Source organism: Drosophila albomicans, chromosome X (genome assembly GCF_009650485.2).
Source record: "Drosophila albomicans strain 15112-1751.03 chromosome X, ASM965048v2, whole genome shotgun sequence".
Lineage (NCBI taxonomy): Eukaryota > Metazoa > Arthropoda > Insecta > Diptera > Drosophilidae > Drosophila > Drosophila albomicans.
The window spans coordinates 3,735,670-3,855,593 of record NC_047627.2 but is presented as its reverse complement, the minus strand read 5'-3'; the positions used below and the strand labels follow the sequence as shown (position 1 = coordinate 3,855,593).

The following is a 119,924-nucleotide window of genomic DNA, read 5'->3' as shown; positions in this document are numbered from 1 at the left end:
GCAACCGAATCGCAACCGAATCGCAACCGAATCGCAAGCGAATCGCAGGCGAATCGCAAGCGAATCGCAGGCGAATCGCAAGCGAATCGCAGGCGAATCGCAAGCGAATCGCAGGCGAATCGCAACCGAATCGCAACCGAATCACAGGCGAATCACAGGCGAATCGCAAGCGAATCGCAACCGAATCACAGGCGAATCGCAAGCGAATCGCAACCGAATCACAGGCGAATCGCAAGCGAATCGCAACCGAATCGCAAGCGAATCGCAGGCGAATCGCATGTGAATCGCAACCGAATCGCAACCGAATCGCAGGCGAATCGCATGCGAATCGCAACCGAATCGCAACCGAATCGCAACCGAATCGCAACCGAATCGCAAGCGAATCGCAACCGAATCGCAACCGAATCGCATGCGAATCGCAACCGAATCGCAGGCGAATCGCAACCGAATCGCAAGCGAATCGCAACCGAATCGCAGGCGGATCGCAAGCGTATCGCAGGCGAATCGCAGGCGTATCGCAAGCGAATCGCAGGCGGATCGCAAGCGAATCGCAGGCGGATCGCAAGCGTATCGCAAGCGAATCGCAGGCGGATCGCAAGCGAATCGCATGCGAATCGCAACCGAATCGCAACCGAATCACAGGCGAATCACAGGCGAATCGCAAGCGAATCGCAACCGAATCACAGGCGAATCGCAAGCGAATCGCAACCGAATCACAGGCGAATCGCAAGCGAATCGCAACCGAATCGCAAGCGAATCGCAGGCGAATCGCATGTGAATCGCAACCGAATCGCAACCGAATCGCAGGCGAATCGCATGCGAATCGCAACCGAATCGCAACCGAATCGCAACCGAATCGCAACCGAATCGCAAGCGAATCGCAACCGAATCGCAACCGAATCGCATGCGAATCGCAACCGAATCGCAGGCGAATCGCAGGCGAATCGCAACCGAATCGCATGCGAATCGCAACCGAATCGCAGGCGAATCGCAACCGAATCGCAAGCGAATCGCAACCGAATCGCAAGCGGATCGCAAGCGATCGCAGGCGGATCGCAAGCGAATCGCAAGCGGATCGCAGGCGGATCGCAAGCGAATCGCAAGCGGATCGCAGGCGGATCGCAAGCGAATCGCAGGCGGATCGCAACCGAATCGCATCCGAATCGCAAGCGAATCGCAGGCGAATCGCAAGCGAATCGCAGGCGAATCGCAGGCGAATCGCATGCGAATCGCAACCGAATCGCAACCGAATCACAGGCGAATCGCAGGCGAATCGCAACCGAATCGCATGCGAATCGCAACCGAATCGCATGCGAATCGCAACCGAATCGCATTTGAATCGCAACCGAATCGCAGGCGGATCGCAAGCGAATCGCAGGCGGATCGCAAGCGAATCGCAAGCGAATCGCAGGCGGATCGCAAGCGAATCGCAGGCGGATCGCAGGCGAATCGCAGTCGGATCGCAAGCGATTGCAGGCGGATCGCAGGCGAATCGCAGACGAATCGCGATTCACCTGCGAAAATGTTTGAAAACACAACTTATGTTATATTTTTAAAATATTTGAATATAATAATTGAAGTATTTATTAAATAACTAAGGTTTTTGCATATGAACTTTGTTATGTTATATTTTTAAAATATTTGAATATAATAATTGAAGTATTATTAAATAACTAATAATCGCGAGCGAATCCAAGTGCGTATATGATATTCTTTTGACCAAGAAAAATGTCCCTTATTTTAAGTTGCTTTGAAAACACAACTTATGTTATGTTTTTAACATATTTTGAATATTTCAAACATTTTTTAAATAATAAATAAAAAAACGAATAAATCGCGAGCGAATAATCGCGCGCGAATAAATCGCGGGGCGAGAAAATGTTTGAAAACACAACTTATGTATATATTTTTAAAATATTTGAATTTTGAAATTTGGCAAAAATTTGAGACTTTGAAAATTGGGCAAACGATGAATTTGTATGGGCCATAGGCTGAAATCAAATAAGTATGAAAATTTTTGGAATTCGGCAAAATTTTGAAATTCTAAAGGGTGGGCAAACGAAAACAGCGAATGGGCAGTCTGAAAAAGTAAAAAAAATTTGAAAAATTTTGAAATTTGGCAAAAATTTGAGACTTTGAAAATTGGGCAAACGATGAATTTGTATGGGCCATAGGCTGAAATCAAAAAAAGTATGAAAATTTTTGGAATTCGGCAAAATTTTGAAATTCTAAAGGGTGGGCAAACGAAAATAGCGAATGGGCAGTTCTGAAAAAAGTCAACAAAATTTTGAAAATTTTTGAAATTTGGCAAAAATTTGAGACTTTGAAAATTGGGCAAACGATGAATTTGTATGGGCCATAGGCTGAAATCAAAAAAGTATGAAAGTTTTTGGAATACGGCAAAATTTTGAAATTCTAAAGGGTGGGCAAACGAAAATAGCGAATGGGCAGTCTGAAAAAGTCAAAAAAAATTTGAAAAATTTTGAAATTTGGCAAAAATTTGAGACTTTGAAAATTGGGCAAACGATGAATTTGTATGGGCCATACGCTGAAATCAAAAAAGTATGAAAATTTTTGGAATTCGGCAAAAATTTTGAAATTCTAAAAGGTGGCAAACGAAATAGCGAATGGGCAGTCTGAAAAAGTAAAAAAAATTGAAAAATTTTGAAAATTTGGCAAAAATTTGAGACTTTGAAAATTGGGCAAACGATGAATTTGTATGGGCAATCAAAAAAGTTGAAAACCTTCAAATTTTTCAAAATTTTGAAATTCTGAGATATGGGCAGACTTGAAAACACTTGAGGCTACCGTTGTAGAGCTTTAGTTTTCATAATTTCGAAATTTTCAAAATTTTTCAAAATTCAAAATTTCGAAAACGAAAATTTTTTTCGAAAAACTAAAAGATGGGCAAACATGGGCAAACGATTTTAAAGCGATTTCCGCAAAAAATTATGAAAAAAAAAATTTTTGAATTTTCGAAAAAAAAAATTTTTTCATAATTTCAAAACTAAGGGTGGGCAAAAAAAAAATTTTCTTGGGCAAACATGGGCAAACGATTTAAAGCAATGGGCACCAATTTTTTTTTTGAATATCTCAAATCACTGGACCCAGCTTCTCTGAGCTGTGAAATTTGTGCCATAAATTTGCACATTACACGAAAAGTTAACACGAATTACTGTTGTAAGTGCGCAAAAATTACAATTGTGCAGCAGCCCACAGGGTCGCATACACGCAGCAGAAAAACCCGTAGACAGACAGAGATAGACAAAGAGAGAGAGAGAGAGAAAGAGAGAAATAAAAGGGAACGCCTTCTGTGTATTGAATGACCATAAATTTGGTGAATTTAAGCGTAAAGCCGGTGACAAATATGTGAAAGTTGCATGAAAATTACTTGGGTTTAATGTCTTAAAAAATGCAGAGTGGCAACATTTACAGGTTAAGAGTTCACCAAGGCTAAATGGAAATTTCCATCTCAATAAAACATTAATTTCTATACAGAAAAAGTAGAATTGTGATTGCAAATTGATATATTATTTGAAGCAATATATAAATTCAAATTTAAAGAAATTTAAGTTCTCAGAACATTTTTAGAGTTATGTTAACTAATGAGTGGAGATTGCATTGACTGATTTTACTTGTGCAAAATTAAAAAATATTATAGATTGCATTAAAAATAATATGCATATAAATATATTACAATTACTAAAGGATATTTTGACCATGATAAAATATACACAAAAGAACAGCTTAAACCACAAAAACAAAAAAAAATATTGAAAGAATAATAAAAAAATAATGAAATAAACATAATAAAAAAATAAATAGTATATATTCCATCTCTTCCAATCTCTTTTATTCTCAAAAACTTTTTAAACCAAATTTACTTTGTCAATAAAAATGCTCTCAAATATTCTGAAAATTACCTGAGTTTCTTTCAGATACACTAAAAATAAAGCAGCTAAGAACAAAAAAATATCTAAAAATTTTAAAAATAATAGCTTGGTTTATTTATATTTTAACGACATAATTTTCTATAGGAAAGGATTCACTTAGTACTATATAGATAAATGTATATAAATGTTGCATACATATATACATACATATATATGTATATGTACATATATACATATATGTATGAAGCTTGATTGCTACGTCAACAGCAATCGACTCCTTTTACTAAAAATGCAATTTTATTTGTGCTTCAATTGCATGTCTTTCTCCAATATAGTTTGTATATTGGACAATAATTGGATTGGATGCGAAATGCAAGCAGAAAAGTTATTAAAGCATATGCTGGCGCCATCTGTCGTCTGTGTATGTTTTGGTATTGTGTTCTCTCTCTTTAATTCATTTCGAATCTTGAATTTTGTTTCCTTTTTAGTTTTGTTGCCTACACACAAATAAACAGGCTTCGCAATGTGCGTATGTGTGAGTGTGAGTGTGAGTGTGAGTGTGTACACACTAGTGGCTACCCGACTAATGGGTTTGTGTTGAAATTAACATGCATAATAATGTTAGCCAGCAATGTGAATGGGAATGGGAATGAGAATGCGGAAGGAAGAGGGCGAGAAAGAGTAGGAGAAGGAAAACGAGAAAGAGAAAGAGGAGTGTGTGATGAAGTGTGGCGAGTGAATCTCTTTTTGAACATTGCAGTGCAATGCATTTGTCATTTTGTGGTCACTTTGTGGCATCCAAAATGCATTTAGCTCGATTGCAAATCGCTTTTGGTGCCACTCTGCTATCTGACACCCTCTATCTCCCTCTCCCTCTCTCTCCCTCCCGCTTTGACTGCGGCATTTTGTGGACAGTCAAATTGATTGCGAATAGTTAGACCAACACTCGCACAATGAAATCCCCCCTAAAAATGGTTGCGCATTATGTATGCACTATGCATCGCACTGTCCTAATCAATTATCCTCAATGCAAAGCTGTTGCTGCTCTTAAAGCAATTATTCATATTATTTTTTGAAAAAAGGCACTTTAAAAATACAAAAAAGTAAAAGAAATATTTCATATTTCTGCGCTAGAAAGAAAGAAAGATCGGTATTCTTTTTATTATTGTTAGTATATTATTTTCCATTTACTTTAAAGGAAAATAAAATTGACTACTTTTTTGGCAACGAATTTTTCACACTTATCAAGGAATCAACCAACATGTTACACTTCTACCCAACAGTTGAGTAACCGTTAACCAAAAGCGCAAAAAGATGTCATAAAGTGGACAAAACATCAAGGTGTAAAACCAACAACAAAAACCTCAAAAAAAATTTCAATGTACACACACTGACAAACAGCTATTATCTTATAAGATAGACACGATCAGAAAACTTTTGCTGCGCCAAAGGTCTATTGCACTCTCGCTTGCACTTCCACACAAAAAATATGTCCTTTGCTAATTTGGAGCTATTGTCCACATTTGGGATATTTGCATTGGTACCTCGCAGCCTTGGGCATTTTAATGTCCCAGGAATATCAGTGTGCGGTAGACGAGCGCGCAGTGCACATATGTATAAGGCGGGATACATATTTATATTTTAATTCGCGACAATAGCTCAATAATAATCGATTAATCGCCAGTTAATGTGTTTTGTGTATTGTGTTTAGACTGCATTTTACCAAATCTTTTTTATTACTTGTGCAAAAGAGAATTAAAATGCAATTTTATTTTACTTTTTTTGTGAAAGCGCCAAAAGTGACGCGTCGTTCATTTTCGTCTCGCTCTCACACTCTTCTGCTGTTGCTGTTTAATTGTGTTGGTGTTAACGAGTCGTGCATTCTAATTCCGTCTTTCGCTTGCATAGAAGGGAATCGAAAATATTAGAGTCAGTCTTATAAATATACATTTGCTTTTGTTTTTGTAACAGTGTGAAATGTTACCAAGTATAAGACTGAGTCTTATACATTTACATATATATATGTGTGTGTTTTTCTTTTGTTTTTTTTTTTGTGTTTATTAGAGTAAAAGTTGTTGTATGCAATTGAATTATTAAAAATTCAACGAAAGCATTTAAGGATGTCATGTTCATGTAACTGAGGTGAGTAATTGCAAATACATTCAAATTGTGTATATTTGTGTATGTACGCAAATACTAAATTGTTTATACTTTAGTTCGGCAATAGACGAACATATGTTCGGCATCGTAAGATTACACTCGGCTTTTTGTGTTTGCTTTCCATTTTTTTCGTAGGCTCTTTGAGCAATTTAAGCATGCGCTTGAAATTGAGTTTCGTCTACTCACTTGTTTCTCTTAAGTACTTTTTAAGAGAAACTGAAACTTTTGTACTACTTAAAATTAACTTTATGAATATTGTTTCATTTCAGTGATGTAGATGTTTATAGGGTATTATTTTAGTCGACAATTTTGTCATTTCGTGCGTTTGCTTATATTTCAAATTAATTTTGATTAATTTTGTTGGCAAATTTAAAAGCGTAGCGTAAAACTTCAGCTGCAGCACAGCAGCTGTATGTTGTGTGTTGTGTGTTGCAAGTACACACTGCCACGTGAATAGTTTTAGTGGCATGAGTGGGTAACTAAAACAAACTTTTCAATCACCGCCAGAGCCGGCGAGTCAACGTCATTGCCGAGGCATTAAATGAGAAATGTAGCAAAGTAAACAGGGGGCGACTGGCTGCTGGCTGGATGTTGTTGCATGCAACGCGCAGCATGCCACATGCTGCCACACTACATACAGCAATGGCAGTCAATCAGCGAGCAGTCAGCGCAAAAAACTACAACAACAACAACAACAAAATACAAAAATAAATAAAATGCTACAACGTTTAAAAGCAGACGAAGCGTGCAGCAAAAGTCGCAATCGCAGTTCAGAGTCACAGATGGAGATGTAGTTGCAACTTGGAGTCGCAGCTGCATGTGTGTGTGTGTGTGTGGCAGACATGTTGGCAACACTTGCCACGACGTCCGTTTTATATTCCTGTTCTGTTCTGTTCTGTTTTTTTGTTCGTTGCCTGCAACACACGGTTGACGAGCAAAGAAGCAGTTGAAAACTGTGTGACAAATACAAATCACTTTAGATTTATTTGATGAAATTGTTTGATGATGTAGAAAAGGATTAACGCCAATGATATTTGTGTAAGGGCATACAAAAAACACTACGCTATATCGAATGTTTGTACAACCTGACAACCCTGGCCAACTGCAAAATTGATTTTAAATTAAGACGAAGACGAAGCATGACAGTAATCAATGATGAATTACCAAGCAACTTGCAGCTTGCAACTTGCAACTTGGCAGGGCCAACGAGATTGCCAACTGACTTGAGTTTGACTTTATGAAAAGGTCGCACCAAAGTTAAACGCCACACAAAATACTGCAACTTTAAACAGCGACTAGTTAGGTGCTGGTCAATTTTTACTATATACTATATATATACTAAATATATTATATACTGCTGGTCTTAGGTCGGTTAGACGAAAACTTACTTACGTTCAAATTTGTTTAATATTTATTATTTTAATGAAAATTAAAATGAAGTTCATATGCAAACACGTTTAGTATTTAATGATAAATTAAATATAATATTTAAATGATTATTCACATTTAACAAAATTTTGTTTTTCAAACATTTTCTTAATATTTATTGCTTTAAGGTGAATTGAAATGAAGTTCATATGCAAAAACATTTGGAATATTATGATAACTTAAATATAATATTCAAATGATTATTCCAAAAATTTTCCTAAAGCTATTCAAAATATGGTACTAACAATTTTTGTTGGCTCTTAGCAATTTTAATTTTCTATAAGAAAAGTAATTTTTTTTATTTACATTTTTAGTTGGTGTTAATATTTGATTCAATACAATCAAAAAATAATAATTTCAGTAATAAGTATTGTCTCCGTTGTTAGTAATAATTTCATATTCCCGATCCTTCAAAGAATGATACAATAAATCTATATAGTTCAGGGAAAACACAATCCAAGCACATTTCAAGATTCAGTTAATGTTTCTTTATCTTATTGTATTGCTTTCCCCTTTCGCCAGTCCCAAACAAGTTCAATTACATGTCCTGAGATTAACGTTCTGACTTGAAATAAACAACTTTATTACTCAAGCGTTATGAATAAGAGCATTGTCTTGTGGATAAATTTAAATAAATAATAAATAAAACAAATATTTGAATTACTTGGTGCAAAGAGAAAAATTATTTTGGAAATTCGAAATTTAATAATGTTTTAAAGCTATTATCTAAATAAAAATTCCAATTCTCATATCAGTAAAAATTATGCAACTTTTTAGAGAGTTTTTAATTGGCTCTTATGTAAGGAAATCACATGCATTAATGAGGTTTTCTTCAAAACTAACTAAGTTAATACATACTCTTTTTTTTTTTTTTTTTTGATATTGTGAAAGCTGCAAAAGTAAAGCGTCATTTATTTTTGTCTCGCTCTCACACACGCCTGCTGCGGCTAGTTTTATTGTTTTGATGTTCTAATTCCGTATTTGTTTCAAGTGTTCTAATTCTGTCTTTGTTTTGAACATTACATTAGAATCAGTCTTATAAATTTGCGTTTGCTTTTGTTTTGTTTTGTTTTTTTTTTTTTTGTGATAAGTGTGACAATGCACAGTTGGTCCGTCATAGGGCAAAAATCAAAAAATGCGATGGTGTTTCTAAACTTCTCTTTGGCATTCCGGATTTTACTGGAAATCTAACCGTATTTTCTAAAAAAAAAAAAAAACGCCTTTTAAAGAGATCACACGTTAGCTGGAGTGATCCGAATTGAATTATTTAACTTGAAATTTGAAATTGAAGCTATTTACCTTAAATCGAGATATTAATAGTTAACTTTTCAGTCAAAGTTTTTTCGTAAAAATAATATGATCGAATATCATATTCTTAGTGTATTTTCTGAAAGTCTATTTTATGTTTGGTTAAACTTTTAGTTGTGTTCCAAAAAAATCCAGAACTACAGAACTTTTAACATGTGAAATGTTTTAAAATTAGCTGCAGAAACTTTCAGATGTGTGTTTACTAGTAAAAAGATCAAAGCAGTTAAAAGTGAGCCTTTGCCTATTGTGCTGTTGCCTTGTCTTCGTCTTTCGTGGTTTATGTTTTTGCAAAACTATTAATTTGTAAATTCCTATTTCAAATTTTGTTTATTTTTTCCCTTTTGAACCATATTTGATTTTGGTAGGTACTTGGCAAAAGTGTGTGTTTCCACGTCTCTTTATATTTCTATATATGGGGTGCGAAGGTAATAGAGAAAACGCAGAAAAATTTGTTTTGATAATATGTATGTATAAATATGAAAATATCTTCCATTCCTTCTTAATATATTACTTTTAAAAATTTGTTTTGATAATATAGATGTATAAATATGAAAATATCTTCCACTCTTTCTTAATATATCACTTTTAAAAATTTGTTTTGTTAATATAGATGTATAAATATGAAAATATCTTCCATTCTTTTTTAATATATTACTTTTAAAAATTTGTTTTGATAATATAGATGTATAAATATGAAAATATCTTCCATTCCTTCTTAATATATTACTGTTTTGTATATAAATCAAAAATCTTAATAAATTACATTAAACAAATATGATTTTTTAATTTTGTGTCGATTGTTCCTATGGGAGCTATAGGATATAGCCGTTCGATATGTCCAATTTTTGTTGTTATATATATATATATGACCAATTTCTATATATTTGTTATAAATTTCAGCACACTATGGCCATTATTAGTATTTTTGGACGCTCTTTCATACAAGCGGATCCACTGTGCAATGTGAAAATATTACCAAGTATTACTAAGTATTATTATTAAGTAGTATATTACCAAGTATTTTTATTAAGTAGTATATTACTTAGTCTTATTCTCGATTTTTTTCTTGTTTTTTGGTGTTTTCCAATGTGTTTCTCAAACGCTGCCTTAAGGCTGTTGTACACGGAGTGAATATATCAATTATCGGAATCGATAGTGTTGTGTCATTAGCGATTGTTTGTGGCAAGTATGTTTGACATTTCTCTTTTTCCTTGTTCTACTGTCAAATATTTAAGAGTCATTGAGAGCATTATCGTCAAGTGTTAAGCATCTTTTTTCATTTTCTCCCAATTTTCATTTTCATTTGTGCAAAAATGTCGAAACGTTCTTGCGTAAGTTTCTTAACTTGAATTGTGCTTTACCATACTCTCAAATCCCAACATCGTATAGGATCCAAACTCCAATTATGGCGCCAGTAAGGATATCTGGGCATCGATGCGTCCCTTTCGCGTGCCCTATGAGGAGCCAAAGGGCAGCGATGCCCGAATGATGGCTGCCTACAAGAAGGCTCATGCTCCGGGCGCTCCTCAAGCCAGCTCCCAATTGGCGATGGTTCAGGGTGGCAATATTTGCAGAAAGTGTTTGCTCCACATCGAAGTGTGCCGCATCTATGGCGAGAACCTGAAGAAGAGCGAGCAAGCTGCCGCCGTTTTGAAGTTGAAGAATGTGAAGGTTGAAAAAGGAGAAAAAGTACTTGAGGCAGGCGTAAAGGGAGAAGCAGAGGGGAAAGCAGAGGGAAAAGCAAAGGGAGAAGCAGAGGGAGGAGCAGAGGGAGGCACTGAGTCAAAAGAAAATGTACTATAAATATATCAAATGTTGCTTTGATTTATTAATTGACTGATGTGCCTTAGAAATAATAAATAAAATGCAATTATAATTCTAATACATAATATAAATTGATATTATTTCTACTTCACTTAGAAAGAAAGATAATAAAAATGTAATAAAATTAAATGAAAATTAAGTAATTCAATTACACATTTAAATTAAATTAATCTGCTGCCATTTTGAAGTTGAAGAATGTAAAGTTTAAAAATAGAGAAAAATCAGTACTTGAGGGACAAAAGGATGCAGAGGAAGGCGTTAAGGCAGAAGCAGAGGGGGAGCAAAGGGAGAAGCAGAGGGAGGAGCAGAAGAAAGAGCAGAGGGAGGCACTGAGTCAAAAGAAAATGAACATGACATTTTAAATGTGCTGTAAATATATCAAATGTCACTTTCAATAATTAATTGACTGATGTGCCTTAGAAATAATAAATAAAATGCAATTATAATGCTAATAAATAATATGCATTGATTATATTAATTCTAAAATTAAATGAAACTAATGAAATAAAATGAAAAGAAAATTATTTAATTCAATTACACATTTTGCAATTAAGTAATGATTAATTTAAATTAATTAAATGTGTTTTTAATTATAATAATAAATATATGCATATAAATATAATATAATAATTTACAAATTGAACACAAAAATAAACAAAACAAGCTAAAAGGATAATGTGTATTTTAAGGTATTTAAAAAAAATCCAATAATATTGATGATACAAATATAGATTGTATAATATTTGTTGAAATATTCCTAGGCATGTTATATTTGTTAGACTGTATTTAATATGTAAGGAATTAATGAATTTAACTCCTACGGTCACACTATTTTTGTTCCTCTCCGACGTTCTCTCTTCTCTTTCTTGTTTCTCAAAGTGTGCACTAAGCTCATGCTGTGCTGTTCCAAATAAATAAAATAAACACATAAATTAAAAAAATTAATATTCTATTCTGCGTCATTCTGCGTATTTATAACATTCACTTGAACGTGTTTTCCAATAAGAATTGATTAATTGCAATTAATTAAATGTTTTTTAATTATAATAATATAAATGCAGTGGGCAGCAAAAGTGAGTACATTTTTGCATATAGCGCATTTGAATGCGAATAAAACAGAAAGTATGGCAGTAAAGCAAGCACAATAATTTATTCACTTAATCTACAAAATAGCATAAAACAATAAACAGTTCGAATAGCAAAAAAAAAATAATGTAAAAAACAAATTCACTTCAATTTTCTTATCAACCAAAAAAAACTGTATTATTTCAAATTTACAATAACATTAATATGTATCCTTATTTTTTATGACATTTTCAACTCGTTTTGGCATAATTTCAAGCAAAGTTTTTTTAATTTGATTGGGTATGAGGTTCCATTCATTTGTCTCTTCACAATTGACCATCAATTTTCAACTGGATTGATTTAAAAAACAATTGTATACATTATAGACTTTTTAAATCGAAATAAATTCGATTTGTCCGATATTATTAATCTCTTCAAATTAAAAATTTTTAAAAGATTCTCTTGAATTAATTTGCCAATTTAAAATATTAATTGAAAAAATAATAATAATGCTATACATTTTAGACTTTTTAAGTTCAAATTTTGTTAAACTAAATTCAAATTGTTCGATATTATTAATCACTTTAATTTAAGAAGAAATCTCTTGAATTTAATTTCCAACATAAAATATAAATAATAATAATTTGATACATTTTAGACTAGAATTTCGATAAAAATAAAGCCCGGGAAAAGTTTGTCATTTTCATAATAATATTTTCACGTGTCAGCTGCTTGAAGTGGACTCAAGTGAAGAGTGGAGAGTGGAGAGGGAGTGGAGTGGAGTGAGAGTGTCGCCTGCTTAACCCTATCTAAATTGGGTCACATCTTCAGCTGCAGCTTCAGTCTCAGCTTGTAACTTGAGGAAGACACGCCTCCTCCGCCTCAGCTAGCCTCTTGATGTGTTGACCCGGCTCAAGTTGCTTTTGGCAGACGTCTCTTCAGTGCGCCTTGTTTTATGCAACGACTTTTGAATTATGTGAGAAATCGCTGCCTGAACGATAAGCAGCGAAAAAAAAGCTGAACGGGGTGAACAGGTGCGGGAAGGGAGGAAGGGGGAGTGGAGGTGGTTGGTGGTGGTTTCCCCCTTTTCAGATATAATCGGCGAGGCATAAATCTCAAGACCTGCCCGGCGGCTGCAATTTACGGCACGGCCGTAAATTTTTATAAATGTCCTTGTAAATAAACTCGCAAATATGCTGATTTAGCATATTTGTGATATATGAATGCGCATGGCCTTGTGGGCGTGGCACCACGTCTGTGGTTTATGCGTATCTCTCTATGTATGTGCGTGTGTGTGTGTGTGTGTGTGGCAGTTTTATTGTGTGCTTGCTGTCCTTGTTCTGTTTCACATATTTTATTTTATTTCCCTTTGATTTTATTCTATTTTTTTTTGTCGTTCCGCTTTTCAGCCTCTAGCCCTCAAGGGACACGCGAATCCAAAAGAAAAAAATGCACAAAAAACACAGCAACAACAACAACAGCAATGCGTGATAAATATAAAAAAATAACGAAAATTTTATGTTGCATTAACTTTTGTTGATGCCATTGTTGTTGTTGTGTTGCTCGCATAAACAAAAGCACATGTGTAATAAAATTTATGCACATAAACAGCTGAACAAAAAAAAAACAGAACAGAACAGAAAACAACAACAAGAACAGACAAACAACAACCACAAGAACAACAATCAGCCAACGAGACAATGAAAAGCACATTAAATATTTCATAAAGCAGCCGTAAAGTTGGCAATTCGTTTTTGTTTCTTTTTTTCTTTTTTTTTTTTTTGCTCATACATATGTTTCCATTTTTTAGTCGCGTTTTGTTTTGTCGCTAAAAAATAATAATATCGTTATGTGACCTCAACGGAGGAGCATACAAAATGCTTATAAATACGAGTAGTTTTAGACTCTCTAAATCATACGAGCTGCAAAAGGTATATGCGACTGCTTAAATACCCTTGACAATATGTTTATATATTTTTAGATACTCTCATGAATATAATAAATATAATAATATGTAATAGAATATAAATACAAAAATTAACAAAATACTTATAAATACGATAAATATAATAAAATATAAAATTATAAATACTTTTTGCAAGAAGTTTAAATATTTGTATATATGTATATTTCAATGTTACTGTTGGATTTGTAAATAGAATACTAATTAAATCAAATGAAATATTATTATAACAAAAATAACTTGGAAGGTTTTTGGAAAATCAATTTAATAAAATATAATATTAAAAATGTTATTTTTTTGTTAATTTTCTTACGCTTAAAAAAAAACAAAAATTGTACATTCCAATTAAATTTTTATAACATTCAGGAATATCTAAATTATATTCGAGTATGTGTGAGATGCTCGCTAAAAAAATATATTTATATAATATAAAAAATATACCGAAAAACACTAATATATACCGAAGCCAATACTTGTCATAATATACCAAACTGTCAACTAAAGCAAATATACCAAATGTCAAAATAACGCATAATATTTAGCTGCTGACAATTTATTATGTTTAGTACTCTATGGTACATTTAGAATGTCGTACTATATCAATATACCAAATATAGCCTGCGGTATATTTTAGTATTTTGTGACATTTTAAAGTTGGTATATTTTACGACTCTATGGTATATTTTGAATGTAGTAACATATTAATATACCAAATGTAGCATTTAGTATATTTTCAACGTATTTTTGGTATATTTTACGACTCTATGGTATATTTTGAATGTACTACAATATCAATATACCACATGTAACATTTAGTATATTTTCAAAGTATTTTTGCGGTATATTGTTTTGGTATATTTTAAGAATAATACCACAAGGTTTTGCTTTTATTCAAAATGGGTAGCTGGTATCTCACAGTCGAGCGCACTCGACTGTAGCTTTCTTACTTGTTACTTAGAAGTCATACTTGCTTTTTATTTCGACACAGTAACACATAATGTTAAAGCACTATAAATATAGTATAATAAAATAGATTTATAACTTACCTTCTTTGAATAGAGATAAATCTTAAAAAATTTGCTTGAATTAACATATAATATTATGCCTTCAAATGTCAAGTGTTGTTTCTGGTTCAATTAACTGAAAATTCAATCATAGCAACAGGCAACTGTGATTGCTTGCGTTCGGTTTATGACAAACTTTTAATATTCAGCTGAAACGTGCATCAAATGCTGCTGCTGTGTTTTTTTTTTTAAATATATTATTTGTTGGCGCTTGCATTTGATTCGTTTATTGATTGCATCAATTTGCAGCCATTAGAAAACTCGGCAACAAAATGTTTTCAGCAAAGCATTGAGAATATTTTTCTTTATTTATTTTGTGTGTGTGTGTTTGGCTATGTTTATTTTTGTGATTTAATATTCCATTATCAGGCAGGAATTGCATTATGAGCACAAACAACATACAACAACAACTTGTGCTTTTCATAAAGCTCAGCCAACTGGTTGTTCACATGAAGTCTATGGCTGTGTGTGAGTGAGAGTGTGTGTGTGAATGTGTATGTGTGTGTGTATCGGTGTGCATAGCTGTGTGCACTTGACATTTTCAATTTGCTGGCCATCAAGCGGCAACTATAGATTGCAACATTAATGTGCAGAAAAGTATGCAGAGCCCTTTTTTGATACGTTTCATGATTTTTTTCTTTGCTCAACGACAGACTTTGCTTATTCTAAAGACTCTTCTTAGTTACACAATGTTAGTGTATATTACAGCATAACGATTTTTAGTTTAGATTGCACATAATACTGATTAATACTATATTCTGTATTTTCATTTTTCTTTATAAATAGAGCAAATATAGAAATTTTTCAATTTTTAAAAACTACAAGGAAACCTTTCGTATTAATGCATAATTATTGAAAGTAAAAGTACACGCAAACGAATTCATCCACAGCAACTACATATAGAAGAAACGTAATTTATTGCTTATATATAATTTGTGTATAAATGTAAATAATAAACAAATAATTCTTATCATTGTGTATAATGCTTGATTTATTAAAAGTTAAGCAGCTTTGTCGGTAACCAAATAGAGGTGGTGAACTATCGATAATGGGTTCCACCGATAATCAACGATAGTCAATGTTGAGCAATCGATAGTATCGATAGTGTCATCGATTGTCGCAGATAATATCACTAGACATACAACTTTTGACGTAACATATTACCGCTTGTCTCGTCTTCTTTGTTGCATTCAAACCATCTCGCAAGATTTTTGTCGTCTGACTTTTCGAAATAATTCCAAAAATAAGAAATTTTACTTCTCCTATCTGGAACATAATTCTTTTGAAAGTATGTTTTGCTGCAATTCCACTCAAGTTTGCCTATACTTGATGCCTAGGTGTTGCGAACATTCTACGTTTGTCTTAAATTCGACACATAAATCAAAATGCTTATGTAAAGCGATCCATTCTAATTGTTTTTTAGTGGTTAAGCCACTATCGAATCTGTCTACTACTATCGATTGCGGTTTGATAGTGCCATCGATTGTTCTCCCTCTTTAAAGTCGAATACAAAATTAATGCCAAAAATAATATGAAAATACTACAAATTCTAAAATATACTGAAACAAAGTACCAAAATACTATAAAATCTAAAATATAAATTTCGAAAAAAAAATATTTTCTTAATACTTTATGTAGAGAAGAATAATTTTCTGGAATATTCAAAACTTTAATTCACTTATATAAGGAAAAAAGATATATTGCTAGTAAAAAGTAAATTTGTTCAATAGTCCACATAACAAAGAGTGTACAAAGTGACTTAGCCTTCCGCTGATTTTGTCAGCTGCAAAACAGCAAAACTAAAGAAAGAAGATTGAAGATGTAGAAATGTAAACAATAAACAAATAATTAAAATCATTGTGTAAAAAGTTTATTTTATAATAAATTTAAACAGCTTTGTTGGCGACCTACAAATAATACTAAATTAATACCAAAAATACTATAAAAATGCTACAAAATATACTACAAAAAATACCGAGAATACTACAAATTATAAAATATACTGAACAAACATTATTTTCTCAACGTTAAATATAAAGACAAAACATTTATCTCGAAACATTCACAACTTTAATTCCACTTAATAAGAAACAAAAAACTATATTACAAATGAAAAGTAAATTTGTTCAATATTCACTATAACAAAGGGTGTACGAAGTGCAATAAATGTATGCAAATATGCGTCTTTTTGCTTCACTTTGCTAATTTTGTCAGCTGCAAAACAGCAAAACTAAAAGAAGATAGAAGATGTAGAAATGTAAATAATAAACAAATAATTAAATTCATATTATGTAATGTTGAATTTACAATAGGTTTAAACAGCTTTGTAAGTGACCTACAAATAATACTAAATTAATACCAAAAATACTATAAAAATGCTACAAATTGAAATATATACTACAACAAAATACCAAATGTACTACAACTTGTAAAATATAATTTTCTGGAAATATTCAAGACTTTTATAAATAACAAAGGGTGTACAAAGTGCATTAAATGTATGCAAATATGCATCGTCATGCCTCACTTTGCTTTCCGTTGATTTTGTCAGCTGCAGAACAGGGAAAATTAAAGAGTCAAGATTGAAGGCGGTTTTGACGTGAGGTCAGCGATGAAGTGTTCGTGTTAATGTTCAAGCTTAAATTACAGTTTCAAGGCTGTTTGCATAGTTGGCTTAAAGTGTGCGACATGCACAATTGGGCAGCTTGCAGCAACAAAAGTCGAAAAATGGCCGCAGGGCAACAGCAGCCAGCGAATAAACCAATACGAATAAATAAACAAACAAATAAACAGTTGCTGGCATTGTTGGCCATTGTTATTGTTGTCTTTATTGTTGCTGTTGCTGTTGCTGTTGCATATTCATGTGGGCTAAAAAGTATGCAGCATTTGTGTGCCGCAAGCATCGCGCACCAAACACACACATTCTATTATATATATATTTGTATATGCATGAATAAACGAAAAATGGCATTTGTTGCGGATTTAACTGGGCGTATGCGTAATTTTTGTTCTTTTTGTAGTCCTCCATCTTTGGCTGTTGCTGTTGTGCACAGAAAAACTTTTACAGCCACAACATGTGGCAAACTTAGACGCCTGCTTGCCGCACCTGCTGTTTGCTGCTGTGGCACAAAACTTGAGCCATTTGTTGTTGCTGCCTACGCAACTAGAACTGCATTTGAATGTTGCAGCAATTGCAGTATTAGCTACACTTGTTGTTGTTGTTGTTGTTGTTTTTGTTGCAGTTGCAGTTGCCAGTCACGCTTATTGCCGACTAAAGCGCAAAACGTGCGAGCTTCCCCAAAAAGCAGACAACACAAATTCCCATTAGCGCTTTGCCATTTGACTGCCGCCCATCGCTCTTAAACACACCCACACACACACACCCACACACACACACACTTGCAACTGCAGCAGAACAAACAACGGGCTTTGCAACTATGCCCCAAACTCCGACATCAACTTCAACTCGAACAGCGCGCGCTGTCTGCTTTGTGGGATAAAGTTAAGGCGAACATATGGCCGACTTCGACTTTGACTATTCATATTTCCGCAACTATCTAGCTATATGCATATATGCGTATGTGTGTGTGTGTGTGTGTGTTTCCGTGACTGTGGACGTGTTTGCATAACAAAACTAACATTTAACAATAACATTTCCTACGCAACGATGTCGACGCCAAAAGCTGAAAGGATAAACATTTTGCTCTCATCGCTAGTTATACTCTTTCCACTCCCCCGAAACAACAAAACGAGTCGCTGCACTAAACTCACCATGTTGTCCAGCCAACCACAAAAAAAGAGAAAACACAAAGCTCATTGAAAATTCTAGAATCTTTAAAGCTTTCATTAGATGTATTTTTTTCGATTGCACAATTGCATATTAATTAATTATCGCTTTGACAAAGCTCACTAAAAGTTCTTTCGCAGATCTAAATAAACATAAAAGCTCAGCTAAAGCTAAAATAATTTATAATTTTAACTGCATAGCTGATCTCAATTACAATTTGCTTTGCAATTAAATTAAAATTGAAAACTTTCTTTGCTGTTTTCGAGATAAAACAAAAATGATCAAATGTTAGAAAACATATTTGAAATAATGTCAAAGTTGTATATAAAATATATTCATAAAATTAAATCAAGTTCAAAATTCCATAAAATTTCTTAAATAAAAATTCTTTAAAAAATAAAACAAATATTTTTTTAATTACAAAATGAAAAAGATTTGTCTTTGAATTAAAATTATTTTTATATTTGCCTTCATACATAAATTAACATACATATAAAAATTTACAATTTTCAATATTTTTCTTGAACGTTATTAAATTTCGATTGTTCAGAATGAATGTTATGTTTTTTTTTTAATATTTACAATTTATATTTGTAGAGTATTTCCACGTCGTTGTGCGTCAATTACATGTGGGCCTTGCCTGTTTTTTTACGCTTTGTGTGCGCTTTGATTATCATATTTCTTTCCACGCTTTTGCATTCTGTTTGGTACACAAATACTTTGCAACCGTGACTGGCTCCCATCTCTCTCTCTCTCTCTTTCTCTCCTTCTTTCTCGCTCTCTGTTTGTCTGTCTCGGCGCTGTTCACTTTTCATTCCTTAGTTTGGAGTGATGCAGCTCTGCCGTCAGTCAGATATTTTCTTTGGACTTTTGCGCTACTTGAAATGCATTTTCTATTTCATATTTCAATGCCTGTGGCCTGTGGCAGCCTGTGAATAAAGTTTAGCGCAACATTTTGATGCGTTTTGATATCCGTCTGTGCCCAAGCTGCAACAGTTGCACTCTCTCTCTCTCTCTCTCTTTCGCTCTCTCGTTCTGCCTCTGGGGGCGTATGCGTAATATGAATTTTATTGGCTTAGAATACTATTGCAAATCGTTATTTAGCATGCCGCATTGGCTGCAGGGCAACAGCGTTGCACTGTGGCAATGCTGTGATGTGGTGTTGCTGTGGTGCTGGCTGTTGGGTGGGTGGGTCAAGGGTGGAGTCAAAAGCCGAGGATTGGCAGCTCTTTTGAATATCAAAAGCTGAAAGCGTATTTGCGAGAGACGAGACGCCTTCAAATTACCAGCAAATCAGTGAGTCTTAGCTTTGCCTTGTTGCCACACACAGCTGCCCCCGCAAGGCACTTCCACTTGCCACTTGCCACTTGCCACTTACCACTTGCGACTTGGGGCAACCAACGAGATGGATATAAAGAAAACACAAGCAGACACTCGGGATTACATGATTATTGCATAATCTAACTGTTATTGCAATTTATGAAGCTAATTTTAGCGAGAAGTAAGAAAGTAACGAATTTCTTTCATTTACTTAGTATTTTAAAATACTAACTTTAACTGCATACCTTCACAAAATTACATAATTATAAGCATTATCTTACTTTTATTACATTTATGAAGCTAATTTTAGTGAGAAGTAAGAAAAAACATATCTATTTCATTTTTTAGTATTTTTTAATACTAACTTTAACAACAAACTTTTACAAAATGACGTGATTATTGCCTAATTCAATTGTTATTGCAATTTATAAACTTAATTTTTAGCGAGAAGTAAGAAAATAACAAATGGTTTTCATTTGTTTAGTATTTTTTAATACTAACTTTAATTGAAAGCATTCACAAAATTGCATTATAATTGCATTATCTAACTGTTATTACAATATATTAAGCTAATTTTAGCGAGAAGTAAGAAAGTAACGAATTTCTTTCATTTACTTAGTATTTTAAAATACTAACTTTAACTGCATACCTTCACAAAATTACATAATTATAAGCATTATCTAACTTTAACTGCAAACCTTCACAATATTACATGATTATAGCATTATCCAACTGTTATTACAATTTATGAAGATAATTTTAGCGAGAAGTAAGAAAGGACAAATTTGTTTGAATAGTTCGAATTTTTTAATACTAACTTTTATTACAATTTATAAAGTTAATTTTAGAGAGTAGTAACAAAAATTTAAATTTGTATAATTGTTTATTATTTTTTAATACTAACTTTGGTCACAAAAAAGAAAAACAATTTTAAACTTAATTAACTGCATATTTAAATAATACTTAAAAATCCAGAAAAAGACTCTTTCTTATCAATAAACAAATATATAAAGAGACAGCTTTAATTTGCCCCTTTAAAGAGTAGTACATAAAATCTCTATACCTAATATTAAATGTGATTTGACATGCAAAAGTTTCATTCTGTAAACCGTGAGAGGAATAAAAATACCAACATTAAATCTCACTCTATTCTTGCCATTGAATAATTACTGACCATATAATTTGCTTATGATTTAAATAATTCATTAGTTGGCCCATAGATAAGCAAAGATTTTGTTGGAGAATTTATCAGTTCCTTTTTTGTTTTTTGATGTTTAACCCAACAGTTTACTGGCAATCCGTTTCCGTCCCTCAATAGCAACTTAACTTGTAAATGTTTCATTAAAATTGCCAAATATTTTATGTGCAACTCAGGCAAGCAGGAAAATGAGGAAAAGTCACCAAACTGCAGAAGTGAGGGAGGAACCAGGTAAGGGAGCTGAGAGGCTACTCAAAAGTCAGCAGCTGGCAAATTATGGCCAAGAGGCAAAGCAAGGGAAACGCGGGTCAGCAGCATCATAAAAAGCATATTGTTTTGGGACCCAAAAACTGAAGGCGATTCTTCGTTCGCTTGTCCCAAAAAATTCTGGTGTCGCCTCTGCTGCCGTTGCTCCCACCCCGCTTTTGCCTCTACTGCTTGTCAATAATGTCAACAATGTTGTTTGTTGGTCCATAAATTACAATCTATCTTTCCCTCTCTCTCTCTCGCTTTCTCGCTCTCTTGGCCAGGAGGTCGAACGTTTTATGAGTGCAGCTGGTGTCGCCGTTGGAGCACAAGTAACAACATCAATTCAGAAATCAGCTGCAACAAATCATCGACATTGGTATACCCTCACTTTTGGCCATCAACTCAATGGATTTCCATTTAAATCTATCAGCTTCGATCAAATGAACTGACAAAAGAATAAAATTGTTGTTGTTGTTATGAATACTATATTTCAGAATTTTTAATTTCTACTTCTTAATTTCTAGCTACAGTAAAAAAAAAATAAGTTACACAAAATAAAACAGCAATTAATTTAGAATTATTAATTATTAATTATGCAGAATTAAATAACAATTTAAAAATGATATACAACCATCTTAATTTTACATATTGTGTATTTTATTTATTTATAGTTAGTTATAAGTTTTTTTTTTTAATATTATCATTTAGGTATATATAAATTATTCTATTTAAAGTAATGTTATATAATTTTTTTTTTTTTTTGAAGATCAAAATAAATTTATAGCAATTTTATGTGTATTTTAAACATTTTGAATATTTGCTTGTAAGTATATTAATATTTTATTTGGATTTTTTCCATAGCTATCTAATTTTGTAAAGTTGGTTTTTATGCGCTCTAATTAACTAATATAATATATTTTAAGTGTTGATATCTGATGTATACTAATTTTTTTGTTCTGCAATTTTACATTCAAAATCTAAAATGTAAATATCAAATACATTTTTTTTTTTTTGCAAATTTTATATATTTATTAAATTAGGTATTTTTTTTTGAAATCACAATTGAGAAATAAAAAAAAAAATAAAATAAAATAAATCATAATATAATAATAATAATATAAATTAAGTAAAAAGTTATTTTTTCATCAAATTATAAAATATCAATAAATTTTCAATAATATTTTACATTTTTTTAATCAATATTAACCTATTGCACTTATTTTATTTTATATTCTTATGATTAAAAAATATAGAATTTAAATATCAAATATAAATACTACTTTTTTTAATTATATTTTTTCGATATATGTAAAGCTATTTTATGGTGTTTTTTTTTTAAGTTCATTTTTAACCTATAGCAATTTTATATCCTTTTATTTCAAAAATATAGAATTTAAATATAAAATATAAATACGTATTGTTAATTTTATATTTTGAATATATAGCTATTTTGTGGTGTTCTTTTAGGTTCATAATTAACCTATTTAATTGTCATGCCTTACTAAAGCTATCCAATTGTGGAAAGTGTATTGTTGCAAACGACAGACAAATAGTGGACAATTGCCGCACATTTTATGGCAACTGTTTACATACATACATCCATGTATTATTATTATATCTTTGTCTGCGGGTGTTCTTCTTCTTGTTGTTATCTATAAAAATATTTGTTAATTTTCTATACACTTTTGTTGTTATTTCGAGCTTACAACGAATTTCGCATAATGAAATCAAAATATATTTCAATTATTGATTTGTTTTACATTTTGCAGCAAATTTCCTTGTCCAGAAAGTTTGGCCAACTCTGGGGCGGAATTTTATGATGCGCGTCTGGCATTAAATGTTTATGATGCGTCTAATTAGAAGAAGTCGGTCGCAACGCAACTTTTGCGATGTCAACTCGTAAAAAAAGACTCAAGCAAATGGTCGCACGGCATATTGAATTAAATATTCAATCATAAGAACAAAAGGCAAAAACTTGCTACGCAGCTGCAAGTTCTTCTCCTCCTCCATCCACGCCCCCGCCCCCGGTAAATATGCCAGCTAGCATCTCTCATCCATCCATCCACTTGCTTCAAGTGACATTTTATGACTGTTCCGTTCGTTCGTTCGCTGGTTGGTTCATTCGTTTGTGTCGCGACATCGTCAGCTGAACTTGATAGACAATTTTGAGTACGTCATAAACATTTACCGTTCGACGTGAGCCTCATGCATCCTCCTCCTCCTCCTCCTCCTTTGTATGTCCTTGACATGCCACACAGCCTGTGTATGTAGGCGAAAACTCAGCTTGCCACGCGGCATATAAGTTCTGCCTAAATTAACTAGCACGCACATCGATGAGAGCGATGCCAACCTTCCTACCTATATCATTATACACTTTATACTATACCGAGTGAATATTTCGGATAAATAAGTTTTTTTCTTTCCAAGAAATTGATTTAAAGTGGAACTCGGAAGTGTTTCCTTTCGGCAGTTAAGTTGATGCGCCTTTGCAACTTGCTGTATAAAATGAGAAATTTGCTCATCCACCGTTTGTAATGCTTAAAAGTTAAGGAATGAAAATCTAAGAAAACAATCCATAAGCAATACGCAGAATGTAAAACATATTTGGTATTGAAATTTAGCTAAAAATAGGCTATCAAAAATCTTCAATGTAGTTGAAATATCATAACTTAAAGTTAAGTTTACTTCAGCGTTTTGTAGTTGTTTGAATATATTATTTAATTGTACATTGTTTTGCACTCAACAACCTATACCAAGAAAATATTCTATACAAATATGCCATATATTGTCATATTTTTGATTTAAAATGTTGTACTTTTCTAGAAAGAAATGCACAATAAAAAAGGAAAAACTAATCCTAATCCTAAACAAATTTGCTCTACAATAAAATTTACCAAAATCAATTTATTTTTATTATTCAATTATTTAAAGATGATTTTTAATTGAGTTGTTAATTATTTTTGGCACATGCGATAATAACTACAGTATTTATGATTCCTGAAAATTTGGTTGCGATCAGATAAAAATTAAAAAAGTTATTTAAGAAATACTTTTGAATGGCAAAAAAATCCTACTTCAATCGGGTCTTCGATACTTTGGCTGTATATCTGGTATATTTTGTATTTTATGGAATGGAGTGCTATATCAAAATACATTTACAGCCTTTGGTATACTTTAGTATTATATTTTAGCTGCTTTGGCAGATATATATATGGTATTGCTGGTATATTTCCTGGTATATTTTGTACTATATGGTTACAAATATATATGGCTACTTTGAATGTAGCACTATATCAATATACCAAACATTACATTTGGTATTTTTGTGTTATATTAATTTGTTATATTTTTATTTATCTTGTTTTTAATTGATTTGTTTATTAACAATGGCTTAGAAATTATACCAAATTCACATATTTTTGACTTGGAATTTTGTAATTACTTAATAATAAAAGGCAATTATAAGATGCACAAATTACTCAGTTAACGAAATGAAATAAATACCAATGACATGCCAAAGATTCCAGATTCCAGTTAGCTTTTAACTTTCATACTTTAAAAGCTCGAACAATTTGTTGAGCTGCGGCTACAGTTTAAGGCGTTCCATTAGTTCATCCTCTTGAGAGGTTTCGGGCTCTAATGAAAGACTGCACAGCTTCAATTGTTGAAATTGATTGCACTTTGGGCAGTAAGCAATAGGCAAATGCAATTTGATGGTGCGAACCGCACTCGTAGGTTACTGAAACGGAAATCTGGCTGCTCCTCAAACCGAGAGAGACAGAGAGAGAGAGAGAGAGAGAGAGAGAATGTCGGGAAGGAGCCATATGCATGGCTTGTAATTATTATTTTATGGCATACAATTAGGCGCAGGGCGGAAATGCTCTCTGCAAGCTTAGGCCACGTAGCTTACGATATTTACGTGCGCATCTGTGTGTGCGTGTGGTGTGTGTGTGTGTGTGTGTATACGTGAGTCTTGCTTTTCGATAGGAGTTGTCTCTCGTCATTTCTCCTTCCCTCTCTCTGTCTCTGTCTCTGTCTCTGACTAACTCCAACTGCCATTCACGAAGTAGCTTTGCGAGCTTTGCTCCTGCTGTTGCAGTTGTTATTAGTTATGTCAGAGGCAATTAGCCAAAATAATTTGTAATCTTATTAGTCACACACACACACACTTAAAGAGACATAGAGAGAGAGAGAGAGAGAGCGAGTGTGTGGGGAGAAGTTGAGTGTAAATGTCTATCAAATGTTAGTGGCAGCCACTCGAACAATTTGCACTTTCCTCCGCACCTTTTGCCCTCCAGTCTGTGTATGTGTTTGTTTGTGTGCGATAATTACATGCATGAAAATTATTGTGTAATTTTGGGCTTTTGTGTGCGTTTGCCAACACACAACATGCAAAAGAAACTATTGCATAGCTTCAGGCGCAAATTCCAAAATGACTTGCCCGAGGACAAATGTGGGACAGTTTGATATTTGATAGCTTAACAATGTTCATTTCAAATCAATCAACAACAACAACAACGACAACAGCAACCAAACTCACACCGGAAATGTGTTGCTTAAGTAAATATTTATGCTATTCACTATTGACATGCATAAACATGCACGTGCACGTTCATTTGCTTAATCCCATCAAATGCAAACGCGCACATTTCACATTTACACAACACTTCATTTAATGCCATTTTCATGGAATGGTCAAAATTCCATTGTTAATTCGATAACAACAGAAAACAAAAATAAAAAAAAACAAATAAGAAAGCTGAAGTGGAGTATGCTTGACTGTGATATACTTATTACCCATAAGAGCAAAACGGTGCGGTATTATACTTAAAATATACTAACTTAGTATACATCAAAAATTTTACAGTATGCTAAAGGTTATTTTTGGTATATTTATATAGTTCTCCATTCAAAATATACCATAGAGTTCAAAATATACCTGATTTAAAATATACCAAATTAATATACCACTAAAATACTTTAGGTAAATAGATAGTACTATATTTAAAATATATCATAGAGTACAAACTATACCGTATTTAATTTATACCAAATTAAAATACTACAAAAATATTAAAACTATACCAACCTATATAAATGTATGTATATGATGGAGTAAAAAAATGTGTCAGATTTAATTTCAACAAAATTAATATACTGCAAAAATACTAAAATATCTCAAAACATATGAATAAATATGGTACTATATTCAAAATATACCGCAGAGTACACAATATACTAGATTTAATTTATATTAAATTAATATACCACAAAAATACTAAAATGTGCCAAAATAAATAAATATATACCATAGAGAAAAATATACCAGATTTAATTTGTGCCAAATTAATATACCGCAACAATACTTTTGGTAAATAGATACAGTACTATATTCAAAATATGTCATACAGTACAAAATATACCAGATTTAATTTATGTTAAATTAATATACCACAAAAATATTAAAATATGCCAAAATATATAAATAGATATAGTACTATATTGAAAATATACCTTAGAGTGTAAAATATACTAGATTGTCAGCCAACGCAATTAAGACCCGTACTAAGAAAGCGTCCATACAAAAATATTTTTTTAGTAACTTCTACAATTTTTATCTGATCTGAGCAACCAAATTTGTGGGAATCATAGAATCTGTAGTTATATATATAGATTATATATACTTTATAGGGTCGGAAATGTCACCCTCTGCCTGCTACAAACATTTCCACAAATTTATAATACCCTTCTACCCTATAGGTAGATGGTATAAAAAGTGCTGCACATAATTAAACAACAAAGAAGATGGAAAAACATTTTGTGGATTTAAATTAATTTTATGGATTTATTAATAATTCATGAAAATAGATCTGTCATTTTATTATTTTAATAATTTTCTGCTCATAATGTAATTGGCACGAACAAATATGTACAATACATTTAATGGTGAATTAAGCCGCAATCTTTTAATTACAACATTTAAATTAAAGTAATTGAACGCATAACTGATTAATACTGTTGAAAAGTTGAGCATTTTTTTTAGCAATCGCAATACGCTAAAAAAAAACATCTCCAAAAATTAATAAACACTTATTAAGCTTGTGGTAAATACCTACATAAATAAATAAGTGGTATATTATTATAATATTTTAATGTATAATTTATATACAATAAATAATTATATTAATCTTTAATAATCAACAAAATAGAAATTACTAAAGCTTCAAAATAATAACTTAATTTTATTGAGACACAGATTCTAGTTTAAATAAATCAATACAATAAACTATTATGTTAATATAAATATATAAACTATTTGAATTTTAAAGTAAATAAACAATTAACAATATAACTGAATTGGAAAGTAAGCAAAGCTGCTTTAATACCCCAAGTTTTAAGAACTCAATTAATACGCAATGCTTTCAAATTGAATGTGACCTGCTGTTGAAATTGAAATGTTGTGCTCTCTGCATGCTATTCTGAAAATTTCATAACGATCGCAAAAGTTATTAGAGGTATTTAATTTGTTGACGAGTGTGCGAGAAAGTAAATAGCAGTGTAAGTACTCGAGCAAACATCCAACTGGATGTGAGTAAAAATGTATGTTTGTGTACTTGAGAGCTTGAGGAAGGGTGAAAAGGGTGCTCTACAGCTGAAGAGCTTTACTTATTAGCAGATATATGCATCTCCCTCGCACTCATCCCCCCTCCCTCACTCTCTCACTCTGTCTTTTTCTGTGAGTACATCTATCTGGGTAGCGTGCTGAAAAGCAAATTCGTGTTTGCTGCTGACTAGCAAGGCTGGCCCTGGCTTGCCTTTGCTTTTGCCATGCCGAATCAACTGAGCCCCTGAGCAGGCAATCATTTGGTCCATAAAGCACACGATGCGCCCAAAATGCCATGTGCCAAACGGATTTCGTGTTACAACACGTGAGCTAGCCAAAAGGGACTAGCTAGGTGGGGAGCGTGGAAGCGGAGAAGCGGAGAAGGGGGGAAGTTGGGTGTTAGTAGGGACTCGTATAAAAGTTAAACGGCAGTAAAGGAAGCGTTGACGTCGCGACAGGAAATCAGTTGAGGCACAGGACACGAAAGCCGAAGCTGCTTCTCTCTCTCCTCTTCTCTTTGCCACCTCGACAGTAAACAGAAATGACATGACTTTGGGTTTGGGGTAAGAGAGGGGAAGAAGGGGGGAGGGAAGGAAAGGAAGGCAAATGCTTATGTGCGGGCACAAATATTCAGAGCTTGAGCTTCAACCTTTTGACACACTCGAAGGCGAATCACAAATACAACAACTACTCGGGATGAAAGTGCCATAAACTAAATGAAAACTATCGCTGGTCATAAAGCTGATAAGAGAGAGATAGAGACAGAAAGAGAGACAGAGACAGAGAGAGCGGCTCTCCAATACCAGCTCAATCTCAATTCCTTTTAAACTGACACCACGTCAAAATGTCCTTCAGTGAATGTCATCAAGCATGACAATTGGGTGTAGGAAGGGGGAAGGGGGAAGGGGGAAAGGTGGGGAAGGCGGGGGGCGTGTCACGTGCCAAGCAACAGCATTTACTTAGCCTGCAAATGAGCTTTTAAATGCTTTGCGCTGACTGTACCCCCGAATAAAAGTCAATGTCATAAGCTTAACTGCAACTGTATCGGGTGAAACGGGTAAACGGTTAAACGGGTAAACGGTTAAGGATTGCCATGCAGCAGAAGCACCAAGCAGCAACAACAGCAGGCAGAACGTAATTACTTTATATTGCATTTTGCTCTGTCTGCCCAATTAAACTTCAATTGCCAGGTGTTGTTTTAATACTCGCTTCCCACTATCATGCACTCCGGGTATATCGCTTATTTGTTTGCCATTCACAAGTTTTCAATTCTTATAATCGGTTTTTGGCAAACTCTAGAAATTGTTTCTCAAAGTTCCATTTGATTACACTTTTACCAACAAAATGCTATTTAATAATTATTTTTAAATTAGTTTGTCTTAATATGCATTTTATAATTGATTTAAAATATGATAAATATATTGGAAATATTTAAGCTTATTTTAAATACCAAATATCATTAAATTCTTAAAAACAATTAAACAACTGTTTAATTAGTTGATTTACAAATTTGAAAATAATAAACAGTATTTCATTTAGTTTAATCCTCGAAATTATCTTTCTAGTAATATTCATTTTTGTCGTTTCTTATTTTTCATGACAAATACTTAATACATATAATTTTAAACAAATTTAGAGCACTTAAAAATGGAAACTCAATATCAATAGAAGCAAAATTCAATTTATCAACTATTTCAAATGTCATTAGAATAATTTAATATTTCATTTACTTCTTAAAATTATTTTTATTGCAATATTTTGTTGTAGAGCAATGTCTAGTATATAAAATCAACTACAAATTGAAGAATATTGCACAGATTGTAGCTATAAGAAGTAGGAAAGTTGAAATAACCGCTACAAATTTTCAATAAGAGCAAACAGTAAGGTATTTTTCATAAAATATACCAAAATAATATTCTGAAACAAAAAACAAAATATATCGAATGCTATATTTGGTATATCGATATACTTTTATATTTGAAATATACCATTATCGTAAAAAATATGCAAGATTTCATAGCAAATAATTTGGTCATGTCCTAAAGAAATCGAAATTTTAATGGTTTTTTTTTAACATTATCCAAAAGTAGCATATATATAATATTTAATTGTTTTTTAGATCAACATTGCAACATTTTGTTTTTCTTCTTTGTATATGTATGTATTTGTATGTATAGTTAAAATAGTTTGAAGATAAATAAAATTATTCACCAACTATTTGAAATTCCATTAGCAAACTTCGAAATTTTTTCTTTATTTTAGTTACTTTTATTTTGGATATTATTGTAGATAATTATAGAGTTCAGAATTTCTTTCTATAGCTTATTTAATTTAAGTAATTTCGTTCCACTATTACAATTATTTTGAGCTACTTATGTATAATTGTAGATTATTAGGTGCATTTAAATGTGCAGGGTAAATGACAGTTTGCCAACTGAGAGTGATGCAGAGCGATGCAAGTTTCGATGCTTGGGGCGCAGTTTTTTAATTAAACTTCTCCCATGGATATGCAATGGGGCAAATGGGGCCGAATTGAGTTGTGTTCTCGGGAATGAGAATGGGAATGAGAATGAGAATGGGCATCAAATTGATGCCTTTAATCAGGCAGCCACTTTAATGACACTTTATGGACACTGTCTACCACCAGCTCACCCCCGCAAAGTGAAAGTGAGGTGGAGGAGGAGGAAGAGGTGGAAGCGGAGAAGAAACTGCGCAAATCCTTAACCCTATAAATTAATCGAAGTTGGTCAGCGGCAAAATTGGGAATCGTTTTGGTAAAACTTTGAAAAATGCCACAAGTCAATTTAAGGAAAGTTCTCGCTGTCGCTGTCGCATCCGCATCCATTACAAGTTAACCCTTTTTTGTCAGCTATTTGGGTTCAATGAAAGAAATGGGGCACGGCGGGAGTGGGAGGGGGAGGGGAGTGAGGCTTGCCTCACATTGTTGTTGTTCTTTTTGGCGTGCTTCAATTGCCATGAAATTTATGTGTTGGCGCTCAGCGTGAACTTGAAGCGCATAAATCCACATGAAACGGATATTAAAAAGCATCACGAAACGAGCCCCAAACATCCCAACAAAAAAAAAAAGGAGAAAACTCTTCATCCACCCCCCTGCTAACCATTGTTCCCCCTCTCTCCCACTCACTCACTTCATTCCAATTCCACACTCTAGTTCATACATATTATATAGCTGATTGACTTCGATCGCTTTGGCTTTGTTGGCTTAAATTATGAACTTATAAATTGACAGGCGGCAAAGGAATTTATTTTCTTGTTTTCTTGTTTCTCGACATTTTCTCCCCCTCTGAGCACTGAGAACTGACAGCGGCAGCGAATTAGCAGAAATTGAAAAGGTTGCCAGCAAATCAACTAATTCACTGGGTTAAAATACACCCTGAAAATATAAAGAAATTATTCATTAGATGAGCAGAATTTGTTCTTTATTTAAAAGGAATTTTCATCAACATTATTCATTTTATGCACCTCAATCATTTCGATTCGGAATACTGATATAACAAATGTTTGTTATGAGTTTTAGTTTAACATTGACATTCAGCTACACCTACAGTGTATTAAAACGGATTTGAAATTTTAAGCCACTTGAAACAAGTACTTGTTACGATTATAATTAAAATTGGGTCACTTCAAAAAAATAAAATTGAGTAAGAAAGCTTCAGTCGAGTGTGCTCGACTGTGAGATACCCTCAACCCATTTTTAATAAAAGTGTGCGGTATTATTCTTAAAATATACCAAAATAATATACCGTAAAAAACGTATAATAAATATATATGTCAAATTTGGTATATTGATATGGTACTACATTCATGGCATACTATAGAGTGCTAAATATATCAGATTGTCAGTTAAAGTAACTAAGACCTCTAGTAAGTTGGCGTTCTTGTCCATACAAAAGTATTTGTTTAATAACTTTGCCAATTTTTATCTGATCGTAACAAAATTTTCAGGAATCATAAATATTACTATTATTATTGTATACACCAACAGCTCTAGCTTTAAAATTACGCTTGTTATTTGATTTTTTTTGAGTTGCGGGGCGAAAGGGGGCGTGGCAAAATTTTAAAACAAACTTGATCAGCGTGCAAACATAACAAATGCCGTCGAAAAAAAAATATTGCTCTATCTCTTGTAGTCTCTGAGATCCAGTGTTTCATACAGACAGACGGACAGACAGACGGACAGACAGACAGGGAAATTGCTATATTGTCTCGGCTAGAGGTGGGCACGGGCCGGGCTTTTTTTTCGTGGCCCGCGGGCTTACACAGGCCCGGAGCGGGTTCGGGCGGGCCCGGGCCTTAAAATTAAGATTCGTACGGGCTTCGTGCGGGCCCGGGCTTTAGAAAAAAGGCCCGGCCCGTAAAAACCCAAAATAGGCCCGTAAAAGCCCGAAATAGGCCCGAAAAAAATTTTGATTTGATCGAATTAGAACCGTCATTTAACGCATTTTAATTGCTTATCGATGCTACTATCGATTTGCTAATACAATATTTTACTTGTTTGCACACCACTAATTAAAAATTGGCGGTGAAATTACAATTGTGGTGAAATTACAAAATCTGTGAAAATTAAAATATGTCGCGACAAACAATTCAGGACGCTGTAAATAAAAAAAAGTGAATGTGTAAAGCTTATTCAAAATGAAAAGGGCAGGAGTGAAGTGTGGAAGCATTTCTATTGCATTAATTATAATGGCAATTATAACACATTTTGTGTTATAGATATAAATTACATGTCTTTTGAATTTCCTTATATGTGTAAATAAGTTTCGTGCCGGGCCGGGCCGGGCCGGGCCTTAGTGAAAAAGTTTCGTGTTCGGCCGGGCCGGGCCTCTCAAAAAAGAGTTTGTTTTCGTGCGGGCCCGGGCCTCAAAATACAGGCCCGCGCCCACCTCTAGTCTCGGCTGTTGACGCTGATCAAGAATATATATACTTTATAGGGCCGGAGATGCCTCCTTCTACCTGTTACATACTTTTTCTGCCGGCACAAAGTTATAATACCCTTCTACCCTATGGGTAGCGGGTATAAAAAGACGTCAACTTTAATAGGCTGCACAATCCGATTAATTGGAGAAACATTCGATTAGTTTAGTCCTTTGGTGCAATTGTCATTAGACAACACAATAAACATAGACAAAAGAGAAGAGAGACATAGGCTCATAAATATTCAAGCATGACTCTGACGAAATTTGTCACATAATAACTGACATTGTATGAACTTTTGAAGTATTTTCCAGCAGACAAAGTTACAAATATGTAGTTATATGTAGTTGTATGGACATCTCAAACTTGAGTCTCGATTGCCACCCCGGGGGCACACAATTCATATGATAGTTTTCAAATAATTTAACATGTTGCCAATGCCAATAAATTGAATTGTCTACGAGAGAGATAGAGAGCGTATATTGTCGTATTAGGCACTGGCAAGCGTGCAGTTGTGTATCTCAATCTTCAGCTCCAGCTTCAGCTCCATCTCCAGTTTAATGTACCAGCATGTATCTGAAAGTATGACAGTTGCAAGGCCAGCGTTAGAGTTGGCAATTTGGCTATTTTACGGCGTGATAGCCATTTATTAGTCAAGAAAATCATCAATAAATTTAAGAATATATTGTGCAAGTTCAACAATGCCATCATTAATTATGAAAGGAATATATGTATAAACCAATGTAGTCAATAGTTTCTCTATCTTTTTAGATAGTTGCAAAAGTATAGAACTATTTTTGCTTTTTCTATAAAAAAAATATTTATTATAAAAAAGCTACAGTATAAATAGATATTTAGACTATATAATAGATTTTGCTCGTAAAAGGCTTAAATTTAAATGTTTTTACAATCGTAATTGGAGGTCATTTGTAGCCAATGTCTAGTAAATAAAATCAGCTACAAACTGAAGAATATTGCAAAGATATAGCTTTAAGAAGTAAGAAAGTTACAATCGAGTGTGCTTGACTCATTTTTAGTATAAGGAAAACAATACGGTATTTTTCTCAAAATATACCAAACTAATATTCTGAAAAATACTTAAATATACTGAATACTAATACATTCAAAATATACCATATTTTATACTATGTGCATGCAAGATTGTACGAGTATAGCAAATTTTCGAAATTTAAATGTATTTTCAAATGTTAACCAAATTGCAATGTTCAGATCGACATTAAATAATTGATGTTAAAAGGAATATATAAATAGAGATACCATATAATGTAATAATTTTCTGAAAAGTTCAAAATCTAAATTTATTTTCAAAAGGATACGAAATATATATAATAAGTCTCGAATATATGGAATTATTATTGAACATCATTTCTGCCAGTTTTTGTTTAGATCGACATTAAATATTGAATAATGTAATAATTTTGTGAAAAGTTTGAAATTGAAATGTCTCTTTTGAACAAGTAACAAGTTTATTGAACCCTTTCTTGGCCTTCAATTTTATAATTTCGAATATTTTTGCCTGTAGCCTTTTTTCCAAGAACTAAAGACAGCTCTGGCCAATTCAGACTCTGCTTCTCTAGTGTTGCAAACTGTTGCCAAAAACGCTGACTGTTGCCGGCTGCCTGGCTGCCTGGCTGGCTTGCCTGAGGGGAAGCAAACTCTCTGGTCTTGGCATATTTGATTTTGTAATTTGCATTTGATAAGCAAGCCAGCGAGAGAGAGAGGGAGAGGGAGCGAGAGAGCTGCCGAGGCGACATAGCTCAACTCGATTTGGCTTTGTCCTTGGCAGCCTTTTGTTTTGTTTTAATTCCATTGAGCTGTGCTATCTATATTATCCATCTTCCCATCTCCCATCACTCGCTCGCTCTCTCTCTCTCTCTCGCTCTCTCTAATCGCTCCTCTATCCTTCTAGCTATACTGCTGTTTGTTTGTCTACAATTTTATTAGGTATTTGTATTTCTATACTCATTCACATTATTGTCATTGTTGTTGTTGTTGTGGTTGTTACTGTTTGTTGTAGTTGTTGTATCTCTGTAACTTTTCCTCGGGCCATTGCCAACTTACATTAGCACATTCTCTAGCTTTGTGTATGCGTGTGCGTGTGTGTGTGGGCGTTGTGCTGTTAAAGTTTCCTTTTGGAATATATTTTGTATAGAGAGAGAGAGAGTGAGAGAGAGCTTTTCAACTGGCAGAAATTAAAAATACCCAAGGGCACTCTTTGACAATTGTATGCATATTATGGTTGTTATTCCCTTGGGCACATTCCGACATTCGGTTTATTCCCCCATCATCGAATCTCTCAATTCCCTCTAGGTTCCCAGGCATCATGAAAATGAAAACAACAATTTACTTTATTTTTCATTCATACACATTCAATTGTATATTTGACTTGTTTATTGTATATAATCTATGCTTAATAAATAATACTCATATAATTTTATAATATTCAAAATTGTTTTGTTCTTTTCATTCTTTTTTTTTGAGGGAGGGCAGAGCTTGATGTGAGTGTGTGGTTGTGTGTGTGTGTGTGACCTTGATGAATGTGTTACAAATGCAAGATAAGAAAATGTACAAGAATCATTAACTTTAGGCAAAATTCAATTAAAAATAGTTTTGGCACAATATAATTTTCAAGACTTTGCTGGAAATAAAACAAAACATAATATTGTTATGCACATTTTCGGGAATACTGTAAACAAAAGTATATCAAATAAGTTTACTTTTTAAAGAGATTCGCTTTTTTAATTCGATTCCAATATTATGGGAATGATTGTTGGAGTGACTGAATGATGAAGATAGTTTTATGCGTAGTTATATATTTATTGGATCAAAAGACGGTCTGATTCGGTGATCAGACGATCGTAACTAACAATGATAAACTTATGAGCAGCAAAACTAACATCGAAATAACTTTCATGTTAAACTCTAGTTAATAACATTATCTGTCATATAGTATTTCTTAATGAGTAGTTTCTCTTAAGTGAACAATATAAGATTTAAAACAAAAGAGAGAAGACATAACGGCATACAAAAAAATAAAAGTGAAATAATAATTCTACAAATAATATTGCTTTGAAAGAGGATGCATCAAATGTAAAGTGAAATCAATTAGTAATAAGAATAATTATTACTAAAATACTATTACTATACATTTTAAACAGAAACTTCTATCACAATTCTGTCATCAAAATCAAACTATCATCTTTATCTGGCAAGAAACAACATATTTATGTATATATGTAAAATCTATATATATATATATATATATATTTGTTTTTTTTTTTTTTTTGTAATAATTATAAAATTGGAAAAACAAGAGTGTTCAATCGTTGCAATTGACTTAAAATTTGTTCATTTTGTTTTTTGTTATAATTATTTGCTCACGTTTTTTTTTTGCTGTTTTACGTTTTGTAAATCGTTAACTGTTTTTTTGTTGTTGTTGTTGTCTGTATTCTATTGCTCATTTATCTAACTGGCGGGTGTTTTTAATTAGGTAAATATGCGTTTCGAACAGGGGATTGTTGTTAATAAGTACAGTACAATCATGAACAATTAAGAGTACAGTTTGAATATCGTGTTTACATTTACGCTTTATGATAAATGTGTGTGTGTGTTTGTGTGTGTGTAAGCTTTGAGCTAGGACATGAATTAGAGCTAGTTAAGTTATTGGTTAAACTGCAGTGCCAAAAGAACATCATCATACATCAAATATAAATGATAAATAACCGTATATCTGTGCGATAGAATATGTACGTCTAGTTCAACATACATTTATATATAGTATGCTATATATAGAGTGGATATATGCATGTGTAATATATATGTATATATAATAAGCATACGTGTTTTGAGTTCAACATAATTAAATAATATGTTTATATACTTTCACGTTGCACATCAAATAATCTCTACTGCATAATTTCCTTCGTTCTCTGTCTGCTCTAAAGTAATTTGTAAAGTATTTAACTCAATTAAAAACTAGTTTTTTCTTTTTTTGAGATTCAAATCGAATTAGAATCTATGTTGAAGAGTTGACGGACGCGAACATGTCGAAGCAAGTATAGATTGTGTCCTACAGAATGCATGACATTATACAAATCTATTGACTAACCATTTTACCACTTACTGACTACCACATCTAATGAATCAACTTATCCTACTCGCTATCTCGCTCGAATTCGTGTTTGCTCGCTCATTCTTTCGCTCTATCTTTGGATTGGATGCGTGCTTTATGATAATGAAGGTGAAAGTGGAGGGTATTAAGTTCGATATATAGTATATCGTATAGTATATATATATATATATGGTAAATATGTATGTATGTATATTGCGCTATCAACCGCTACTGCTGCTCTACGTGCTACGACCGATTTGCAACCAGGCGAGCAACAACTGCAAAGCCGGCTGTAGCAGCACTAGTTTTCAGATATCGGTATTGATATTGATGCGGGTCAGAAACTCGCCTTGCGAATCGGCCACAGCGCGTATTATCTCCAGCAACAGTTCACGCGACAATCCGGCTATCTTTGGCAACCGGGCGACCTTTGCAAAATCTTTCACAATTAACTTCAATGCATACTCCTTGATGTCATAGATTTTCGTTATATCGGACGCTTCCAGCGTTTGCAATACATTCTCAAACGTTATGTTATGCTCCAGCGAGTATTTGCAAAATGCGTGCAAGCGATTGTTCGATAGGCCATAAAAGCACGGTGCCTGGAACAGATACAATGCATCCTGTGGCGGCATCTTAGTCTCTCCATAATAAATATAGCGTAGCAACGAGTGAAAGGCCTCCAGTGAAGGTGAAATTTCGCCAATTTGTATCTGTTCAACGAGTTAAGCGAGTCGTTAATAGTTTCATAATAATGAAAATGAAAAAATAACAAAAAAGGTAGAAAGCTACAGCCGAGTGTGCTCGACTGTGAGATACCCGCTACCCATTTTAAATAGAAGCAATTTGCAAGCAAGAATTAATATAACGCAAAATATTAAAAATATAACAATAGCTATATTTGGTATATTAATATAGTACTGTATTCAATATATATTATATGTAAAGTGCAAAATGTACCGGATTGTCAACCAAATCTACTCAGACCCGTAGCAAGTAGTCGTTTTTGCCTATCCAAAAGCATTTTTCCAATAACTTATAGAATTTGTATCTGATTGCAACCAAATTTTTAAAAATCATAAATACTGTAGCTATTATTGTATGTAACAAAAATCGGCTCAAGCCTTTTTTTTTATCGATTTTCGGGGCGGAAGTGGGCGTGGCTTGATCTGCGTGCAAACATTTCAAAGGCTGTCAAAAAAAAATTAGCTCTATCTCTTATAGTCTCTGAGGTCTAGGTGTTGATACGCACGGACGGACAGACGAACATTGCTTTATCGCCTTGGCTGTTGAAGATAATCAAGAATTTTTATACTTTATAGGGTCGGAGATGCCTCCTTCTGCTTGTTACAGGCCCTTCTACCCTATGGGTAGCGGGTATAATGAAATACTTTAATGGAAATATTGCTTAAATGCAGTTCCTTGCATTATTCATTCAATATTCATATAATCTGCTGTAAGTAGAAAATGTTAAACTAGTCTGTACTCTTTTTCTTCTCTTATTTAAGCAAGTTCAATTGTGTTATATACATATTTATTTGTATATTTTACAAAATCGCTTAAATGCAGTAAAACTTTAACATAATCTAATAAATGTATTTTAACTGGTCGAAAAGACAAAGTTTTTGAGATAACTTTATGTGTTGACTTTGTGAATATGAAAGTGTTATTAGAACAAACATTATCATTTGTTAGTAAGGTAGTTTTTGATAAGTCCCAAAAATATTATTTAAAGGTTGTAACAGATTGCTTAATTAAATTAGCATACTTACATTAACGGTATTATCCGGTGGCATGAACGAACGAAACATGCCCTGGAAATAGGTACAACGTGCTGATAACACAGATTTGTGGGCCAGTATCACATGATCCTCCAGTATGAGGCTTATATCGCAAAAGTCCTTGCCCGTTGACTCCAGAAACGTGGCCAAATCGAACTCCAAAGTGGTGCCTACAAATACATGCAATATATAGTATGCAATATATAAAATATTGTATTTTTTGTGCTGTACCGATGTTGGACTCGAAACTGGTTTCCATCACCAGCTTGCTGGGATGCAAACGTTTGCGTATGATCTCGACGAGCAGCGGCTTGTCAAGATCGCTGAACTCACTGGACATGACAACCTCGGTGAAATTCTCCTCCTTAATGATGAACTGCATGCAATGATCCTTGATGATCTTAATGCTAAAGACAAATATCATTAGTTATTCAATACCAAATAAAAGGCAAACAACACTCACTTGCTTTTGTCCGCATTGTAGAGCGCCTCGAGCACATTCACCTTGTTGATCTTATACTCGAGATACTGAATGCAACCCTGGGCCAAACGTGGCATTGTGAACAATCCAGCCAGCTGATAGATGTCCGTGATCAATATGATAATGTTCTTGCTATACGAATCCTTCAAGTCAATCCGATCCGTATAGATGTAATTCAGTATGATCTCGAATGCCTCCGGCGATGCCTTCGACAAACGCACCTCCAGCATCGGGACACGATCGCCACCGACGCCCGTATTCAATGCCTGGGCATCCACCTGACCAACGCCATAGACCTTCTCCATTTGCTGTTGCCGTGCCTCGCGCGCCGACAAGATCTTGTTGCGCAAATACTTGGAACGCGCCGCCACAAATGCAATGTGCGCCTGGATGCGTATCTCCTCGACGCCAACGATAAACTGTATGTCGCAGAACTGTTTCTCCTGAAAGAACTTGCCAAAGTCATCGCGCAGCGTGCACTTCGGGTAGCTGGAGAACTGAAAGCGATACGTGTCGCCACGTCGCACACTGTTGTCCACGGTGCCGCCAAAGATGTACATCGCATCGCTGATCACAGCCGACGCATGAAACACCCGGCCCGAGGGCACATCCGAGTTCTGCTCCGGCTGGATGATGGACCACACTTGCGAGTCCAAATCGTAGCAATGCAAATCGTTGGGCAACGTTGAATCCGCCGAGCCACCAAACACATACAGAAAGCGATCATGATGCACCATCGTGTGGCCATAGCGACGTGATGGCGGCGCCGATGTGGCGCCACGCAGCACCGGCTCATTGGAAATGCGACGCCAGGTGCGTGTCTTGAAATGGAACTCGAACAGCGAGTTGGTGATCTGCAAGCCACTTTGGCCCGAAAACACATACATGGCATCGCGGGCAACGGCCACCGGGAAATTGCAACAGGTCGGCGGACGTGTGCCCTTCTGCTCCACCTCCTCCCATTGATGATTCTCGCCGGTTAAATTCAATGTCCACATATCGTTGAGTCGTGCATTGCCATCGTAGCCCGCATAAATCCACATTTTGTTGTCGTACACAGCGGCGCCATGTGCGGATCGTGGCACCGGTTGCCTAACCAAACAAATGGTTGATTCATCAGTTGTTTATCATTAAAAATAAGCTAAAGATGTTCTGTGTTCTTACCTGCCCGAGAATTTCCACTCCACCCACATGGCGCTGAAGAACTTGTACTCGAACAAATCGTTTTTGTTGGTCAAATTCGAGTTGGAGTGTATGTCGCCGGTGTAGCCGCCAAAGATGAACATCGAGCTGCCCGAGACGACAGCCGAGTGATGATAACGTGGCGCCGGCGGTGTTCCTGTGGCACAAGCCCGTCCCCATGACTTGTCCTTCACCCCGAAGCGTATTAGATCGTTGAGCATGTTCTTGCCATTGTCGCCGCCAAAGACAAACATCGCATCCTTGTAGGCGACCACCGTGTGCTTGCTCCGTCTAAGGAAGAGATTAGAGCAAGTTTTTTGAGTACAGTGAACTTTGAGAGAAGAGAACATTACAGTTTTTCTGCAGTGGTTAGTTCTGAAAGTTGTTGCATTAGAAATAAATATTAGGTAAAGCCATAGAAGAGTTGAGCAGGGAAAGACCTGAGAAGGAACCAACATCTGCTTTAAAAGAGAGAGATGTACTATGCACTAATCTATTCATTAATCATAATATAGAAAATCTTTCAGTTACATAATTCTAAAATAAAAACAATCAAGATCTTGTTAAAAAATTATTTCGTATGATTTTTTTAAATATATTTCAATATTGTTAGAAATCAAAAGCAAATTTGCTTTTAAAACAAGATAAATGCATCAACTAAGACTTTTCATTATTATAATTGACTTTGATGTTATATTATATAAATGCATTGCGAATCTTGTGTGGACATAATGGAAATACCAGGAATGTTCAAATATGTTACAATACATGAAAACTCCTACGAATTTTCAAAAAGATAGATTCCAAATGAAATTGAAAAGAATGTATTAATGTAAGTTGTTGAATATAATAGACAGATTAGATTATATGTATATAGATTGCATTAGGAATAGTGTTAGTATTAAATGAAAATCAGTCGAAATTCGTTTAACGAGCGTTCACTGTACTGAATTTTCGGTTTACTTGATAGATAGATAAATAAAAAACAAAGAAAATGTATAAATGTAAGTTGCTGAGTAGATACAACAGAAATAAAGCTAAGAACAATTGAAAATCAGCCGAAATTCTTTTATCGAGCGTGCACTGTACTGAATTTTCGGTTGACTTCATAGATAGATAAAGAAAAGACAATGGAAATGTATAAATGTAAGTAGTTGAATAGATACAACAGAAATAAAGTTAAGAACAATTGAAAATCAGCCGAAATTCTTTTATCGAACGTGCACTGTACTGACTTTTCCATTGTCTCGGAAGCTACTTACTTGGCACCGACGAATTCAGCACACTCCAGCATGCGCGTCCACTGATGCGTCGATGTGTACGAATTGAAGTCAACATTGAGAGCATTGCAACTGTAGCTGCCAGGGGAACCCGCCTTGCCATTGACGCTGCTGCAGCTGCCATTGCTGCTGGTATCGTAGGCGAGGCTGCCGCTGCCTCCGTTCGAGGCACTGCCGCAGGGAATGATCGCCGAAGCCGAGGTGTTGCTACTGCTGCTGCTGCCAGCTGCTCCACTTGCGGCTCCCGAGGCCGAAGAACCGGCTGCGGAGCCTCCAGAGCCGGAATTGGAGCTGGTGCCTGCGACGGCGGCAGCAGCGGCGGCGGCTGCAATGCCGCGTGTGCTGCGCATGGAACTCGAGGTGGACATTCTCAGATTGTTGCGTATATGCTGGGCGTCCAAACAGCCCACCGATGAGGCACTCTTGCGCGGCTTAATCCGTTTGCCCGACTTGCTGTCACAATGCACCAACACAGCCTCGCCAGCACTCGAGGACAACTGTTGTTGTTGCTGCTGCTGTTGCTGTTGAGAACTGCTTGCTACGCAGGCGGGACAATAGACAGTTGCTGGTGTGCTGCCACCACCACTGACACTTGAGCGACTGCTGCTCGCACTACCGGGAACACTGCTGCTGCCTCCCACTTGGACTTGGCCACAGACAGTGCTTAGGCCACTGGATATCGAATTGGATCCCTGGCCGCAACTGTTACGGCTGAGTGCGCCACTTCCACTTGCACTTGCACTTGCGCTGCTGCCTCCACCGCCTCCCCCGCTTCCACTTGCACTGCCACTGCCGCTGGCAACGCCGCCGCCAACGCCTCCGCTTCGCAGATCTTCCGCAGAACCATTCGTGTCCGCGCCAAGTATCGATTTTAGCATTAAAGCATTACAGGTGTAGAATCTCCTTCGTTGGCTTATCTTGATACAATTTACGTTGCAGGACTTTTGCTGCCCTGCGCCTGCTCTGCTTTTATTTATTTATTTATATTTCTCTACTATGTTTGTTAATGCTCTCTCTCTCTCTTTCTCTATGTATGTGTTATTTTCTTTCGAGTTGTGTTCTTTGATTCGTTCAGAGCAACTTTAACTCCAAAGGTCACTCAAATGGAACTATTTGAACCAAACTAGTTCGGCGAGCATTAACCTAACGAAGCTTTGTTCATTTGCCGTCAAAATTAAGACAATTGCTGTTACTATTGTTTTAAATGAATCATTTTACATGTTTAAATACAATATTATTTATTGCATTTGAATTTAAGTAAAATTCTAATAAATAAACATGGCTTATATTATTCGATAACAAAATTTTGCCCTTTTTTTATCGAACACTTAAGTGAACGGAAATTCAAAATTTCTTTAAAACACCCAAATATTTTTAGGGGAAAAAACAAGTAAAATAATAATAATATTTTTAAAATGTTTCACAATGTAAAATATTACGAATCTCCAAGTTTTTAGCAATTGGCTGGCTTACCATTCCAAGCGATATTTTAACTATGGACTTATCGATAGCAATTCATTCAGGGTTGATATTTCTTTTTGTTATTTACAATCTACACCAAATATGGAGCAAGCTGTGAGCTAAGCAGAAATAAACAATTTCTTTATTTGTTAATAATATTTGTGTTATTTATATTCTTGGATGGATTTAGGGAGGCTCGTCGAGCACAGCACATAACAGTATTGGCCGGAATTCTCCAACAGAACATTCCAATGCCAACTCCGAGGACCACAGACGCATCTGGGTAGGCAATCTTGATGCACGGATTACCGAGTAAGTTGTGAACTGTGTACAATTGTTTGTTTTAATTTAAGTCATTGGGCAATTGTGCTAATATGTATACATACTTTTCCCCATTTGACAACTATCGGTTTCAACTTCTCAAACTAATGCAAAAATGCGGCGCCATTGAAAAGTTTGACATGCTCTTTCACAAGGGCGGACCAATGGTCGGCCAGTCACGAGGATACGCGTTTGTAACATTCGCCCAGAACGAGGGCGCCACTAATGCACTCTGGAAGCTGGACGGTACCAATGTTGGCAGTCGCTCCATAGCTGTGCGTCTCGCCAAGAATATCAAATATGTAAGTGTGTTTGAATTTTACATTTGTATCTACGGGGGTTGTTAACACCAGATACGGAAAGTATAGTGGGGAATCAAATACTCAGTGTATGGCAGAGATAATTTGAAAATCTCATTCTATTTAGAAATTTTTATTGTATATTATCGATTCATATTTATATATATTTATTGAAATTTGGGAAAAATGTATAGAGTATAATAATGTTACCAAAGAAACCAAGCAACCAATTCTTCAGGCCATATTTTTCATGATTTATTATTGAAAATTATTCATTTAGAGATAACTTTATTTATTGAAGTTTAGATTTAATTTATAGAGTATAATAATATAGCCAAAGCAACCAATTCTTCACGCTATGTATATATCGTTTTGTTAGCCTTCTTACATACTCTTTTACTGTTACATTGCTATAAAACAACGATTGTGTTGAGCACTCGCTTATTCCAAGAGCAGTTAACACCTGTGCTTAACTGACACCTCTTAGGGTCTAGTCGAATGGATAGTTAGTGACTAGTGTAATGGAGCCTTTTAAAATTCATCAATATTTACGTGACAGTTGTATCTCATAAATGTGTCTTTTCTTTCTTTAGGACGATTTACAAAAGCCAAAGCCTCGCATCGAGATACCAGCACTAGGAACTGGCAGGCGAGAAGAGAAGATAAGTAAAACGGAAGCGATTCGCGCAATAGAAGCCAAACTAAAGACGCTTGAGCGACAAGCCGACGATAATCTTGAGCTGAACACGACTGGGCGCGAGCCAAATGTATCTTTTATTCAACGCTATCAATTCAATAAGGATCGCGATACGCTTCAACGTAGCGCCGGTCTACATGGAAAATATAGTAAAAGCAAATCATCTGCGCCATATCATCATCATCGACCACCGCATTCGAAACGCCACTGAATCAATGCAAACATAAAAACACAGCTACATATAACAATATGCCTACGTTTAATTTATCAATATATACGGACTCATTTAATAAATGCAACCATTTTTCACATTATTTCGGCGCAAAGATAAATTTGCCACGCTTCTCCTCCGGCAATGGAACTGTGCCTGGACATGGCACTTGACCAGGTATCTCGCAGATGCAGTGACGATCACAACCGTATCCAAAGTTAGCCGGATTGTCTTTACTTTCCGCCAGTCTTGCCTCCGCATCGAGTTGTTCACTGCGAAACAAAGTAAAACAAATCAATATGTATATTTATCAATATGTTTTGTTGCATACTAACCGCGTCTTGCCTACCACTTTAACCAAGTGCTCAATGATTTCGTCCCGAGATCGACTGTCAATGTCGATGATAATATCACGGCCGTCGTCGAAGTAACAGCGGACAAATGGCGACGGTGTTGTGTTCTTGATTGTGACTACTTGCACGTCTGGGTTCCTGAACTGTATTTGCGGTATGTTCCAGAACACAAAGTCCCTATTAACGAGGCAAGGCAGTAACGTTTGTTAGTAACGTGAGCAACGTTTTTGTTAGTTAGAGTCGGTCCGCTCACCTAGCACCAGAGTGATGATTGCCGTATGTGTTGTAGTTAACACTGAATATGGCTACTTTATCTTTTAAAACTAGTTTGCCCATTTTCAAGTACTGCAGAGTACGGCGTATGGGTTCACGTCCTTTCATAAACGGCATTTTGTAGCGTTTTTTAATTCAACTCGCGCACGTTTCAAAACTTATACTTGTTATTTGGTCGACTTGTGTAACTTCAACACCTGCGCCTGTATATCGACATCAAAATTAAACAGATGTTAGACATCGATGAATATTGTCATGGATGCACGACAATATATCGATGTTTTAGCAGTTTTTGATTAATCGTTTTTATTTTCATATTTTAAATTTTCATATATAGCATTATTATTATTTCCATAATTTTAATTCACAACTATAAAATATATTATTTTTATTAATGCGATTTTGGTAAGGTTTCTAGCGTCTAAATATTAGTCTTAAGTGTGAAACAATCGATGAAATTCAAAATACATCGATGTTATTACAAAATAGAAAATATCGTTTCAATTGAAGCTCTGCAAAATAAACTTCAACCAAAATATCATAATAAGCACACAAGTTATATTTTTGAATGCAATTGGAAACAACTAAGTCAATGCATTTCTAATAGCATTAAGCTGTTCATTATTATTGATAGCCATAGTGCCTCACCTCTCCACTCAGATGTGTTTCGCAACGTGCATTTTGCGGCTCTTTGAGGAATTCGTTAGTTAACAAAACCAAAACAAAAAATTGATTGAATAATGGAAATTACTCTTGCGCTGCTAAAGCCACACGTGCTGCGTAATAGCTACGCACTACAACAAATAAAAACACTAATAGGAAATAATTTCACTATTCTGGAATCCAAAGAAGTCTGTATTACCAAGGAATTGTCGGAACGTTTCTACGCTGAGCACAAAGGAAAATTCTTCTATCATCGCCTTAGCACCTTTATGAGAAGGTGCGCATATAAAAAGATGTTTAAAATTTCAAATTTGCTCACCTTTCATCGATTACAGCGGTCCTTGCTACGCATTTATATTAGAATCGGAATCATGCATTGCCAAGTGGCGCCATCTAATGGGGCCTACGAAAGTATTTAAGGCTGTCTATAGCGAACCAAATTGCATACGAGCTCTCTACGGATTATCGGACACTCGAAACGCCTGCCATGGATCGGATAGTGAATCCTCTGCGTTGCGAGAGATTGCCATACTGTTTCCAGAGTTTAAAATCCGAAAGCCCGACAAGCATATTCAGTGACCAATCTACCTCGTGAAAATGAACTTCGAAATATGTTAATTGCAAAAGTCATAATACAATTTTCAATTTATTGCGAGTGCCTTTGCTAAAACACAAAATGAAATGATACACCTAATGTTTAAATATGTTTAACGCCATATCTGGATTTTCTCTTTGATAAGCATTGGTTTAAAGACGTGCTGTGACTTGCTTATTAACGGAACTTATCAAATTATTACACCCTCAAAGATAAATTTAAAATAGTTATTTGCTGCTCAGGACAACAATTTTGTACGCAGAAGTCTTAGAAGGAAGCTGGCTATACCCGCTACCCATAGGGTAGAAGGGTATTATAACTTTGTGCCGACAGGAAATGTATGTAACAGGTAGAAGGAGGCATCTCCGACCCTATAAAGTATATATATTCTTGATTAGCGTCAACAACCGAGACGATCTAGCCATGTCCGTCTGTCCGTCTGTGTGTCTGTCCGTATGAACATCTAGATCTCAGAGACTATAAGAGATAGAGCTATAATTTTTTTTCGACAGCATTTGTTATGTTTGCACGCAGATCAAGTTTGTTTCAAATTTTTGCCACGCCCCCGCAAATCAAATAAAATCAAATAACAAGCGTAATTTTAAAGCTAAAGTTACGAATTTTGGTATATACAATAATAATTATAGTAGTTATGATTCCTGAAAATTTGGTTGCGATCAGATAAAAATTGTGGAAGTTATTAAAGAAATACTTTTGTATGGCAAAAACGAATATTTACTAAGGGTCTTAGTTGCTTTGGCTGACAATCTGGTATATTGAGCCGTCTATGGTATATTTTGAATGCGGTACTATATCGATATACCAAACATACCATTTGGTATATTTTTAGTATTTTTGGTATATTTTGAAAATGATACCGCAATATTTTGCCTTTATTAAAAATGGGTAGCGGGTATCTCACAGTCGAGCACACTCGACTGTAACTTTCTTACTTGTTTTACTTTCTCATTGTGAAAACTTCAAGACGTATGTTCGTTTTATATTTGAGATGCTCAATGTACATTCTACTATGTATCATTCTACTCGAAAGTATTTTGGCAGATGAAAAACCTGTCCACCGTACGGAAATTTAAATCAATTTGGTGACATTTGTAAAGGTCGTATATATTTTTGTTATATGTGTTTTTTGGAAACAGTTCTCACTCGAGTGAGAATCGAAAACCGATGCGATTGCTGAAGTCCCGCTTATATAAATAAAGCATGTCTGGTTTATAGATTTTTACTTTGTTTATTTGTTCATTTAATATTTAACAGTAACTTGTTTTGTATGCTGAATAATTGGAAATGATTTATTTTCAACAATTCAACTGATTCATGTCACATAGAAAGCATGCGAAAGACACGAAAACTAAGTATGTAGTACAATAGTATAATTCAATCAGAATTAGATGTAAGCATCAACTATTTTAAATAGTTGCTATAATCTCTGTAACGTAAACATACACATATTTTTCTTTTTTTTTTTCTTTTCTTTTTTTTTACTACCAATATGTGTAAATATATCTTTGCTTTGCTTAGTAGTTGTGTTTTTGCTTGGTTTGTTCTTCAGCTTACATTATACAAAAGTAAATACATATTGTTGCCCCATTTGCATCTAAAACATTTCGATAAGATTGAGCACATGATGAACGTAATTATTCGAACATGGCCATCGATGATGTTGGCACAACCTCCAGTAGCAATTGGAAAAACAGTGTCACCTTGTCTGCAAATAAATTAGCATTAGATTGGAATAGAATTTTGAAGTATTAGTATACTGTACTTACTCATAAAGCGTGGTGTCATTCCCAGTTTGACAAAAGGTACATAAAATATGAGTCCTGCAAATATGAACAGCAGTGCGTACAAATATTCGATGCGCGGTGTCTCAAAGATTGGCGCAGCAACGAGATACACAGATATAACCAAGACCACAACCGGAATGATAATTGGCACCTTGTATGGCCGTGGATAGTTGGGTTTGGTGTAGCGCATCACGATAAGAGCCAACATGGCGCCACCATAAAATATCCATGCAGTGAAACTGAAGAAATCAATCAACGAATCAATTGTGCCATGGAGAACCATTGCCGAAGCAATTAATGACTGCAAAAAAAGGGGAAAATCAACTTTATAGTACTCAAATAACATTATATCCATAATTTAGATGAATTCGAATGCTCACAATGAAACTAGTAGCTATGTAGAGTTAGATAAGCTATTTCATATGTCGATCTTAAGAAGTATGTAAGCCAGATATAATAACATTGCTAAGTTGGTAGTATTACATTTCTTGAACTAAAATGTGTTTTACATAATATATGAATGTATTTCAGAAACACATTTCAATTATGATAGTTATATTTTGGTACATTTATACCAAGAATGGTACATTTTGTTTGAAATTGATTTCTATTGCTTGGCATATTTTGTACCGTCAACGGTACATTTCTTAAAACAACTTTGGTACAGCACAACTTTGTGTACATACAAATATCTATTGTGTTTTCTTTGTCTTTTGCATTCCATACGCATTGGCTTTCTCTCTCGATTCACTGTATATGCAATGACAAGGGTGTGTGAGCGAGATGACTATCAATCCAACGTTCTTACACGGATTTAAAGTGAAATTCGTTGCGAGTTTCCTATGCTTAAAAATCTTTGAAAATCTCTAGTAGCGAGTGAAAATGATAAAAAAAAGAGTTTCTGTATCGAAATAGGTAGATTAAACTTACGTGGAATATGAGGCCTGGTGCTGGAGTTAAGCGACGCACATGTACGTAGGACAAAATATCCAATAAGTGACCCTCTCTGCTGGCCGCAAAACAGAGGCTGCAAAAGGAGTAGAATGCTTAGCAAAAGGATTTCATACTATATGTAACATATATGGGTAATTCTCTGGAGTAATTTGTCAAGTGTGACACTATTTACAGTGAAAAAAAAACATGAACTAAAACAACATTCAAAATAAGTAATGATTATTCTTCTAGCTCTGGATTAGAGTTAAGATTAATTTGATGGACTTCTTTCTGTTCTACGATAAAACTTATAAATTCGTTCATTTATTGGATTATCATAAAACAGAAAGTTCAAGAATATTCTTAGTTCTAATTAAAGTGATAATCCAAGAGTTATAAGATCTCTACTCCAAATAAAAAATGTTTTGGCATATGTCTTTTTTCACTTAAGATAGTATCACCCGCAGACACCCGCCATATAATTACCCATACTTATAGTAAATCTAATAGAAAGTGTAAACGTACCGTCCAGCAGCAAAAAGTGTACCGTTAGCGCTGCCAAAGGTGCTGACTGTGACACTAAGTGGCATTAACCAAGCAAGTGCACCCAAGATGCGATTGCCAAAGGTGACAGCGACCGCCTCGGACTCGATCATTTCCTGTTCGGACATGGCTGCCAGGTATGAGATATTGATCAGAGCATAGCAAAGGGTTACCAACGGTATACCAATAATTATCGAGCGCGGCAAATTCTTGCTGGGATTCTTAATCTCCTCGGTCACATAGTTGAGATTGTTCCAGCCATCGTAGGCCCAAAGGCCCGTATAAAATGCGGTCGCAATGGCGCCAATATTTGGCATCGGCCCATTAAATGCATTCGACAGATGCTGTGTGTTGCCCTGGAATAGCTTCCAAGCGCCGCCGCAAATCACAATAAGCACTGCCACAAGTTTGGCTGCCGTAAATACGTTTTGAACGGCCATGCCTAGATTAACGCTGTAGCAATTGACGAACAGAATCATCACTGGTGGAGAGAGAACAAATGAGAAGGAAAAACAAATGTTAATGCTCACATTTACTTATATGTATGTCGTCGGACAACGACAACATATTATCACATCGTGGCCACTGTATTTTTACACTGTCCCATTTTCAAAAAAGCAGAACGATTATATTTAGAACAAATCCAGTGGTTGTGTGAAAGTATGTGCCAGAGAAATCCGGTCATCATTAATTAGTCAATGGCTTACCGATCGCTACCAATGCAACCATTTTCACAACACCCCTCGGCGGATCACATTCCGTGACAAACGCCTCGACGGCGTATTGTGCAAACGAAAGGCATATTATAGCCATTTGAGATGGCTTCAATACCAATGTCGATACCCATGAGAAGAGGAATGCCGGTGCCGGTCCATAGGCGTCCATAAAGTAGGCCCATTCCGCCCCCGATGAGGTATTCATTGTACCAAGCTCAGCGTATGCCAAGGCGCCTAAATGCGAAAATGAAATAAACATTGTAATTAAATCATCATCATCAATACTAACGACTGTAGAGGTAAAACGTCAAAGGCTATGAGACTGCAATTATTACACAACAAAGCGCGCGGTATTTAACCAAACAGTTAGGAAGGGTTTAAACTCAAACTAGTTAAAATTATGAATTAACTAACTGATCATAGTACAATTTACACTGTTAAGCTAAGACACAAACCCTAGCATGTATTTAAACCAGTGCTTATTACTTACATCTCTAATGCGATAACTAGACTGTAGATGTTAAAAGACAAAGGCTGTGAATTTGCAACATATCTCGCGACATTTAACCGAATAATAAGGAAGGGTTTAAGCTCCTACCTTTTAAAATTATAAATAAAAAAGGCAAATTACAGTACAGTTTACACTGTTAAGCTACGACACAAACCCTAGCATGTATTTAAACCAGTGCTTATTACTTACAAGACTAATGCGATAATTAGACTGTAGAGGTTAAAAGACAAAGGCTATGAATTTGCAACACAGCTCGCGACATTTAACCGAATAATAAGGAAGGGTTTAAGCTCCTACCTTTCAAAATTATGACTAAAAAGGCAAATCACAACAGTTTACACTGCTAAGCTAAGACACAAACCCTAGCATGTATTTAAACTAGTGCTTATCCATCACTTAGGTAGATCATTAATTCAATACTCGTTTGTACTTACCCAATAGTGACAGTAGGCCACAGGCAAGCCAGATTATGAAGCTAACTCCAACGGAACCGGTGCGAATTAGCAAACCGGAGGGTGACACAAATATTCCAGACCCTAGAATAAAAATGAACAATCATTATGATTTCATAATATAAAAATATTGCTGATAACACATTAATCCACTTTGTGGATTATACTGTCTACGTGGAATACGGTACAACTTTTATATAAGTCTTTTTAGTGGATGACAACAGTCGTATACGTGATATCTATTCTATGAGATCCACTTTTAATATCTGACAATATATTTTCTTTTGGAAAACACTACGATATTTAAGAATATAAATTTTTTGGTAAACAAATTCCAAAGCTGCAACATTTAAATGATTCGGATATTATAACATCTAAATACATTAAATGATAACAGTCAGAGAGAGCTGATATAAATTCGAATTAAATTTCGAATATAGTTACTTACCTATCATTGTTCCGACAATTAAAGCCACCCCACTGAAGAGGCCCAGCCTAAAATGAAAAAAAATTAGATAGAATTAAAGTAAGCGTCAAATTAATTATTTCACAAGAAAGACTTTCTTGTAAGGATATCTTGCTTACCTTCTCTCGAGGTGAACAGTGTCGTTCTGCGTTGAGCCATTCCTCTCCAGCGGCTTCCGCATCCGCCCGGTCCCTGATGAGTCGGTCTCTGTCGCTTCGGGCCCTTCTGTTCCAAGAGACCCATTGGTGCACATTGTCCCTGTGCCGTTGCTCGTGGCTTTTGTTGGCACATTATGTCCTAAATGAACGAATTACGATACAAATCAACGAAGGCACACAAGTATAAGCAGATTACAAATTTGCAAATTGAAAAACACTTTTGATTAATAGCAGTATCGTTAGAAATGGAAAGATGCCTTGACGTCACGCCTCTTATACAAATGTTTTGCTCACATTCGGTACATTTTTAGTAAATTGAAACATTTTTCCCGCGTAGGTACATTTATAGTGTTTTGGGACATTTTTTGCACGTTAATATATTAGTGGCAATATTGGGACATTTTATGTTCATTGCATTCTTTTTACCAATTAACATAATTGAATAATATTATTATTATTATTAATACTGAATACAATATACATATATTTGATTGGTACATTTTTAATAAATTGGGACATTTTCCGTGTAGGTACATTTATAGTGTTTTGGGACTTTTTTTTGCTCGTCGACATATTAGTTACAACATTGGGACATTTTATGTTCATTGAATTATTTTTACCAATTAACATAATTGAATAATAATATTATTATTATAAATACTGAAAACAATAAATATTTGATTGGTACATTTTTAATAAATTGGGACATTTTTTGTGTAGGTAGATTTCTAGCATTTTGGGACTTTTTTTGCTCGTCGATATATTAGTGGCAACATTGCGACATTTATGTTCATTGAATTATTTTTACCAATCAAAAATATTAATGAATAATTTTTATTATTAATAGTGAATTTAATGCATATTTGATTGTTCAGTATATTTTTTATCAAGAATCAAAAGAATTTTCCAAATAAAATTCATTTGACAACCGCGTGCTTTCATACAAAACCTCAACCGAATTGAGGCGCAATTCAGGATATTCAAAACAAGCACTTTTATCTTGGGTACAAAGTTCGTTTTCAAAACTATTTTATAGTTTTATAATTTTATAATTTAAAATGTTCCCAGCTAGCAGCTCATTTAGTACCACTACCATACTAAATTTTTGCAGGCTGCGGTATTTAAAGAGAACAAAAACACCAAACAAATAAAAAAGAATGTTCTTTCAGCGAGCGGCACGTGCTCATTGACAGCATGGGAATATACATATGAAAATAACACAATTGGAAATAAAAAAAAAAACAAACGAGTGATAGAGCTGCGGACGAATGTGCTCGACTTAAATATACCCGAACAAGAGTAAGCACAACATTTTTTTTATTTTCGAATTGTACTTTCTGTATCACTAAGTTCCTTCCTGTTGGTAAACATTTCATACTTTTCGCGCTAAAAAAGAGTTGGCAGCACTGTGCGTAACCCTGCACAATATTTTCACCATTCGGCAAGCTTTTTACACAGCCGTTCATTTCATTCATTGAATTGAATAGACCACCTTGTCCTTAGTTTTATGAACTTGTGGGTGTCAAAAGAGGCGTGCCCCCGAAACAAAAAAATTTCAAATAAATTTGATCTACTGCTTGATGGTGTACGTGACACAAGGCACAGGCCGATACAATCTGATACTGAACGATAGCTGATGTCTGTTACACACATTTGAATATGTGTATGTAATATCCTATTTTGGTAATTTTCAATAGGCGCACGGAATCAAAACAGTATTGACATCAACACACTGTGCGTTTATCGTGTTAATCAATTTGATAGATAAACAAAATTCGGCTACTACGTGGGTATTTTGTTTTTTTTGCTTTTAGTACACAGCGATACACTGAAATGTATTTGCGGCAGTCATGAGTGTACATACATACTCGACTAATGAATGAGAAGCATTAGAAAGCCAAAAGCCAAAAACAACAATACGTTACGATACGATACGATACGGTACAAATTCATCCACCCACCTCTATTATCTGCTGAATTATTTTTGCATGCGTTTTTTTGCAAGCAAAATAGTTGTGATATTTTATCGCGCATGGCATGGACGGATAATAAATAGCCAAAATTATTTCGCCGTGAATTTCAGCTCCCAGCGAAGAACGATACCGAACGAAAGCGAATCTCAAAATATATAAAAATAAGCCAAGGAAAGGCGCGTGCTGAACGGGCGATTTACCGCTGGCAACTGTTTAAACAGTCAACCTCAACCAAATACCGTTGAGCAATGAATTTCGCCTCGCCTTCGCTTCGCTTCGGGCGGCGCCCGAAGATGAGCCGAAGTGCCAAACGCCGGGATGCTGTGCTCTCGTTCTCGGTCTGTTAGCAGCTCGCGATTTAACTCTCCCGGCTGTCGGCTGTCGGTTGTCGGCTGTTTTCCTCTTATACATACATTCGAGCGAAATACGCCACGAAACAGAGATTCATTCGCTAATATATTCAATTTTTGTTGGTCAGCAGCAGCAGCGGCATCGGCATCAGCATTAGAGATATGTTTGTAATATTCTTCAGCACATCTTGCGCCGTCTGCCGTCTGTCTTTGTTTGCCATTTGTCTTTGCAACTGGCCATTGAATTATATATGTTATACACATCCGAATCCGAATCGTAGAGAAATATGTTGCAGCCCATACACCTACATAGCACAACATACATACACACACACACCTACGTATATTCAACGAAACGAAGGTGAATTAAATGTTCGGCAAATACATGTGTAGATACAAACACATATACTTCGTCGTCTATAGTCTATTTATATAAAAAAAAGGAGGGACTTTGTGCGTTAACAAATATCAGAATTTCAAATTTTTGTTGGTCGTCTTGTATTCTGCTCTCCTGCCTTTAACGTCAGAGTTTCCATCATCTCATCATCTCATCCCACACACCTCACGCATACGAATCAAACTTTCAATACTGCTCTCCTGTAGTGCACTTGAGAGCGCTTAGTTAGGGCCACACTTGTTTATTGTAGTATTTTATGGTACATGGTACAGATATGCTATGCCAAGCCTCTTATTTGCGAGTACTACTCGACTCCTAAACGATTAACACGAATGCTACACTAAAACAATTTGAGACAAGCAACGGCGACGGCAACGAAAAGATACATTTGTGTATCCTACTGTATGAGAATGCATACGTTCTTCTATCCACGTAGACTTATGTATTTCTATATAAATAACTCGCACACTTATGTACATAAATACTTAGAAAGCATATGTAAATAAGTTTAAATATTAGTTTATCGCGCAAAATAATCAAAAATAAACTGTCTCCTATTATTCTTTCCCATTAGTCTGATGTTTGTGTGTCATCAAAGTCACGCGGTTTGCGAATAAACTGGGCTAACACCTTGATATCGTATTAAACGAACTGCTTTTTAACGTATTTTCGAAAATATCAAACCGAATAGGATCACTTTACTATCATGATTGTCCTCAGATTTTCGTTTTGATTTGGATTTCTAACGAAATTTATATATTTTTATTGACGATCAAGAATTTGTAAATATATTGAATTATAGAGTTTTCAGCTGTTACTTGTCAGGCTTCCCCTTACGAATTATTTTTATTTTGTTGAGAAAAGTCTACGTACCAACGGATGAAGGAAAACTTGAATTTGTTGAGAACTTCATATGGTCGAGGATCTCTTCACATTCCCTGTTATTGTCATTTGACTTTGATTATATTATGAATGTCTTATTTTTTATTATGAATTCGCTTTAACTCCACACAATAAACAGTATTATGCATTCTCAATTCGACTCGTATTTATGAGTGCACAATCTCTCCCAATGTCTATGCAATTTCAAATGGCGAATTCGCGAACGTTTGAAATCACACATCAGTTAAAAAAAAAAAAATGTCGCTTCAAGTTGCCCACTGAACGGGTTTTCCGTTAATTGTTTAAACAAATTAATAATCGCAAAAAAAAAACAAAAAAGAGACATACTCTAATCGTGCTAAGTAATATTTTGGGGCATTTTGCAGTTTTAATTTCAGAAATTTATTTCTCTATTTGGTATTTATTGTCTTTTTAAATAGACGTCAAGTCAAATTATTTGAAATTATCACTTAGAAAATAAAATTGTGATTCCTATGGAAGTTTCAGGACAAATACCAAAAAGCATTCCACAAACCGACATTCACTTGGAATGATCTTTATCGTGTCAATTGCCGATGAAAGTGATATATATTGTTTAAAGGGTCCGAAGAGCGAACTTTAATTGTATTGCATGTTACATTTTCATATATGTATATGGATGGCTTTATTGATTTTCCATATACACTCGCATGCAGGGTATACAAACAAACAAACACTACGGAGACAAGCAAATAATAAAAATTCAAAAAGAAAACAAACAAAATTAGATATCGGAGAGCAGCGTGTTCATGGTGTCTTCTCTCTCTCCCACTCACTCTCTTCCTCCCTTCCATTCCATGCCGATGCCGATGCCGAGGCTGATGCCGATGTCGACGCCGCCAGTCGTTGAATGCTATGACTGTGACTGTGTGGCTGTGGCTCGTGTCAACATCGGCGTCGCGTCGCGTCGCTTCTATCGACATCGACTTTAACGACGCGAAAATGACGTCTTCGCCGCTATTGACTAATAATCACGCGCTGTCTTCGGCTATTTTTCGACGAGTGTAAAATGAATTTTGACAAAAAAGAAAGAGCTCAGTAAATTATGTTATTATTTTTCAGTGATACATACATATCTTTGTACTATATATTTCGGGAGACTCAAATCTTATTGCAATGTTTACAAAACGCAAAAAAGTTTATTGCCGAAAATGTTTACACTACAAAGATTTAGTACGTAAGAATCTTAGGAAAGGATCTTCGTATCAGCAAATTAGGTATGTGAACACTTTGCTCGGATAACGCGTATGGCTTAAACACACAGGACAATCTGTTAGAGCTAGAAGGCTCACATTTTTTAGATTTAATAGCTGTAAGGATCCAATTACAATTTAATGGTCTTTTTCAAACATCCATTTGGTTGCGGGTGAAATCCGGTTTTTATGAAAACTGTTAGCCCATAACTGCTATATTTATATAATTTCGTTGCTTGCGCATTAAAGTTCTCTCAATACTTCACACGATTAACATTTTTATACCCGCTACCCTTAAGGTAGAAGGGTATTATAACTTTGTGGCGGTAGGAAATGTATGTAAAATGTATAAAGTATATATATTTCTGATCAGCGTCAACAGCGGAGACGATCTAGCTTTGATTGACAATCTGGTATATTGTGCCGCCCATTTTGAATGCGGTACTATATCGATATATCAAATATGCCATTTTATATATTTTTTTTAGTATTTTTGTAGTTTTTTTATTTTGAATAATTTATAATATAGCGGGTATCTTACAGTCGAGCACACTCCACTGTCCATTGCTTACTTGTTTAATTTTTCAACTGTAATTCACTTGAAAGAAAGATAATGATTTAGTACCGAGGGAAAACGATCAATTATTAAATCCTATACATCATTATTAGATGCTTTGTGTTTGTGATATAATAATGCAATTAATATTGTCATTAAACATCAAGAAATGTGTGTAAGGGCAATTTTAAGTTATCGTAAATTTTGTTAATGAAATATTTTTCTAAAATTTAACTTTTTGTGTATTAAATTGATTTGAAGTTGTAGTTTTAAATATTCAATATTGGTTACATAATATCGCTATGATCAATGTTAAATATCCACAACTTGCATTCACCCAGCGTTAAAATACCTTCTTTTACCACTTTCACAATAGGGTAGAAAAAATAAATATTTTCAAACTTTTGCGGCCGCTTGTACACATACACACACACACACAGGCACATACTCATACTCACATACTGGCATATTTGTATTCGTATTCGTGCGTGGCGATGTCTGTCTTTAATTTGCTCGTCGCATGGCTATTGAATGTTGAAATATTCGTTCATTAATTGAAATGTATCGTTTTTCGTTTATTTATCTATTGCTTTGCACAATTAATAAAAACATCGTTTAAGGCACGAGATATTTGCACAGAACTTAAAGTTAACGCTGATGAAATTGTTAATAACGTGCATTCTATACATGTGAATAATATGTGTACATACAAATATTTAATACTAATCAAAAGATTTCCCATAAGAAGTCTAATATTTCACCTTTAGAGTATAGACATCGCATATCTAAGAACATGCTTTGCATATAGTATATAGAAGATTATCTCGTGAATACCAACAAAAGTTCTTAGCTTAGTGAATTACCTCCTTTCCGAAAAGTATTCCATAGCTCGTCCTTTAAATTTAGGCAATTTGGCAAAGATAATCACGAATATACAAAGTACTATCTTAAAAAAAAAGAAGAATAATTTACTAAATCGAAATGAAAACAACATTTAGCCAATTGCTCGAATATAATAGAATTGTTTATTGAATTGCATTATAAATAAACCGCACAGAAATCAGATCTAATTAAAATGAAATATTTTTGTTTACTACTGTTGAGTGGAGAGTACATAAATTATTCCGACTTTCGTCTCCATAAGCATTTCTTTATTCCTCAGCTAGTTGTTTCGATATAACTGGCTTTCCATTTGTCATAATAGAGTCGATTCCTCTTACGATTTTCTTTAGGGGTCTCCATCATATTCTAGCAGCATCTGAAACAAGTTGAAAATAAATTAATTTAAAAGAATAAACTTACCTTTGATTATTTGCTCATTTTTCGTTTCATGTTAACAATACTCTCGACAAGCGCTCGAAATTCGACGATAATCAGTATAGTAAACATACATCATATCAAAATACTTAAAAACTAGTTTGCAACTCATTATATATATTCGATCTTGATTCTTAACAACCCACTTAAATTTATCATCATTTCGATCTTTTTTAGTTCTCGATTTTCTAAAGTCATTTTAACTAAGTTTTGAATATTAAATGTTTTAAAAAGTCTCGTTGTCTTCAAAGCCAGTTGACAATGAATTAAGCTAGGCGCATGAGTATTTCGTGAAAATTTATTGCATTTTCCAAAGATGTCAATCAAAAAGCAAATATCTCTATTTAGATTGTCTTGAAAGGAGTTCGAAAGAACTGTCATCTGTTTTTATTTGGTTGATTTCGCGTCGTGTTTTAATTTAACTCAATTGATTTTTATCTGACTCGTGACGAGCAAACTTCACATCGACGTCGATAGAGCCCCTCTCTGCCGTTCCCTCTAATTGGTGATGATGACGCTAATGATCATCCATAAAAATTATACTATAGATATAAATTCATTTGCGGCGATAGAAATTTATGGTGCAGAGCAAGTGCAAAATGAAATTGAATACTCGTAAGTAAGTTCACAGCACTCAGAAACAGAAACAGAGACAGATACAGAGACGATCGACAACAGAATATACGAAGGGTGTCTTGAAGTCAGAAGCTAATAAACTAGCTGAACTCTTTCTATTACTTATAATTATCGAATGATTATGATGATAATAATTCGTACATCACTTTATTTCCCATCATATCAAGCAGAAGCTAAAGAGTTGACCAATTTTATCAAGTCGAATTCTTAAAACAATCTTCAATAAACTATCTGCCAATATTTTCTTGGCAATTTCACCAGCTACCCATTATAATTTTGTGGCTACAGGAAATGTACTATATGTAGCATGCAGAATCGGATTCCATAAAGTATATGAATTCTTGATCAGCGTCTTTCTGTATGAACACATAGATCTCAGAGACTATTAAAGATAGAGTTATTATTTTTATCGACATCACGTCGAGATCAAGTTAGTTTCAAAACTTTGCTACGCCCACTTCCGCCCCCGAAAAATTGAAACAAGCAAAAAATCTACAGTCGAGTGTGCTCGACTATGACATACCCGTTACCCAATTTGGATATTATTCATAAAATATAATGCAAAAATACAAAAATATACCGTAAAAAATAAAATATATTAAAGAAATACAGCTGTATAGCAAAAAACACCTACGTTAATCTGTTTTCTTTTACTGATAATCTGGTATATTTTGTACATTATTGAACATTTTGAATGTAGTACAATATCGATATACCAAATATAGGCTTTGGTATATTTTAGTATTTGTAGTATATATTTGGTATATTTCAAGGATAATAATAGTGATATACCAAATATATGCTTCGGTATATTTTAGTATTTTTGTAGTATATATTTGGTATATTTTAGGGATATCAATATTGATATACCAAATATATGCTTCGGTATATTTAAGGATATCAATATTGATATACCAAATATATGCTTCGGTATATTTTAGTATTTTTGTAGTATATATTTGGTATATTTTAGGGATATCAATATTGATATACCAAATATATGCTTCGGTATATTTAAGGATATCAATATTGATATACCAAATATATGCTTCGGTATATTTTAGTATTTTTGTAGTATATATTTGTTATATTTGTAAACGACGGTATCATTCTTACTGCTTCTATATAGTGATTGTCGGTTCTGTAACCATGCACCCAAAACTATAAAATACCATTAATAGAATTCGCTCGATTAATGTGTCCAAAAGTGGTTGGAGGTCAATCGAACTTTTATTTTTAAATGGGTTTTAAATGTACATTCGATGGACACTGTCTATCGACTGAATTTGGGTTTCTTTTATCGAAATATATATGTATATATGAAAACAGAATGCCGGCAATTTTAATGCAATAGCGGTGTGAGAAATGAGCACCTGCTGTTCCCAGACATATAAAATTTATAAAAGGTTATTTTCAAATCGTAAAAATCGTATCACCTGGCAATACCCATTTCAAGAATCAATAAAACCTGGCCACTCATTGATATATGCACACATGTATCATATAGTACATATCAAAGTGCATATTGAACTGAATTTGACTTGTTTACAAATCGAATTGTTGCCCAAATCACACAGAGCAATTTCATGAAATGATGTTGGAAAATCTTACTTTGTTGCTGGCTTACGTCATAGAGGGCAAACTATTGAAAAATTCAACCAACCTCCTCTCTCGTACTCATCCATTTGAGAACTGTGCGTTGGTAGTTCAGCGCTCAGCACGTGCGTATGCGAATATGTCCACACGTCTTTACAAGGCGACTCAGCTGAATAGGTCCATCAAATTTAGCTTACGTTATTATTATATGCATACTAATTAATATGCACTCTATATGTACCATTATTTTGTTTTATGGCTCAGTGGAGATATGATAGATCTTTATTAGTTGTAATATTCGTAATGATAAGAAGACGTTAGTCAACAAAGTTTCGTCACTTAAATTAAAGACTGACAACCGTTACGAATCTGATTATAATATAACTTAAGTGGAACAAAATATGCATTTCAAATATCTTTTTTCGAAATGAAATTCTCCTATAAAGGGATTAAATCTATTTATGAAAAATAACTTACTGAATTTGTTAAATTAAATAATATTGTTGAATTAATATAATAAATAATATCGTTAGTTGGGTCTTTCCATTCATGCTGAACCTATTCTATTGAGCAGCGGTGTATGAACGAACAAAACAATGCTGTTAAATGTACATCTTACTACAAAAGTTTTCGCTTAACGCATGCGCTCAATTAGGTGACCTTGGAAGGACATCGGCCACAAGTTTCGGCAAAGCGAATGCGTATTACGAATATGCTTGAGTCTGCTTTATCCAAAAACATTCTTATGCACTTATTATGCCTGCCAGAACCTGCCACAAGGATATTTCGAAAATTCCCTTGCACTAAAGTCGACCGATTCTACCGAATAGACTATGAGTCGCTCTCAATTGCGTAATTTCTCAGAATTTCTTCGGCTTCTCTGTATAGAATGCTCTAGACTTCGATGAAATTCGTATTATTTGTTTTTCTTGTGTTTTTAGGTTACATTTATATTTAAGTTTAAAATTTACACATCCGTTTCACCGGTTCAGTGTGACTTCTAAATATTTAATATTTTCCAATGAGGTTATCTCCCTTGAAAACAAGAGCAATGTCATTCAACTTTTTATTCACTTTGGTACGATATAAATATATAATTTAATTAAGTACTTAAAATAGTCAAAATAGGCAGCGGAGACACGAACCAAAGCCGCGCTTTGAACCACGAGTTTTCAAACCACAAACCTAACATTGTGATGGCAATGCACTAAATGAAAATGTGCAGGGCAAGTTAAGAGTTTTGCATGCTGAGCACAGATAATGAAAGTTTTGCAATTGTCGCTTACGCTTACGCTTACGTTATCATCATCGGTTAGCGTTCGATAACCGCATAATTTGTGTGGTCTACCACACCTTAACCTTTAAGCCGCATTATGATACTCGTAACGTCGTACTAAGATGTATTGCTATTTGTAAATACTCGTAAACTTAGCTAAGTAAGTACCAGACGAATAAGTTGCAAGTCTACAACTTGTGGCTGAGTCATATCGACTTACTATAGTAATAAGATACGTTTCCCTATTGTATGCAATCTCTCGCTCACAAATAAGTTGGAATCAAATTCAAGCAACAAATGCGAGCGTATTCCATAAAGTGTAAAAGTTAACAAGGGTAATCAAAAACTAATCAATTTAAATTTAAAAATATATAGCATTCTTTATGCCAGTTTGCCAACGGAAAAAAGGCTTTTCAATTTAAGAATAATTAAGAATTGCTTACGATTATAGTGAGCCGAAAGAAAGTTTCATTTCCGACAAATTGCAGACTGCAGATAACTGTGGCTCAAATCTGTACGATAAAATAGGAATTTACCCCATGATAAGAGCACAGTTCAATAGCATTTTGTATATTGAATCATTGCTATTGTCACACATGCCCCAAATTTGTTGATGGTGATACGATTGATTTTCAAATATAAATATGTAGTTCATTTCATATTTTGTATCAATGATGGTTTCTATGGCAGCTCAATGCTAAGCCCTTCAAAATATCATATGTGTACTTACACTTAGTTCAGTGTGCCGCATTCTCATGCAGGTTGGGAAAACAAATAAGTTCAGTATGACCATAGCAACTGAACTACAAAACTGTTTCTTGAATAACTTGAATGTTTATGTTCAATCTTAATGGATATTTAAAGGTAGAAAGTATACATACTATACAATATTTGTACCCAAAGTGTTATTTATGAGCCTAAGCTCAATGTGATTGTTATTTTGAAGAGATAAATTTTGCTTAACATTTCACTTTGTTATCTATAGACTTTTGAAGTATTTTATAGCTAATAATTTACGATACACCTTATATTATCTATTGTGCAACGATGAAGTCAATTTGCTTATTTCTGACTAATACGAAAAATAATTGTTAGCCTTGTCAACAGGGCAAAATGTAACCGCTAATTGGCCCATAAAAATGTTAGTACACACACATCACATACACAAAGCTCACATGCGAAATACTTGTATATCTATGTATGTATTGCTTATATACTATTAGAACTCTAGAGCAAACTTATTGAATGAAATAGGTGATGAAATTCATAATGATAATATGAAATACTTATTGAATTCGAATTCAACTGATAGTTGACGTAAACATGAGACATGAAACATCATGAAATGCGACTGCGAATCTCTTCGGAATGTTCAGGTTGGTCATGCGAATCGGTCTTCAGAAGCATTTACCGCATGGGCGCCGGCCCGGCCGGTTACAACTGCACTGAGCTTAGAATAACATTGTGTGTCGCTGGAACAGCTGTTTCACATTCATACACACACACACATACAGACACACGCATTTCAGTTCACGCATGCGCCTAATTAACACTACAACTTTTCTGTATTCACACGAGTTTCTCTGTTAGCGGGACATGAAGTGTGTGTTATTGAATTTGCTCAGGAAATAACTGAACACGAGAATGCAATAACAGACCGATTGCAATGCGCTGTTTATATTTATTAATTTATTTTTTTTTTTATTTTTTTTACCAGCACAGCTGTTATTAACACCACTTTATTAGCTGTTGCTTGCAATTGTTTCATTCAATTATTTTGCATTCAACAAATTCGACAATGTCATTGGCAAAACATTAATTAAATACATATGGTTGCTTCAATGGCATGACAGTAGTTTAACCCTGTCGAGAATGGCGAAAGCTTGATGACATTTTTCCCTTAATTGTTGTGTGGTTGCTCGACTCCACTCACCATCGGTATAAATATGATTTGTGTTGCTTGGTTGGACATGCTGATACATGACTTATTGCAGTGTCCCAAAGTCGTCACTTTCATGTCACTTCAAACACTACAAGAGAATGAAAGCACCCACGACAGGCTCTGACTATTTATACATACGACAAAACACAGAGACGCTGTGAACGGAACCTAACCGCGTTGCTGTCGCTGCTGCTTTCACCGTCTATCGCCTTGTCGCTGTGTTATCGATTACACCCTCCGACACTAATTATTACATTCGTTCGTTGGTCACATTGCAATTGCTCTACTGTTGCATGCACATTTTCGTTTGCAGCTCATCGCCATCGCCATCGCAAGTGCCAAGATTTTTGCTCATTTCAAATACTTGCGCAAAGGGGTCATCGAAAAAAGTTGTTAACAATTTGTTACATTCATCGCAACAGAACTGGATTTTCCACTAGAAACATTAATCCTTTAACAAAATGCTGTTTTCAGAGGACATTTAGTTCCTTTTGCTGGTTTACGTGTAAAGTATTTTAAATGAAATGTGATATTTTTTTTAGGTTCTTAGTTACTTTACATTATCCAGGTTAGCAAATTCGATTTAATTGGTAATCACTTTCTTATCTTATTTTTTTTGTAACCGCCACATTTAAAAAATATTTCGTTAAGGCAAGGTAAATTATTTTCAATTATAAACCTATTCTTACGGTAATTAAATTCTTGGTATTAAAAGCTAACGGTTACCGTTGTAGATATTTAAATAAAGGCAAAGTTCAAATTACGATCAAATGAATGAATGAATGAGTAAAACAGGTGTGTCACATACGACAAATTATCTATTAATATTATCAGTTATCGAACGCTTAGTCTAATATTTACTCAAGTTATCTTAAGCATAGTTATGCAGACAAGCTAGAAATGGGAAATTTTCTTTGCTTATGAATAATATGGATCATCCGAAGTATAACATTTATTCGTTTTCTTTTTTTTGTTGATTTTCTATAGTTGTCACCTTTCTGCAGGCGTTTACAACTATGTAGAAAACAGTTGAGTAACAGTTGAGTACACTGCGCGTATACTTAATGTGCGCGTATACTTAATTTTTGGTTAACTAAGAAAAAACTTCTGCTTCTTAGGCTATGTTGCGTATACTTGATATCACAACGGGAATTACTTTCTTATTTTGCTAACAACTCCCCTGTTGGAAAATCAGAACTTGTTTAGAATCTGATCATTATTTTGCATATCAAAATGAAATCTAAATTAAAAACAAGTCAGAAAGCTACTGTCGAGTGTCTCCGACTGGGAATTACCTGCTACTTATTGTGAATAAAACCAATACAGTGCGGTATTAATTTTAATATATACCACATTAATATACCACAAAAATACTAAAATATACCAAAGGTTAAACTAGGTATATTGTTATAGTCCTACATTCAAAATATAACATGGAGTGCAAAATAAACCAGATTGGCAGCCAAAGAAACCAAAACCCTTAATAAGTCGGCGTTTTTGGCCATACAAAAGTATTTCATAAATAACCTCAATCATTTTTGTCTGATTGCAACCAAATTTCCAGGAATCAAAAATACTATAATTGTTATTCTCCCTACCAAAAAATTACGCTTGTTATTTGATTTTTGTTATTGCAGAAATGGGTGTGGCAAAAAATTTAAACAAATTTGATCTGCGGGCAAACATAAGAAAATTATATCTCTATATATTGTAGTCGTTGAGATCTATGTGCTTATTAGTATGAACGGATAGAAAAACATACCTATATCGTCTCGACTGTTGAAACTAATCAAGAATATATACCTTGTAGGATCGGAGATGACGTCTTCTGCCTATTATATTCATTTCCTGCAGGCACAAAACATTATTACTACCCTATGGGTAATAGCTTTCTACCTTATGGGTAGCAGATATAAATAATACTCATGCTGAAAAAGTCGAAGAAAGAAATGATCTATGTCTTATGTAGTATGTGTCTTCAATATGTATACTGAACCAAACGGAAGCTATGCCTACGTTTTTTTTGTTGTGTTATATTTAAAATAATGTTAATAAACAAATGTTTGCAACCCACTCATTGCGAATTCCAATTGAACTGAATTTATGGGAATTGTAGGTACTTGAAGTTGCAATATATTTACGTTTTTAAGTTTACCAATAGTGCAAATGGCAGTTCGTCAATGACTTTTATTAATTTGTTAATCATTTTTCACTTCCAGTGTTGTGTGGTTCATTTTTTTAAGCGACCTTAGAGTACCAAAGATAGAATATATAATGTATGTTAAGCATACTACATATAATATTTGCGACGTAGTGCTGTGAAGTGTGTCCTTGGTTTGTTTAATAGATCAGTTCCCAACATTGTAAGGTTGCCTACTTCAAAACCCCAATAATAATGGGAACAGGCATTTGTTGGACAGGTTTTGCCTTGTTTTTGTTATACGTCAGTCTTTGTTAAGTGCTGTGATCCATGCATTTACCATATTCTTATTATCTCCAGTGATGTATCCATCGCAGTGCTTTGTATAATTTTACCATCGTTTTCTGAAGTTAATAGTAGCAAATGAAGTGTATCCAAAGCACTTTCTCTTGAATCACTTTTAAGTTTATCATCCAAGCATCAACATCACAGATAGCTTTCCAATTTGCATATGCACTACAATAATTGTCCAAAAGTGGTCTGCAAATCAAAAGTTCTCTCGATAGTTTCGATTCACGAAAATAATACAAATTGTAGGTTTTGTTAAAAGCTAATATCATGTTGAACCATATTTAATTTATAATGATACATTCACATAGACATACATATATATTTATATATACCATATAACACCCTACATTTGTCTAGCACAGGTTGTATTTCAAACATTGACCGCATTCTGAAGTGCAGTCTTGTCATCAACAATAATGTTCGCCGCCGTTGTGGATGGGTTAGAGCTAAGCAATTGCTTAGTTGATGAACTCGATGAGTAGCTATCACTGGAACTGCGCGTGGACGCTGAATTTCCGCTAACCGGGCTGTCCAACATATCTGCAAAATAAAACAAAGGTTTACAGTTAAAATTTGGTAAGAATAATACAATTTTCATTATAGTTTTCCTTTTTTAGTATTTCTTGAATAGTTCACCGCATCTTTTATTTTATCCATGTCGCATTAAAAGTGGATTAAACAATGTGTGTCAAAAATTGACTCGGATTTTTTCACATTATCAAGGAATAAGCGTATTGGCACGTTACTAATAACTGGATTAATTATTTGTGATTTGATTACCTGGAAGTGAACTGACATTATTGATCTTTAAGTCAACAACGCCGCCGCAAGTACTGTTTGCGGGTCCCACAATGTTACCCACTGAAGTGGATTTTTTGTGCAGATTCTGGATCTTTTTCACAGTGCTGCTGTATCCACCGCCGATTCCAATTGAGCTGGACATGTTGGTGTCGGATGACATCGTCTCATGACGACTTCCGGAATCTCCGCCCTTTGTCCGTTCGCTCTGACACAATGGGCTCAATATATTGTTTTGTGTGTCATCGGGTGTATAATAATCCGATTCCTCGGCACTCAAGTTGGCTGCCAATAGGCCAGCTGGCTCTGTGGATGGCTTTTCACAGTCGGCCAGATCGCCGGTATGCTTAATTCGTTTTAGGGAGGAGTCACTTTTGCGGGAGAGAGAATCATGGCCAGCAATGTCTTCTCCAGCTGCATCAATATTTGGACTTCCTCCGTCCACCACATCATCATCGTCATCGTCATCATGAATACCCAGACTGGCCACCACTTGTTTCAGTGACTTGCATGATGTATTTTTGCTTCGGCTACCTGGCGAAAGCAGCGGTGACAGCTTCTCATTTTCGCTGTCTTCATCGTCGACGACATCGTGGTTGCTACCAGATTGATTGTGCTTCTGGTACTTCAGCCCATTGTGGCGCTCATTTATGATGTGCACCTCCTGTATGTTTGGGGAGCAAGTGAGTGTCGGCGTTGACGTTGCCTTTGACGATGACGTCAAAGAAGGCGTTGACTTCTTGGGATCGCTTTCAATTTCCACCACAGATACTGTTGATGTTCCACCGCTCGTTTGCGTTGTGAGTGTACTCATCTCGTTCGTTGTGGTGCAAGTTGATGCATTCTTTTTAATCTTTGATCGCCGTTGGCTACTCGACTTGACTGGTGATGTGGCCTTAACGTTGTCGCCGCTGGTCATCGTTGAGGCAGCCACCGTTGAGCTGTCCATGATATCATGATCAACGCTTCTATTGTACAAAAAAACAGAGAAGCACATGAACACAAGAAATATTTAGTAAATTCAATGTGGAATTAAATTGCAATCTAAAAATATTGTTATAGACAACCTAAAACTTCATCTTAATTATCACACTTACTATAAAGACTAATTTCTTCTACATTCTAAATTGATTTTGTTAAATTGGAGGTAATGTAATGTTGTGCACAGAAAATCATTATTTTGTTCGTCTACTCACGTGCCTCTTGGCATTCAAATGCAAATAAGTGAAATATCTACAATTGGTTCGTGTCTGCGATAAGTACTGGTTAAAATACTTGCTGGAGTTTGTGTCTTAGCTTTAACTTAGCGATGAAAACCTACTGAAACGTATACTTTTTAATTGGAACTCTTTCTTAATGCACGATCGATTGTTGTAAGTTATAAATGTGATGTTTATACCTGGCACGCGTCACTTGTGGCGGTCCATTAAGAGCTTCAATCAGCGAGACCGGAATAAATCCTGGTGGAATGTCAATGGGCGTCGATTCACCACCACCGCCAGCAACTGAGGTTGGCGTATTCTGATGATGAACCATGTGCGAACTGCTGCTGCTGATGCCCTTCTGCACGGCTCGTATTTGGAGCAGCGCACGGAATGGTGCCCGACAAATGGGGCAATTGTTGGCTTGGTAACGAAGCGAATCGGCGCACGAATTACACAGACAGAGATGGCGACATGGCAGTATAAGAGTGTCGCGAGTCTCGCTCATGCAGATGACACACTCGCTGCCATGGTCATCGATCTCTTCGTCTAAGGGCGATTTGTTCACCGCCTTATTCTCGATGCCATAAATCTCTTGCAGGAGATAGCAGAGGCCATCGACAAAGATCTTTTGTTTGAGTGCACGCAACACATAAGTCGTCGTCTCTGGATGATGATCAATCACACAAATGGTTGTGTGCGACTGACGACATTCCTCGTTGCCCTCCTCGACCACACAGTGTATAGCAACCGGATACTGTTCGCGTCCAGCATTATAGACCAGATCATCCTCTGGTATCAGCTGTGGATTGAAGACGTGGCTCGGCTGCGAGAAGCATTGATTGATGCCCTTGTCATAATGATACGTTTCCGATGTGAAGGACGTGAGCAGACCCTCGCGTTGAGTCAATGTAACTCCACTGAGACTCACATCCTCGGTGCAAAAATAATGAATGGTGATAGCGCATTTTGCATCCGAATCGAACGTAAATTCAATATTGTAGCAAGAAGAGCTTGGCGAACCGATAATCTCAGTGTCTGTTGCCGTTGTCATGTTACATATCACATTGCCATCGACTTGAGTGTGATTGCTGCTGCTTTCACTCAATTCTCTTGTTTTCGCTTTGTTCTCTGTGGCAGCATCGACGACATCAGTTTGCTTTTTGTTTTTATTATCGTTTGGCACACGCACAAAACGCACAGATTCCTTGCGTATGTTGACAAGACTTTTCAACGTTTTTGTCGGCTCATTGGCCTGTGGCGGCGGATAGGGAAACGCTGTGGGGCGATTGCCCAGAAAATTGAGGTCGGCATTTTCGCCAAACAAATATGATTCGGGCTGGGGCGTGTCGAAGCGTTCGCCTCCCATTATAAAATGGGTGCTAAAGAAATTTCCAATTCGTGGTGGATATTTGTAGGCATGATTGGTGGAATGGTCTGCTTCCTCGACAGCTGCATTTTGCCTGCTCACAAAGTTGCCCATTTATTTGATGGTTTGTTTGCTTGTAATTCCTGTTTTGCTGATTGCGATACTGTGTTGTCTTTTCTTTCGCTAACAATTATAACATTCACGCACATATTTCTTCTATGTGTATGTATTTGTGTCAAAAACAGAGACGGCACCAATAATATCGATAGCAACGATGTTTTCCACTCGCAATCGTTAAATCCCATGCGATATATCGATTGGCAGACTGATATATTCCCTTCATTTCTATTTTATTTTTATGCATAATCGAAAATGTCAACCATTATACAGTTCAATTGTTTAAAACACATTATTTTGAGAGAGGTTTTCTACTTTAATGTGTATAAAAAAAAATAAATTAAATTCTTCATAAATATTAAAACTGTTTTTTAGCCATAGTCCTTATAGGGGGTTATAAATAATAATTCTATAATTAGTTAATTCACATATTTCAAGATTGTTTGCCCATCTGCCTTACCTTACCGAACAGAATTAATTTAAAAATTAATGTGATTCAAAAAAGATTTATTAATGAAATTAATATATTTACTTTTTAAATAATATGCTAGTTTGCAAATTTATATAAATTTTTGAAAAAAAAAATGTATTTTAAAATAGCTTTTCACTTCTATCGTCAATAATTTGCACTGCGATTCCGCTGTTCGCTCAGGCTGTTTCAATTCCAAGTTGTTTCAAACACTTTATATTCGATAGCAGTGTCTCTAAAACTTAAAAATTGTCGATAGCAATGAAAATGGAAACACATCCAATTACAAACTATCAAACTAAACGTTTAGAAAGCTCAGTGAAATGCTAGTTAATTCAAACTCTTTGCACTAATTAAATATGAATTAAAGTTCACATGAAATGTTTGAAGGGGATAAAATGTTTTACACAATGAATATTTTATTTCCATCGAAATTTTTATTATGATATTTACACTAATGATAAATAAGTTTTGGATTCAAAATTCAAGCTAGCTCTTATGAAAGAAATTTTGTATTTTCTAATGCTGCCCCAGAAAATTTGTCAATAGCTTATTGTGTTGCACAAATATGCGGTCTTCATTTACATTCAATAAGACATTTTCAATTCGCACATTAATTTGTGATTACATTTAACTTTATTATATTGCATGTTAAAGTGTGTTCTATAGCTATCAACCAAATAATATGAAATCCTAGTTGAGGGAATCAAATTAAAATAACCTTTCTTAGATATTGATGGAACACTTTGAGAAAATTTGGCACGGCACGATTTTACATACCATTGTAAATGGAAGATCGTAGATGAGCCTTAATTTTGTGGATTGATAAGTTTCCAAAGTCATTTGATACAGAAATTATTAAGTCTAAAAATTTGAATGATTGACAATATTGGCTAAGAAAACACATCCATCTGCAAGTTTGTAGATACAATTTTTTGGTTGAGCATCTTGTTTTTATTTGTAATTTATAGTGGCCAGATAATAGTGAAAAACTTAATGTACATACATCCATAATAATGTACATATTTCTTTTTTATATTTTGTACTTTTTTTGCTTAACTACATACATAAGTTGCAGTTTGTATACTACTTTTAATCGAAAATATAAAAAGTGTCTTTCGAAATTTCCTGAAAATTTATTAAATTTTTAGCATGTGTGTTTTGCATTTGGCACGTGCTGGAATTGCACTTAAAGTCATTTCGTTCTTTGCAATGTTATGTGAATTTTTGCGTTTGCCTTTTTGTTTCTATTCACATTTAATTCAAGCAGCAATCACTTTTAGTTTTCGAAATCGATAAGTTTGCAACGATGATCAGACGGGTAAACAGCGATAAATTCTTTCAATTGTTAATATCGATCATAGATATTCATAAGTATGTGTACATATACTATACGTTATAGATTTGAAGATCATTCTACAGTTAGTTGTAAAATTCAAATATCAATTGGAATTTATTTGCTGTATATACCAGAAGTAGGAGATGTTAACAAATACCTTTTAATTTTAATTTAACAATTTACGACTAACCGAAATTTTAATTAGTTTTTTTAATTTGTTAAGATAATACCAATTCATGTGAGCTCAATAGTTTACAACCGTAATCATTACTTTTTGGAGGTGCAAGATATTTTCTCCTATCGGCATCGGTCACAGTATCAGATTATTTGCTGACTATCGGTAACATTTTGGTTTATTTCTTTAAAATTTGTTGGCTTTTGTAAACACATACATTTGGAATACATTTTATTATTCGACAACTGGCTTTAACGATTTCGGGTCACGACTGATATGTTATTTGTTATTTGCTTGCCAAAATATCGATATACAAAAAAGCAACATTTAGCTATGAAAACAGAGCATTCTGTCATCCTTAGAGGTCACATTCAGGAAACATTTTGTTTACTTTTGCAACTATTACATTATTATTATTATTATTGTAATTCATATTGTTACAATTCACGTGACGTTGCATAACAAATAGACGGTGATCGAATGTGAAGCGCTTCGTTTCAGGAAGGGGTATGTAATGTACTCAAATCATATGTTCCTGTGGTCCAAACACGTTGTGTGCGCTTTTATGAACAGTGAGAGCAAAAACTATTGGAATACCGAATATCATTTGGTTTGTGAGGCAATTGCTTAAGTATTTGAGCGATCATCTACTTTTATTTAACGGCTGAATTATAATATTGGGTTTTTGTTTTTTAGTAATGTTACTGCAATCCCACCGGATGAAAAAAAAAAAAACAATGTCTGTGTATGTTTGTTAACACAATCGCTGCCAGATCCGGTCTTGATTATACCTTATCTTAATCGGAAAGTAAACATGAAGTGTGCGGTTAGAAAATTTATAATAAGACCGGCTAGTGGCACAATGTACTTTTTAGTCAAATGGCTAATTTACTGCGTCATATTAATAATTGAGTCCGTATACAAATCCAGTTCTCAGATATGAATGCTATGAAAATCGCGCATAAGAAGTTAATATAGGCAGTTTATCTAGGGTTTAAATGAACATAACTATGACCGAATTATACACATTGACGTCATTCATGAAAAATACATGTGTATGGATTAACAACATAAACATACATCTGTCTTACGTTTTTAAATTTAATATCATACAAAGAAACTGTGGTCTGCTGACAATTTGCTAAAATATAATATTGGAACCATTTATTCCATTTATGTAGGGCTTATTATCCGATTCAACGAGAAACATCTGAAGCGTAGATATTTAATGATATGACTTTTAAATGATTTTTTTAAAAACAACTGATTTGTCCTCTGTCGTCACGTACAATGACTTGGAAACTACAGAGCTCTTTTTGTAAAGAACTTTATTTATTAGGATTGAGGAATGAGAGAAATGTTTTTGTACATAAACTACAAAAAAGTTCTATTTGTTTTCCTTTTCGTTTTTCAAGATAAAAGCTTTTGTTTCTACATATGTATGTTAAAGTCCTATGATAATTTTGTTTTCTATAAAGCTATTAATATGAATGATCTGATTACGAGAAAATGCCTTTAAGATCCGCTGTATGTTTGACCTTCAGTATTATAGTTTGATTACATTGTATTTCCTATATTCCAAGATTAATGGAACAATTTTACGACTAAGATTTTTTTAATCATAAGTTTTCGACTTTTACCCTGGTAGATGAAAATTGTCCAATTTATAGCAAGTGTCGTTTCAAAACAATTATAATTTTTATTGCAAATTTGAAAGCGGCCTAAATGGGTTAATATTCTCATCGTGTTTATGTATCTCTACATGTAGAACATTCAATTCATCACACACAGTATGTACAAAATACAAAAATGCCTAAACTTTGGGAGCACTTGAAGGCCCCATTAATTTTGCTATGCTATATATGATGCTCACATTGTGACTAATCCATCAATATTTTGATTATTCTATGACTGCGGATAAGTAGCTTAACTTATTAAAATTGGACTAAATTTGGTTAAAAACAATAATTTACATACAAATACATAAATTTGCGGGATAAGGGAATGATGCTGTCGATCTAGGAGATGCTGAGGAATGTCCGGGTCTGGGTCCGATAGTTTCTTTCATATGAGATGCTAAGTTCTTCACTAGCTCTCATTTGTTTCATTTAACTGCTGCCGAAGCGGCTTTCGCAAGCGTTCGCGACTTTCGCTTCTTCAACTTGGTCTTCACTTTGCGAACCAGACTGACGGTGTCTAACGATATGCCGCCGGCAGTGGTCGGTTTGTTGATCTGCACGGAGCTGCTGTTGCGGCGATACTGCACAGCGTTATCATCATCAACGACGGTAGTTGGACCACTCTTGAGGTGCACCAAACCAGCGTGACGCATCCGCCTCGATACTCCGCCAGCACTTCCAGCCACGGTGTTGCTGACTATCGATTGTTGAACTGCAGTCACCACAATGCCGCCAGTCTTAAATTTGCTAGCTGTTCGTCCCCCGGCGGACTGTTGTTGCAAGCCAACTGCAGATGCATTGTTCATTTGTTCGGTGCCCTTGAATATCAGTCGTTGCATTTGAGTCATTTGCTGTTTCTGTGCCGCGTTATTGTTGCCGCCAGAGCATCCAGTGTTGTTGCGTGTGCGCGAAAATCGCGTTACCAGCTGCGTTGTCTCTGCAATCTTGATAATGCTCGACTTGCGCTTGCCTTTCCCAGTACTCGCAACCACTTCACTATCGCTGGCGGTTTTTGTTCCTTTTTTGGGTTTGCTGGTGCGCATCTGCACATGCGAATCGTCCAACTTGACGCTGGTGCTGGTGCCGCCCATGAGGCGAGCGTGCATTGGTTGCAACTTCTTGTGTTCCTGCTGCCACATTAGCAACTTTTGTGAGCAGGCACTGCGAAGATGTAAATTACATTTTGTGAATTAGTATCGGAAATGAACAGAGAAGAAAGAGATAGGGAAGCCCCATAAATTATTGAGAGCAAGGTTGTAATCACGACACACTTTCATCTCTTGTACTTACTATCGTTTTTCGATAGTTTCTGTAGTGACAAATATCTGAGCGAAATGCTCATGTGCTGGCTGAACAAGCCCAAGCTCATCAATGGTAGACATTTTTAAAGAATTTAAACAGTAATCTATTGAAGCGATCCATAGATAGTATCACTCTTTACTCCCCCCCCCCCCCATAAATTATTGAGACAGCTTGTACTTACTATCGTTTTTCGATAGTTTCTGTAGTGACAAATATCTGAGCGAAATGCTGATGTGCTGGCTGAACAAGCCCAAGCTCATCAATGGTACACATTTTTAAAGAATTTAAACAGTAATCTATTGAAGCGATCCATAGATAGTATCACTCTTTACTCCCCCCGCCATAAATTATTAAGAGCAAGGTTGTGATCACGACAGCTTGTACTTACTATCGTTTTTCGATAGTTTCTTTAGTGACAAATATCTGAGCGAAATGCTCATGTGCTGGCTGAACAAGCCCAAGCTCATCAATGGTAGAAATTTTTAAAGAATTTAAACTCTTTACTTACTTGAATAAGTCCACTTGATCGACTTTGCGTGATCGACGTGGCGCACCTACATAAGCGGGCGGCAATGGAGTCGTTGCAGTTCCTCCTGCAGATGCCATCAGTTCCTTATTGCTAGCACCAAATACATTCTGCGCCTGTCCGCCTCCGGAACGCATCGCTGTGGCGGCAGCAGCAGCTGATGCCATTACGTTAGCTAACTGAGGATGTGCTTTGCATTGATTGCCCTTGTACCAGGCGAGAGGTCTGTTCTCCGGCTCGCCGTGTGCTCCCGTCCATATCTTTTTCTTCAATGACAACTTCAATTGCAAGTCGTCAGCGTTGCCACCATTTCTTTGCTGGGCAAGCGGTATAAAATTGCTAGGTACATTGCTACAATAAAGAGAAATTAGTCAGGCATAGTTTTGTATTTTTGAAACATCAGGGCAACAAACATAGAATAGATTTGTAATAGAATCGAAACAAGAATCGAACAGTAAATAGAACTAACCGATTTCGAAATAGGGCAATTTATACAAGCAGGTAAAAAGTTTCTTGGTTCATAATGAAATACTAAAGTAAACTGTTTCTTTTAGCATTCGGGTTCGAATAGCATGAAGAGAGGTTCATATCCTCTTTCTTTTCGAACGTTACTCACCGTCGTGGAGGCGCCCTGTATATCTTCACCGACGGCTTGGGCTCTCGAGCAAAGAAATTTGGCCTGGCATGGCCGCTTTCCTGATTGAGATTGTGCCAGGAGTAAGTGCGTCGAGCAGCAGGAGAAATTGCATGGCCTGTTTTCACTTGACTCACGCCCTCTTGTTGCTCAGGTGCTGTACGTGGCGTCAACTTATAGATTTCCAAGGTCTTAACGCCACCGGGCCCAGTTATCTTCGATGGTGTTGTCACGATCAACTCAGGCGGCATATGATGATGAACCGCTTTCGGTTTCTTCACTACCATATCACCGATTTCCTCGATGTAGCGTCGCTGCAACTCGCTCTGAAGTAATGTGTGACGCAATGGCGCCACTGCCCCGAATCCCTCTTTACCTGTTGGCGAAAGCTCCTCATCATCTGTAGAGAAATGCAAATCTGACCCCGGATCGGTGGTAGGCAAGTCAAGTGCTGTGCGCGCTACTTCGCCACGTTTCTTCAAGGGCTTGCTACGTACTCGCTGCCGTCGATTCTAAAATATATGAATATTGTTAGTGTTCCAGGAGCATTATGTATGTCTATGTAACACGATAAACCAGAGGACTTTATGTGAAAATCGGATGTGTATTATTATAATTTACGTAGCGGAATAATTTCATACATTTATACCCTTAAAGCAAATATAAGTGTATCGATTTAACGTTTTTTTTGTCGATTTCTAAATCCGAAATTCAAACTGATGAAAGTTGTGTGACCCTAAAAAATTGTAATACCTTATTCTTACGACGGAAAATAAAAATTCTTCTGTTTGCCAACCAAAGTCGCAAATTGCGATCGATTCGCGTTTTGCGATTAATCGTCTTCGATTTGCCTTTTTCGATAGGCATGAATTTCTTTTTCTTGATTTTCTTACGAGAGGATTGCTGCTTACTGGTTTGCTTGCTATCGCTATTAACATCCGTAGCTATATCCGATGATGACTGAGATACATTGCTCTCTGAACTGTCGAGGAGTTCTGTGTTCGATGGCCGTGTCGACTTAATTGTGGTTATTTGAACATGTGTATTGCTTGTTCCCACATTTTCATTGAGTGAACTTAGAGCCACTTCACCACCCGTCATACGCTTGTTGCTAATCGCTGTCTTGCATCCCAATTTATGACGACGACGCTTGAGTCGTGCCAGTGCTTTGAATTTGCGTTGGAGAACCGGGGAAAAGTAGATTTGGTCCAGAACGTGCATCACTTTATGCATTCGGCGTACACGAAACTAATGATGGTTGTGCACGAAAGCATTGATGACATACATATGCGACTGTGCATTAAGATAGACTCGATTTAGATGGCTCAACTAAATTGCATGATTTGTTAGGATATTTTTTACCTTCCCTGAATTAGAAACAGACTAACTCTGGAATGCAATTGAGCCGAACCTTCTAAATGCGGATACTCGAAGTGTGAACCAAACGAGAAAAAAACACCTACCTTACGAATTTCATTCATGACCTCAGGCGAACTGGGCGGCGCACGGATTGGTGCACAACAAGGACCTTCCAGGTCTGAAGCAGCTATTGAATGCTTGCCTTCATTGTCGGAACTGGAACTGCAGTTGCCCTCGTCACTAAATTATAAACAGAAGATGTGTTATTACAAATTTGTGATAATTCGATATAAGTCAAGTCTTAGATGTTTTGATTGACAAGATGGTATATTTTATACTCTATGGTATAATGTAAAAAATATAGTATATCAATATATCAAATATATAGCCATTTATACATTTTTTATATTTGTTTGGTCTATTAATTTGGTAAATAAACTCGATCCGTGTTGAGTGGTATATCTTATACGAAATAGTATATCAATATACCAAATATATAGTCATAGGTATATTTTAATATTTATTCGGTCAATTAATTTGGTATGTTTTAAGGGTGTATATCGCAGTCGAGCACACTTGTCTGTAGATTTAAACTTGTTTTGAGTTTTAATTATCTCCTTAGATCCGTTTTACCTGACATTTCATTACATTACAGTATACTAAACGTATAGAACTTGTATCAAGCTGTGCACTAAAATCTTACAAGTGTTATACATAATCTGAAATACTTACCTGGAGTAATCCGATAATGGAATATTTAACGGTTCATCGGCACTTGAGCCTTCGCGCATCAGTCTTTCAATTATTTTGGAGCGTAGTCTTTCCTGTTGTTTGAGTAAATTTAAAATCTATTGTAAATGTTAATTCATTAGGATTAGTGAAAAAAATACAGAGTTTCCAAAAAAATTAAAAGAAAAAATAAAATAAAAACAAATTATATGAATACACATTAATAAAATTGTTGTGGTTGGCAAAGCTGTCTGAAAACATAAAAAAATAATACTATGAATAATAATCTCTAACTACATCAATTGTTTTTTAGACGAGAATTTTATTTTACAGTACACGGCAAACTACAAAAATCGTACTTAGGCAATTAAAATAAAATAAAAAAAAACAATTGTGAGCAAATGAATTATGAATGTGCGTTTCGATGCTGTGCTGTAGATGCTTACTCTAAACATACAATAGTTTTATACTTAAATATATGTATACGTTTGTACATATATCTACATATATATATATAGATAGAAATATAAATATATATTTATAGAGATATGTTTCGAGTTTGATACATAAAGTGTTAATTGGTAACTCTAGTATTTTGAAAAAAAATTAGAAAAACTGCGATGAACGATAGACAGCATTCAAATTCAATATTTGGCAACATTTGTTTTCGTTAATATTTGACATAGGATTGGATTATATATAACCTGAAGCCAATGCTAAACGCACATTCAATCTTCAAGATATGGTTGTGTCAGGAATATAGTCAACAATATAGATTAGCTAAATATAAAAGTCCAAACACACTTCTGATATAGTAAAAATAGACGAGTGAGATTCTTATTTTTTTTTGTTGGCACCATCAATACTGCTAAACTGTACTTTAGCTATAAATAATATTTAGAGCGGGCCAACCAAAATTAGTATGAACAATATTTACTAATAATTAAAAGGTGCCGCTTAAACAAACGGTTTAGCAGAATTCGAACAAGGAAAGCGATATATCGAAACTATCGAGGGTTTGTTTGTTTGAAGCATCGCAAAAATCGATGTTTTGGCAACACTAAAACACAACATTTCTAAATTTACAACAAAAAGCGGTTAGCTGGCGATATGTTCAGTGTAACGAGAATGGAAATCGTTTCCTAGGAGACACTTTTCTCCACAGAACGTTTCACTTTGATCTTGTTGTCGCTTAGAATACATCCCTGATCAGCCATTTTTTGTAATTTCAATGCTTTCTGCTCGCGTTTCTCGCGTTTTCTTATCTTTTTAATTTGCTTAAATAATTTAGCATGTCGCTTTACTTTGTTCGGATTTTCATCACAATAGTCCAATAAAGTCTCACAAAATGCACGGCCCATGTGCTCATAATCCTGTCAAAAAAAAAAAAATAAAACGAATTTGTAACTATCGATGTACTATCGCATACGGTATCGCATACCTGTGTGTTAAAATGAGTTCCTTTTCGCGAGCCCAGCGAGGAACCGCCAAAAGAAGCCTCGATTGTATAGCTGTTTGTAATGCCAAGCATCCAGACAACAATGCGTCCAGTGCCTTCTTTACTTCGCTGAATTTTAAATTTGCAACTTTCAAACGAAAACTGTCGAACAACACAAAAACATTAAACGATAACAAAAAAAAAGTTAGCTAAAGATCTTAAGCCCACCCGATCAGCGCTGTTTTTGTGCAGCATCAAGGGAAAGACCTGCTCGGTAAGTCTCTTCTCCGGATTGCGTTTATTTTCACAGCCATATATAAATATATTGTGCTTGCGTGAATGGGCGTGCATATCACAATACATGGCAACTCCGCATTCTTCAATCAGTCTGAAAACGTAGATGGAAGATGTGTGATCAAGTAAAATCTTAAACAAATACATTACAAAAAAATTACCTTCTAATCATGGCTTTTGTATACCAAATCGATGGATATGTCTCTCGAATAACAGTTCGATACTGACGATTCAAGTCTTTACCAGTTAGCGAATTTCGAGTGTTTCCCACAATAACACCATCAGGGTTCAACATCGGCACCAGTTTGAAAATAAATTTATGACGCAAGCGTTTGGCAACCGTTGTGTCGCCAGTTATAAAGTCCATCAAACCCTTCATCATCCAGGACGATGGCGTCTCACTGGGATGAACACGAGCCGACACCACTATTGATTTCTTGCGCTGTCAATGGAATGTTTTTTTAGTAAACAATTATTCCAAAAGGAGAGCAGATAATGATAATTTTACTTACGCGCATTATATCCTCATTATTGGATGGTGCCGTGACGGTGAGATAATATACATTATTGCCAGCTAGTGTGCGACAAAGAAGCCGGAGCTTACAAAATTTGGATTTTACCGGATGTCGCTGTATCTCCATTAGATAGTCCTATTAACGAGATAGTACAAATTGAATGTGATTATATTTTAGGTTTTTTTAGTGTTCTGAACATACTTGTAGATCGCTGTAGGTGTAAGGATAACTGTGGGCAAAATACACGGTGTCATCATCGTGCTCAAACTCGATGGTGAATGTCAATGTGTAGCTTGAATTGTCCTCATCCTCCTCATTAGTGTTATTGCTTCTACGAATGAATATTGAAGTCGTTATTAATTGTTGATGGAAGTGGAAAACTATCGATGTTTTTTTTGGTTTAATCGATAGTTTGCCAACTCCAACCGTATGTAAATACTTACTCATCGTCATTGCGATAGTATGAAATGTTATTGCCACATCGACGCCATCCTTCGCTCTTCTCTTTAGCACCCAGCGTTGAGTACATGACGGGTCGCATGCCATCATTGTAAAGACTATCCGACTTGACCAGATTCACAATGGAAAAGCGATACAACATGTTGCGATGCGTGCGTCTAACGCGAAAATAGAACCACTGTTTGGATCGGCTCGTATAGAGATCGGGCCGTAAATATAGTTCATAGTAGGTGGGCGTGATCTGCACTGCTTTAGCTAAGTTGCCGGACTCAAAGCGTGACTCAAACTCCAGACTATCGTACTCCTCGGCGTTCATTGGATGGCAGTTGGTCACAAATTTGGCACCACCCACGGCTGAGCGACTAAACTGCATTTGGGGAATATCATTGGAAATGGGTTGAGATTGAAACGATGATGTGGTTTCATTAGTACTATCGATATCTGGACTGGGCGGCGGCGACTTGTCGTTGCTTAGTTCAACAAAGGTGCTGCTAGTATTGATGCTTTTTGTACTTAAATGCGATAACCCCAAAATATCTGACGAACACGTTACAGGCTCAAATCCGCGTCGTCGCCCTCTTGCAACAGCTGCAACTGCTGCCGCCATGCTCACCGTTTGTTTGGGCGATGAGGATTGAGCCAGTTGTCCTGTTGCTTCAGGCATTTTGTTTTCAGAAGCTGAGGGCAATTTCAGTTTAAGTATTCGTCGATATAGACACATTAAATATATGTACGTGTTATACATAAGTATGTTCAAATATACAGTTTCTATTTCAAAAATATTAATATTCATTTCATTTATATTCATAAATGTACAAAATCTACAGTATTATATACTGATATCTATCCATCAAATAACTATTTATCTTAAAGTTTGCTTGCTAAAAGGAACAGCATTGTATGCTCTAAAGTCTTGGTAAATTGTAAATATTTAAAAAAAAGTTCGAATTAAGGAAAATTCAAGAATTCTCTTTAAACACTTTAAAATCAAAAGGAAAATCGTTGTTTCGAAGTTTTTCTTTCCAGAATACTAATTCTGTGTTTTGTGCCTATGCTAAGAAAAGTTTAGTCTAACATATCTATCTTGGCATAAAATACATAAATGCCTTGGTGTTGGTCTGTACTTTAGAGTGTGATCTTTCATCGGCTATCTTACATGGTAGGACGCTCTCGGTTTCATCTCCCACTAGAGTATCCGTCTCAGATACAGAGCTTGAACTGGTGCTGGGAAGTTTGTCAGCACCACCGGCCAGACGACCAGATGAGCATTCGCTATCGCTCATCAATATATCATCGAGAACATTATGATTATGCTCTGCTTCACCATCGATGGCAGCATTGCATTTCTTGCTTGGATTTGATAGGGATTTGTCGCTGGTGGTTAAGCGGGAGGGGATTTGGAAAGCAGCTTCCAAACGCGATATGTTTGATTTAGGGATTCGAAAAGGTGTCACAGCATATCTGTTATTCTGTACCTTGCTTGATGTTGAGTTGCAAGTGGTTGGTGGAGGCTGCTGCTGCTGCTGGTGTTGGGTCTGCGGCTGATCATTCTCGATGATCTTGTCGATGATCATCGTCTTGGGCACTTTTTTGCCAAACTCACTGAGCACGTAATAAGGGGAAGCCGGCTTGTATTCAGTACTATTGCTAGTCCAAATATCTTCGATATCGCTGGATTCTTGGGGGGCAGTATTTGTGCCAAAGCATTTTTTCTTGCTTTCACTGAGATTGGAAGGACAGTTGAGAGTTGTTTGCTCGCCTACTTGTCTTGTCTCTTTGCCCTCGCCACTTGTGTCGCCGTCATCGTCTTCTTCATCTTGCGAGTTGCTCGTCGAGCGATCGTCGACGCTATTCAATATCTTCGATATGCTATTCAATTGACCCTTTGTATTTCGCATCGTCATTCGTCGACTGAGTGGTGTGAAATCGTTTCTCGAGTCTGAAGAATCATCGGAATCTTCGCTAGACTTATCCTCAGCTTTGGATTTGACATTTGAGTTTTCCTGTTTCGATTGTTGAAAGTCATTTAAACAATTAAAGGAGAGCATGTCCCTACTATGAGTATGTATAACAAACCATCTCTGGCCCAACCCAAAATGTCAAATTAATTTGTGCCGACGGTGCATGCTGGCAAAAATGTACAAAGATATGGCAGATGGCATATGAACTACTCACATAGTTGACGGCACTTATAGGACAATAAGTGAACACAATAATACCATTTTCCTCTCCTACAGGACGCGGCTTCAGCTCATTGCCTGTTGGCACATTAAGTGGTTCTGCTTGGGGCGGAACATAGGGAATGTGTACAACTCGCTCCTCAATGACCTGGGGGGCCAGGAAACAGTCCAACAGTTTAACAAATTATATTAATGCACTTGATGTTTACTCACCTGACATTCTATCGGCCATCTGGGGGCCTGCTGTGAGCAATCATTGTCCTTGTCCTTCGGCAGTGCGAAAAGATCGCGCGGTTCTTTCAGTCGTGCAATAGGTCTCAATGTCTTTTCATCAGTGTTAAGAACTAATTGATTAGTCTTCAGACCTTTCGATAGAAAATTTCCAAGGAAGCCAGCTATAAGGCATTTAATAAATTAACAACATTTCTAATGAGTAAACTCGAAATAAAAACTAAGTGCAAAGTTATATTGCTTTCAAGCTCAATTTTTATCCTAATTAGCACTGTACAAAACGTGATTGTGTTTCGATGTGTAAATACTAAAACTTGCTTTGATTAATACTCGGATTATTTACATTTAACAGATTGTTGAAAAGGCAACTTTAAATTCACATCTTTGGTACGTAGAGATCGATTCAATAGTAAATTAGTTTGTTTCGCAACAAGATTGAATTATTGAAAAGACAAAGTTAAAGTTATTTTATATAAAACAGGTGGGAAATTTCTTTCACATGGGGAAATTCTTCTCAATGCGTATACGAGATTTGTGCACTGTCATGGTCAATTTTCATAGGGCAACGTATTTAACAATTGTTTTATGGGAAATATCGGCACGATCGAGTTGTGAATTCTTAGTGTTGTTTCGAACCGTTAAAGTTTGTTATGTACATTTCAATTGAATGCGAAAGATAGTGATTACAGAGTTTATTAACAATTGTTTTTATTAATGTTGACATTCAATTTTGTAACTGAAAAGGTTGTAGACCTTTCGAAGTAAAGTGTTATTATAGATATAATTAATTTACACTTTTCATATATTCACTTTGTTTGCTACAGACGTATTGTTTTTTATATTGCCTTTGTTATCATATTAACACGTCTCATCGACATTAACATATTTATGTGATGAGCTAATTTGAACACTGTTCAGTGTTACCAATAGTTGTCTTACCAGCAAAGACTCCAATGTATTGGTTTTGTTTATTTGATTTTCCGTATTTTCACCTGTTAACAGCACATGCAAAGTGCACTTTTCGAATTGCACAAACCGAACGCGCTAAAAGTGTCAACGGTATGTTCGAAATGTGTGTTTATACACAAACTTATTTGACGATTTGAAAAAGAAAGCATAAAAATGCGAAAAAAAACTAAATACTTTGTGAGGCCCAATTCTCGAGAAATAATTTTTTACTAATTGCTGTCGTCGAGATGGTGCGACGTTGCTGCTTGCTGGTTGCTGGTTGTTCGCTGTTTGCTGTTGACTAAAACAGAGAATTGTTTGAATATGTTGAATGTTTCATTCGAGGCAGCAGCAGCTAGCCTCTCGTCGTCAATATGTACAATTGTAGCTATCATCTCCCCTCAACCCCTTGCCAAATGGCGTTTTCTCCTCCTCATTGCCCCCACAGTGGCCAACGGGGCTAAAGAAGAAGCAAAATGAGAAGCAACGCCATCAAGTAGCAGTGAATATTATTTATTGTCGATGAGGAGAGCCGCTGCCACAGAGCAATATAATAACAGAAGCAGCAGCAGCAGCGAAGCTTTCATTTTTGCACTTGCACCGGTAAGAAGCATTCGATTCGATTCGATTCGACAATTTTGCGAGCTTTCCTTTCTCCTTGCCTCGGAGCAGTCGATGGCAGCTTTTGGCAATTAAACATAAACAAACACATTGATGCCAGAGAATCTATTGAAATATCTGTTCGAAACAAGCGAAAAACACACATACATATATACAGACGATCGTACGTACATCAAATGTACATGTGGAAGAGTAATTCAAATAATGAATGATGCGTGAATAGTTTCATTAATCAATGTCTCTAAAATCAATCAAAATAGTTCAAGTCGGGCGATATTACGATACTTTATTTCCTTTCTTTTGGATATTAATACTATTTACCATCATCATACATATCAAACTTCTCTGAACAATGAACATCCGATATGCATTTTAAGACTAGACTTCTAAAATTCGCCAGATATATTAATTCACAATAATTTCGTAGCAAATGTGCATTTAAGACGAGCGATATTCTGTTACTTTTTATTTCTTTTCTTTTTGATATACATAAATATGTATAAATTACCTATACCAAATAAATACCAAACTTCTTTAAACAGTTAAGACTTGGGTTTAAAAATCGGATTCAGTCGGGAATATCAATGTACAATATTTTCGTAGCTAATGTACAATTAAGGCAAAGGATATTATGATACTCTACTTCCTTATTTTTTGAATATATGTAGGTACCAAATACCAAATAAATACCAAACATCCGATATGTATGTTAAATTGTTATTCTCAAATTCGACAGAAATATTAATGTATAATAATTTCGTATTTAATGTAGCGTGTATGTAGCTACATTGTTTGTTTTAATATGCACTTTGACACATTTTATGGACGTACATGTGTGTAAGATATGAGTATTTTTGCATTCGTAAAAATGTGTATGTACATACATATATGTACATAAATATATATGTACATATATGTCACTTTCCACCCAGAGCAATGTTCGCATGATGTGTGCTTGCTTCGGGTTATATTGATAAATATTTATTATACATATGCATACATACATACATATATGTATGTACGTACTGTCAGAAATGTATTCAGGTACATACATACATACATATATGTATGTGTGTATGACTGCTGCGTGCATGCTACATACATATTTATGAACATGTACATTTTTATGGATGTTCATATATAGCCACATTTTGGGTTCATTCACATCGCCTCCGTACGTACATACGTACATACATATGTATGTAATTGTGTATGTATGTATGTTGTTGGTAACAAGGTAAACTTAAAGGTGCCAATACGGCGCATTTTCCTCCTCCTGTGAAATTGCAACCAATAGAAATAAAACTTTGGCTGTACAGCAGAGAGACATCACTCATATGCCAACAATATTCGTGCTATAATTATTTTGCTGCAATTAATTTATATATGTTCATTTCGTGCTTCTAAAACATTTTTCATTGAATCTAAGACGTTGATGTTTTATTAGCTGTTCTCCTTTTCAAATTATGCGAATTGTGCTAAAGAGTCCGTGAATTGCACACAACTTATATTATGAAAGATTCTTGAAATGCAGCCAGTCATTGAAATGTGGATGAGAAATGTAATAATTCAATGATCTAATGTAATTCAATTTAACAATCTTGAAAGTGATCAACCTTTGATATTATTATTGCTTACTATTGCATTTATTTTGTGCTATATCTATCATATCAACAAGAGAAAGTTCGTCATCAGCAATCAATATTTTGTTGGACAAGCTTTCGACAAATCGTTGTGGACATAAAGTTGTTTATTTCCCAACTATGTAGGTTTATTGAACACACATTAATTCGAATTGAACAGGTAGAAATTAAAACCTAGTTGGGTCGGCTTACCAATATTGCCAATGCCTAATTGCCTCAGAAAACAATTCACCCCAATAAGATAGTGTGTTAATTTTGTTTGGATTGTTGTCATAACAGCGCGACAGCAACAACATTTTGCAATGAGTAAAGCATTCCTTCACTCAACAGCAACAGCAACAACACTAACAACAACAACAACAACAACTACACAAATGCCAATCTACTAAATGTTCTCCACATATTTACCTTCTTTTCCAGATCGATTTTGGTGGAGCAAATCATTGCTAGCTAGAGCTACATTTTGGAACAACTACGATTTGGTATGAATCTCAGATAGCAACAACAACAACAAAACTACCGTGGTGCCCTTAACACAATCAACTTGAACAATTTAGAAATTAAGCAATGTGAGTATTAGTTGATTAGTTTTTCTTGGAAGTATAAATAATAAGTATTTCTTAGAATATTTGGGAATGGACGGAAACCAAACTAATTATTTTCATGTTTCATATTGTGTGGTTATTTTATATTCCCTCAAAAGAATATATTAATATAAATAATATTATATTATCATAGTTTCGCTTCCTATATGTTGCTGTCTCAAAGATAAACTAAGATTATTTTGTTGGCCTGGTCGAATTATCTTGTAAAATCTAGAACCAATTTTAAATTTTCTCAACCTTTTCTAGTCAAGTTTCACATGCACAGTTAATGAACGGAATATCAAAATATATACACAACTTATAGCTAGTGAGAGGATGAACTTAAGAGCAACCTTGAATCAAATGTCGTGTAAAACAAAGAAAGCTGGTAACATTGAAAACTTTTGATTGAATATTACCTCCATTGGATGCTGTTAGTGTGCAAACTGGAAACAGTTGAGCCTGCAAGTATTGAACACGACCGCCGCTGAATCCGTTCATATCCATCATGAATATTACTCGTTAGTGGTTATTTTATGCACAACAAAAAAAAAGGGGAAAAAAACTTCCAAGCATTGAACACAATAATTGTATTAACTTCTTGTCAACTTCTGATCATTATTTGTGGCCACATTCAAAAAATCCATTGCAGTTGTAGTTGCAGTTGCAGGTTGCAGGTTGCAGATTGCAGATGATACGATACAAAGACGAAAGACAAAAGAAAAAAAATCCCGTCTACTCTTGTAGTAGGTTCATTTACATTCCACTCTTATACTCGTCCGTCTACTAGCGGCGTTTTATGCGGCATTTCGTCGCGTTGTGCAAAATCGAACTGAGTCGTTTGTCGTCGTTCTGAGCCATTGAGGTCGCACACTAAAATCGGCAACTGTTATAAACAAATAAACAAACAAACAAAGACAAGCTAGTCGCTATCGTTGCCTACTATTCTCTGTTCTGTTCTCTGTTCTCAGTTCCAAGACGAAGTACAAGGTAGACCTACTCTACTCGAGTCTGTAGTTTGATTTACGCTCTAAATGTGAAACACAAAAAACAAAAAAAAAACCCAAAATAAGTATATGCACTACCAACCAAGCAGCCAACCAGCCTTGGATACCTTGGTTGGTAATCGCTTTGCCATAAACTACGTTGTACAAATAATGGATGGCGCCCCACGCCCCCCCCGCTCCACACTGCCACCTTCGACCGCGATTGGGGTTCAAATCGACGCCACGTACGACAAATCTGATGCCATCAATTAATTTGTCAAACAAAACAGAAAACAAAACTCTGATGTATGTCAATTTCTGGGTGTACCACACAACTATGAACAGCGATCGTGTTTCGATTCGATGCTGCGATGCTGCTTTTGCTTTTGGACATATACCAAACAGGTGTCGCGACAATTTGCTAGCTAAAGTGTCAGCCAGGCAGGCAGGCAGGCAAGCAAATCGTCCCCAGCAGAGGCAGCAGCATCGCAATTATATCACCCAAGAGCAGGCGGCAATGATCTTGATCACAATATTTATGTATTTTCTATTTTGGCACGCTGCTGTCGTGGCTCTCAAGGTTAGCGTGTTTAAGAGAAAATTCTTATATGTAACATTTGTTTACTGAATTGGCCCAATGTAGCCAATTTGTACGATTTGTATACCAAGTACAATTTCATCGGCTGCAACCGGGTATACTATAATCTCGGCTAATCTCTTTTGGAATCCATTGTATTCTATATCCTATTATTGTTCTACAATTTGTTGATGCTTCTAATGAATAACATTTCGGGATAGTAGACTTCATATTAGTCCCTTTCTGGGGAATGCAGAAAAATTCTTGCCTTAAATTTGACCACAAAGTATCTCAAAGATTTTTTGGTTTACACGAAAATTTCCACTTTACAACAATTTTGAATTGCAAAATCAATTTTTGTGATTTTGAAATAGCTTCGGACAGCCGACGACGACAAACGCTAAAGCAATTTAAGATATTTAAGAAATCGATGGTCGAGCTATTATTGCCTACAGTGATTGCCGTCTATTTGTTATTGAATTCTCTACATTTGAAAATTTGAAGCGCAATGCATGTCGAAACGGTTTAGCCAAGACACTCGAATACGAAATATCCTGTAACTATAATCTTAAGTAATACTAAAAAAGGAAATTTGTATTTAATTTGTAATCAAATGTGGCGTTGAACTCTATCACCATGAATGCGATTTTTATTTTCTGATCATCATCATCTAATTTATAGCATCTTCTCAAGACAGAATATGAATTGTAGCTCATTGCCGTCAACAATGCTCTGCAAATCCCTTGGGATTTTTGACAATTGCTTTTCAAAACATTTAAGCAAAATGTTTTCATTTAAGAAATGTCACGATTTTATTTTTAAACTCATTTTATGAGTCGCGCGACAATTTATTGCTCACATCTGTCCATGGTTACTGCAATGGGGTTCCATGAAGTACCAAATTGGCAACATCGTCCCACATTGAAGTCGCTTTTCGGATCAGAGGCGATTCCCGAGCGTATAGAGAGACCAAGTCAGCACTCTGGTCGATAGCTGCTTGTAGCAGTGATGCCAATAATCTTCTTACAAAAAAGATTGCTGCAGTGAAGTGCTGACTATAAAATACCTGTTCGAATTTGTCTTACAAGTTTCAATTCGCAAAGTTCGTTCCAAGCTGAGTTTAAAGCTAATGGGTAATTTCGTTTGTTTATTTAATGGTAATTCGATTTCTTAAATTATTTTAAATATGTATAGGTATTTTTGCTCTTATATAACATTAAAAAAAGCACATTTATGGTACTTTTTTTTTGATTCTCAAAAAAAAAACCTTTTTGACACAAGCCTAAAAAGTCTTCTTCATGAATGTAAAAATGGATAGGCCAGATATATATATGTATAAGATTACATATGCAAGGATACATCAAAAATTTAAAAATATCTTTTGAGAAATTGACTGTAGTTGTCACAAAACTAAAATGTACACAACTTATTAGAGATGCAGTTCACATACTGCACTTTTAAAGAATTTCAGATCAGATGCTATGAATGAAATCATGAACAAAAGAAGAAACTATGTGGCAACAAGTGCAGCAAAGTAATAGTTAATACTTAATGATAAATAATATTTAATGATGATCGCAACCAATACTCTCTGCTTCATCTACATTACAAATCTTGCAGCTATGCCATCAAAACCAGTTCAGTTTTTTATTTTCAGCCAAATAAACGAGGAACAACGTGTCAGTGTGTTATACTGAAGAAATAATAAAAAAAGAAAAGTAACAAAAAAAAATATTTTTTTTTAACTACAAATGTCGAGTATAAGTTTGACAATGTCTGTGCTTTGAAATTAGTATTTACAAATAATGGACATGAATATAAATGAAATAATTCCAAGTAAGTTTCGAGTTTCTGCGATACACTACCAATATTAGTAATTTGCTTAAAGCTTTTTAAAAGTTTGCATAGATTTAATTATTTCCGATATACTGTATAAGTCGAATATGTACAGTAAACTACATAAATTCTGTGTTCTTAGTTATCAAAAATATTTATTGAGCGATGCTTAAATAAACTACCCTAGAATGCGGTGAAACACAGATTTGCTTTGTTAAAAACAATAAGGAGGGCTACAGTCGACTGTAAAATACCATTTTGAATAAAAAGTATACGTATTTTGAATCAAAAATATATATAAATACTAAATTATACCGAATATAATATTTGATATATCGTTGAGGTACAATACATTCGAAATATACCAAAGAGGTCAGATTGTCACACAGAAGTATTTCAAGTATTTCGATCGCAATCAAATTCTCAATCAATCAAATATAGAAATTATTTTCTGTTCTAAAATTCAGACAAATCTATATTGTCACGACTGTTGATCAAGAATATACGTATACACTTCATGGGGTCGGAGATACCTCCATTTGCCTGTTACATACATTTCATAGACCCACAAAGTTATAATACCATCCTATGGTATGGGTGGCGGGTACAAAAATACCAAACACCATGTGCTTAGTCATTTTCTGCTGGCAGCCATTGTAAGGGGAAATACCCTTTGTACTTTTGGATACTATTTATGGTACACTTCGCTGTACTGTTTATATAATTGATTGACTTGGATATTTTTAATTGTTATTCAACATTCACACGGTTGGTTAAATAAGTGTTTTGTATTCTGCTTACGACTGTAACTTTCTTTCTGGTCTTCGCATTTGTTGGTGCTTTAAATACAAGTTTAAAAATGTTTGCGAAAGTTTTGTTTGCTTACAAATAGGGTGAGAAGATCTCGATGTCGCAATCTCTTATCAAAAACAATTTAAGAATTTGTTTGGTCAAATGCATTCACAAACTGTTGCACATTGTAAAACGTATTAAAATAATTTCTAATTTAGGACACGCTTGAATAAATTTAAAATGTTGCGAATTTGATTTTCATGAACTCTGCGCTCTCGCTTCGGTCATAATTCAACTAGCGTAAATATTTAATAAATAAATTGGAACTTACCATCGCACTGCTTTTGATATTGTGATTCAATGTTTTCATGTGCCGCCCTCGCCGCCCAATTGTCCTTGGCGCACTTCTGCATGTTGTTCCGCTGATCCTGCCCAGAATCCACGACGCTCTCCTCGCCGCACAAATGTTTGCTTCTATCGAATTCTGTACGAGTAAAAATTTATGGTTACGATTAGCTGAACAATTTTTAAATTCGTGTTGGTTTTTTTGTTTTCAAACGTATTTTCTCGTGTTCATATCAAACTTGTATTCTGCCTGTGTATGTGTGTTGACAACAGATAATCTCTTGGCCTGCTCTGAATTCTGAATTCTGTTCAAAAAATAAATTTGTCAATTGTTCCCCAACACACTTTGATGTTGATTTCGAATTTTCGGCTCTTATTTAAAGCAAGTTTATTTGATTTTAGTTGAAACCATATTGTATCTAATTATAATGTCCCTTGATAGTCCTTGTTTTATAAATATTTCAACTTGTAATCCTTTTAAAGTGTCCTATTCTTGTAAATTAGATAAACGAAACGTCTTAGACATTACGATATTTCAAATATTTCTTTATTAAAAGATGATTACAATGTACAGAACATTAAACATATCCATGTAACTTAAAGATATATTTTTGGAATATCTAAAGACGCCCCTCGACAGAAATTTCGTAAAAGAATTTTGGAGTAAGAGCTGAAGAGAACTATTTACCGTATTTGATACATATTGTTTCATAGTCCGCAGTCTTTTTCGCGTCTTTGACGACTGAAATAATTGTGAAAGTCTATTTATAGATATCGACTACGTCAGCAGGCCAACTGCTAAACCGATTCCATTTGTTTGGTCGATAACTACTGCACAAGCGACAACAGCCAACGGCCAACAACCAAAAGTAGCAGCAACAAAAAACAATAACAATAGCAACGGCAATGGCGAATAAACATATTGGTGTCAGAGAGTCTTCGGCTCAGTTTAAACAGCATTGTAACTCTAAAACTAAAACTCTTCAATAAGTGGCCGCAATCAATTTAATAGTGGCAGAATTTTACATTAATTTACCGCATATCCATCCGTGTATTTTCAGTTGATTACTGCCGATTTTAAACTGCCGATTTTTGACTGACAATAAAACAAACAATTAATAAACGAAACAACCAAAAACCAAAAACAAATAAACAAAGCAAAATGGGACGAAAAATTACGGTAGCTGTGTCAACTCTAAACCAATGGGCACTCGACTTTGAAGGAAACATGGTCCGAATTCTGCAATCCGTATTGGAAGCCAAGGATATGGGAGCCAGCTATCGAACTGGACCAGAGTTGGAAATCTGGTAAGTAAAATGCATAGTTATTGATGATACACTTTGGACAACAAATTAATTGAAATGTGTGAATAGAAAATCTAGCATGACTAATTCTTATAACATATGTTTAATCTCTTTAAAGAAGAGTCAAGATAGTATGCGTATTAATTTGTTGTCTGACTGATAGAGCTATCAGTATTAAAGTGAATATAAAAATAAAATACAGTTGATTTTAGATGATACAATGTTTAATGACACAAAAAAACAAAAGTTAAAATTATAATTTCGGTATAAACTGAATGCTCGAGACTAACGATCGCTCGGAGAAAGATTCGCAGCGTTGGGGCTGCAAATGGAAAACTGTTGTTCATCTCGCAAACCGGCAATCCATTCGACGATTTGCTTAAAGACGACATCGTCGACCTTTTCGATAATGCGCACATTCGAGGGAAACTTGGTCTCCTCCCTCAAATGATCGAGCACCATTTGGCCGCGGGTGTGTGTGCCATTTAGTTCGACTGTTGCGTGCCAAAAGCTGTCTTTCCTGACAAATTGCTTGTCAAAGAGCCATGTGGCTACGATTAGAGCATCGCATGGATTCCAATTATCGAAGCCATATTGTTGCATGGGCATCCATTGTGCTGTCTCGACCTCGGTTAGCATTTTGATGGCAAGATGGTTAAGGACTGCGCTACGTTTACCAAAATCGTCCAATCGCCAGTTCTATAAATAGAAACACACAAAAATGCTACAACACAACAAATACCACACAACACAACGAAACAATAATAACTTCTTACAATCGATATATTAAAATAGTCCTTGGTGCATGCCTCCCATGGCAATATGGTAATTGGACAGCGTGTCTTTAATAATACCGCATGAGCTGCCTCGGGATCGGAGTGAAAATTGAATTCGGCTGCGCGTGATGAATTACCCATTCCTTGATAGTTGCCACCCATTATGTAGATATCCTTGATGTTCCCTCCAAATTGCTCCCCATACATTGTGTAGCCCAGTGCCAAATTTGTCAGTGGCCCAACCATGATTATCGTTATTTGCTGTGGCCTTTCTTCGCACAGATCTCGAATGGCGTTCACCGCATGCTTCGACTCCACAAACGTGGACACATCTTGCAGGTCGGTGTCTTTCAGGCAATCCCCAAATCCATCGCATCCATGAAAGTACTTCTTGTCAACGTTGTTGCAAATTATTGGTTCAACTGCACCCAGATAAATGGGAATCTACGAAGAAAGAATAACAAATGATTATCTTTATAATTAGAGAATAAACAAAATTATATCACTTAATGATATTTCGTCTACATATTTCACTGCAATTATAAGTACAAAAAATCGACATTGTAAAGCTTCAAAGATCGAGTGCAAAATAATTTTACCACACCTAATGAATGTAATGGAAAAAAAACAAGTAAGAAAGCATCAGAGAAGTGTGCTTGACTGTACTCAGTACGGTATTATTCTTATAATATAATAAACCGCAAAAATATTAAAATATACCGAATGCTATATTTGGTATATTGATATAGTACTACATTCAAAGACATAGAGTGCGACGGACAGTCAGACATGGCTACATCGTCTCGGCTGTTGACGCTGATCAAGAATATATACACTTTATAGAGTCGGAGATACCTTCTTGTGGCTTTTATACTTTTACTTTTGTGTGTCATAATTGTTGTTCATAAAAACAACTTGGTTAGATCATTACATTTATTGTTTAACAAGTGAATTATGTTTGTGTCTAGTTAGTGTCTGGGAATACGAATACGTCCTCAAAGCAATAAAAAAATTTGCTAAAGTCTTTAAGCTTAAAGTTGTTTATAGAGCTGTAAATAGAAGATATGATTGTCACCTATATAAAAAAGAAAATGGCTTAAATCTTTAAGTAAAAATATTATTGAATGAAACATAGACTTTCCCTTATTATTCTATATTGTTCATATTGTGGAAAGAATAAAAGATTCTGTGTATGTTTTACTGATTTTTCAGCTGTCCTACAACTTTTTATTATAAAGGAACTATCTATTGACCAAAAATCTGTTTGTTTTCTTATCGAATTTTAAGCTAATGTTAACTGTTGTAATAATATCTAACAAACTTATTTTTGTTAATTTAACTTTACAAAGAAAAGTTGATATATGGTAGAAATATATTTATTTATGGTATTATACTTATATAGTATAAATATATGTATAGTATATATAGTATAAATATATGTATATAGTATATATTATATTCAGTAGTGTAGTACAAAATAAATTGCATGAAGGCAAAAGTATTTGCTACTACATAAATACATATATGTATGATATATATATTGTAATTCTGGGTTTGAGTACTTACATCTTCCCTGGAGCTAACTTTGAGTATGCGTCTCATATTGCGGGCCGCATTCTCACAGGTTGTGTTACCACATCCAGTGACAGTCACAGCCAAGAGCTTGAGGTGACCGGCTTTCTCGGCGTGGAGCAGCAAGAGAAGCGCCCACGCATCGTCACTCCCGCCATCGCAGTCGAGTATTGCAAATCTGGCAGTTGGATTAACGTTGCTGCTCATGGTGATGATGATGACGATGGTGCTGGTGATGATGATGATGATGACAGGCAGCAGGCAGCAGCAGCAAAAGGCACGGAGGAGTGTGTTCGCATTGATATGTGTGAAACGACTGAAACTGAAGTAATAACAAGAGTCGTCGGTTGATAACATTGATCAACACTATAAAGTTTCATTGATTACACCCTGACTGTGGTTATTCTACTTATGTATTTGTGTCAAGAAATGTTTAGTATTTTAATCAGACTCGACGTCGACATCGACATCGACAACGACATCGACATCGACGGTGCCGCGTATCAATGTTTCTATGTCAGCTGTCCAACAGACTGAATGTTGATTTGTTGTTTGAAATGATTTTGATGCCTTAATGCAATTCTTTTATTAAACTAACACGATGTTATTTTCTTTTCCTTTTCGTAGCATTTATTTTTATGTAATTCCATATACATAAGGTTCTCTGCTGCAGCTATTTGAGATAAGAACTTAAAAACTAAATGTGTTGGAAAGCGGATACTTTATGTACATACATATTATTTTGCACACCCGGTCATGGTACGATTTCTTTTATTTTTAATCACTCAATCGTCGAGATCTTTCGTTTTTATTTTTTTGTGAGTTATTTTGTTTTGTTTTTTTTTTTTATTATAAACTGTAATCTTTCAATCTTACTCATAGATTACTACTTCATGAATCTATGTTCATGCATAAGCTGATTACTTATCAGCCGCGTCACGTAAATTTTGTGTGAGTTATCGCCTAGCAAATCGCTGTTGATAGCGTCTGAGTTCTCAGCGATTACTTTTATTTACACACATTTATATCCACACACGTGCATAAGTATGGACGAGTGTGCAAATGAACACATTATTATTAAATTGAAGCTCAAAACTATATATGCAATTTGCATACATCACATTCGAGGAGAGTCTGAATAATGTTAATAAATGATGCACTCTTTTCTTTATGACAGCAATGTTTGTACTTACGATTTGATCGAAGAATTAAGATTTTGTATTGCACAGATTGTTTTACCTATTCTTTCGGTTTACTCATCGCTACTAAACAGCTGATTTCGTTTGTTTACCTTCTGCGGAAAGACGAAAGTCTATGACGAACTATCGATAACTTGTTATAGATCAATAATTTAGTATTTGGAAAAACATTTTCAAATATGTAACGATTTATTTTTCGAACTTACTTAAATTTCAAGAAACTCTTTTCTATTGATCTGAAATTGATTTTCAGACAAAATTGATCCTCTCTACACAGACTATTTTCAGATGGCAGCGTATATTATATTTATCTAAAGTCACGTCTGCCAAAATAAAAAGATATTCATCAACTATGTCGGAAATTTTACTGACAGCCCTCTGTGTACTACATACCAGACAACAGCTGACTTATACCCGGATACTTAAGAAGTACAATGGTATAATCACTTAATAACACTATGAACAGACACGCATAGATATAAACATACATATGTGAGGAATGGGGTATTTTCGACTTAAAGAAATCTTGTAACTTTGTGTGTTATAATTCTTTATTATTGTATTCATTGCATATTATCACATATGTGAATAATAATAAGAATAATCGAAGTCCTTCCTCCTTAGAATAATTTCAATATGTAGTGAAACATTTTAGTATTTGACATTTTATACATAAACAGATTTTTCTTTAAAACAATATAACAAAATATTTTTGTTTTTTGAGTCAAAAAGTTGCCTGAACTAATTGCAAAAGATCGGGTATTTTGAAGTCCATCACAGTGGTCGACTTAAGCTTAATTTGTTTTGTGTATATGCTAGTTTGTGGTGTTGGTGATCATGAATGTCTGTACTTATGTATGACACAATTCAGTCCAGTTGTAGGCGGAAAATAAATAACATGCATACAAATTTAAAAATAATTATATGTATGAATAGATGTGCTGTTGCTCAATGTATATGTATGTATGTACTGTAGCCAATCTTTCAATGAATGCTGTGTGTACTTAAATAAGATATTCTCACTTGGAATTGCACTTCTGGTTTTTGCGATTAGAACGATAATGTGAAACATTAAAGAACGAAGTGTAGTGTTGACCAATATTAAATATTCACACATATTTATGTCTCAGGATGTCTAATGTAAATATTGGAAATGCAGAATGTACATATGTAACAAATGGCAGTAGTAAATACATATCAGCATTATTAAGAAATATGACTATCAATTTTTCTCTTTAAGTTATTTTGCAATTTGCAGTTTAAGTTATAATTATAATTAACGCCAACAAACATTTTTTACTAAGATATAAACAATTTGGCTTTCTTAACGTCCTCAAATTAACAAAATGATAACAAATTTTATTATTTTATGTACATAATAAAGTATGTAAAATATTGTGCTTTAAGTGCAGTCAGCAAAATATATCTAGTCAACTGTTGGTTTCCATATGTACGTATGTAAATATGTAGATATGTATATATTGTTGACATTCGAATATGCAAAGCTCCAGACTGTTTGGCTGCCAAATTTTGTAGCACTATAAAACCACAGACGACAGCTGACTATTATATTTTTTGCTTGATATTTTGGAGAAGGGTATTTTAACCTTGTGTCTGCATGCAACAAGGAGAAAAAGTCATCTCCGATTCTATAAAGTATATATATTCGTGAACAGTGTCAATAACCAAGACAAAATAGCCATGACCGTCCGTCCGTCTGTCAATATAAACTCCTAGATCTCAGGGACTACAATATAAGAGATAGAGATATAATAGTTTTTCCCATAGCACTTTTTATGTTTGCACACAGATCAATGTATGTTTCAAATTGTTGCCACGCCCCCGGAAACAAAAATTTAATATCTAGTGCAATTTAGGTATATAATGATTTTTGAAAATTTGGTTGTGATTAGATAGAAACTGTAGAAGTTATTTAAGATATACTTTTGTACTCTCTCTGATATACGTTGTATTATTTTCATCTATTTTTTTCAATCTAGTACTATATCGTTATACCAAATATATCCTTCAATATATTTTCGGTATATTAATATGGTATATTTTCAGAATAATACCATAGCAGATGCCTTATAGTCGAGTACACACGACTGTATCTTTCTTATTTGTTCAGTTCTATACTGAATCTTTGGTTTTCAATATATTTGATCAATTTGTTTCATAGTTGAAGCTCTTTATATTGGGATTATACAATTGGCCTTGTCCTTGTCAGACGATTAAAGTGGATAAAAACCAGAATTTAAACCTGCTTAGCTCTGTGTGATAAGCGTTTTTATACAAATGAAGAGAGGTTTTAAGGGCTTATCTTAAGTTTGCCCTATATTTCATTCCCTGTTATTTTACTGGCAGGATGATAAAATTAGGTATAGTGATCAAGTTCAAAGCATCTTCGCAATAGATGCGACATGTAGAGTTGCATTCCAGCGGGAGGATTTTACTGGAATATGGCAATAATTTGTAAATCTACGTATCTTTTGTTAAGTATAATATATTTTTGAAATCAAGTTCTTTTTCTAAGCCTGCTGCAAGTGTTCCAGAAATGTAAAATGGAATAGAAAATATTAAAATTCTTTTCTATTATCATTGCAGTGGCTACAGCTGTGAGGATCACTTTCGTGAACCGGATACGTTTTTGCACTCATGGGAGACGCTCTTGGAAATTATGATGTCACCTTTTTGGTGAGTACTATCAAATAAATAAACTGTTTTTTAAATCAGTATTGATTTGTTCATTATTTACTCATTTTAGCGAAAACATGCTTGTGGATGTCGGGATGCCAGTGATGCATCAAAATGTTGCCTACAATTGCCGAGTGGCGTTCTTCAATCAGCAATTGCTGCTGATTCGTCCAAAGATGGCAATGTGTGACGATGGCAACTACCGCGAATCGCGCTGGTTTACCGCCTGGACAAAGGCCCTACAAACCGAGGACTTCATATTGCCACGCCTCATCTCGCAGCACACTGGTCAGCAAACGGTTCCGTTTGGCGATGCGGTTATTGCGACTCGGGACACTTGCATTGGCTATGAGATCTGCGAGGAGTTGTGGAATGTGCGCAGCAAACATATCGAGATGTCATTATCGGGCGTCGAAATCATCGTCAATGGATCCGGCAGCTATATGGAGTTGCGAAAGGCGCACATCACCGCCGATCTCATACGGAATGCCAGCTTCAAGGCGGGCGGTGCATATTTGTTTAGCAATTTGCGTGGCTGCGATGGACAACGTGTTTACTTCAATGGCTGCTCGGCGATTGCGTTGAATGGCGAACTGATCGCGCGTGGCAAACAATTTGCCCTGCAGGATGTTGAGGTCACATTGGCCACCATCGATCTAGAGGACATTCGGGCATATCGCGTCAGTCAGCGATCGCGTTGCATAACAGCGGCTCAGGCGGCGACTTATCCGCGAGTTCGTTGCGACTTTGCGCTGTCCACGAACAGTGATCTGCTGAAATCGCCAACGCCTCCAATTCAGTACACCAGTCAGACCATTGAGGAGGAGATTGCGCTGGGTCCAGCGTGCTGGCTCTGGGACTACTTGCGTCGCTCAGGACAAGGAGGATTCTTCCTGCCGCTCAGCGGTGGCGTTGACTCGAGCAGTTCGGCAACGATCGTTTACTCGATGTGTCGCCAAATCGTTCACGCTGTGCAACAGGGCGATGCCCAAGTGCTGTACGACATACGCAAGATCCTCGCCGATAGCGATTATACGCCGGACAATGCGGCGGCACTTTGCAATCGATTGCTCGTCACCTGCTTCATGGGCAGCGTGAACAGCAGCAAGGAGACGCGACGTCGCGCCGCTCAATTGGCCAATCAACTGGGCAGCTATCACATTGAGATCAGCATTGATCTGGCTGTGAATGCGCTGCTGGGCATCTTCAACGTGGTCACCGGACTGACGCCAGTCTTTCGCACCCAAGGCGGCTGTGCTAGGCAAAATCTGGCTCTGCAGAACATTCAATCCCGTATTCGCATGGTGCTGGCCTATGTGTTTGCCCAGCTGATGTTGTGGGTGCGCAATCGGCCAGGTGGTCTGCTTGTCTTGGGCTCCGCCAATGTGGATGAGTCGCTGCGAGGCTATTTAACCAAATACGATTGCTCCTCGGCTGATATTAATCCCATTGGCGGCATATCAAAGACGGATCTGAAGCGATTCCTCAAATACGCCAAGGACAAGTGAGTTCAAATAGTTTTTATTCACATTATTTTTGTATAATAATATATCATTTTTACAGGTACAATCTGCCCATCCTTGAGTCGATCATAGAGGCCCCGCCCACAGCCGAATTGGAGCCATTGCAGGAGAACGGAGAACTCTTGCAAACCGATGAGCAGGACATGGGCATGAGCTATGCCGAGCTGAGCGAGTTCGGACGCTTGCGCAAACAATCGTTTTGCGGTCCTTACAGCATGTTCTGCAAGCTGGTGGCCACCTGGAAGGACGATCTCAGTCCCAAGGAGGTGGCCGATAAGGTGAAGCACTTCTTTCGCTGCTACGCCATCAATCGCCATAAGATGACGGTGTTAACCCCTTCGGTGCATGCCGAGACCTACAGTCCCGATGACAATCGATTCGATCATCGGCCATTCCTTTATCGCGCCAACTGGAGCTGGCAATTCAAGGCAATCGATGATGAGATCAATAAAATGCAGCCTGTCTACACTCCCTCATCGACGCAACAACGACCCAGCAGCGATGACTTGCTTCTCTCGCATGATACTTGCACTCAACACTCGTTTCACATCGATGATTCAAAGCACTCATCGCCCTTGTCATCTGCGTCACTCGATTTGGGGGTTTCCAGCGCAGTGTTGCCCCAGTGTATTGATAATCCACCAGTCACTGGGAAAAAGCCAAGCGGCTTTTCCAAGGTCCATGTCAATGTGCTTGGCAAGATAAAAGATCGTACTGGAATTCCAGTTTAGGAATCGTTAAGCTTTAGCTAAATTGTAAATGGAGAACGGTCGATGGTCGACTTTCGTTTTGTCTGTCCATCGATAGTTATTAATGGTGCCCTTCATGCGTGAGTCTTTGTAAAATTTCCAAAATTATTTCAATTTCAATTGAGTGTTTTATTTGAACTACTAAAATTGTCGATGCCGTCGATAGTTTTTCGCCTATTTGTCCGAGACCAGATACCCTGTTAGTGTCTTAACTACACCGCCATACATATTTAATTTATGTTATGTTAAAAGTCATTTAAAAGTCTAGTACATACATACATACTATGTACATAGATATATACATTATAGATTAAGTAGCAAAGGCTTATGCACACTACAAAGAACAAAGAACACCATATTGAGTTTGTGTCTATTAGATATCTAGAGAATTCGGAATTCTTGTCAATTTTATACCGATCGAAGTAGATAATATATACATATATATATTTTATTCAAAAAGAACAACACTTTACACTCACTCTTAATAGCAAAATTTGAAAAGATATTTCAATCATTTCACGACTTTAATTCAATACAATTATCATACCCATTTATTACAAATCCAATTTTTGAAGTTTTTTAACGATTAGTGATAAATTTTCTAAGAGAATTAAACTCCAATTGACAACAAAAATTATGTGTACGTACATATAGCACAAATGTGTGTGTGACTAGCTTTGTAGCAGTTGGGGTTAGTTTGTGACTATACACGTAACTATATACACGTAGACTAGCTGCTTAGTCAATCCTCGGCCGGAATTTTTGAATGCAGTGATTAGTAGGACTAGCTTATGCACAATATACAAATTAGAATAATACTACAACGATTAGAATTCATTGCTTTCATTATTTTATGTTGAAATTCTTGAGCAAAACTTTTGAGAATTTTGCAAACTGTTAACAAACCTCGCAGGCTCGTTAAATAATCACTTTGGCCTTATTAAATCGTTCATTCATTTCGATAAATGTTCTAAGTACCTTAAAGTCTATGACACTTGATATAACAAGAATTTTTTTTGCTTTAGTTCACTTATTATTCACAAACTTGTCTAAAACTAACTTCCTTTACAACGTCTTCTTTTTTGATGATTACAATTTTTTATTTTTAATATACATTATTTACTTTGCAATTATAAATGCAAATGCATAAGACATTTAAAATGACAAGAGATTAGTATCAAACTAGAGCACATTTCATATTCCATTAAAATATTGTTCATCATATCAGATTGTTACAAAAATAATCATTTCATTTCTTTTTTATACGTTGTTGATTTTTGTGTCGTCAGTTGAAATTTGATAATGTGTTATTCAGAATAAGTATATTAAATATGTTGTTAAAATTGATTTCGAAATTTGTTTTATTGAAATAACATTTCTGTACTTACACGCGATAGCGATTTAATAAAATCTAGGATCAATATTGAGATAAAATGTGTTTAACTTATGGAACTGGATTTCTTGCATTTCGATTCGAATTATTGGGTTTGGATATCAAGAGTATATTCATTATTGGTTTGACATTGTATAAGTTGGTCAACGACACCGCTCTGCCTAGCTTTTAAGTTATAGCTTATTAACTTATACTATAAGTTGGACTAAATTGTTTAGCGCCGATTCGCCAGTTCCGCTGGACATTATCTTGAGGCATCCCAAATGGATTTTAGAGCACCAAACACAAATGGCAAGTGATAACCGATCGTGGGTACTTTGTTGTCGACTACCAGGATAAGTACTCGTGATGTTAATTACTCTGCTTCTCAAGACATGTTCGTCCTGGCCATGGCCTCTAATACTCGCTGCTGAAACTTTGTAAGCCGCTTTATTGAGACGTTCGTCAGAGAGCATGAGATTGACGCCACAAGCCGCGATTCGATGGAGATAATCTGCTGGAGGAAAGGTGGGCATAGAAACATTATTAAGCTTTATCGATAGTTTCGTTGGTTAAATGTTCAGGTTTATAAGGGCATCTGTAATGAAGATGACAAGAAAGGTGCCGTCTACACCAACCTTTGGGTTATAATCTATGCTGACTCGCATGTCTTGTCTTCAGTTGTTTTGCAGAGTGTAGCTAAGTCTAAGCATGAAATAACTGCAGTAGTTTTATTGACGTAATTTACTAGGATGTTGTCCAGGAGATCTAGAATCCAGACAGCATCAGCGACGGAAGATAGTTAGCTTCTTACATGCTAACTTTGAACTTGGAAAATAAGTGAGATATAAATAAATGAAATAAAACCAGATTCTTAAAATATACCACAAATATACTAAATATATATATATATAGCCTTCGTATATCGATATTGTACTAAATTCAAAATATACCATAGATTATAAAATATACCTTATTAGCAACCAAAGCAAGTTGGTGCTTGGAAACATCAATTTAATTTTCTAAGCCCAAATTAAAAGTATTTACCGCTTATCATATTTCAAATGGAAGTTGCTCATGAGCTGCTAATATGTACTAACTCTACTGCATTTGAAAAAAAAGAGTGTTCGGTCATCAAATACGCAAAGAGAGAACTCAATAATATCTTTGTGTTCTCCAACTAGCAGTGTGTCTTCAAATCAATCCAGAAAATAAAAGTTTCAGCTATATCCTTCAAGTTATATGCGTAACGATTGTATAGAACATTGGGTGGTATTTGCTGAAAAAGAGCGTTGCAGACTGTACATATGTTATATGTCACACCTATGCTGTAACAACAATATAAACTGTTTTTATACCCGCTACCCATAGGGTAGAAGGGTATTATAACTTTGTGCCGGCAGGAAATGTATGTAACAGGTAGAACGAGGCATCTCCGACCCTATAAAGTATATATATTCTTGATCAGCGTCAACAGCCGAGACGATCTAGCCATGTCCGTCTGTGTGTCTGTGTGTCTGTGTGTCTGTCCGTCTGTCCGTCCGTCCGTATGAACACCTAGATCTCAGAGACTATAAGAGATAGAGCTATAATTTTTTTTCGACAGCATTTGTTATGTTTGCACGCAGATCAAGTTTGTTTCAAATTTTTGCCACGCCCACTTCCGCCCCCGCAAATCAAAAAAAATGAATAACAAGTGTAATTTTAAAGCTAGAGCTACAAATTGGTATATAAAATAATTACTGTAGTAGTTATGATTCCTGAAAATTTGGTTGCGATCAGATAAAAATTGTGGAAGTTATTAAAGAAATACTTTTGTATGGGCAAAAACGCCTACTTACTAGGGGTCTGAGTTGCTTTGGCCGACAATCTAGCACATTGTGCCGTTTATCGTATATTTTGAATGGTGTACTATATCGATATACCAAACATACCATTTGGTATATTTTTTAGTATTTTTTAGTATTTTCGGTATATTTTGAAAATGATACCGCAATATTTTGCCTTTATTAAAAATGGGTAGCGGGTATCTCACAGTCGAGCACACTCGACTGTAACTTTCTTACTTGTTTATATTACCATACTTACAAGTTAAAAATAAACAACAATAGTTATTGTTAAAATAAAAATGTATTCACTATTGCCCAGCGTTGCCCACAAGCAACTTCCGGTAGCGCCCAAAATTGTGGGTGTGGGGACTTCAAATTTTACTCAAATAAAGCTTGGCCAAATACAAAAAGAATACAATAACTAAAACAAAGATTATATTTCGAATTTTCTTTACAATTTCTATGACCGCTTTAATTATGTTTGAGATTTGTTCTTTGACTGACTGTTCTTTGATAGATTCAACTCAGTCAATAAAGTTGGTATATTTCAAAACTAAATTCTACATAAACAAAGAAAAACTTAAAACAACTGAGAAACTTCAAAGCGGCCTTACTCTCCCTCCCTTTTCCATGCACCAACTTGGGATCTGTTAACATATGCAATTTTTGTCCTTACTTAACTTATAGTATATCAAAATCTTTATTGTCTTCCAATATAATAATAAAGGAAATTACATTAACATAAAATGATGTACTTTAATGTTTAATAATTCTAATCCAAATGACAAATACAAAGGTTTAATAATTGAAATGTAATAACACATACATATATAAAATTTTTTGGTTGTGCTCAAATTCTCAAAAAGTTAACATAATTGAATTGAGTTTAATAAGAATTGAAATTCCTGAGAAAGTTTACCAAATTTCATTTAAAATTAATTTGGATTGAAATTCCTTAAAAACAAAAACAAAAAAGATATTTGTGAATTATTGCGAATTAAAAAATCAATTGAATTTAATAAGGATTTAAATTCCTCAAACAAATTGTTAATAAATCATTTAGCTTATGTCACTAGTATGAAAATAAATATAAAAAAAAATCCACGAAATAATTTGATAGTTTAAAATATTCAAAACGATTTTTTTTAGTTCGCTATTTATATTATAAAAAAGTTTCCCCATTTTATTTTGAGATAACAAAACATTTTCGGGTTGCAATAAAGTGGGTAGCGAGTATCTGTTGATATGGTGCTATTAATTTATTATTATTAATAGAGCGTTTATCTAGTATAATAAATTTTATTATATTATCTGATTAGAACATATGTATAAGTGGCATAAATTAAATAGATCAATCATAATTTATTTGCTCATATTTGTCATTTAGTTAGTTAAGTTCGGTTCAGGATTTATTTGAATTGTTGGAGTAGTTTTTCCATTTGTGTACATAGTTTCCACTTATGTATGCAACACACAAGCATGGGAACTTACATAACGGAAATAATACCGTTCATTTGCACTTATCGATATTTGCTTGCCCATAGCATCCAAAGAGCGTCCACACATAGCATCCACATGGCATCCACTTGATACAGTCGACGCCTGCGCCGTTCGGCTTGAACTCCTCACGTGTCCTCACGAGAAGTGAACCACCGACGACGACGACGACAACGACGACGACGACAACGACGACGACGACGAGACGAAACGTCGACAATGGTGTCGACCTGCCAAGGTGTGCGTCCGTGGTTGAGTGGATCCTAATGCTAGGTACATACATACGAACGTACGTACGTGTATGTATATGGGCACGGGCACATACATACATACAGAGAACACAAGCACAATCACAAGCACACGGACATTCCCACAGTTACTTCTGGGCAACGCGTAACATTGGCCGACTTTTGCTGTGGCGCTCTGGCTCTTTCAATTCAGTTCTGTTAAGGATATTAAAGACTACGGATTGGGTCACGCGACGTCGCGTATATATAATATACAGTTTATTCTGTTCTATTCCTGCTCCCAACTCCTTATTAGCAGCCATTCGTTGCCGTTTTGCGGTTGTCGTTGTCGCTATCGTTGCCGTTGTCGTTGTCGTTGCCGTTGCGAAAAGTGAATCGTCAACAATTGTTGATAATGTTGTTTTTGATTTTTTTGCATTGCGATTTTGTGAAATAAAATAAATAAATAAAACAAAGTGTAAACACTGAGCATGATATGCCAGGTAATGAAAGAGAGAGAGAGATTCTTACTCTGCATTGAGTGAACTGCAGCAAGTGTAGCATACATAGATACACACACACACACCTACAGCAACATACATCTACACATATCACTAATAATTTATTACCGACGTATGCTTTTATATTTGTGCGTGTTGAAATTCTCTATATTCCGAATGTGTGTGTGATTGTGCTACAAATTCTATATAACAGTATTCTACTGTTAGAAAACTTTTTGTTGTTGCCACCGCAAGAGCAACACAAAAATTCCAACCGGCTGGCTTTCTCGCTGCCTTTCTCGCTGCCTGGCCTATCACAATTAACACACTTGGGGCTGGATATACTTTAGTTATACACACTTCCCGGACCTCGGGGACTGTGTCCAAAGTGCGGAATTCATTTTTAGACTCTCCCATCCTCCCATCCCATCCCATTCCATCGCACAAACATTTTCGTATCGATTTGTTTAACACCAAAATTCTAAAATGTTTCGCTTCACACACGATGGGAAGTGCCAATCAAAAAATGGCGAGTTATCAAAATTGGTGGCACAACACTCAAACCCATAAAATATGTATGTACATTATTGATTAGTATCAACAGTCGGCTCAGATTCAGATTCAGGCGAAATTCAGGCTGTTGATGAACACATGGGATCTCCTCAAAGTGCTTTCGAATTAGGTAACAACGCATTCCCTCTATAAGGTATTTTCAGATCGAATTACAATTCAGGCAATTAAAGCATACATACTACGTAAGGAGTATAGAACACACACACACGTACATATATGTATGCATGTATGTGCATAGCTTTCTACGTGCCAGTGTTGTGTGTATTAGTTTTTATGCGATGTGTGTGTGTGAGTGTGTTGTGTTACATGCTGGAATAGCAAATATTTTACTGTTGAGTGCTTTCGACTGTAGCGTTCTCACTTACATGTTTTATTAATTCCAAGAAAGTAAAAACTTTCGCCAACTAAACTTTGTTGTTCTCTGATTCTCTCCTTCTCTCCTTCTCTACTTGTCTACTTTGCTTTGCCTCGGATATACATTCAATATACTATACTATATACATTAGTATGTATGTAGATACATAAGTTGGAATTGCTTACGAGCAACTTTGCATAATTCCGCATAAATTGACCCAAGTATAATAATAATAGAGAAAAAGGACATTTAATTCCGCACAATGATATGCGCAAAAGTTCAGGTCACTTTACCATTTCGAATGAAATAAAAAATAAAAAATGTATGTGATATGGTCCTTTTCTCTTGCTGTGTTGATAATTTTCCAACACAATAACACAATAAAATAAAATGCAAATTAATCATTCTAGTTGAAAACACAAGATTAGACGCAGAAACAGAGACAGAGATGAAGAGTCATAAAGTGAAACATGTTTGCTATGCCAACAATTTAGTTAGGCACTGTATGCATATTCATGTGCGTAGTATTTACTGTTAACTGGTCATAAAACTGCCATAAGACACTGTGCAGCTGTACAGGTATCGTCAATCAGTAGGATAACCCCACACATACAAACAAACACTTACACACTCACACACTCATGTACATGAAGAAGCATGTCTACTTCAATTTACATGTGCGTATGTTTGCGTGTATGTGTTGCTTTATGGCCTCATGGGCACCCGCAAGCACAAGCACAAGCACAAGCAGAAGCACAGGCATTACATAAAAGTTTTTAGATATCCTGCAACACCAACCAAAAGCAGCAGCAGCAGCAACAGCAGCAACAACAAAAAAGCGACAGCAACAGTCAACAGTGAGCCAAAGCAACAACTTGAAAGATAGCGACATTTGCATTTGAGGGCTCACATGTTCACAACAACAACAATAGCAACAACAATAAGAAGAAGAAGAACAACAACTCAGCCAAATACACAGCACATTTTGGTTGTTCTGCTGGTTACGTTGATTAAAGTGCGCTGTTACATCTAACTCATCTGCACGCCACGCACAAACAGACAGACAGACAGTCAGAGACTTACATACATATGTACATATATGTACATACATATACATACATTAAGAGTCAAACTCAAACGTTTCAAGAGACATTAAGATTGGGACGCCTAAGCTCAACACTTCGCCGCCTCCTCCAACCACTTCGCCACTTCACCACTCGCCTACCAAAGGCGCTAAGTAGCAGCTCTCAGCAGGTGAGTGTGACAATAAACAAATAAGAACGCTCTAGCCAAGAGTGCTCGACTTCAAGATGCCCTGTGGCCTCTCACTCTCTAACCGTAACCCCAACACCCGTGTTAAAAACATATTCAATTAACTACTTGTGTACACAAATGCATAATTTCAATAGAGTACTTCGATTGTTCATTGCAAGAATGAAATCTTCTTTCCGAAATGAATGAAATCATTATTGAACCATTAAGGATTATTCTTTTTAGCAATGTATTAGTACGTTTATTGTTCCTTGCAAGATCCTTTCACACATTTGCTATGAATGAAATTCTGTTTGAACTATTTTATAGATTATTTTTCTTTTCGAAATTATGATTGATTCTTTATTGTTTGAAATGTACCGGTATATTTGATGTTTCTTGAAGGATCCATCAATACATTTGTTGTTTCAACCATTCTATAGATTATTTATAATCTCAATGTTCTAATGCAATTATTGTTCTAGAATTTGAATGCAACTAGTATTGAACGAACATAGTTTATTTTTGTTTTCAATGTACCGGTACTTTAATTGTTAATGCTTTCCATATTGGTATATTTGTGATGATTGAAGCAAGTATTGAACCATTATGGGTTATTTATCTATTCGATCTATTTGTCTCCCCGTAAGCTGAAGATTAAATGTATTCTTCGGTTCACTTCTATGCTGAAAATGGCATTTAGAATTGTTTTCCCTTTTGTGTATGAGCTCGTGATTCCTTCCTTTATGCTATACTCTACTGTAATACTCCTTTTGCCCACAGGCAATTCGCACAGGGTATAAAAATGGCACCTGCGAGCGCGTGTACATATAAACATCGACATTTTTTGTTCTGTTTATCAAGGGGACGACACACAGTTGTAATGCTCAAGAGCCTATGCATATGCATGTGTTCATAAACACACGCGCACACTCACACACACCCACACACACACACACACATTCGTTTGTGATGCTATAAAAACTTGAACTTGAGAGGCTGATAATATCGTGAAAGCCATCTCGCACTCGAACTAATACCTCAAATAAATTTAATTCGATAATTTGATCGATTCTGCACAATTACATTATGCTCTGGATGTCTTCAAATATATGTACGTGTATGTGTATATTCATTTGTATGTAATATGAACTATATGTATATGGATTATTTGAGTTGTACTAACACACAAATGTCAGAGCTTGTGTGCAAATCATGTACTGGAGTAAACGTAGATAGAAAGTGCGAAAATCATAATTCGTTTTGAGCACGCAATAGTCAAGGGAATTTACGCTTGAGACACCTTCGATTCACTCAGCTTTCAATTCATTTAAACACTGCTAAAATACACACTGAATATTATAAGAGTTTATTATCAAGAATGAATCTTACAATTAAACGTATTTGAACTGCTGATGGGGATCAAGAAATCATACATTATAGAATCACATATATCGGATATATAGAATAAACACTCATCCATTATTATTTTTGATTTATATTCTTCATATTCTTGATGAGTACCGATTACAAAAATCTATTCTGCAAATAAAAACTGTATGAAGATGTAAATTCTTAGGCCTGGCTAGCGACTAATAACTAATTAATTAACTTCATTATAAACTAATTAACTGCGTTATAAGACGATTGTTATGAAGTTTATTGAATCAAAGGCGTTTGCTCCATATAAAATACCTTTTTAATTAGATGGTAGCAAAATTATTAAATAATTGTTAAACAAATTATAAGACTTAAACGCCTTTAAAATAAACAAAAGAGTGAATTATAAGTTATTTTGCTCTTAAGAATTGAATAATTTTTGGGTTTTCTTTAGAACGTAGCCAAAGATTTTGGAATGAAGGAAGTATTTCATGTCCTTGTGTTTAACAATGACTAGAACCTTAATTGGGAAGTATTTCAGCTATTGCTTGATGTATCTGTGCTTATTGAAGACAGAAACCAAATGTATCTTTCCATAAATATTTGACTGGATATAGTATATAGTACTACACTATGTAGAATATTAGGAACGTGTAAAATATAATTTACTAATATATTCAGTTTTATCAATACTAGCTAAGATATTTTTGACTTTATTTTCGTCACGTCTCTATTAATTCGACTAATGAACCAGTTCAAGCTAAATTTAAAGTGCCAATTAAACGCTTTTGTTACCATTATTGGCACGCATGAACTTTCACGCAATGGGCAAAACACGCAAGACTTGTTCCAACATGTGATATATTCATTTTAAATTTCCCCTAAGCGTTCACTATATTTCTTAAAAAAAGCAAAGTGCCCTTTGTCTTGTTGTTTGAATTGTTTGAACACGACTCTTAGCTGTCTAGTCTTACCCCTTCTTTGTTGCCTGGTCTAAAATTGGATTGAAGGACAATCGTTGAACCTGTTGCAACAAGTCTACATGCTACCATAATCACATTTGTAAGTGCCTTATAACATTATGAATGAATTTTCAATTGTAGTCGAGTATGTCGTGAAGTAAGTGGGGAGAAAAGACACAATAGAAATTAAAGACCATTGTTCATCAATAACACTTTTGCTTAGAAATCAAAACCGTTAATTTCTTTACAATTTATATACATCTTAACTTCTTATTTTAACACTTATTTTCCAAAAGTTATTCGAGTTTTTTTATAGTAGATACCAAAATTACTATATCGGAATCTATTTTCGTAACAGTTTGAACCTAAATTTTAACTAGGTTATAGGTTACCCTAATTGTTTTTTCATGTTCTTTATTATTCTCAATACCAGCACAGACATTAACCGAATTTATTGTCTTCATCTTCATTTCTTATCTATTTCTTCCTTTCATCGAAGTCATAAGAATGTCATTGAAGGAAGGGAGACAACCTTAACGTTCTAATGCTCCTTGTTAATCCATCAATCAAATACCCTCAATTAATATTTTTACATGTCAATAATTTCATGAAATCAATATTGAAGACTGGGCACAGATTGACTGAAGACATTTCGTTATTATGCGTGATTAAATATGAAAATAACTGTTTATCTCTTGAACCCCAATCATTCATTAATACAAAATTGTTTGAATTTAAATTTGTGAGATATTTGCAAAAAGGATTTTATATTATGTTTCTTACATTATTTTTTATAATTTATCTGTTTGAGTATAAAAGACAAACCTTAAACATTGATACTTGTAAATATCCCTTCCAATAAAGTGTAAATAAAATTTATTAGTTTACAAAGACTAACAAATTTCGTTATATCTTCTATTTACAGAATAAACACTTTACACTTTTCAAAAGGTTATTACATCTCCCAACAATAATGACAACACATTGGCTTTTACACGTTGGCATATTACTAATACTCGCAGGTAAGTTTTAGTGTGTGTTTTAGAAAACACATTTAAGAAATTTCATAAACTCTAAATCTAACTAAATATTTTAAATAAAATTTTAATTTTGATTTTTAACTTTCTAGTTAGTTTGACTAGATATTTGAGAGGCGATTCATCAAATAAGTAATAAAATAATAGTAATGTTGTTGGTATACGAATTTAGCATAGCATAATATATGAAAGCTAATTTTTGATCCGGAAAGTTTTTTATTTAATACCTTCCAAGTTTTTTATCCGATTGAAATATTAGTTATTATTATGAGTACTTAAATTTTAGATAATAATATTATCCAAATTCTAAAATAAATTTGACTGGTTACAAACGTATAACGACAAATTGGTAGCCTCGGCTAATAACACTGATCTAGAGTATACATAACATACATACATATATACTTTTTATACCCGCTACCCATAGGGTAAAAGGGTATTATAACTTTGTGCCGCCAGGAAATGTATGTAACAGGTAGAAGGAGGCATCTCCGTCCCTATAAAGTATATATATTCTTGAGCAGCGTCAACAGCCGAGATGATCTAGCCATGTCCGTCTGTCAGTCTGTCCGTCCGTCCGTATGAATCACTGGATCTCAGAGACTATAAGAGATAGAGCTATAATTTTTCGACAGCATTTGTTATGTTTGCACGCAGATCAAGTTTGTTTCAAATTTTTGCCACGCCCACTGCCGCCCCCGCAAATCAAAAAATCGAATAATAAGCGTAATCTTAAAGCTAGAGTTTTGGTATATTCAATAATAACTATAGTATTTATGATTTCTGAAAATTTGGTTTCGATCAGATAAAAATTGTCGAAGTTATTAAATAAATACTTTTGTATGGGCAAAAACGCCTATATATATGATATATTTTTAGTATTTTTGCAGTATATTCGGTATATTTTGAGAAAAATACCGAAAAATATATTTCTTTTATTCAAAATGGGCAGCGGGTATCTCACAGTCGAGTACACTCGACTGCTTTCTTAGCTTTCTTACTTGTTCTCCCTGCAACATACTTTATTGGATGCAGAAATGCCAATGAACTGTATTGTATTGTGACTCAACGATTGTAAACACATATATTTAATATAAAAGATAGTCAAATGACATTACATTAAAGTACGGAGAGAACAAATAGAAAAGGAAATGTAAGAAATGTGCAGTCGGGTGTGATCGACTGTGAAATACCCGCATTCCATTGCAAATAAAAGCAAAACACTGCGGTAAAAAATACTACAATATGCCAAGGACCATGTTTGGTATATTTATATAGTACTATATTCAAAATGTAGAGCACAAAATATACCAGAGTATTGCCAAAGCAACTAAATCCTGTAGGTAGGTGTGGAAAGGTTATGTTTACACTTTAAAATAGAAAGGAAAAATATTTCGGGTAGTTTTGTATTTCTGATAGTAAAAGTTAATTGGCTAACATTTCTGCAAGTCACTTGTCCGCTAATATTTACCAATTTTGTTATTATTTTTTGCAGGCACCTCGCTGGGCGCTTCGAAACGCTTCTTCACAGACTTTCTGCAAGATCTACCAACTCCGGGAACAGGGGGACCCACATTTGATACAAGCATCACTAGCAACATAACTGGCCTTGTGGGCAAAACAGTGAAGTTGACTTGTCGAGTGAAGAATCTTGGCAATCGCACGGTAAGTATTGAAAATATACGATTCAACTTATATGACAACAACTCAAATACAATTTTATATTTGCCTCTCAGGTCTCATGGGTGCGACATCGGGATATACATCTTCTGACAGTTGGTCGATACACCTACACATCGGATCAGCGATTTGAGGCAATGCACTCGCCACACGCCGAAGACTGGACTCTTCGCATTCGCTACGCTCAGCGGAAGGATTCAGGAATCTACGAATGTCAGATCTCGACGACACCTCCGATCGGACACTCTGTCTACCTAAATATTGTGGGTGAGTGACAACTCTCAATAAGCGTTTGTGTAGCATATATGAGAAATATATTGTATTGAAATTGCAGTCGAATAAGTTATCAAAGTCTTATCGTTAAAGATATTCAATTGTATATTCATTTTTGGTAACACTTACTCAATTTTCTGTTATCAACAAGCCATTTCAAAAATTATTGCAACTTTCAAGTGTCTTATCCGATTTGAACAACATTTTCAATTATTATTATTTAAATATTGTAGGTGAATGGCAGCTCAATAAACATTTGTGTAGTATGAGAAATCAAGTTAGGGTAAAGATTGTATTGAAGATTGAGTCGAACGAGCGAAGTTATGAGATATCTCAGTGCATAAATATGAGATTATTAAGCTCTTAAATTATTTTATTTCACTATTAACAACTCAAAATTATGACTCCTTTATTTATTCAATTTTTCGTCAGACAATCACGAAAAAGAGCTTTTTATAAATATATCTAGATTTGATAAATAAAATATAATATAAATAACATTATAACACATGAGAAAATTGCTTTGCCATTTAATACTCAAATTTTCAAAGAATCCGGCACTTAAGTTAAGTTGGATTTATAACGTAAACTAGCATTTTAAGTAAAGTCAGTTGAAAATAAACCTTAGGGCGTTGCCGTTTTGAATTTTGCTTTTCGCTTTCATCGCATTCAAATAAAACATAACAATTGCCCAGCAATTTCCATCACGAGTTGAAGTGATAAAACAATTACAAAAACTCTTGTGGTTTTGCAAACATCTTTAAATATATATTAGAATTAGAATATTATGGCTTGTTGACTTGTTTCGCATCCTGTTCAAATATGGTATATTTAAAATGATAGCTTTGTACTTATTCCGTATTATCTTAAAGTCGTATACTTTATATTTTTATTCCATATATTCCTTCATAATTTCAGAGCCTATTACTGAGATCATCGGTGGTCCCGAGATGCACATTAACAAAGGATCCACAATCAACTTGACATGTATTGTAAAGTTTGCTCCGGAACCGCCAGTCACAGTCATCTGGTCCCACAATAGACAGGTGAGTGCAACCATAAAATGTATTTATTTATTTACTTTAAAATTTATCCATTTATGGAAATTGTTTATAAAATGTTTGTTTTGTTGCGATAAAGTGAAACAATTTACGAAATCAGTAGAGTCAGCTAAATAAAACTTCTTCCCAAATAAAACAAAAGAATAATAAGAATTTCTATATACAAAAAAAGTTAGTTGATGGAAGGTATCGCTTGTTAGGGCAATTTAAGCTGAAGGCAATTGAAAAAAAGGGATATATTATTTGAAGACAAAATAAACTCATTAAGAGAGGGAATTAAATTCCTATACCTAATGCATTGCTTAAACATTTTACTCTTTAATACCCAAAGTGCTTTAAGGAACTCATCATATAATTTATATTATATAAAAAACAAAAAGATTTTCGAATACCTAATATCATATTTTGATTGCCAAATTTAATTCAAATGACTTAGAAGCCTCTCGTTTATTAGATAATTTGATAAGTATATCAAGAAACAGTTAAATGCAAATATTGTATTTTCAATTGCGCATAATATTGAATTGAACTTTAGCATATTTTACTTATTTTAAAATACTTGTAAGAAATTAGACATTTTTTTAAAATCAGATACAGCTGATTGAACTTAGCAGCCAATTTTAATTGCTTTTAACAACACTTTTAAAGAAGTTGATAGTACAATTAAAAGAATAATACCGCATTGTTTTGCTTTTATTCAAAATGGTCTCACAGTCGAGCACACTCGATTGTAGCTTACTTGCTTGTTTTAAATAAGCATACTATTAAATTGATTAGTAATTAATTGGTAATTGATAAGAATTTAAGAATTTTTATTATATTGGGATAGCAAAAAAATAAGATGCAGCTATCTAGAATACTGATAGCACTTTCAATGAAGTTAATAGTTGTGACAACATCAGAAATATGAAAAGCATTTTGTTTTGTACACACACTCGACTGTGGCTTAGTCAGTTGTTTATTAATGCTGTTGCTTTTGGCTGGGATGATTCATTGCAGGTAATTAATTTTGATTCACCTCGCGGCGGAATATCATTAGTCACCGAGAAAGGAGTGCTGACCACCAGTCGTCTGCTGGTGCAAAAGGCCATCCAGCAGGACTCGGGATTCTACACATGTACACCATCCAATGCCAATCCGACGTCGGTGCGCGTGCACATCGTCGACGGTGAGTAGCCCGGTATGCACATCACTCATTTCACAAATATCTCTCTGAGTATCTGCATGAGATTGGTACTATGTGTATATGTAATATACTATATATAAATATATTTCGCAAGCAAAAGCAAGCACGGGACAGTACAATCATTATTTATTTCGTAACTCGTAGTTTAATTTATATTTCTTCATCAGCATAGTAATATTCTTAGTTCGAGTGAGAGTAGTGAGCTACTATGTTTTTTATTTGGCATATTTAATACTTTAATGTGAAAATATACTGAATACTTGATTGCTCACTTCCAGGCGAACATCCAGCGGCCATGCATCACGGAAACTCGGCGACGTTGCAGCCGCCAGCTCTGTGCCCCTTGGTGCTGCTCACGTGTGGAATGCTGATCTTGATGAAGATGCAATCGGAGTCCTCTTGCTTCTCTCAAGGTCCGACAAGGTCAGCGACAAATGCCACATCGCGACGTCGTTTCATATCCATGGCTAGCTGTTCATCACAACAACAACAACAACAACAAAATAGTGTGTGGCTACCACGAAACTATCTCAAACGGAGCTTGGTTCTTCCCACAACATAACTGCCGGAATGTGTAGACAAAGTTGCTGATTTAGATACACACTTGGCATCCGGTTTTCTAAGTTTCTAAACGCTTACCAAATTTAACATATATTCATATATGTATATGTATATGTTACGTATGTTGAACGAAATTCAGAAGTCAGCTTGAGCTTTCGACTGGTCGACATTATCAATTTTCTGAAAAATATGAATAAATCTCAAAATTGGGAAATTTTTTCTAAACGCTACCTTGGTAGATGCAAGAAAAGAGAAAAAATAAGACAACTACACTAGCAATATACGTTCAGAGACAGAGACAGAGACAGAAACAGAGAAAGAGACAGAGAGACGTATAGAGTAAATTTGTATATAGCGCTATTAATGTAATATTCATCTTTTATATCTAAAGTAAATATCAAGAAATATGATTATGATTTCTCTTTTATACTGTCTATTCGTTTGTTCGACTTCGCTCTCTTAACATGAACAAGTAACAAGTAAGAAAGCAACTAAGGAATACACAACACAACAACAACTTAAGCTATACATGTCTAAAACAAAATACCAAAAAACATCTAAAATGGGGAATTGTAATTGTTTTCTTTTTCCTTATAACGTTTTATTATACACTATCTAAGCTCAAGACTATAGTAAAATATAAGAAAGAAAAAGAAAAGAAAAAACAAGATTTTGTGAACTAACTAAAGTTAATTATATGTAGCCAATAGAATTTTCATCTCTTTACATATACATACATATAAATATGAGTATAAACATATGATTATACATACATCTATCTATATATAGAGATAAGTACGCTTACACACACATACACATAAAGTCGAATACATACATAATGAATGTATCTACTCGTATAGTACTTAGCATTATTAGACCATTAAGGATTTCCATAGAACAATGGCACTTTTTTTGTTACATGTTGCATGGTATCCTCTGATATATAGATACTATATATAATTCTCACGACCGAGTTCTTAGTCCGTCCGTCTGTCTAAATCAGTTTGTGAATGTCAGTCAGACTTGACTTGATAAATGTTGAATGCATTCGAAATGCTGCTTCATTAACAGATTTAACTTATTTATTAAGAGATCATTTTAGACGCTGTACTTCAGAAGTTGAAAGCGTCTAATAAGTTTGTCGACATGTGCGTAATCGTAATTGATCGCGATCAATATCAAAGTCAACAGATATCTCAACAACATTTTCTATTTACAATATGTGTTGTTTTTTTGTGTTTGTTTTTAATAATTTCATATTCAAGCCATGCTCTTATGCCAACTATGTGTGAGATTACCTTCAACTTCCGAAAACATCGTTGAGTGCATCTTGTAAACCCTTGATGGGTTAAAGGTTAGTGCTACTTAGAACTCCATAGTTACAAAAACATCGATGTTAAATAAAAAACCTCAATAAATCGAACCAAACTGAAAACATTAATAGTACTCGTATTAGCATCGATGTTTTTGCAGCCCAAGTTACATGGGACTCAATATGATAGTGATTTAATTACACCATTCAGCCATATATTTTCAAACATTATCAGCGATTTGTTAAGAGTTTTTCACAACAATATCTCAGACAAAAAACGTCTCTGAGTCAAACTTACTTTATATTAAATTGCACTAATGAAAAATGTGTCGACTTTACAGCAATTGATCAGACATGAATAACCGATTTTTGTTTTGTAAAACTAAGTGTATAAAGCATGGGGCCAAACAAGTAAACAGTGTGTTGTCTACATCTCGCTTAACGGCCTCAAATGGGCCGCTATCTGCAAAGACTTCAAGTGATGCGACATGTTTTCTTTACTATTCTTCTGGTAATTTTTTTTAAATATGATTATTAAACGAGAACTGTTTGCTGCTAAGCTAATTTTGGTACTGAAAACTGTATAAAGTGCAGAGGCTGTTAAACGAGATATGGTTGTATATTTTATTCAGTGAAGTTATTTATGTATTTTAAATAATAGTTGTTTATACAAGTATGCTGGAAGTCTAAAGGCAAGTTTTGGTTTGAGTTTTGCATTTAAAAAAGTTCCTCTTGTTCCAAAGCAATTCTAACGTTAAATATTTGAGTGAATCGTGTCACATCTTCTACTTTTTGAGAGTCAACATTTATAATTCAAATTTTCACTTGCAATCTGAATCATTTGTGTACACATAATTCTAAAAATAATTGTGGACAACTTCGATCCTGCTCATATATGCGAACATCTACCAAGCTACCAATCATCTCGCATATCAAGTTTATTTTAGAATTTGATAACATTTCCTTCTGAATACTCCATCCAAATTGTGCTCACAATTTTGAACTTAGAAAATACAAATAATAATACAAATTCCTTTGCAAATTTTTTAAACAATTGACTGGACGATTCAAACCACTTTTAACAATATTTAGGTTATCTTCAAAGTTTGTTGTGTTCACTTAAAAGTCAAAGTTCATT

The 119,924-nt window shown here is 35.1% G+C and overlaps 11 protein-coding genes across 25 annotated transcripts; 5 read left to right on the top strand and 6 right to left on the bottom strand.

The window, feature by feature from the left end:
* Window positions 1-10,025: 10,025 nt before the first annotated feature.
* Window positions 10,026-10,678, top strand: LOC117573992 (uncharacterized). Its single transcript, XM_034257544.2, has 2 exons — window positions 10,026-10,120; window positions 10,179-10,678. Exons 1-2 carry the CDS (start codon window positions 10,103-10,105, stop codon window positions 10,590-10,592), a joined length of 432 nt encoding a protein of 143 aa, XP_034113435.1. The 5' UTR covers window positions 10,026-10,102; the 3' UTR covers window positions 10,593-10,678.
* A 24,809-nt stretch (window positions 10,679-35,487) lies between these two features.
* LOC117571025 (leucine-zipper-like transcriptional regulator 1 homolog) lies at window positions 35,488-42,725 on the bottom strand. The gene is made up of 6 exons (XM_034252989.2): window positions 41,640-42,725; window positions 40,360-40,668; window positions 39,178-40,287; window positions 38,946-39,121; window positions 38,706-38,884; window positions 35,488-37,646 (listed from the first exon to the last, which is right to left on the bottom strand). The coding sequence occupies exons 1-6, from the start codon at window positions 42,533-42,535 to the stop codon at window positions 37,242-37,244; spliced, it is 3,075 nt and encodes a 1,024-aa protein (XP_034108880.1). The 5' UTR covers window positions 42,536-42,725; the 3' UTR covers window positions 35,488-37,241.
* Window positions 42,726-43,156: 431 nt separating this feature from the next.
* On the top strand, window positions 43,157-44,749 carry LOC117577651 (probable RNA-binding protein 18). 2 transcript variants are annotated; one of them, XM_052006207.1, is made up of 4 exons: window positions 43,157-43,232; window positions 43,309-43,432; window positions 43,530-43,741; window positions 44,332-44,749. In XM_052006207.1, the coding sequence occupies exons 1-4, from the start codon at window positions 43,221-43,223 to the stop codon at window positions 44,644-44,646; spliced, it is 663 nt and encodes a 220-aa protein (XP_051862167.1). In that variant the 5' UTR covers window positions 43,157-43,220; the 3' UTR covers window positions 44,647-44,749. The 2 variants fall into 2 exon arrangements, with proteins under 2 accessions (XP_051862167.1, XP_034118429.1); XM_034262538.2 differs by lacking the exon at window positions 43,157-43,232 and having other exon boundaries at window positions 43,309-43,430; window positions 43,574-43,741.
* LOC117577652 (probable 28S ribosomal protein S25, mitochondrial) lies at window positions 44,678-45,484 on the bottom strand. The gene is made up of 3 exons (XM_034262539.2): window positions 45,253-45,484; window positions 44,982-45,176; window positions 44,678-44,918 (listed from the first exon to the last, which is right to left on the bottom strand). The coding sequence occupies exons 1-3, from the start codon at window positions 45,387-45,389 to the stop codon at window positions 44,747-44,749; spliced, it is 504 nt and encodes a 167-aa protein (XP_034118430.1). The 5' UTR covers window positions 45,390-45,484; the 3' UTR covers window positions 44,678-44,746.
* Window positions 45,485-45,749: 265 nt separating this feature from the next.
* LOC117568381 (nucleoside diphosphate kinase 6) lies at window positions 45,750-46,629 on the top strand. The gene is made up of 2 exons (XM_034248994.2): window positions 45,750-46,212; window positions 46,271-46,629. The coding sequence occupies exons 1-2, from the start codon at window positions 46,013-46,015 to the stop codon at window positions 46,512-46,514; spliced, it is 444 nt and encodes a 147-aa protein (XP_034104885.1). The 5' UTR covers window positions 45,750-46,012; the 3' UTR covers window positions 46,515-46,629.
* Window positions 46,630-47,762: 1,133 nt separating this feature from the next.
* On the bottom strand, window positions 47,763-64,390 carry LOC117568362 (b(0,+)-type amino acid transporter 1). Of its 3 annotated transcripts, none has more exons than XM_034248973.2 (9): window positions 64,263-64,390; window positions 52,076-52,253; window positions 51,939-51,985; window positions 51,473-51,574; window positions 50,519-50,761; window positions 49,794-50,292; window positions 49,266-49,362; window positions 48,318-48,636; window positions 47,763-48,256 (listed from the first exon to the last, which is right to left on the bottom strand). In XM_034248973.2, exons 1-9 carry the CDS (start codon window positions 64,309-64,311, stop codon window positions 48,186-48,188), a joined length of 1,605 nt encoding a protein of 534 aa, XP_034104864.1. In that variant the 5' UTR covers window positions 64,312-64,390; the 3' UTR covers window positions 47,763-48,185. The 3 variants fall into 3 exon arrangements, with proteins under 3 accessions (XP_034104864.1, XP_034104873.1, XP_034104857.1); XM_034248982.2 differs by lacking the exon at window positions 64,263-64,390 and adding an exon at window positions 55,708-55,817; XM_034248966.2 differs by lacking the exon at window positions 64,263-64,390 and adding an exon at window positions 54,076-54,305.
* Window positions 64,391-67,009: 2,619 nt separating this feature from the next.
* Window positions 67,010-70,372, bottom strand: LOC117573935 (E3 ubiquitin-protein ligase MGRN1). The gene is made up of 3 exons (XM_034257465.2): window positions 68,960-70,372; window positions 67,543-68,528; window positions 67,010-67,302 (listed from the first exon to the last, which is right to left on the bottom strand). The coding sequence occupies exons 1-3, from the start codon at window positions 70,243-70,245 to the stop codon at window positions 67,133-67,135; spliced, it is 2,442 nt and encodes an 813-aa protein (XP_034113356.1). The 5' UTR covers window positions 70,246-70,372; the 3' UTR covers window positions 67,010-67,132.
* Window positions 70,373-72,579: 2,207 nt separating this feature from the next.
* On the top strand, window positions 72,580-103,004 carry LOC117578082 (glutamine-dependent NAD(+) synthetase). The gene is made up of 6 exons (XM_034263242.2): window positions 72,580-72,738; window positions 87,210-87,358; window positions 92,971-93,217; window positions 99,369-99,458; window positions 99,529-100,962; window positions 101,022-103,004. Exons 3-6 carry the CDS (start codon window positions 93,072-93,074, stop codon window positions 101,710-101,712), a joined length of 2,361 nt encoding a protein of 786 aa, XP_034119133.1. The 5' UTR covers window positions 72,580-72,738; window positions 87,210-87,358; window positions 92,971-93,071; the 3' UTR covers window positions 101,713-103,004.
* LOC117578080 (cytosolic carboxypeptidase Nna1) lies at window positions 73,888-92,169 on the bottom strand. 11 transcript variants are annotated; one of them, XR_007955676.1, is made up of 18 exons: window positions 87,793-88,195; window positions 83,560-83,741; window positions 83,342-83,494; window positions 82,323-83,169; window positions 81,151-81,844; window positions 80,909-81,038; window positions 80,705-80,842; window positions 80,354-80,634; window positions 80,127-80,286; window positions 79,902-80,060; window positions 79,668-79,833; window positions 78,464-78,581; window positions 77,836-77,971; window positions 77,126-77,620; window positions 76,355-76,884; window positions 75,721-76,089; window positions 74,209-75,071; window positions 73,889-74,142 (listed from the first exon to the last, which is right to left on the bottom strand). XR_007955676.1 is itself a non-coding variant. In XM_052008438.1 (17 exons), the coding sequence occupies exons 1-17, from the start codon at window positions 87,881-87,883 to the stop codon at window positions 74,336-74,338; spliced, it is 5,385 nt and encodes a 1,794-aa protein (XP_051864398.1). In that variant the 5' UTR covers window positions 87,884-88,195; the 3' UTR covers window positions 73,888-74,335. The 11 variants fall into 11 exon arrangements, 10 of the variants coding, with proteins under 10 accessions (XP_051864398.1, XP_051864400.1, XP_051864401.1 ...); XM_052008438.1 differs by having other exon boundaries at window positions 73,888-75,071; XM_052008440.1 differs by having other exon boundaries at window positions 73,888-75,071; window positions 78,464-78,558; window positions 79,669-79,833.
* Window positions 93,423-96,941, bottom strand: LOC117578083 (uncharacterized). Of its 2 annotated transcripts, none has more exons than XM_034263245.2 (4): window positions 96,756-96,941; window positions 95,557-95,884; window positions 93,991-94,434; window positions 93,423-93,913 (listed from the first exon to the last, which is right to left on the bottom strand). In XM_034263245.2, exons 2-4 carry the CDS (start codon window positions 95,767-95,769, stop codon window positions 93,500-93,502), a joined length of 1,071 nt encoding a protein of 356 aa, XP_034119136.1. In that variant the 5' UTR covers window positions 95,770-95,884; window positions 96,756-96,941; the 3' UTR covers window positions 93,423-93,499. The 2 variants fall into 2 exon arrangements, with proteins under 2 accessions (XP_034119136.1, XP_034119135.1); XM_034263244.2 differs by lacking the exon at window positions 96,756-96,941 and adding an exon at window positions 96,297-96,522.
* A 548-nt stretch (window positions 103,005-103,552) lies between the features above and the next one.
* LOC117575624 (zwei Ig domain protein zig-8) lies at window positions 103,553-117,475 on the top strand. The gene is made up of 7 exons (XM_052003569.1): window positions 103,553-103,630; window positions 112,602-112,698; window positions 114,209-114,378; window positions 114,450-114,660; window positions 115,585-115,712; window positions 116,727-116,895; window positions 117,192-117,475. Exons 2-7 carry the CDS (start codon window positions 112,650-112,652, stop codon window positions 117,473-117,475), a joined length of 1,011 nt encoding a protein of 336 aa, XP_051859529.1. The 5' UTR covers window positions 103,553-103,630; window positions 112,602-112,649.
* Window positions 117,476-119,924: the final 2,449 nt, after the last annotated feature.

What these genes read in the sequence shown, in the direction of transcription:
- LOC117577652 (XM_034262539.2), bottom strand. Translation starts at nt 45,389, where the DNA reads ATGCCGTTTATGAAAGGACGTGAACCCATACGCCGTACTCTGCAGTAC. An exon ending in AATCATCACTCTGGTGCTAG is followed by an intron (nt 45,177 to 45,252) that starts GTGAGCGGACCG and finishes CCTCGTTAATAG; the next exon opens with GGACTTTGTGTTCTGGAACA. An exon ending in AAAGTGGTAGGCAAGACGCG is followed by an intron (nt 44,919 to 44,981) that starts GTTAGTATGCAA and finishes TTTGTTTCGCAG; the next exon opens with TGAACAACTCGATGCGGAGG.
- LOC117568362 (XM_034248966.2), bottom strand. Translation starts at nt 54,148, where the DNA reads ATGCGCGATAAAATATCACAACTATTTTGCTTGCAAAAAAACGCATGC. An exon ending in ACTGTTCACCTCGAGAGAAG is followed by an intron (nt 51,986 to 52,075) that starts GTAAGCAAGATA and finishes TTTTCATTTTAG; the next exon opens with GCTGGGCCTCTTCAGTGGGG. An exon ending in GGTTGCATTGGTAGCGATCG is followed by an intron (nt 50,293 to 50,518) that starts GTAAGCCATTGA and finishes TCTCTCCACCAG; the next exon opens with TGATGATTCTGTTCGTCAAT.
- LOC117568381 (XM_034248994.2), top strand. Translation starts at nt 46,013, where the DNA reads ATGGAAATTACTCTTGCGCTGCTAAAGCCACACGTGCTGCGTAATAGC. An exon ending in CTTAGCACCTTTATGAGAAG is followed by an intron (nt 46,213 to 46,270) that starts GTGCGCATATAA and finishes CATCGATTACAG; the next exon opens with CGGTCCTTGCTACGCATTTA.
- LOC117578082 (XM_034263242.2), top strand. Translation starts at nt 93,072, where the DNA reads ATGGGACGAAAAATTACGGTAGCTGTGTCAACTCTAAACCAATGGGCA. An exon ending in GGACCAGAGTTGGAAATCTG is followed by an intron (nt 93,218 to 99,368) that starts GTAAGTAAAATG and finishes TTATCATTGCAG; the next exon opens with TGGCTACAGCTGTGAGGATC. An exon ending in ATTATGATGTCACCTTTTTG is followed by an intron (nt 99,459 to 99,528) that starts GTGAGTACTATC and finishes TACTCATTTTAG; the next exon opens with CGAAAACATGCTTGTGGATG.
- LOC117578080 (XM_052008438.1), bottom strand. Translation starts at nt 87,883, where the DNA reads ATGATGGATATGAACGGATTCAGCGGCGGTCGTGTTCAATACTTGCAG. An exon ending in AACCGAGAGCGTCCTACCAT is followed by an intron (nt 81,845 to 82,322) that starts GTAAGATAGCCG and finishes AATTGCCCTCAG; the next exon opens with CTTCTGAAAACAAAATGCCT. An exon ending in GATCAAGTGGACTTATTCAA is followed by an intron (nt 75,072 to 75,720) that starts GTAAGTAAAGAG and finishes ACATCTTCGCAG; the next exon opens with TGCCTGCTCACAAAAGTTGC.
- LOC117575624 (XM_052003569.1), top strand. Translation starts at nt 112,650, where the DNA reads ATGACAACACATTGGCTTTTACACGTTGGCATATTACTAATACTCGCA. An exon ending in TCTGGTCCCACAATAGACAG is followed by an intron (nt 115,713 to 116,726) that starts GTGAGTGCAACC and finishes GATTCATTGCAG; the next exon opens with GTAATTAATTTTGATTCACC. An exon ending in GCGCGTGCACATCGTCGACG is followed by an intron (nt 116,896 to 117,191) that starts GTGAGTAGCCCG and finishes GCTCACTTCCAG; the next exon opens with GCGAACATCCAGCGGCCATG.
- LOC117573935 (XM_034257465.2), bottom strand. Translation starts at nt 70,245, where the DNA reads ATGGGCAACTTTGTGAGCAGGCAAAATGCAGCTGTCGAGGAAGCAGAC. An exon ending in CCACAAGTGACGCGTGCCAG is followed by an intron (nt 68,529 to 68,959) that starts GTATAAACATCA and finishes TTTGTACAATAG; the next exon opens with AAGCGTTGATCATGATATCA. An exon ending in TAATGTCAGTTCACTTCCAG is followed by an intron (nt 67,303 to 67,542) that starts GTAATCAAATCA and finishes TTTATTTTGCAG; the next exon opens with ATATGTTGGACAGCCCGGTT.
- LOC117577651 (XM_052006207.1), top strand. An exon ending in TGATGCACGGATTACCGAGT is followed by an intron (nt 43,433 to 43,529) that starts AAGTTGTGAACT and finishes ACAACTATCGGT; the next exon opens with TTCAACTTCTCAAACTAATG. An exon ending in TCGCCAAGAATATCAAATAT is followed by an intron (nt 43,742 to 44,331) that starts GTAAGTGTGTTT and finishes TTCTTTCTTTAG; the next exon opens with GACGATTTACAAAAGCCAAA.
- LOC117571025 (XM_034252989.2), bottom strand. Translation starts at nt 42,535, where the DNA reads ATGCTAAAATCGATACTTGGCGCGGACACGAATGGTTCTGCGGAAGAT. An exon ending in GCTGAATTCGTCGGTGCCAA is followed by an intron (nt 40,669 to 41,639) that starts GTAAGTAGCTTC and finishes TCTCTTCCTTAG; the next exon opens with ACGGAGCAAGCACACGGTGG. An exon ending in CACCGGATAATACCGTTAAT is followed by an intron (nt 37,647 to 38,705) that starts GTAAGTATGCTA and finishes CTCGTTGAACAG; the next exon opens with ATACAAATTGGCGAAATTTC.
- LOC117578083 (XM_034263245.2), bottom strand. Translation starts at nt 95,769, where the DNA reads ATGAGCAGCAACGTTAATCCAACTGCCAGATTTGCAATACTCGACTGC. An exon ending in AAGTTAGCTCCAGGGAAGAT is followed by an intron (nt 94,435 to 95,556) that starts GTAAGTACTCAA and finishes CTTTCTTCGTAG; the next exon opens with ATTCCCATTTATCTGGGTGC. An exon ending in ACTATTTTAATATATCGATT is followed by an intron (nt 93,914 to 93,990) that starts GTAAGAAGTTAT and finishes TTCTATTTATAG; the next exon opens with AACTGGCGATTGGACGATTT.